Raw genomic sequence first — 144,179 nt, forward strand, 5'->3', positions numbered from 1 at the left:
TTAAATTGATATTGTAGTATAATTTAGACTTCAGATTAACAGAATATGTTATAACGATATTGAATTTCTGATGATTAATTAATTAAATATGTGTGCTGAAGGTGCGAGAACGTGCGAGAAATGCACTTCTTTATAACTAATGAAATGCAGTAACAAAGTTTTTTGTTTAAAATGAAATGTATTACATATTATTATATTCCTTCGTTACATATATTAAAGTGTGTTTATTAAAATGTATTAATTGAATGTATTGTTTTAATTCACTTGTGTTAGCTCAAGTGATGCCTGTTAAGGTGCATTTCGTGATTGTGCACGAACGTTGATTCATTCCCTAATGTGAGTTTCCTTTCAGATGTTGCTCCCATGAGAAGACTAGATTTTGGTATTAGGCCCTATTGTTTAGACATAGAGAGAAAGTTATTTATCGCCCTTGAGAGCGTAACGTAGTGGAACATGGACTGCCATTGTATACAATTGTTTCAAACTAAGATGTTCCCATGACAGACTTGGGAAAAGATGTGGATGTTGTAGATTGGAATTGGAATTGTGTGAACCATTTTATTGGATGATGCCTCTTCAAGTAATGTGGACTGCTTCTTGGAGCAAATCAAATTATTTTATGAACTTTAATTTATCATTGATTAGTTGGACTTCAAACAGTTCTTCAGATGAAGAATCCTGTATGCTGAGTCCCTTGGAGAGGTATCTCCCTGTTTGCCTCTTTGAATTGTCCCTCTGAGACTTAGAAACCTTTTTAACTATCGTTTGTTCACCTTAGCTACTAGCCTGCAGTTGGAGATTATTTTTTTCCAAATTATTTTTGCCCTTTTTGTGCTTGTTGTCTTTTGTCTGCATATGTTCCACCCCACACATGCATTTCCTTGATTTGGTTAGCTGTAGGGTTTTCCCGTGCTCAACAAAATTGTGACATCAGTACACTGATTTGACTGATGATTGTTCATCCTAAGCAATGCTTAATTTCTGTACCTCAGATATATTGTTTAACGATATGTATTGTTCTTCTTGAATACTTAGTTTTATAAATGTTAGTTTGTCTGAAATTATTTCATTGCCTTGGGCAACTGTTGGTGATTATGTATCTTTAGAATTTGGTTTTGTGTATTGTCTACATGACTTTGAGTTTAAGTTTGCAATGAATCCCTTAACTTAGTTTTGACTGGAGTTTTCCTGTTGTGGTCACATCCATCGGGGTGCTTACATTATTTGGCTTTGTATTGAAATTGTGTTGGTGGTTCTACAATACCGCTTACTGGGTCCAAAGATCCATCAACCTCAAAGGGCATTGATTCCTGTGAAGGATGAAAATGTTCCATCACAAGCAATACACTTTTAGTACTACTTTGGTGTCATAAGTTTAAAAAGGGAACACAAGAAGCAGTAACAGTATAAACAAACAAATCTGGAGTGAACAATGCTTCATGAAATTGGTTTAAGAGATAGGACACAAAAGTTCTAGGTACTTAATAAATTCAACCCAATTTTGGCAAAACTTCAAAAAGCAGTCACAATTTAATCCTTACCAGAATTTTTAGGGCTTGTGCATTATGGATATTTTTCATTGCCTTCACATGCTCTCAGGATTTGTTGTATAAGGATCTGCTTGTACAAAATTGTTCTAATGGAATGGACTCTCACTGTGTGTTTGCTGTTATTTATGGAATATCAAATCAATTTGAATTGTAACCGTTTTTTTTAGTTCCCTCATTGCTGTCACAATCAACAGCTCTTAGAAGTGCTTTTTCATGGAAAGGGATAGTGGCTAGGTCCATTGTTTATAAGGTGGAAGGTGGTGTATTATCCCACGAGAATGTGTTACGTTGAATGAATAAACAAATTAGCAAATGAACCATGGTGTTTAGAAATCAGTATCTACCTGATGATCTCTTGGGAATGTAATATCTACCTGATTAACTCTTGGGGTATGGCGGTTGTAATAAAATGCATTCTGTTCCTTACTACACATTCTACTCGAGTGTGTAAAGACGTAATTGCTTATTGTGACATCCTGCAACCCTCAGAAGGAAGCTGTGGAGTGAAATTGTTCATGGTAAATTGTCACAGCAAACACCAGAAATATTGCACAGCATTCATGATTAGTAAAACGAGCCCAGTAGAAGGGACACAAGGACAGACATAGTAGAGTAGCAAAATTCAAGGTTTAAAGTATTTCATGTTCAGCAGTGTAAAGCATATTTCATCATTCTTTCGGTAACCTGTTATGGTTACATTCTAGGAGTCACATATTTCAGTTTTGGAATTCAGACCCTAAATTGGAAGATGTGTGATGGATTCATGAAACAAGTAGCATGGGGCATTCATGTGAAAGTTAGAATGCATGGGTAGTGCTCTGAATGGGTTGCTGGACTAGTACTATCTTTGCCCTGTTGTCCATGACTGAGTCATGTTGGCAAAGCTGTGCACGGGTCTTAATACTGGACTACCAAATGACATGTAAGGTCAGGATTGACAAACTATAGATGGATGTAATCACTTAAATAGCTGTTGTGCTGAAGGTGCGAATGTACTCCATTTTCTAGGCCGTGTGTTGTCCAAAGTACTGAAATATATTTCCTGGTAGAGATGCAGATCAGAATTGAAGTGCACTAGGAAAGGTATCTGTGGGCTGACAGCGTTGGAAATAAATAAAATCTATATTTTGTCGATCAGGGTGAGGAACACTCTCAGAGACGTGTGGGGAATTAGTCTGATATGGCGAGGATGCTGCAAGTTGGGATAAGGATACACTGACTATGAGGGGCCTAGTAGCGCCCATATGTCAGCGAGACATGAGAAGTGCATGACTGATGCTGCATTAAGTTCATTATATGGTACCACCAGAATTGACCACAAGTGAGAGTTAAATTACAACATAAAGTGCAAAAATAGACTTGTTAAAGCAAATGGTGTGGCCAAAAGACAAATAATAATCCTTGTTACAGCTTTGCAAATCCTTGCACTGGACCTGAATATAGCTTCTAATTTTCCTCCCTGTGTCTAGTGCCAGGTTCCAGTCTGGTTAATGGACACTAACATATCACATATATCATGGACATAGGATATTGCCAGGTCTCAGGCGAGGGGCGAGGAGGAAGGGAGAAAGTGCATGAAAGAAATGTAGATAAGAAAGAATGGGTGATGAGCGCTTAAAGAGAGATTTGCAGGAAAAGATCAGAGGTGTCAGAGAGATCTGTACATGTAGGGGAGATGAGACACAGGGATGGGAAAGGCAAAGAGATTAGGTAGATTGACTGGGAAAGTCAACAACCAATTGCCTCACAATTTTCTTGAGTTGGAACTATCGGCATTATAAATTCAGAACTGGACTTTTCTTACCACATAAATTGGTCAACCCTGTCTCATAATTTTGCCTTTTCCTGTCATGTTTTGGTGTTCACTGGCGGCTGTTGACTTCAGAAATCACAAGCCCTTGAGGAGAGACGAGAAGATGACTGCAGTACCTCCAGTTATGTAAACATCTGAACAGAAACTGGAAAATCAGGCTGGAAAAGTATTGTCTTAACAGAATGAAAGGTCTTGCAAGCAATCTTGCCTGGCATTTCAATGAGCAGAGCTGCCTGAGACGATTCATGGCCCCAATAAAGGAGATAAGCAATGCTCTGTGTGCAGACATGAGTGCAAACAGGGAGGGGCCCTTGATAGAAAGAGTCCAGATGCTATGCGAGACTAAGCAAGTTTCACATTATTGCTTCTAGATTTAGCTACATTTTACCAGAAAGGGCATATTGTGGCTTTCGTGAGCAGTGAGCTAAATGACTGGGTGTTTCTTCAGTAAAATAAGCTTTTTAAGACCCTGAGGTAAATGAGGACAGCACTGGAATAACGCCAAAACAAATGTCAGCGATATGGGAGGAGATGGGAGGAACAGAATGCTGCAATAAAAGGGAGGCAGCTACCAGCCTAAAACACCCAAGGTGAAAGGAGAGCACCAAAGAAATAACAAAAAATAGTCCATCGCAGCAACAGATAAAGAAATCAAAGTGGAATAATACAGTAGTTGGTCACTGCTCTGAAACAGAAAAATGAGGGAGAAAAAGGCAGAACTGACCACTAGCGATCAAGAATTTTTTAAAGGACACTGCAACCAACAAATGAAATTGCTTTAACCCATAAGAAGTATACTAAAAGAATACATGAGGTCAAACGCTTACGCTTGACCTAAGAACTGAGGGTCAAAGTAACACTAACATTAATTAAGGCATCTACAGTTCACCGTATGCAAAATTGTGCCCCCTTGAAAAAAATTTTACCTTGGACCCCATTACAGTCTATTACAAGGCATAATCAACGTTGGAAGGCCCAGCCTAAACATTTCACCACATGCTGGGTGGGTTTGCTGGCAAATTGTTTCAGAGCATGGAGCCAGCTGAATCGTTCCCATCAGCAACCAATAGGGTCCCCTGACTCTAATTGATTTGGGAGAAGAGCCACTGTGGTTGCAGTTGGCTTTTGGGAGAAAGCTTGTTCCCACCACCAACTAAATACCTTGTTTAGGCTTTTTCACAGATATAACTTTCCCCAATAAATAGCATTGCCCCCTTTTGAATAGAGTGTTTGTCCCTCTGACTGTTACTGGAAATATGTGAAGTTTTTATTATTGTACTGACTTTCATTTAACATGTAGAATTTTATGATTTAATGCTACAGCTATTGGATTTTTTGTTGCATCACATTTTGAATGAAAAATGTCCAGTTTAGCCTGCACTACGAAATGCCGGATAAGAAACGTAATTTGGAAAACTGGATTTCTATTTATGAAGTCAGAAAGGACTAGTTATGGGAGCTTTGAAATAACACATAACAAAGTAATCCAGATTACTGACCCAAAAATCGCATAGTTTTCCGATTTTGTGCTCGAAGGAAGCTTCTGGCAGTCCTTTATGTTAAATTAATTGATAGTTTATACTACATGTTTGGCCTTTGTGCTAGTTTTACATCACTTTCCCTGTTGGATACATTTTTTATATCAGAAGACTAATCAGCCATGAAATGTGGCCCCAAAACTTTTTTTTCTCCAAATCATAGAGAAAATAAAATGCTCCCATCCGTACTCATTAATTTTTCTTACTTCTCGTTGCTTTTAAAATATTCAACTCGCCAAACTTCACAAGGGCACTTAACAACTTTGCACTAAAAAGCTCTGAACGAGCAATCAGTATTGATTCATGGCAAGCAGTTATGCTGGTTCTGCGTGGGTTTAAGATGACAACACTCTCCACTAACTTTCAGGGGAAATTATTCCAAATCATAAATGTGTAAATCAAAACGATTTGGCACAAGTTCACAACTTTGCTAAACCCTTCGTTTTAATTCAAACTACTCAATAGAGTCACAATATTTGCAAACACTAATGATGCTACATTCCCTAAGCATAGCCCCATAACTGAAATAGTTTTCATTTTTTATTTTGTATCCGCTTCAGAATTTAATCTAATACATACGTTTTGCATAGAATTGTACATGTTGCATTCTATATTAAATCATGAACATTAAAAAATAGTATGGTGCAATTGGCCTTTCGCCAATATCTTAAAGGGTTTTTGGATTCTTCCTCGCTTATGAGTACGTTAGCGAGCCTCTCCCCTGTGAGGGCGTTAGCAAGCCGCTCCCCCGTGAGTGCGTTAGCGAGCTGGATGCTAGGCTTTAATAGCTACACTTCCACTAAGAAAGCAATCTTCAGTTGCAGTTTGCACGTATCATCCAGCTCCAGCAGGAGCATTACAGAAGGGCTGTATTAATGGGGTAATGCAGTGGGTGAGATGTCTTGAGTTCATGTCCTGAATCCCATTATCCAAAAAGGACAAATCACTTTTCCTTCCAGTTCTTCAGCTACTCAGCTGAAAACGAGGGATGTTTGAACACAAAAAGCGCCCCCTCTTCAACAGTAGCGTATATATATACATATATATATATATATATATATATATATATATATATATATATATATATATATATATATATATATATACATATATATATATATATATATATATATATATATATATGCATATATATATATATATATATATATATATATATATATATATATATATATATATATATATATATATATATATATATATATATATATATGCATATATATATATATATATATATATATATATATATATATATATATATATATATATATAGATATAGATATATATCTTTGTTGTATTCTTCATATTTTTTTGTCATATTACCAATCCCTCGTATTGGAAATATACTAAAATTGCTTTTTTGCCCAATGTATTCTCTGAAACTTCCCTTATAAACCCAAGCCTTGAACGAGTGACTATATTTTCAAGGATATGATAGGTCTTTTAGAAATGCATAAGATAGCTTTATTGCAGACATAACTCCGTTTACTGCTATATTGTGTTACTTGCAAAAAGGCAAGTTGCATCACAGAAATACTGACATTGGGCCTTTACCATAAAGAGTGAAGAAAGAATTTACAAAATTATCTGTTCACTTGAAAGTTCCCACTTCTGATTAAATGGTTCGCATAATACACAGTCATTGGAGACATATTCGAGTAAGTGATCTACTTAGGGAACAGCTGTTCTCAGTTCCGAAGCTGTGAGGAAAGTGCTTTGCAAAATGCACATTCCTCCGAGCAGGGAGCACAGAGCTGGTACATGGGACTGCTTCCAGGATTCAGGTTAGCTTCAGAACATAACATAGCTAGACTCTAATGAGTAGCTCGTGAGCTACTGGTAGCTTTCAAGGTACCTGCAATTCGCTCTCCAGTCTGCATCCAGCGTAATAATTTAGAAGGTTTTGAATGTCTTATATAATGTAGTTATACCAGAATTTGAACATGTGTATGCGAGATGGAAATGTTCACATTGTCAGAACCCATAACCTGTTTAGCAAAAAATGGTTGTATTTCCAAAATATATTTGAATCTGACATTTGAGTGATTAATCATGTGGCAATTGGTGTACTTATTACTAGCATTATTAGCTAGGTGCCAGGAGTATTGCAGCTTGTGTTTTTCAGTATTACCCATGTAGAAACATTCAAACTGGCAAAGCTGAGAACCCTGTCTGATGCACGGACATGATTCCTGCTGGTAAATGTGCACAGGTTGGCCGCTAATGTAATCTTGTCAAATGTGATCACTATGTCAGCATTAATAATATTAATAGCTCAGGAGAATCTTCAAGACACATAAACAACTCTTCTTACAGAATATGTTGGAGACCCCTGAGCTAGACCATATAAAGTCACCAGAATCCTCCCGACCTTTAAGGGGAGAGCACAAGGTCCCCTCTCAATGGTAAGGTGTTCAACAGCTCAACGCATGACATGCATTCTTGACCACGCTACCTAGGTTTATGCTTAAGGCAGCCAAGCCCTCATTTTGCAAGTATGCAGTCTATGCCTGACCCAGCTGAAGAAGGATTCGAAGACCAAGGGCCCCTCCTCGTACTAGCTCAAAAGGACAACTTAAAAGCACGATTTTACACAATATTAACAGCCCCTGAGTGTCAACCATTAAACGTTACTCCAAAGACGTTCACTGCCAATGCACTTAGGCCCTCATTATAACTTTGGCAGTAACTGCCGCCTACCACCATGGCGATGGGCCCCAACATGCCGCAGCCATGGCTACCAGCTGTCTATGCGTATTATGACCGTCAACGGTAGTCTGCCGACGGTCATGGCGGTGGATGGCGGTAAGGCGGCGCTGCTGACAACAGCACCGCCACACCAGCAAAACACCACTGACCGTATCATGAGCAATGATACTGCCTGGAGGTGTTTTGCTGGTTGACGCTGCTGCTGATACTAGCGCTGTGTCCCATCTCCAGCCGGAGGACTCCGTGCAAACAGGTAAGTCGGGTTCTCCGACAGGAGAGGGGGCTGGGGGGTGTTTTGTGTGTGTGTGGGGCAGTTGTGTGTGTGTGGGGGTGTGTGTATGTTTTGGTATGCGTGCATGTGGGTGTGAGTCGCGTTGAATGAGTGATTGATTGACTGAATGTGAGTGTATGTTGTGTGCTGTGAATGTGTTTTGCAACACAGTAGGTTGGTGTGTGTTGTGGTGTGTGGGTATGTATGTGTGCATGTGTGGGGGGCTGTGGATATACGTGTGTGCATGTGTGTATATGGGTGCACTTTTCGGTGTGTACATGTGTGGTGGGGCAGGAGAGACCCCTATCAGTTCCAGGGAAGGGATTCCCTGGCACTGATAGTGCCTACAGCCATGGGATCGTAATCCCGAGGGTGGGATTGTGATGGTCGCCAGGCTAGAGACCAAAGTCTCCAGCCCAGCGGCCATCACCCCCTGGCGGTCCGTGTGTTAAAGTGGCTGTCTGTGATGACGGTTACTGCCAGGGTCAAAATCCCATTTTGTTTACCGACAGCCTGTTGGCGGTATTAACGCTGCTTTAACACCGACCGCCAGGGTTGTAATTAGGGCCTTAATCTCTAACGGTACAGAGTGACCAGTATTGCACCACTGAGTCTGGAAACTTCCACATTTAAAATAGGATTATTGATGGCACTCTGGTTCAGTGTAATGCCCACGACAAGCCTAAATCTGACGTTTAAGCAATTTAACACTCGTGATGTGTTTGTTTGAAAGAGCAATTGCATGTAAAAAGAGCTCTCAAATTGCAAGCATTATTGCTATCTGGTGTGCCAATATACAGTTGATTGGCTTATAAAAATGGGCTGTGGGGTAATTTGATGTGAACTGTATGAGACATTCTGTTATGTGAATATTTTGTTGCTGAACTGGTGCTTTGCTACAGCCTACTGAAATCAATCTGCAACAATATTGGCCATAGCACTATGTGGCATATTTACAAGGAACTGGCACATCGGCTCTGATGCACTAGTTTCCTTGCGTCACCATTAGCCTCCCTAACTACACCATGTATTTACAGTACAGCATGCTGCGGCGCTCGTTAGCACAATAGCGTCATAATTTATGGTGCTATTGTGGCTCTTTGCTGGACTAGTGCCCAAAATTATGGCACTAGTCCAGCAAAGGTCAGGGAGGCCCATAGGATACAACAGTAGCATCACTTTAAACGCCTGCCCTGAACAGCCGTTAAAAAATGACGCTAAAATGGCGCAGTGAAATCTTGTGGATTCCACTGCGCCATTTTTTCATGCCTCTCTGTGGGGGAACGCCCCCTTGCACACATTAAACCTGGTGCAGGTGTAATGTGGTGAAAGGGATTATAAAGTGACACAGTGGTAGCATTGGGCCACTTTGTAAATACGGTGCAGGGAGAAGAACTAGTTTTCACCACCTTAGCGTAAAAAATATCACACTAAGGCGGCGCAAGGCTCATGTAAATATGCCCCTTTGTTTTGTCTCCTTTCTTCTCTAATGACTGCATATATCACACGTGGTCATCTGTGAGTGACCTCATAAGTGGCCCTCTGTACAGGTTAATAGGGACTGGGGTCAGACCACAGCATTGGTACAAATTGACACCAGTGAGCACAAACTGAGTGGCTTGATCCACTCTGATAGAAACAATAGACATTGAAGCGAAGATCAAAATCCACTACTGCAGGCGATTGTATATACTAATAGACAAGCAGTGTATCCTGGAGCTTGGATCAGCATCTGCAAGGCCTTATATTAAAGATTGAGCTCAATAGTAAATGCTCTCAAACAGTCTATACATTTGAGGAACAGCTGGAACAAAACCAGGGAAACACAAGATTTTCAAACCTATTTCTTTCTGATATCAAGCATTGATTAAAACACGGCTGAATACATTGTTTCAGGAACTAAACATGTATAACATTATCAGGACAGTCGCCTTTCCACAGTTCCTACACTTTACCAAGCAACATGGTGATTTGAGCATTGCAAAAACAGGTATCAAAAGGCTTGCTTGGGTTTCCTCAATGTTGCAGGGAAAGCACTTACAATCACCAAATGAGATTTTGATTTTTTTGTATTCCTTGAGCTTGTAACACGTTTTTAAGTGTGATAAACCTTGAGAAAATGTGTACCAGTTGCTATTTTTTCTTTTTCAGAGACACCTGTGTTATAGGGCCTGTAAACAGGCAGTAAGTGGAGCTACCGCATTTAGGGCCAGATGTATTAAAGGCTTTTACCCATTCTGTGTCTATGGGAAAATGTGTTCGTACATATGGCCCTTAGAGCCTGGGAGCCTAGGATCGAATCCTGGCCTCGGCGTTTGACGCAGCATCAGGTGAATCAGGGCAAATCACTTAATCACCATGTGCCTAACAAAGTAAAAACTTATCTGTGTAATCCTGACAAGATTTTTGTAGGTCGACTCCCAACCCATCATGTAGTGTACATAGCTCAGCTGCTTCAAAGCTAGATATGTGCAATGTAAATGCATGCATGACACAGTAGTCATTAAAAAAGCTAGAAAAGGTTTGTCATGTATTTTGATTTGATAGTGAACATGAAGCATTTCGAAAAAAGCAACGAGGGTCTATTAAACCTCATGCTAACATCACAACTGCTAAATGATGTGACATCTCAAGGAACATTTTATGAATCTAATGCTACATTAACACACCTCTTGAAACTATCTCCATACAATTTCCATCACAGCATAGCAGCGCGCTGGCCAGATAATAAAATATGTCCATAAACAATCTCAAAATAGAACATAGTTTTAAATGTACACTTTTTATTAAGTATTGTGTTATTCTCCAGTTGTAGGGCTGCTACACAATTACAGAGTACATGGTGTGTTTTCCAGGTAGGCTTGATTGCTACATGGAAACAACAAAACAAGTATCTATTATTGGTCCATGTATCCATTGATTGATCTACTACTAATAAAATAGCGCACTTCTCTTATTATCCTTCATCTCATTATTTTCATAATTGTTATGATTATTACTAATGATAACCATAATATTATTACTAATAATGACATTGACAACCAATGGAGATAATAACAATAACAATAAACATAAACGTAAACATAAACATAATAATAATATTAATAATAATAATAATAATGATAGTAATAATAATAATAATAATAATAATAATAATAATAATAATAATAATAATAATAGCAATAACAATAATAATAATAATAATAATAATAAAAACAATACTATTAATACTACAACTATTACTACTACTACTAGTACTACTACTAATACTACTAATAATAATAATATTAATAATAATAGGAAACAGAAGAAGCAAAAGAAGAAGAAGAAAAGCAAAAACACTCCCATTACTACTCCCAGTCCTACTACTTTCTAAATACAGAGCGTGCTGCCAGATAACCTTAACGTAATTTGGCTACAAATATCAGTTGTTTCTAGAGCTGACTACAGATTAGGACCTCACTATCAAGAAATACTAAAAGGGGGCTCTTATCTTTTCTAGTTCCTCCCCATATATTTGAATATGCACGTCAGTATAAATATGTCAGGATTCAAATGCGTTTGCACATATTCATAACCTATCAATTTTCAACATGGGATCCTACATATCATCACGTTTCTAACCAGACACAGAATAGGTACCCTTCCATTCATCAGACTCATGGATCCCGTGTCAATAATTAAAAGTGAAACTTCATTTGTGAAGGAATCCATCCATCCTAAAAGTTTATTTTTACTACAAATTTCATTTCCACGCACAAAGGGTAGGCCCAAGAATATCAATTTCATTTAGGAATTGCAGGAAAACAAGACCTTTCTGATCCAACACACTTCTTTGGAGACAAAAAAGTAAATTTCTAAAATTTGAAAGGGATGTGAAGAGGCTAGCATGTTTTTAATCATTAAAGTTCGGACTCAAAGACCAACATTCCAGAGCTTTAAAAAAAAACACTTGTGTGCCTTGAAACAGGAATTTGACATGGTTTGCAAAATAGATGCCTACATTTTCTAGGTAAAGAAACAGAAACAGAGTATTTCAATTTCAAGAATATTCACACTGCAATGTGAGGATGCAGAAAGTTCTGCAGAATAGAAAAAAATATATGTTGCCATGCTCCAATCAGTAATTTTACGAATCACTAATTAGATGTAGAGTATTCTGCTCCTGCCCTAGGTATGTTTTCTGTAGGGATGATGGTGTTGAAATTGCCAGGAAAAAGGCAAAATGTAAACATGGTGTTCTCAAACAAGATGTTGTGGGTAGACATGGTGTTTTCATTTTAAACACATAAATTCAGTTTGGAATGAGTCTGCCAAAAACTCTTCTTGTCGTTAATATTGATACTACCACTATACCTATACCCTTCCCGTTTTCCCCTTCTTGTACATTTATTACTGCATTTAATGAGTGGGACAAAATGAATAAAGATATTCAAGAAATGTAGGTTTGCCTCTGCTGAAATGTATGACTGCTATGCGGTGCACAATAATTAGAGGAAACCACATTACCTTGTTTAAGTTTCAGGATAACACTTGTACAAGTTTGTTTACAGATGGAAAGTGTCCGCTCAAATTGGAATTCCAAAAGCTCTTAATTCTATTTTTTTATTTTACATATTTTTATATTGGAGATTCAGAGAAGTAATTGTTGCATTTACAGTCTGGAATTGCTCGGTTTGATCTTTGTTCATTTCGTAGTAATTAGAAGTAGGCCATTAGCACCTACTTTCTGAACCATTCTTTGCAGGACATAGGATAGCAGAATCAATTAAAGCAAAAGTGCTCCAGTGGGAATGGACACGACTGCCGCTAGTTTTAGACCTCGGCATTCTTACCACAGGAGTGCCATAACGTGCAATAAGGCATAGAAACCACAACAGCTGATGTGCAGTACAACAAGGAGTTTGTTTCAATGTGTTCTTTGAATGTGAGAGAAAGGTCCGGTAAAGGGTGAGTATTATATTGAGGAGGCCATACTAATATCTAATGCAGCTGTCAAGTTTAGAAATAAAAAATGCATGATCATATGTGAGTGGGTAGCAGAAACTCTCAGAACTGTGTGCTGTTAGGCAGTTGACAACTTGTGAAGCCATATGTGATTAGATTTTCATGAAAACGAAGGGGCGTATTTAAGAGACCCTTGCACCATCTACAGACACATTAACGTCATTTTTTTAATGCTAATGTTTCATTAGATGGCCAAAATCCCTGCGTAATACTTACATAGTGTCACAATGCATGCATTGCGCTGCTTTGTGAACCTTTCTGCTACATTATGGCTGTTCCAGGCAAAATGTATGCAAAAGGGGCATTCCCCCGTTAGGTGGCCTAAAAAATGGTTCAAGGAAATCTATCAGATTTCCTTGCATCCTTTTGTTTCTGCACTTTCAACGCCCTCTCAGAGAAGGAGTTAAAAGGGGGCACAGCATTGAATACAATGGGCCCCCATGTACTCTGCACGAGTAGCGCTAATATTTTGGCACTACCCCTGCAGATTACATCAATAGCATCAATAAAAATGACGCTATTGCCCCCCTAACCTGTACCAGGGTGCGTCGTATTTTAAATATGGAACACACATAGTGGCAGTAGGGGGTGTGCTAAGGGGTCCAAGAAAAGTGGCGCAGCACTGTGTGCAGCGCCACTTTCCTTAAATATGCTATGCTGCATGTGTCTCTGTTGCAGTTCTCCACTAAGATCACATGCTGATCTACAATAATGCAAATCTTAAACACTTGCTGTAAGTTTTCATTTTAAAGGATGTTATTTTCTGAACCATGCCAATCCACCGTTGATACTGCACTCAGACAATGACCTGTGCCCAGTTTCCTTTGTACATTAACCAAAGGGTATGGCCAGCAAATCATTCTAGCCATGACTTGTATATGGTAGTGTGTATGGTAAAATAACATGCCCTGCAGTTATATATATATTTGGCACCATTTGATGAATCTTTACAACATTTTCCCAAAAAGTTTGCCATGGTTCTTGTTGAGCATGGAAAGTTCTCAGTGGTCCGTCAAGCGGGGGCAGAGAAAAAATAGAAGGGGATCAAAAAACATGTGTTTCCCATGTTAATTTGCATAGAAGTTTTGAACATGACTACAGCTCGAACCGCAGGATGGAATTACACCAAATATGGCAAAAAGGTAGGTTTTGGTACACAATTTACACTTTTGTATATTTGGTGCAAATCTGTTCGGTAGTTTTTGGATGTTAAAAAGGAAATCAAGTTGAATATCAAGGCAGCGGATCCATTGTGACGTTTTTGCAACAATCGTGGTGAATTTGTGAATGCGCATGCCAACAGGAATGCTGTGATTGGCTGACCACAACCTGACCAGAAATTTGTGGCTGCCATAATAATAGGACATTGTTCCCGTGGCTGAAAAATAATATGAAAAGTACCGTAAGGGATCAGGGTGGAGGTAACCTGACCACAGGGCTGTGATATAGGGGTATTTGAGGGTGAAATTATTTTATTTCATGACGTGCACATACATTGTGACACTCAGAGTGCCCCCCTCATTTAAAGTTGTGGCAAATTCGCAAATATCGATGAAAAATAATTTTAAAAAAATCATTCACAGACTCATTCATACACTAATTCATTTATGCATATTAGTCCTCATGCAGTTACTGACAGAGCCACTCAGACACTCACACACCTACTAACAGGCCCACAGAGGCACTCACACACCCACTCATTAAACACTTGTGCACCCACTCAAACACTGATGCTCCCACTCACAGCCTCCATCAGAGTCTAATGCATCCACTCAGTGACCTATTCAAACACTGATGCACCCACTCACAGACCCACTCAGACACTGACGCACCCACTCACAGACCCATACAGACCTTCACACATCCACTCACAGACTCACTCAGACAATCCCGCACCCACTCACAGATCCACTCTGACTCTTATGCCTCACTCAGAGACCCACTCAGATACTCATGCACCCACTCACAGACCCACTCAGACCATCACGCACCCACTCACAGACCCACTCAGACCCTCACCTACCCACTCACAGACTCACAGACCCACTCACTGACCTAATCTGACCCTTTCGCATCCACTCACAAACCCACTCAGAAACTGACGTGCCCACTCACAGATCCACTCAGGCACTGATGCACCCACTTACAAACTCACTCAGACCATCACACATTTACTCACAGAACCATTCTGACCCTCATGCACCCACTCTCACACCCAGGCATACACTCACAGATGCAGGGACACCATCTCACATCTATTTTCACTCCCTGGGAGACAGACCTTTGGGCATGCATATCAATTCACTTAAAAAGACAGACGTTACAGGAACATATTAGTTAGGTTCCGAATTTACTCGTACACAAGCTTAGAAATTCAGCAGTTCTACTTAGAGTTGTTTCAAGTAACTATAACTCATGCCCTAAGGTAACTGTAACTCACACCCTTGCCATGGATTGCTAATTACCGTAGATATTACAGAAATTATGACAACATTTATAGCATCATTAAAAATAGGAGTAAAGTATTAGCAGTCATATTATTGTAGAAAAAACTGCCCGTGGCATGCGCACGAGTTATAGTTACCTTAGGGCATGAAAATTTATTTGTCAATTAAAATGAGTGAGATCACCTAGAACCTCAAACTTTTGAAGTTTAAAAGAAATTAAAGAAGGAAAATTACCACGGACACACCTAGAGTGGAACTCTCAACTTTCAGTGTGAGGGTCTGTGACCTTAACCTTTAGGCCATACATGACTCCTTAATGTGATGCTTCTAGACAGACCAAAGACAGTCAACCCACGCATGTGACAGGAAAGAAATGTGAAGGTTTCATCACTAGGAAGGGTTAACAGTCAAAATACTAGTAAATAAACAAACACACTGCCAAACGATACTAGGATTTGAATTTTCAGCCTACTGAGTGACAGCACAATACCTTGACCATTAGGCCAGAAGTGACACTGTTCTGCTTTGCATCCAAACGTATTTATAACATTCGCATCAATCATCTTGTTAGTCTGACTCTTTGAAGTAATTGTATGGAGAAACAATTGCAATAACAATCTCTCTCTCTCGTCCATGGCATGTGGGTTGGAACAGAGAGTGAGAGAGTGGGGGGAGCCTTAAGGTACCCACTGTCATGTCGGGTCCCTGCATCCTATGGGAGCCGGCATTGCTCTCACAAGCAGAGAGCCACTTTAATTGCAAATCCCTGCTTGCGCGTGCAAAGCTTTCATCTGTTTCCTTGTATGCATTTTTGCATGCAGGGAAATAAATGAAGACTCTGCGTCCTGCAAGCAGGATTTGTTTGACATCTCCTGCTTAAAGAAAGCATAGTTTGTTTGCTTTTGCATGGTGGGAGCTGCCAGCTCCCACTAAGCAAAAGCAAGCAGCTATGTGGCGGGCTGGGCAATCTGGGACATACCAAGAGCCAGTCCTGGGGTTGCCAGTCCCCAGGGCCATCACTGGCTTCTCTAGGGGGGACCACTCTGAAATGTGAACTAGCCACAGGGAGGTGGTGGTCTCCAGGGCTGGAGGTCCATGACAGAACCCCTTCCTATTTTAAATTCAGCCCTGGGAAGGTGGCAGAATGCGGGGATGCTGGGACTACAAACCCCCCTTAATTATGTTTAAAACCCTGGGGAGGTGGTGGATCTCCGGTGCTACGGGGGGCTGCACGTCCCACCTTGATTATGATTGAAGCTGGGATAAGTTGACGGTCCCCACAACTGCAGAGGTGCCATGAAGCCCTGCACTCATTTTAGTTTCAAGTTCCAGAGAGGTGGCAGTCCCCGGGGTTGTGGGGGGCTATGTGCCCACCGCATTAATTTTACTTTAAAGCCCCCGGAAGGTGGAGGTCACCGGGGCTCATTGTATGTTTGGACCTGGAGAGGTGGTAGTCCCCGGGGCTTCAGCAAACCCAGGAGGGGGCCCGTGTGCCGGCCCACCTTATTTTTTACATGCCTGGGACCTGGCTCACCCAGGGGCTTCATTAAAAACAAGCGCAGAATATCACGCTTGTTTTTCTTTTTTTTTTTTTGACGCAGATTTGCAAGCCCTTCATGAATTCACTGAAACAATTTTTAAAAGAGCTGAGGGGTCAGGGTGTCCTTTACCTGGCCCCTTTTCTTATTTTTTACCTTTTTATCAGGTACTCAGATAAAGCCAAATCCCATGATGGCTACTATGCCTTTCTTGCTGAAGATCTGGCACCCAATCAGATCTCAGCACGAGAACGGGAGGGTTTGCGGAGCGTTCGAGTACCTATGTAAGCAAATTAGTTTTTTCTTTATATTTCCAAAACTACTTAATGGATTTACAACTAATAACAAAAAGGTCGCTTTCCAGACCAAGAGCTACCTTTCTGCCAAATTTGGTGTAATTCCGTCTAGTGATTTGGGTGCTATTCCTGTTAAAAATCCCTATGGGAATGAACTTGGAGAAAACATGTTTTGGGACCCCACCTTTTTGTCATTCCCCATTTGTCAAATCACTTCAAATCTTTTCAGAGAGCAGCTGACGTGACCATCAAATCTTTTTGGGAAAATTTTATGAAGATTCATCAATCTTTGAAAAAGATATAGGCAAGTAAAAATACACTTTTTGTAAAGAAACTGGGTCCTAACTACAACCACCTACTGGCGACAAAGGTTTCCTGGACGTTCTAGCTAGGGAATAGAATTAAAAAGAAACTTAAAAATTCACTTAAAAAACAAAGGTTACAGGGACGTTATAGATTGGTTCTAAAATTACTTCTACAAAACCATAGAAATTCAGAGGTTATAGTTAGAGTTATTTCAATTAACTATAACTTGCACACTAAGGTAACTATAACTTGCACCCCCACCCTGCAGCCAACCCTATAACAACCCAACCCAACACTGCACATGACCTTTGGCCATGTGCAGAAAGATTTGGCTGCAGGGTCCATCCCTTATAACTACCCAAACCTGCAGCACGCACAGCCGAAATGTCTGCCTCTCTTCAAGTGAGAATAGGTGTGAGAGGGTGTCTCTGGGTGTGAGAGTGTCTGTCTGGGCATGAACGTGGGTGTATGAGGGTTTGAGTGGTTTGTGAGTGGGTGCATGAGGATCTGAGTGCGTGCACCAGTGTCTGAGTGGGTCTGTAAGTGGGTGAGTCAGTCTCTGAGTGGGTCTGTGAGTGGGTGCATGAGGGTGTGAGTGGGTCTGTTAGTGGATGCATGAATGTCTTCATAAGTCTGCAAGTGGGTGCTGAGGGTCTGAATGGGTCTTTGAGTGGGTGTGTTAGTGTCTGAGTGCACACGCATTTGCAAAAATGCACAAATATTGTGAATTATTCGCAAGCCAAGATATGCAAATTTGGATTTTCTTTATTTCTCATAAACTACTGGACGGATTTACTCCAAATAAACGAAAGTGTAATCTGCTTACCAAAAGCTAGATTTCTGCCAAATTTGGTGTAACTCCGTCCAGTGGTTTGGGCTATAGTTCGTACATATTTATTTATATACCTATATATATCTATAGCCAACCCCCAAAACCACCCAACTCCACACCATGCACAGATGAACGATCTGTCTCTCTGGGTGTGAAAATAGGTGTGAGCGGCTGACTCTAGGTGTTAGAGTGTCTGACTGGGTGTGACAATGGGTGTATGAGGGTCTTAGTGGTTCTGTGAGTGGATGTGTGATAGTCTGAGTGGTTCTGTGAGTTGGTGTCCGAATGGATCTCTGAGTGGGTGCGTGGGGGTCTGAGTGGGTCTGTGAATGGGTGCATGAGTGTCTGAGTTGGACTGTAGGTGGGTGCATGAAGATCTGAAAGGTTCTGGGAGTGGTTGCGTGAGAGTCTGAGTGGGTCTGAATGGGTGCGTCAGTGTCTGAGTGAGTATGTGAGTGGGCCGTGAGTGTCTGAGTGGGTCTGTGAGTGGGGGTGAGTGAATGAATTAGTGTAGGAATGTTTTTTTATGTCACCAATTTTCCCAAATTTGTTGCAACATTACACATAAGGCCACATTGAGCATCAGGACGTAGTCGCGAATATCGTGTGCTGTGAAAAATACAATTAAGGGCATAATTTGAGTCTTAAAGACCCTCATATCACATTCTGGGGTCAGGTACCTCCACCCTGACCCCTTATGCCACTCCTTATTCATTTTGCAGCACCAGGGATTGTGACCTGTTACCTAAAACATGTTTGAAGCATTGTGGCCACAACTTTCTGGTCAGGTTGCGGCCAGCCAATCACAGCATTCCTGGTGGCCCGAGCATTCGTGAATATGTCACGATTGTCATGAAGGATCCACAGCCCCAGATATCTAAATTCATTTTTCTTTTAGTATCTCCAAAAATACTGGGCAGATTTACACCAAACAAGCAAAAGCCTAATCTGAATACCAGAAGCCAGCTTTCTGTCAAATTTGGTGTAACTGTCAAGCGGTTTGGGCTGTAGTTGTGTTCCAAGGTCCCATATGAATTAACATGGAAAGCACATGTTTTTTTACTTCAAGTCCCGCCTCCCCACACCCTTTATGGATCACCCTAAACCTTCACATGCACAAGAAGATTCAACAGCACACTTTTTTGGAAAATTTTGTGAAGGTTCGAAAAGCGTGCCAAAAATATAGGCAAATCAAAAAAACTTTTTCTATGGAAACATGGTCCTAAATACACTACCTAGTGGTGACTGCCACTAGGTAATATATATACAGGGAGTGCAGAATTATTAGGCAAATGAGTATTTTGACCACATCATCCTCTTTATGCAAGTTGTCTTACTCCAAGCTGTATAGGCTCGAAAGCCTACTACCAATTAAGCATATTAGGTGATGTGCATCTCTGTAATGAGAAGGGGTGTGGTCTAATGACATCAACACCCTATATCAGGTGTGCATAATTATTAGGCAACTTACTTTCCTTTGGCAAAATGGGTCAAAAGAAGGACTTGACAGGCTCAGAAAAGTAAAAAATAGTGAGATATCTTGCAGAGGGATGCAGCACTCTTAAAATTGCAAAGCTTCTGAAGCGTGATCATCGAACAATCAAGCGTTTCATTCAAAATAGTCAACAGGGTCGCAAGAAGCGTGTGGAAAAACCAAGGCGCAAAATAACTGCCCATGAACTGAGAAAAGTCAAGCGTGCAGCTGCCACGATGCCACTTGCCACCAGTTTGGCCATATTTCAGAGCTGCAACATCACTGGAGTGCCCAAAAGCACAAGGTGTGCAATACTCAGAGACATGGCCAAGGTAAGAAAGGCTGAAAGACGACCACCACTGAACAAGACACACAAGCTGAAACGTCAAGACTGGGCCAATAAATATCTCAAGACTGATTTTTCTAAGGTTTTATGGACTGATGAAATGAGAGTGAGTCTTGATGGGCCAGATGGATGGGCCCGTGGCTGGATTGGTAAAGGGCAGAGAGCTCCAGTCCGACTCAGACGCCAGCAAGGTGGAGGTGGAGTACTGGTTTGGGCTGGTATCATCAAAGATGAGCTTGTGGGGCCTTTTCGGGTTGAGGATGGAGTCAAGCTCAACTCCCAGTCCTACTGCCAGTTCCTGGAAGACACCTTCTTCAAGCAGTGGAACAGGAAGAAGTCTGCATCCTTCAAGAAAAACATGATTTTCATGCAGGACAATGCTCCATCACACGCGTCCAAGTACTCCACAGCGTGGCTGGCAAGAAAGGGTATAAAAGAAGGAAATCTAATGACATGGCCTCCTTGTTCACCTGATCTGAACCCCATTGAGAACCTGTGGTCCATCATCAAATGTGAGATTTACAAGGAGGGAAAACAGTACACCTCTCTGAACAGTGTCTGGGAGGCTGTGGTTGCTGCTGCACGCAATGTTGATGGTGAACAGATCAAAACACTGACAGAATCCATGGATGGCAGGCTTTTGAGTGTCCTTGCAAAGAAAGGTGGCTATATTGGTCACTGATTTGTTTTTGTTTTGTTTTTGAATGTCAGAAATGTATATTTGTGAATGTTGAGATGTTATATTGGTTTCACTGGTAATAATAAATAATTGAAATGGGTATATATTGTTTTTTTGTTAAGTTGCCTAATAATTATGCACAGTAATAGTCACCTGCACACACAGATATCCCCCTAACATAGCTAAAACTAAAAACAAACTAAAAACTACTTCCAAAAATATTCAGCTTTGATATTAATGAGTTTTTTGGGTTCATTGAGAACATGGTTGTTGTTCAATAATAAAATTAATCCTCAAAAATACAACTTGCCTAATAATTCTGCACTCCCTGTAATGTGGAGCTCAAATGAACAGCTCTTGTAATAAGTGACATTTTTAGAAAATAATTTTTGTTGTGTGATTTGTGAATCTGTGCCAAATTCATGATTTTAGATTCACGCTGGATTCTGCTGCCCCTCCTGTTCATCATGATTTGTGAATTCAGCGCAGGATTCACAAATTTTCTAATGGAAAAAAATGTGGGGCATAATAGCTGTACTTAGACAGTAGCCACATACAAGGGTTTAACACCCACACCAGAATTAGTGCGCGGTTGGGTAAGGTACTTGACTTACACCCTGCAGCCAAACCCTGCTGTGCATAGTCTGTAATTTAAATGTTACTAGTGGGCCTGCAGCACTGTTTGTGTCACCCACTTAAGTAGCCCTTCAAACATGTCTCTGCCTGCCATTGCAGAGCTTGTGTATGTGTGCAGTTTAAACTGCCATTTCGTCCTGGAAAAGTAAACTTTTATGCCAGGCCCAAACCTCCCATTTAATACATATGTCACCCCTAGGGTTGGCCCTTGACAACCCAGAGGGCAGGGTGCAATGTATTCAAAGGGTAGGACATATACCTTTTTAGTTTTATATTTTCTGGTGGTAAAAAACTCTAAAACTTAGTGTTTCACTATGACATACTTATTTCTTTCATAGGATAACAGTGGAGTTTTCTTATTACATCTTATAAGTGTAGCTTCCACATGGGAAGAGATGTTCCAGTGTTTGGTGTCACAGGAAAGACAATTTAAAATCCTAACTTATGGTAAAGTTAGATTTTAAATTGCAGTTCTGAAAAAATACTATTAGAAAGTTGGTATTTTCTAACCCTAGCCATTTGGTGCTTGCATCCTGTCTCTGGTCAAATGACTTGGTGTAGTTGGCATTTGTGCTTTGAGGGTTCCTCCTAGGCAGTCACACACAATGGTAGTTTAGCTGTGCTTTAATGGGTCATCCTGGGAGTGATGGGAGGGAGAACCTGGACACAGCCTACTTTCACCTGAATGGAATGTGCCTTGCCCACACACAAAGGGCTTAACAACCCTGTGTTGTCACTCCAGCCACATTGGAGCCAGGAAAGGGGAAGAGGCTGATTCCTTGCACTTCAAAGCCACTGCTTAGAAGCTCCACGTTCCATAACCTGGGCACCACAATATAAATACAGGACCATTGACACCACCACTTTAGTACACTTCTCGACCTGTGGATACTCTCCTAGGAAGAAGGACTGCTGGGCTGCTGAAGGCCTGCCACTCTGCTGTACTGCTTCGCTGGGCTCCTGCTCTGCTGTGCTGACCAGTGTCTGCTGCTCTCCTGCCTGGGAGTGAGAAGGACTAGACCTGCATCTCTCGACCCCAGAACCCAAAGTAATCCCAAGGGCTAGTTTGCTGGCCTCCTGATCTGAAGGTTCAGGGACAAAAATGAATTTCCATCTGTGAGTCTGTCCTGCCAAGTGGTGCCACCCAAGTTATGGACCCTTGGAAGTGGACCTGAGGTGCTTGTTCTAGCCGAACTGATGCATCCTCTTCTGCAGGTGCCAAACCGATGCTATGCCATTGTTACGTGGAACAGAACTGAAATATCACCACTACTGTGTGGGTTAGAAGCAATGCAACAGACTTGAATCAACACATCTTAAGACCAGCACATCACCTTCAGAACCACCACTGCACAATGCTTTCCCGGGTGCAAGGTCCTCGCATCTCTCTTTAATGGCAGTCTCTACAATGACACTGAAACCCCGTGTTGCGCCACTGTGTGGATCAGAACCAGCGCTTCACCTCAACTGTGCCACACATCCCTGCCACTGGTCTTTGCATTGTAAACCCAGGCGACAGGATGTTCGACTTCAATCACTACATCTCAGAATGGACTCATGGCCTCGGAAGCATGGTGCATATGTGTTTTGGATCCACGCAATGCTTCGCAACCAGAATTTAAGGTAGTTTGGTTCAGCTGGCCTATGTGGCTTTTCGGAGGCACTCTGGCTGTGTACCTCCTCCTCCGTGGCACAATATCTGTGTGCCTTATGAAATCTTCTTTGTCCTTTCACTTGCTTTTGTAATAGTGATGATGCAAGATCAAAAGTGTTTTCTCATTTGCTTAGGGCCAAACTCCTCTCAAATTAGGATACACTGCCATGTGATCTCACCTGTGCATTTCCTGTGCTGGCACAATCCACATTACAGAAAGGACTGTACACTCTTTTGTGGCGCCTTTTGTAATGTTGTAGTCCTGCTGTGCAACAAAAAGGCATATTGTACCTCCACGGCCCTATATGTCATACGCCTTCGGGCATTCTTAATCATCCTTAGTCCATGCATCAGGCCTCATTTTGAAATACGGGCTATGACACTTAACAGATCTGCCAGGTTACGGATTGCACCCTCGTTCTAGCACGGTTCCCCTTAAAAATATTTCTGAGCTTGCGTGCAAATCTCGATTTCAGTACACTTGTCGACCTGGCAAAGCTTTGTGAAGTGATTTTCCTACTTAAATTATTGAAGGGTGATTAAATTGTACTACCAAACAAACAAAAAAGCTTTCCCCAGCTCAAAGTTCAATTTGTCAATAAAAATCATTAACTACAGAATGGGACTGATGTGTTCTATTTGTTCTTCCCCATTTAGTGGACAATATATTTAAACAGATTTAATGCAAACAAACGAATGCGTACCCTCGAGAACAAGTCACATAAGACATATAGGGGGTCATTCTGACCCTGGCGGTAAAAACCGCCAGGGTCAACGACCGCGGGAGCACCGCCAACAGGCTGGCGGTGCTCCCATGGGCATTCTGACCCCGGCGGTACAGCCGCGGTCAGAAACGGAAAACCGGCGGTGTACCGCCGGTTTTCCGCTGCCCTGGGGAATCCTCTGCGCCGCCATGGGGATTCCGACCCCCATTACCGCCATCCTGTTCCTGGCGGTCGTGGTCGCCAGGAACAGGATGGCGGTAAGGGGTGGCGTGGGGCCCCTGGGGGCCCCTGCAGTGCCCATGCCAATGGCATGGGCACTGCAGGGGCCCCCGTAACAGGGCCCCACCATGATTTTCAGTGTCTGCCATGCAGACACTGAAAATCGCGACGGGTGCAACTGCACCCGTCGCACCCCTTCCACTCCACCGGCTCCATTCGGAGCCGGCATCCTCATGGAAGGGTGTTTCCCGCTGGGCTGGCGGGCGGCCTTCTGGCGGTCGCCCGCCAGCCCAGCAGGAAACCCAGAATACCCGCGGCGGTCTTTTGACCGCGCAGCGGTATTCTGGCAGTCCCAGCCAGGCCGGCGGCTTCCGCCGCCGGCCGGGGTCAGAATGACCCCCTTAGAGTTCACTGAGGTTGTATAAATACAAAATACTAACCAACACCATTGCATTAAATTGCAAAAAAATATATATATATATATATAACTGCAGATCGCAAATTTCCCTCTAGACAACTACAGGAAAGTGATGAACACAAATGGTTCTCCTCTTTTTATAATGTAATAATGACTCATGTGAAAGACACGGCTAGCAAATGAATATTCACAGGTACATCGAGACAGTGAGTGAAGTGTAAACGCAAGGAACCATGAGCTACTGGTTAAAACCATCTATATTTAATTCAGCATTCTTACACTTTGAAAGGTGACTGAATTATCCCTGTTTGTGCAATGGTAATATTACAACTATGGGGCAATATGTGACTGCTTCCGTGGTTTACAGCAACAGGTACAAGCCATGCTGGGGCTAATTTAAGAGCCCCTAGCATTTCCTTGCGCCACGGTAGAGTGATTTTTTTTTAAGCTAACGTAACCCAACAAGGCCAAAATCATTGCACCAAATTTACAAAGTGGCACAATGCATTCATTGAACCTCTCTGTAATCCTTTGTACTACATTATGCCTGCGCCAGACATAATGTATGCAAAGGGGGCACTCCCCTGTTAGGGTGGCCCAAATAAATATCGCAAAGAAATCTAAAAGATTTCTTTGCATCATTTGTTTTTGGCACTTTTAACGCCTTCTCAGAGCAGGCATTAAAAGGAGGTACACCAATGTTTTCAATGGGTTTCAAAAAGCTTTAGAGGATTAGCGGCAACATGTTTGATGCTAGTACTGCAAACCTCCGAACTAGTGTCAAACATTTTGACGCTAGTTTCCCTAACTTCTGCCATCGTGCACAGTATATTAGATGTTGCGCACACATGCTGGCGCTAGGGGGGCGCTAAGAGATGCAAGGTAAGTGGCAGGGCACTGGGTGCAGCACCACTTTGCTTAAATTAGGCCCTTTGTGTTCTGGTATCACTGAGAGCAACGTTAAATAAAGATATCTTGGGGTGAGTATATCAACGGTACACTGTGGCATTGAGTGAAAAGACAGAATGAAGTATAGTGAAATAAAAAGGGTATGAAAGTAGAAGAGGACATGTTTTCTAGGTGCGGTTTTGTTGATCTGATGGCCTGTAAAGGAAAAAAAAAACATGCTTTGTGGTTAAAAAAAAGTCCACTTGGGCAGTGCCGGCTGCCTATTCTTAGATTCTGAAACTCAGATTTACTATAATTCATGCATTCAACTGATGCCTTATTTGTGTGGCAAAAAATTTACAGCATTGATAAAGGAAGAATTGTTTTTCAATAATGTCAGATGTACTCACCCTACAAAAGGTGCTTTTAGTATTACTTTAAGTATTGTACTGTGGCACAAGGGTGACCTATAAATGCCCTGCATGTGATGTTTACCTTAGGCAAAACTTCTAGCATCAATCTCAGTTTGAGGACAGTAGCCCAAGACTAAATAGGTATAATGCGAATTTACTCTGCAATAGACAAGTTACACCTCGAAATATCACACAATAATTGCTTGCCACCTTTTTTCATCTAGATTTCGCAGGATTGAAGATTTCATCTGAAACCAGATCACCCTATTTTAGTACCTTTGGCTTTGTGTGAAAACGTATGGGTGTTTGCACTGTTCCCATGTAGTTACTTCCTCTCCCTTTCCAGGCATGCATATGTGACAAGGGTGTGGGACTTCAAAGCAAAAAGGAAGTATGGTGCAACATTCTAGTCAACATTCAGCACAACAAAGTTTTTGTACCAACAGTTGTAAGCTGCAGGAGCATTGGCAAACACAAATGGTAAATCTGAGACTTAGGCCCAGATTCTGAAAGCTGCCTCCTAACGCAGCTCAGCAGCCAAAATTGCTGCGTTACGCTGCTTGACAAGAACAGAGCAGAAGATTTCACATAGAAATGGGACTCTACTCCCATCTCGCTAACACCGGTGCTGATTTCAGCTGCTGTGTGCCTCGCACACACTTTAGTGCCATAGTGCGAGGGTGTGAGTCTAGCATGGGTTTCATACTCATTTAGGAGGCCCATGACGCCTGGTGGCACTCCAAGTGCCTTTCTGTGCCGTCCTGCACCACTGGGAAAGGGCAGAAATGCTTCATATCTACAAGATACAGTGCATTTCTGCTCTCTACCCCTACACTGGCACACAAATTGGGGCCTAGCACTAATGCAGGCGAGCCTTGCACCATGGTGCAAGGATGCCTGTGTGCAGGCATGATTGTTTTTGTGCAGGAAAGGACACCTTCTTGCACAAAAACAATCACAAGAGGTGATTTACTTAGAAGTAATAAAAAAACGGAGGGAAATAAAGATATTTCTCACTGTTGCATCATTCTCACTCCTGAGATGGCATAGGAATCTGACACATTACCAGACTTGTAAACCTTAGTGTTCCCTGGGTGTTGTGTGGGAACGCCCCAAGCAACACCCATGGAAGGCTCCTTTCACGTAGTGTTATGCGTGAAAGGGGTCCACATTTACAAGGCCATTAAAAGTCATGCAAAGTGGCTTTGTGTGGTCTTGGAAATATGGGCTGGCACACTACACCACCGGAGCGTTAAAAAAAATGATGCTTCGGTGGGGTAATATGCCGCTAGGGCCCATTAAATGACGTCCTATGCCTAGACAAGTGGAAATGCTTTCCCTACTTTGTATGTGTGTTGTACAGTGCAGCACACATGCAAAGTTAGAAAAGCACAGAGAAATAAAAACATTTCTCTGGTTAATGCCTGCTTTTCAGTAGTGTTAATTTTTGGTGCTGAACCCTTTCTATTGATGTTTCAGAATAGGGTTTAGCCCAAAAAAACATGAGTGGTAGCATTGGTAAACCCTCATACCACCTATGTAACCCCCCTTGATGCACAGTAATGCAAAGCAGTGTTTTGTACTGCTTTGCGTTACTTTACCACACAAAGCAATGCAAATACCAATTTGCATTGGTTTGTGAATAACAAAAAAAGTTTAGCGTCAGTTTGAGGTACAAAAGTAACCTAAACCCGACGCTAAACCTTTGAGAATGTTGGCCTTACTGTTGAAATGGTTAGAATTGTCTGCTGGCAACAAAGAGCCACTGCCATGGAACATAGTTGACAATCGTAATCTGTACCTTGATATTTTCTATGTAAGTTGCTGACGGCAAATGGAGTGATGATAGGGTCTTTGACTGGAAATATTTAATGGCTTGGTTAACTTGAGGTAGATATTCATCTAGATGATGAATTGCCTCTTAACAGAGTGACTTATGTCCAGGGGAATCTCAGCTGTGACTAGAAATTAATATCTCAGTTTTGAAACCCTGAGGCCCTGAAAAATGAGATAGCACAGGATGGTGACACAAATGGAGAGAGTATTATACAATATGTTCTGCATACTAAAATAAATAAAACCACTCCAAAGTGTGTTCCTAAATGCTGGTTTCTACAACAAATCCAGGAGGATGGCATGGTCTATGGTGTTGAAAACAGACAGTAAGTCAGGGCACCATTTGTGATTTTTGCTCCAGCTAATATGATAGAGACCTTGTAATTGTTAAAGAAACTTGACCCTTATACAAATGGTTCAAGATGCTGCGTACCTACTTTTTGCAAGACCAGATAGATGATGCAGTGGTCACTGAAGACCAGTGGAGTTTGTTTTACCAGTTCCAGTCACACGAAATCACTGTCCTCTACTACGCAGATGACACCCAACTCATCCTCTCCCTCACCCGCAACCCCACCACTGCCAAAACCAACCTGCACGCTGCTCTCTTCGACACCGCCAACTGGATGACAACTAACCACCTCAAGCTTAAATCCAACAAAACTGAGATCATAATTTTCGCCCCCAACAAAACCACATGGGACGACTCCTGGTGGCCCACCGCCCTAGCCCCCGCACCCACCACCGCAAACCACGCATGCAACCTCTGCATCATCCTAGACCCCTCCCTCTCCATGACACAGCAAATCAATGCTCTAACCTCCTCCTGCTTCCACACACTCCACACTCTAAAAAAATCCTTCAAATGGATTCCCCCAGAGACCTGGAAGACAGTCATCCATGCACTCATCAGCAGCTGACTAGACTATGGTAATGCCCTCTACGCCGGCACCACACTCAAACTCAAACGCAAATTCCAGAGAATCCAGAACACAGCCGCATGCCTCGTCCTTGGCCTCCCCCGCCACAATCGAATCTCACCACACCTCAAATCCCTTCACTGGCTCCCCATAGACAAGAGAATCACATTCAAGATCCTCATCCACGCACACAAATCCCTCCACAACACCGGCCCAACCTACCTCAATGAAAGAGTGAACTTCCACACTCCCACATGCAACCTCCGATCAGCCGACCTCGCCCTAGCCACAGTTCCCCGCATCCAACGCACCACCACAGAAGGCAGGTCCTTTTCCTACCTCGCCCCCAAAACCTGGAACTCCCTCCCCACCAACCTTCGCAAAACCAAATACCTCCTGCTCTTCAGAAAGAACCTCAAGACATGGTTGTTCGAACAGTGACCCTCCATGTCCCCCCTGACCTGCCCCCCCAAGCACCTTGAGACCGTCACAGGTGAGTAGCGCGCTCTATAAATTTCTTTGGTTGATTGATTGATTGACTTAACCTTTACTAATAAAATGAACCTTTGAACCACTTTTCTAGCTATTCCCAAAACTGATGGTAGTACTTATTAAACACAGTAGTGTAGCCGAGTGTTATCCTATGAAAGAGCAAACCTTACCACATCAAAAAATGACTTTGGAGCATTTTTACTGCCAGGACATCCTTATTGGCACTTAGATTGCCCATTGAGGTGACTTAGAAGTATTACAACGGAAGGTTTAGGCCTGGCAAAATATTAGTTTTGCTAAGTCAAGAAGAGCAGTTCAAACTGCACACCCAGGCTGTAATGGCAGACCTGAAGACATCTTTTACAGTACTACTTTAGTGGGTGGTACAATGAGTGCTGCAGCCCTCTACTAGCATTTAATTTACAAACCCTGAGTTGTGGTAGTACCATATTCTAGTGATCTATCAGTAAATTAGTGGCATGAATCAGGTGTCTAATAATTTTAACTTGTTTGAAATGGAGGGCACAAACACTTGTCCACTGGTTAGTAGGGGTAAAGTGCACAGAGTCCTAAGGTCAACAAAAAATGGGTTCATCATCAGAGGGCAAAATCCTGGGGTGACTCTACAGAAATAGCAAATTTCCAAAACTTAGGATATGTTACTTTATGAAGATATCCTATGTTGTCCTATATAACAATACATTATTTTTGTCATTTGCATAGTCCATTATGCTACCCTGTGATTGTCTCAATGTGCTGTGGAGTGAACAACAAAGATGGAATGAGGGACCAAAGATAACATAGCTGTTGAAACAAATCCAATGAAATGAAATGAAAAGAAGTTAAAGTTGTTTTTATTCCTTGCAGCGCAGTACTTCTCCTCTCAGATCATCACATCAATGAAAGTACTGGCTAACTTTCCCCACCATCCACATTCTATTCCAGACCTTATACTTCAGTGTTCCATATAATTGAAACATAACAAATGCATCATTGTCCAAGGCAGTCAATACTTGATAATAAAACATAACACATTTCCCTCCTTTAAAAGAAAAAAAAACAAATACAAATTAAAGCAGAACTATATACACAATATTTATACAGAATCTTCCAATGTGGTTGGTATACATCTTTCATGAGCACTTGATTTGAACCGTGAAGTGATAGAATGATCATGTGCTGTCATGTTGTTTTCATTACTGGTCATTCATGCCACATTCTCATCACCTCTAGAACCACTCTCATACATGGCTTCATTTTGATCACCATTCTCTTGCTGCTGCACCAGTGATAGCATAGACTTTGACTCACTCTCAGTTTCTATTCTCACAAATGTTTCCTCCCCATCACAATCATGTGAGCATTCATTTCTTGCATTGTACTTAGCCAATCTTCTCACATTCCAAACTTTGCCACCCCGTGTAACCACACTCTTGTTGTACACTTTCATTATCCTCACAGCTTTCCCAAACTTGAAAGTCCCTTTCCTCACAAATCTTGGTTTGCACAATCTAACCCAATCTCCTACCACAAATGATGGATGTTTGACTTTCCACTTGATGTCAAAAGCTTCTTTGACCCTCTCTTGGTTCATACTCACTCTCTCCTTAACTTGCTCAAAACACACTTTCTCTTGGTCTTCAAATTGCTTCTTCTTAAACCACCATGGACACAATTTTGACATTGGATGTCTTCCACTCAACAACCTGAAAGGACTAACCCCTTTTGTATTCTGGGGAGTGATACTATAGTACCATAGTTTCTCCCTTAACTTTTCCTTCCATTGTCCACCAAATCCACATGCTCAACCAATGCTTTTCATAAGTACATGGTTAAATCTCGCAATCTGTCCATTACCCTGTGGTTTGTATAACACATTGTGTAACATGTTTAATGTTAATATATTTAAATAAACTCTGCCTTCCCATTGCTGAACCCCATCGTCAGATATCAACACTTCTGGATATCCCTCCTTTGCAAAAGTTTCTTTGAAAAATTCAGCAATAACACTATATGTAGCTTGAGGGACTAATTTCACCTCTGGCCATTTAGAATAATAGTCCACCAGAACCAAAGCATAACAAGCTTCACTGGGTAATGCATAAAATGGTCCTGATATGTCAAATCCCAATATCTACCATGGTGAATCCGGCCAAGGCACTGGCTGGAGAGGAGCAGGTACAGGTTTCAGCATTTTTCACTCTTTGCATGCACTTCACATTATCTTACAACTCTGTCTGCCATTCTATCCAACCCTGGACACCATACAAATATGTGTATTAACCTCTTCATAGAAGACATGCCTGGATGCCCCTCGTGCTGATTTTAGAATAACTTCTTGCATGACTTTAGATGGAATACTTTTTTCGTTCTTGAACTCAAGTTCACCTTCCACTTCCACCTCATCCATAACTTTGTGAAATGATGCTACTTCCTAGGGTATATTTCTTTTGTTGGGCCATCCTTGTATTATGTATTTTTTTATCCATTCTTTTTCTTCTATGCCTTTAAATTCATCCGTCATATAATCAGACACTACTGACACAATATCTATTCCCATCTCAGCTTGATTCATGTCAGCACTCTTTACATCCTCTTGGAGAAGTCGTGAAAGACAATTACTATAGTATTACTTCTGCCTGGTACATATTTCAGAGTATACCAATACTCTTGTAATCTCAAAATACATCTAGTGATTCAAGCTGTCGCATTCCATCCACCGGCCAGGGAAAGAATTCCCACCAAAGGCTTATGATCAGTTTTTAGTACAAAACGTGAGCCCCATATAAAATTGTGAAAGTGCTCAATAGCCCAGGTACACGCCAATAATTTATTTTCTATAACTGAGTATCTCCTTTCAGTATCTTTGAGTGTACTAGATGCAAATGTGACATTTCACGTTTCATTTCCATATTTCTTAGATAATACTCCTCCATTTCCATACATACTGACATCAACAGTAACAATGCATTGTACACACAATCTAAAAGGGTTCAATGTGGGTGCTTCAATAATTTCTTTTGTAATCATTTCAAAAGCAGATTTTTGTCTAGCCACCCTCATCTACTCAACTCCTTTTCGTGTAAGTTCTCAGAGTGGTTCCATTTTTGTGGTAAAATGTGCAATAAACTTACTATAGTATTTACTGAGCCCAGCAAAGGACAACAGTTTCTCACAATTATCAGGAGAAGGAGCATTGATGATGACATTCACCAGTGATTTCTTTGGCACTACTCCCTCTCCTGACAATGTATGTTCTAGATACTCTACTGACTTATAGCAAAATTGACATTTTTTCTCTTTCAAAGTCAAACCACTTGTCTTCAAAGTCTCACTCACACTCTTAATATTCTCCATATGTTTCCTTTAGTTCCTAGTAAATATCAAAACATCAACCTGAAAACACTTTGGGCCATATTTATACTTTTTGACGCAAAACTGCGCTAACGCAGTTTTGCGTCAAAAAAATTAGCGCCGGCTAACGCCATTCTGAAGCACCATGCGGGCGCCGTATTTATTCAATGACGTTAGCCGGCGTTAGCCGCCGGCGCTGCCTGGTGTGCGTGAAAAAAAACGACGTACACCAGGCAGTGCCGGCGTAGGGGGATATGGAGCTTGGGCGCCAAAAAATGGGGCAAGTCAGGCTGAGGCAAATTTTTCGCCTCAACCCGATTTGCGCCATTTTTTTCGACTCCCAACCCCCATAGAAATGACTCCTGTCTTAGCAAAGACAGGAGTCATGCCCCCTTGCCCAATGACCATGCCCAGGGGACTTCTGTCCCCTGGGCATGGTCATTGGGCATAGTGGCATGTAGGGGGGCACAAATCAGGCCCCCCTATGCCACAAAAAAAAACAAAAAAAAAACACTTACCTGAACTTACCTTAATGTCCCTGGGATGGGTCCCTCCATCCTTAGGCGTCCTCCTGGGGTGGGCAAGGGTGACAGGGGGGGTCCCTGGGGGCATGGGAGGGCACCTCTGGGCTCCTTCCGAGCCCACAGGTCCCTTAACGCCTGCCCTGACCAGGCGCTAAAAAACGGCGCAAAAGCGGCCGTACGTCATTTTTTTTGACCCGCCCACTCCCGGGCGTGAATTTTGCCCGGGAGTGTAAATACGGCGCACATGCCTCGGAGTCAATTTTTTCGACGGGAATGCCTACCTTGCATATCATTAACGCAAAGTAGGTGTCCACGCAAAAAAATGACGCAAACTCCATGGACTTTGGCGCTAGACGCGTCTAATGCCAAAGTATAAATATGGAGTTAGTTTTGCGTCGGAATTGCGTAAAAAAAAAGACGCAATTCCGGCGCAAACAGAGTATAAATATGCCCCTTTATATAGTTTACCATATCTTTGAATAAATGAAACATCACCCTTTGGAACACAAACGCCTCAGAGGCCATTCCAAAAGGCATTCTCTTGAACTGGAATAGCCCCGGTGGTGTGATAAATGCTGTGAGGTAGAGAGAATCTTTTGTCAGCTCACTTTGATGGTACGCCAACCTCAAAACCAAAATGTGGAAAATATTTTGGCTCCATTCAGCATACTAATTACCTCATTTATGTTAGGTAGAGGATGAAATTTCACTGCCATATTTGCATTCACAGTTTGAAGGTCCACAAATAACCTCAAAGATTTGTCTGCCTTCCTGACCAAAACTATCAGAGAAACCCATTCTGAGGAATCTACTTCCTCTGTAACATCTTCTCTAATCGTTTCTGACAACATATGCTTCAGTTCTTCCCTCACACTAATGAGTACATTTCTGAGTTTTTGCACCACCGGTTTAGCATTTGCCTTGACTTTAATCTTGTGACTATACCCTTCCAGCTTTCTGAGTTTATCAGTGAAAACTTCTGGGAATTTAAATACTATCCAGTCTTTAGTCTCACAATGTTCCACTACCAACAGAGGTTCCCGACTTCTTGGGTTCAATATTATTCCTAGCTTCAACTGCTTCTTCCAGCCTAGTATATTTACCAAATTCACTGCGACATACAATTTTATAGTAGTACACCTCACTTCCAATTTTATCTCGGTTTGTACATAACCTGTGATATCAATTACTGTGCCTTCAAAACATTGTGCTGTAATGTCGGATGCCTTTAAGTCTTTTATGTTCCAGACTTTCTCAAACTTTTGAACAAAAAGACTTTGCGTAACAATTGTGCAGGGTCATCCCAAGTCAGCCATAAGTTCTAATTCGGTATTCCTTTATCCATATTTTGCATTTGGGAGGGCCTTTAATCTCACCACACTCAACAGTCTTCTCATTGTCTTTAACAATCACATCGTCCTTACAATCACATTTATAGCCACACTCACTAGTTCTTTCATTGCTCATGTATGCTACTTTACCCTTGATAGTAGTACTCCTTTTTAAGTCCATACACATGCAAGCAAAGTGCTCTATCTTGCCACATTTTCTCATTCTTTACTATTGCAGGATAATTAGCTGAAGACACCATATGGCCCGTGCTACCACAACAATAGCATGTAATTTTCTCAATGTTATCATGTCTGTCATATTTCGTTCCTAACATGTTACCTCATGTTCCTAACATGTTCCCCGTTGCACATACACCTTTATTCTCGTCCTCCTAAATTTTGTCAGATTCCTACACAGACTTCATTCACCCTTCAGATTGTTCTAGCACCTTAGCTGTGGTAATTATATCTTGCAATTTAGGATCTTCCTTTACCCACAATTGTTCTTGTATCTTTTTGCTTTTGACATGTACAATTATCCGATCCCTAATCATATCATCAGTTATTGTACCAAAATAACAATGCAAAGATAATCCTCACAATGCATTTAGAAATTCATCAAAGGTCTCTTCATTTTTCTGCACTCTGATATACAATTTGAATCTATTTAATGCTATACTTGCACTGGGTTTAATATTTTTTCTCATCTTAACAATGCTTCTTGAAACACATCAGTTTCTCCCTCTTGTTGTCCTTGAGTCGCCACTGGTGGTATTGTACTGAAAATCATTTGCCCCTCCGAACCTAGGCAATGTAATAAAGTATTTTTTTTTCCTCTCTTGAGACAAGTCCTCATCATCAATTGCTCTCACGTATGTTAGAAATTCCTCTTTCCATCTTACTCAAAGAATAGGTGGATCACCTTTGTTTTGTAAAAATTTGGTTGGGGGTTCAAACTTCATGGTGCAAAATGTGGAGGTAACTTTAAGGTACTGGGCAAATCACCGAAATATAGAAAATCTGCACAGAGAGTGTGCAAATCACTGAATGTAGATGTGCACAGTGCGCGAATTACTGGGTTGTGAATACAGTAAATGCAAATCCAAATACATCTGTGACCTGCACTATATATGAGATAAGCATGCAAATCACTGTAGCACACCTTTGTAGGTTTTTGCACAGTAAATAACAAAGGCGTGCAAATCGCTGTAGAATGATATTCATTATGCTCTGCACAATAATTGGTACAAGCGTGCAGTAAAACTTTCCATAAACGAAGAGACACGGAGTCCTCTTTCTTTCTCTGTTCTTCTTTCTTTTTTTAATACAAAACGTGACCAATAGAAATGTTGTGTCAAGTCATCTAAGTAACTTTCTGTGTTGTTAGAGGAAGCGGATACATAAGCAGATGCACAGCGACTGTGAGGTGTGCTTTAATTTTCTTTAAATGCGCTGCTGCGCTCAGAGAGTCTGTGAGAATACAGCAACTGGCCTCCCAAGTTTATTGTTGAACGCTAAGCGTAGTAACTTTTAAAAGTATCCAACACACAGGATATTAAGGCTTGCACCATAGTTACCATATCCAGGCACAACAAGTTCGGCATATTACAAATCCCACACTCGTGGAGTGGACCAACTCATAATTTTTAAACTGTTTCCCAAATGTAATTTTATAGATTGTACATTACCACAGGTGCTGAAACTCCTCTCATCCACATATTCCACTGTGATGTCGAGATAATTAATTGTCCTGATGATGAGAGGAAACATGGAGGAAAGGAAATAAAAAAAGCAAGTTCTAAGGAGAAAACACTGCCCATGTGCTGTGTAGAAACAAGTGTTGTCCTGTTCGTCGCCACTTGTTGAAATGAATCCAATGAAATGAAATGAAGTGAAGTTAAACTTATCTTTATTCCTGGCAGCACAGTACTCCTCCTCTCAGATCATCACAGCAATGAAAGTACTGTCTAACTTTCCCCACCATCCACATTCCATTCTAGAACATACACATCAGTGTTCCATATAATTAAAACATAACAAATGCATCAGTGCCCAAGGCAGACTTTACTTGATAATAAGACATAACAATAGTCTTCCATAAAATTCTAATATCTTATCAGATGAAGCAACAGTGCATTCTTTGTTTCTATACTTAGTTGATAAGTTCACAGTTAGTGCAAAAAGAGGCACAAGAGGTAATGGAATGACAGCAAGAGAAGACTGGCCCAAACAGATGGCCTTGCGACAGTGATTCTGTTTTTCAAAATGAATGTTCCCCGGGGTGTAACACAGGGCCCTGCAGTCCCTGTGGTGCAAGGGGTTCAAGCCTTCAGGGGGCCCCTCAACTCTTTATAGGGCCTTGTTTAACCAAGGCCAATGAATATCTTTGAGATATGGGAGATTAAGGAGTTCCTCCTCACATTCTGCGGGAAACTGAATAAATGTGCATCACACCACAGAGCATCTCAACAACATTTTGTGCAATTCAGCTGACGTGCTAGTAATACATATCTTGAGGGGACCATCGTAGCACACGCCTGGGTATAATTGTCAGCTGACAATCCTTTCTTGCTGTTTATTAGCTTATAAAATGTACAAAAACACCTTAATGTACAACAATATGTGGATGGTTTTAAAAACATTCGGTTTGCCTCTCTTTGCAATTTCTTTGCTTAAATCCTCTCATATATTGTACTGGCATAATTTGTGTAGATGTTTAATCATCACGATTTGACTTCTATTTTGAAACACAACACTTTTGACCATCTCTGGAGGACAGAAGGGTCAAGAGAGCAAAGACTCTCGTTAGGTGCAAACCAAAATGTGTAACATCTCGAACACAAAACATTCCTTCACTGGTGATTTTTCCAGTTTATATAACCACACTCCACCCTAATCAAAAATCAACCAGATCTGTCTCTTTCAAAAATTGTTAAAAACACACGTTCCTCTTTAATTTTCTCTATAAGTGCTTTTATTGAATGCCCTGTTTATTCTTTTCTATCATGCTATCCATTTGACAGTGTTATTGTGTCTATTTTTAAGTGATTCATTTATCAGCTTGCTACACTGGAGATTACTATTGTTAAACATAAAGCGGAATAACACAGCACTATAGAAAATTGGAACTCAATAACTGCTTAAGTGACCACATTTTTTGGATTTCACTTTATTTTATTGTTTTGATATAGGCATATCTATTTGTGACCAAGTGATGTCCACAAAATGTGACTTTAACAACCCTGGTGCTGCGAGCAGCTGGTGATTCTAGGTCTGCTTTGCTCTCATCAATTCAGGATGAGAAATTGTTAGCACTGCACTGATGTGTCGGACATATGTCACTCTGCTTGGCTGCTTTCTAACATCAATTTGGAAAACCTCATGTGCTCGGGAACAATTAGGTGTTTATTGAGTAAAAGGTATTATGCTTGTCACAGTTCAGTTGTTCTGTTTGAGTTGACAGCTGAAGCAGGCAATGAAATATCCCAGCTGAAGTATAACATACAATTAGTGCTGCTGGTTTAAAACATCACCAAACTGTTCCTGCTAGCTGATAAAGCAGTGCAGTTCATCTTGTTAGACAGGGCTTATCCTACAGTTTCATGTTTATAAAAATATTATCATAGTTAGTAGCAGCATGTAAAGGTGAGCCTTGTTGGAGGGATTTAAAATGTACTAGATGTTCAACATTACCTACTACCAATTTCGTGGCATTTTCTCTGTTTCTATTTGGTTTTTACTGATCTTTAGACATTCTCTCTGTCGTGCATTTTTTGAAATTTTTGTAAACATTTTACTTATGAGTAAGGCGTAAAGTTAGGCCAACATTTTAGTTAGCTGTCAAAGTTTATGAAATTCACGAACGTAGCAGTGTGCACAACTCATGAAATTTCTTTAAATTTCACATTTCTAAATTCTATATACTTTTTTAAACTACGTGTGCATCTCAAGTAAGACAGTATTGCAAAATGCAGCAGGTGACTGGTGCTCAAAGCACGTCTCTTTAGAGCATTGTCTTCTTGAATAATTCTGCAGCAGCATCTTGCAAGACATTTTTAGACAAGGTCAATGTTCTGGGAACAATGACATGGGATGGAATTGTTCATTAAATTAATGGACAGTGTGTTTTGTTTCTTTACATGTAATCACGTTTATGCTCCTGACAAAGCACTAAAAGAGGGCGAAATGCATTTTTGGTACCGTGAATGTGATAGTGGGCTCACAATAAAGATGCTAATATTGATATCTGTGGTTGAATAAAAGAAAGATTATTAATGAAAACAATAGGAATATAATCTGTTTAAAAAGTAGTCGTGAAAAAATAGTTTTTTAAAGCTGAGAAATACATTAGAGAAATGGATACATAGTAAGATCCATATTAAAGGTTGTTAGACACAAGTCTAGCTGGATGAGCATAACCAGATAAGTACTATAATTATTTTAGTGTCTTGTGTCAGGATATCAGTGGTTAATTTGTAAATAAAAACGTGCCGGTGCCCAAAGCTCTAATCTGAAACACGTGGCTGCTTCCTTTTTATGTGAGTACCGAGAACTGAGGCAGTGTAATCTTAAACCTTTATTAACGCCTTAGATGCTAAGGAAACCATAACTTGACAGGTGGTCAACACTGCCTCAGCCCAACTTGCTGCCCACACATGTTGCCTTAGTATGAGATGAACTGTGCCCTATATCCACTGCCCTCCCAGTGCCAAAGTTCTCATGTAAAACTAATTTTGCCAAATTTGTTCCAGTCATCTGGAGGCATTATTCTGACAGATAATTGACTCGACTACTTCATATTTACCAGTTTACCACAACATATGACTCACAGGAAAACCGAATTAACTGTTCTTTGAAGGTCCCCTGCATTCATACCACTCACAGATTCGCCCTGCATGTGGGACTAAATGTTATACGTAGAAGATAACTGACACTGCTGTAGTCCTGTAGTTTTTCAGATGTTCCTATCTGTTATGACTCAGTTCCATCCCAGTCTCCCACACGCCTTTCAAAAGAAGCCCAATAGGGCCTTAGCATGTGTTCCTTTGTGTACCTCACTTCTAAATTCAGTATCCAATGTATGCCTGACATTATTATTCAGGGGAAGGTTTTTATTGTTTGTAAGAAAACGGATTACTAGTTGGGGAGTAGGAAAGTCCTTCCCAAGTAATAAGGCCAAAATGTTGTCAGGTCAAACAGTCAAGTTCAATAAGCAGGGGCGAAGAAGCGGCGCCCCTCTGGCTAAGCCAGTAGATGAAAGATAAAATTATATTTAATTAACGTTTTATCTTTCATCTCATGGCTTAGCCAGCAGCGTGTTCAGGGTGAGACAGGTCTGGGCCACGGGAGGAGGCAGGGGGGAGGAATGGAGTGCACTAAGTGTGCATGTGTGTTTGGATGGCCATCTCAGGCTTGTCAAACACACATGTGCATTTAGGCCCATGTTTATACTTTTTTTTGCGCCACAATTGCATTTTTTTTAATGCAAAAGCAGCGCAATCTTACAAAATATAATTGTATTTTGTAAGTTTGCGGCACTTTTGCGTAAAAAAATGACACAAATGTGGTGCAAAAAAAGTATAAATATAGGCCTTAGGTTTTTCCAGCCCGGCTGCAGAAAAAACTGCACAGACCCCAGCGTTGTGTCTGAGCAGCAGTCCAATCCTCTCAGACCAATCCTGGTGCTACTTTCATGCTAGGTTTAACATGAAAGCAGCACCAGGATTTCTGGGAGCCTGTGCTGGTGTCCCACAAGAAGACCAGAGGAGCAACGTGGCAGAAGGCGGTGGAAGCAACAGGAAAAGGTAGTTTTTTTTAATTATAGATTTTTTTACTTGTTCCCCTCCTCCTCCTCCCTCCCTCTCCCCTCCACTCCCCTTGAGATTTGCGGCAGCCTTTGCTGTCAATAAGTAAACCCCCTAGTAGCTATGGCACACAGCAAACAAGCTTAACTTAAGAAGAAGTGTGTAAAGTATGAAGCAGAACCAAAATTATTAAAATGTCAAACTACAACACAATAAAAATCTCACAACCAATTAATTAAAATACAGAAAATGAGCTCAATGATTGAAAAACATTCAAGGGAAATAGAGATATACATTTTTTATTTTATTTTTTATTTTAGGTTAAAAAGCACCAATCACAAACCCATGCTTTATGTGGTTTAACACAATTAGGTATGATTTCAGGACAGCTGTGATAGAGCGGAGGTTGAATGCTCCAAGCAGGTCATCCTGATTCTTTCATTCTGACTTAGTTATTTTTATAAATGTTGAAATCCTCCAGCTAGGAAAGGTTGATGGCTGTAACCCGAAACTCTGATAAAAGCTGGATTTCTATCCTATAGCCCAATAGTGCTCTTTTAGAATACTATTGACAATTAAGCCATGTGTTATGCCAATTTCAAAAGATCGCGAATATCATGTTATAGAATCAGGCATCCACTTATTTCATAATTGACAGTGAGGTCCATAAAATCGTTTTACAGAGTCATCATCATATCTACAAATTAAAGAAAACGACTTTGATGAATACAGCAAAAATACATTCTCCATAAAGTGCTTCAGCACTTTTATAATTAAACATTTGACACCACAACACCTTACCAGCTATATACTTTTATTTTTATTTTACAAAAACAAACGTTATTCTGAATGCTTTCCAGTGTAAACAAATTTGTGTGCACTAAAATGTCTTTATTTCCATGATTTTCAACTTGTATTTCATGGAGATAAGGTAACTCATGACTGTCCTGTTTTGAAATCACTAGTGTGTGTATATTTATAGTTTTAATTTCCTTTTTCTCCCTGGTTCAACCAGCCAGAACCCCATATGAAAATAACGTTTTATAAGCAGAGCAGTGCTTAAATCAATTGATTTAGTAGCAGTATGATAACCAACAGATGCAAATCACAATGCAATGTGAAAGAAATATTTATGAACTAAGCAGTGGTTCAACCTGGACTGAGGATGGAGATTCTCTAGAGTATAGCAAATTACAGACGTTAGCATTTTCAGCCTTTATACTAGATGAAACAGATGCCCTTACAAATGAAGCTAGTAAATTATATTACTAAGGTGTTATACACCTTATATCTTTCAAATGTAAATTATTAAAAATATTATGAGATTTAGTAGATCCATGTTTCTATATTTTTATATCAATCTAACCAAACCAACTATTATTTTCTTTAAAAGAGAGACAGGCTGAGTTGAATATTAGTATATTCCACGAATATTGTAAATAGTTTATCCACTATTGATTTTTATTACTAGACATCACGGTGTATACTTTTTAAAATAAGGATACCTCTCATAACAATTCAATTGACCTCATCTCGTAATGTCATGGAAAATCTGCACCAAATCCACCAAACCATGTCATAATCATCAGTAAACTTCACTGTCAACTATTTGGCAATAAAAAAATTTATCATTTCCACCTAAAATTACGACCAGCATAAAAAAAATATTGGTTTCAAACTAAAGTTTCATTATCAGTGCAAAGTTTCTGAAATTCAAGGGACTCTTTACTAGAGTGGCAATAAGGTAAGTCGTACATGCACCCCTGTTCACATACTGCACATATAAAAAGTGATCCAGTGCCATTCTTTCTTCCTCTTTTATGTTCTGATGAATCTTTTTTCGGGTCCCAAGGGTGAAGGAGAAACACCTTCATTCACGGTACTAAATGACAGTGTAACCCATTTGGTTGCACGTTATGGGGCTGATTACGAGTTTGGCGGTTGGAAAAACCGCCACTGTGAGGCTCCCGCCTGGTCCCATTACATGTTGTCCACTGGGCTGACCGGCAGAAACCATGGTTTCCACTGGTTAGCCTAGTTGAAAACATGTGAAAACATGTGACGGAATTGGAGTCCAATGCTGTTACACAGTGGGCCTCCCTAGTCCCTCGGAATGTGTACCGTCTGCACATCAGACGGTGCATATTCCAACAGAGCTAGGGAGGAGGACCCCAAGGATTTGTTCTCCGCCAGCCTTTTTATGGTGGTTGAACTGCCATGAAAAGGCTGGCAGAGAACATGGTTGTAATCAACATGGCGACACCGACTTCAACGCTGCCGTGACTGATTACAACCATAACTGCCGTCATTCCATCAGGATCAAAGATCCTGGTGGATCCGTTGTTTTTTTGGTGGTTCGACTGCCAGGGTCATAATGTGGTGGTCTGACCTCCATCACAAGTCTGGCAGTCTTTAAACCAGCAGACTTATAATAGGGCCTTAAATCTCAGAGACGAACTTAAAGTTTAGAAAGGGATTTATTACAGACTCAAAGGTAAACTTAGATAACTGAGTCTCAAAAACATAGTATAAATGTATATGATCACCAACATGCCGCACAATTTTTTATTTCACAAACATATAAAAGACAGATAATTCAATAACGACAATGCAGAAAACAAGGACAAACATATAGTGCTTCAAATTCAGATTCAAGGCAAGATTTACAAGAAACTGGCACATCAGTATTGATGCTCCAGTTTTCTTGCATTGCCTCTGCCCCACCTAATTACACTATGTGTGCACCGTATTTATAATACGGCGCACCATGGCACATTTTAAGCCAATAGCATCAGAAATGTTGACACTATTGTGGAGCTTTGCTCCACTAACGTTAAAAATGTTGATGCTAGTGGAGCAAAGTGCAAGGAGGCCCATAGGTTAATATGGGTACGTAATTTTAATGCGTGCTCTGAACAGGCACTAAAAAGACAACAAAAATTGTGCCATTTGTGCGGGCCTCCTAAGGCTGGACACCCCCTTGAATACATTATGCCTGATGCAGACATACTGTAGTCCAAGAGGTTGCAAAGTGGTGCAATGCATGCATTGCACCACTTTGTAAATATGATGTAGTTAAAATTGCCTCCTTGAGCCACATTAGCATAAATAAAAATGATGCTAGTGTGGCACAAGAAGGCTCCTAGGCCTTGTAAATCTGGCCCTCAGAATTTCCAGCCTAGTCATTGAATGTAAGCCCCTAACTATTCTAATAAACTAGAGATGAATATAGAAGAAAGCATCTGCGTCACAGAAAACATAGATAGAAGTTATGTTTAGAGATGTGAGTAGCATAAAGCCGCATAGTCTAGGAAAAGAAAGGAGACCTGTCTCTCTCTTCGGGGTCCGTTCTAGTCAAGGGGCAAAGGGAATCTGAAGGACTGACTAAATAAACAACGCAATGAATCAACCTCAGAACCTTCCAGTAGCTGACATCACTATTAAGGAGGTTTTCACTAACAAGGTGTCATTGGGAATTATTTGTAATTAAGTTTTATCTTCTTCTGAACACATCTGCTTGACTCTGGATTACATCCACACTCAGGAATTTGGAAGGGGAGTTTGTTCTTAGGCTCCTTTCTACCAATTCTTGTCCTTGGCAACCCAGCTAACACTTCCTTATCTATCACCTGTAGAGGAAAGAAAACAAGCTTCATGTTGAAATTAAACCCAGGATCCCAGTAGTCTTAACTCCAGCCTGAATAGCGAAGACGAAATGTACAATTTAGTTGCACCCTTTACAAATGCATTTCTCTTAAACAAAATGGGTGAAGAGTGATTGTAAAATATATCATTTGTTGAAAACAAAGGTACAAACATATTTGACTACCATTACTTAAAGCCAGTTTACATATAATTTCTTGCATCTTTACTCAAAAAGGCCCTATGATGTTGTGGTCTTTTAATGTGCCACATTTACTTTGATATAGTTTACGTGAGATCTAAATAAGTTTAAATGCTTCATTAATCTTCTTCCAGCAGAGTATAATGGTGCAGCCAGGTTATGTTCTATAAACTCCCCTCTGATGATGCATCAAGTCATCACAAACTACTTTCTTCCTGGAATGAGACTCTCTAGAACCAGTTGTTTTTGCCAACTTTTGCCTGGATTCTTCCAAAATATTTACAATGTTGATCCTCCAACTCAACATCAGCCCTCTTACTCTTCTTCTTTTGGAACGTTCACTCTCTGGAAAACTCTGTATCCCAATACCAAAACTACCACCCGTGTGGCAATAACCAACAAAGGATTCAAGATTAAACCCACAACTCCACTTCCTAATTTCCGAAACAACCTACCTATAGCAGAAGATCCATCTCCAATTGCTTTCCATGCACCTGTTGCTTCCAGTTCCTTAAATTATTTTGTCAAGCCAGAAATATTCTGTATGCACTTTACTATTGTCCTGGATGTAAGTGAAGCACTTCTGGACTTTCAGCATCTGACATACTCTTCTTGACTCTGCCTCACCACTTCTCCAAGACTAACAGCTCATTGGGGTCTAGAACCATTAGTCCAGACAGGGTCATTATAATATTCTATGTGATAAAGTTTGGGAAAAACTACCCCTAAATAACACGTACCATACCATCCATTGGGCAGTTTAAAATCAACATGCTTTCCACAAATAAAATACACTCTAGCTATAACAGCGTCATCTCTATCTAGATACAACCTGTAATTCCCACAAACTTTGAAAGTATGTTCACATTCGCTCTTTCCTACAAATACATTTTAAGTATCAGATCTGTCCATCCAAATATATAACCTTCCCTAATTTTCCAATCTAAGGTGAATGCAGGTACATTTCCAGCTAGCTGATGTTTAATCTCTTCCTTAGTTCATTTATTTTGACTTTGAAATCTGACCTACAATTGTGAGCTAGCTTCTAATTCCCTTCTTTGATCTTCAACCATGTTTAGAACTTCTTCTCAACTTCGGATGAAATAAAATACGTGTTAAACTGTGTCTATGTGCATAAACTGTGTTTAATGTTGTAACCGGTTTTAAAAAACTTGCAATTATTTTTAACTTTAAGGGTGCCAGTGGTCTATTCAAATGATCAATTATAGAGATCTCTGAAAGAATCAAATCATAATTTGAAAAATAATATTGATAATGTCCTGCCCCATTAAACAGACTCAACAAAAGGCTACAAGAATTCCCATAAATCACATGAATGTTATGATAGGTGATACCTTCTGACACAGCGGTAGGAAGTTGTGTACAGCAAGCCCTTGCCTTCATTGTTTCGGCATATGTATACAATACACAAAAATATACACTTGTGGAATAATTACCTGTAGATGCATGCAAGTGAAAAGCTTTCTCATCATAAATTAGAAATTTGTCATTCCTAGAGGTTGATGTGGATTTGGGGGCACTAAGGATAAATGGATTCAGATGCAGTAGGGGAAAAACTCTTACTAAAAGTGCTACTAGCACAATAAGGAGAATAAACAATATTATACCTACTATGTAGCTATGTTTTTTTTTAGTGATTTGGCTCCATTACTTCTCTAAAGTCAGATCTAAGATTGGGTGGAATTCAGCAGCAACAGAACATCTCTCTGTTAATTCCACCTGTGCATATAGCAAACAAAGTTCAAAGATTTCAGAATATACACAAATCTTTGTGAGACTTCCCTAACCCTATGCCGTGTTCTTCTAAAAAGGGTACCCTTTTTTCTTCTTCTACTCAGGCCTAGGTATTCTTTTGATTTCCCGATCTCACTCAATATGAATGTCTCAAAGGATTACACATTTCAAACTCATCGATGGAAATGAAAATTCAAGGTACAGTTCAAGCAAAATATTCAGATCATAGAGATTCATTTGAACTCAAACTGTGACCCCAATAACACCAGCACTCTTTCTTTGTGTCACTTTCAAAATAGGTGCATTAAGGTGAGAAGTACCTCTGACTGGGCCCTCTCATTCTCCTCGATCTCCTCACAATCCCACTTTTGCCTTTACTTTTGCTTAGATCAGAGTCCTCAGTATCCTCATGTATTGTATGTGGCACCCTTTCTCTAGGCAAGGTAACTTTTTTCTCTCTTGTCTTCTGGGCTATTGATTCTCAGCTTCCACTCATCTTCTCACAGCACTAGGACCTTTATCAGGGACTGACTTGTCCCTATTACCACTAAGGGACAAAAACCAGGCTGCTCAACTTCAGGTTTTGTTTCACCAATGGGATGTTCCTGATCTCTCTCAGACCAATCAAGCATTGTGTCAGGCTCTGTTTGACTGCTTGGATAACTGCTCCTCTCATCTCTCTGAAACCACCAGCACTTCTGGAGCAGGTGCTGTCATATTAAGGAGACATGCAACTCTGCGAGAATGGGCAGGGAGAATCCAGTTGGGAAGATCTCCATACTGTACAGAAGTTGTGGTGACTAAAATCACTTGACATGGCCCATACCATCAAGGTTCCAGGCACTTCTTCTAGACGTGTGTCTTCACCAAAACCCAGTTACAGGGACATAGGTCATGGCACTGCTCCTGACACTCGGAAGTTGTAGATATTCCAACCTGATGAGACACAGAACGCACCACAGCAGCCAGGCCTTTCCAGTAATAAGGGACCATATCATTGATGATGTTCACTAACTCGTTCTCAGGAATTGCTGGCAGTCTCATCTCCCTCCCATTGTGATCTTGTGAGAGGATAATTCAGTCTTTTGATCAGGCACACTCTCAAGTCTTATCAACACAAGAGGCAACTCATCAGGCCATTTCAAAGATGTTGAAACACACACTTTTGCCAATCTGGATTCCAGTGTGCCATTCAACTGTTCCACAAGACCCAAAGCCTCAGGTCTGTAGCTACAATGTAGCTTCTGTTCAACCTGTAATGCTGTGCATAACAACCTCAAGACCTCATTATTAAAATAAGCACCTCCATCTGATTCTAAAGAAGTCAGAAAGCCAAATCTAGGGATGAGCTCTCTTAGCAACAGTTTAGCTACTGTGAGGCTATCATTTCTGGTAAGAAATGCTTTGACCAAATGCGGGAGGATACACACAATCACCAGGGTGTGTCTCAGCCGATTACACACAGGCATTTCGATAAAGTCCAACTGCATCCTATTGAAAGGTCCCAGTGACTCCCTCTGTGATTCAGTGTAACTGCAGTCCTCTTTCCAGCATTGTTCTATTGACACAGAGCACACATGTGACACAAAGCCTATGCCATCAATCTGAATTCCAGATTAAACTAAGTCTGCCTGAATAACCTCACCATGGCATCCCCACCAACATGAACTCGGCAATGGAAATATCTAGCCATTGAAGACAACAAACTGTTTGGCATCACTAGACTTCCATCCAGTGAAACCCAAATATCATTATCTCTTCTGACACAACCTGGGCCGACCCAAACTTGCTGTTTCTTCACTTCCTTTTCCAACCTCTTGACTCCCCCCAGGTAGTCAACAAAAGGTTGTAGTTGGTCTCATCCATTCCCTCATTGGTGTATTCCCTATTGAAGGTACAAACATTATGTGCACAATATCTTGCAACCTTGTCAGCGTAATTATTGCCTAACGAAATATGATCAGTGTCAACGCAATGCGCTGGGCATTTGACCACTGTGACTTGCTCAGGCAATTGTAATGCCGCAAGGAGGATTCTCACCTGTTCAAAACTCTGGATCTGGGATCCAGAAGACATCATAAATCCTCTCTGGGACCATAGTTGTCCAAAGTCATGAACAAGACCAAAGCCGTACTGATTGCCGATAAAGATTGTCACTTTCATCTGGCTTGATACACAGCATGCTCTAGTAAGTGCAATCAATTCGACCACTTGGGCAGAGAATACTCCTTGAAACCAGGAAGCTTCAACAACTCCTGAAAGTGTGCGAAGAGCATAAGTTGCCCTCATACTTCATCCATTATCTAATACACATGAACCATCTACATAACGCATAAAATAAGGTTCAAACAATGGTTGATCTTGTACATCTGGTCTTGGTTTGGTGCACAATTCAGTGATATCAAGAAACTAATGGCACACTACACATTCTACATAACTTTCAACATCTGGCACAGGCAATAAAGTGGAAGAATTCAGGATACTACAAGGTTTGACAGTTACATTGTCCGCTGCCACTATGACCTGTTCATATTTGGTCAGGTGGCTGCTAGTCATATTTTGTTATTTCTTTTTTTATTGAGCAGAATCACCAAACAAGAATACATCAGAAAGATAAACCTCTTATTGTATGGTATAATACACAGAAAAATGCCAGTGTAGTATATTAAATCAACAGCTTCCAGTGGCAGAAAATTGGATATTGCATTTCCCACTCCCCAGTCCCTAGTACAACCAATACTTAAAGAATCATTTAAAAATGTTACAAGAGTAGCAGCCATCAAGAAAGTGCCAACATGCCTTATTGGATCTCTGCATTCCCAATTAACAAGAAGCAGCTTGCAGTGTACACAATTTGTACCTGCTCTCAAGAAAAGTGTCACGGTGTCAGATAAAACCTTCCACCCCCAGTCACTAGTTCATGGAATAATAAAACTATTACGAAATAAAAAATGAATGAGAGCCATTAGAAATAGTGCCAGAGGGCCTCCCCCACCATAAAAATAGCCTATATCCTCTCATAGCTGCCAGGAAGGGAGGGGCATTGCAATTGTGCTACTGCTCCTGCCATGGCCACCATCTCTACATCCATAAACTGCCATGTGGCATTCAATCTCTTTGAACCGCCTACCTGTCTTGGGTAGGCCTCATCAAAGTTTTTATCCTGTTCATTTTATTATACCATTCTAGATATGTTGGAGTCCTAGATGTTCTCCAGTTCTGTAATATCAGTGAACAAGCGACTGTTAAAGCAATTGCTTTAAACAGCTGGCCCCACTTGCTGATCCATGGGCAGTGATTCTTTCAAATATACCCAAAAAGAGCAATTGAGGCATACGGAGCAATCTTAATCTGAAGGCCAGAACGAAGCACATGAAAGACAATTTTGCAAAACGGTTCCACCATTTGGCAAGTGAAGAAAATATGCTGTCAGACCCTCAGACCCTGTTGGTGATAACAGAAACAACAATCCTCCACCACAGGATACATTCAGTGGAGAGCCACTGATGTATATTATGCCATCCAGTGGGAAAGGAAGAAAATCTTCTTAAAATTCACTGGCCTTACTGCCTTATAGCCCAACAGCGAGATGGACTGTCACTCTACCTCTGATAAAGTGCATTGTGAAGACAAGCTAACTTTGTGTAAAACAAGTTTAGCCTGTTGAGTACCCACCCGATCCTGTAATATTCTGTACCAGTTCCCAATCCCTCTGAGTTTTGTCCTAAGAAGTGCATGTGAGGCAGAGTGGGGGTTAAAGCTAGATTCTGGACAAAGGTTCTTTAAAAAAGAAATAATCTGAAGAAATGATCTTCACACCTGGTGTGAAGTTCTTACCAGGTTATAGACTTCCACCTTAACATGAAATGCCTAGCTTGTTAAAACCACAAGCATTCCAGAATCACAACTGACAATTTAGAATTATCAGGACAAGTTATTTGCATTCATGGAAGGTGATATACTTGTATCTTAATGGAATATGCTTATAAAGTGCTTGAAGCCAAGTAGTAATGTCCTGTGCAATCTAAAAGAGTTTAAGTGACCCCTTTCCATCAATTGTTTTAGCTAAAACATCTAAGAAAGATGTTTTGCAATAGTGCTGGACCTAAGAAAATGCCAACCTACCCTGATCAATGTCTCATTGGAGAACTGAGAGTTTGACCCTAGAAGCCTTTTTATTCCACACAAAACACCTACAAAGTGTCTCTATTTCCACAAAGTAGCTTTTATGAATTTTTATAGGGAAGTTTGAAAAAAGAAGCAATAACAAAATTAGGATGGACATCTTTTTGAGAGCTACCCTAATCACTAAAGTAAGGGGAGGAACACCCTCCTGTCCAATAGCTCTTTACTTTTTCTCCTCATGACCACATAATTAAATTGGTAAAGCTGAGAGTAGCTATTTGAAACAGAGATTCCCAGATAATGGATTGGGCTATGGGAGCAGACCTGTCGCTGAAGAGAAGGGGGGAGATTGCTGACTGGAGCATTTAACAACAGCAATTCAGTTGTATTCGGATTAATGTTATATCCGCCTATCACTCTGAACTGCTCAAACACCTCCGGCACCTGTATGATAATCTGGTTCTCTGGCCTAAGATAAATTATTATATCTCCGGTGAACAACTTTAATTTGGCCATTACCGGTATGGGGGCTTCAATCCTGTTGTTATTCCGAATCTGCAACCACCAGGTGCTCTAGTGAATAGGTGCATAGCATTGGAGATGTAGGGCAGCCCAGACACATCCCCCTTTTTTTTATCTTGCCAGCCCCTGCAAGATGAAAATTGACAAACACCTTAGCTTGCACCCCTTGATGAAGATTTCACAATTTTGTAATAAATTGGATGGGAGACCTAAACTATGCCAAGACTTAAAACAGGGCATCCCAATTCATCAGGTGGAATGCTTTCCCAGCATCAACCATTATTATTGCTGCTGGGTTCTGGTTAGTCGCAAAGTAATCCTGCACATATATTAGAAAACCAGTGTTTGCAGACATCACCCAGCCTGCCACAAACCCTGACTGATCATTATGTATTATTACCTGAGATGCTGGTGTGATGCGAATGGCCCATATTTTCATGAAACCTTGTAATCGGTGTTCAACAATCTGATAGGCAGATAAGAGTTAACATCCCTAGGTTTTTACCTTTTTTTAAAATATGACAACCGTAGACTCCTTGAAAGATGAAGGAACTGCCCGCCATCCTTAACAAAATTGAGCAACTGAATCAAAAAGGGTATGAGTTCCTTTGCAAAAAGTAAAAAAAATGTAGGGACATATTTATAGTCCCCTAGCGCCACCTTGCGCCACATTAACGTAATTTATTTTTACGTTAATGTGGCCCAACAAGGCCAAAATCCAAGAGCCTTATTTACAGAGTGGTGCAATGCATTGCACCACTCTGTAACCCTTTACACTACATTATGCTTGCGCCAGGCATAATGTATGCAAAGGGGGCATTTCCCCGTGTCACTTCCCCGGGAGCTGCAAAAATGGGGTAAGGAAATCCCTGAGATTTCCTTGTGGCATTTTTTATAGCACTTTTAATGCCTGCTCTGCAGGCATTAAAAGGGGGCTGACATTCTTTAGAATGGATCCCTATGTACTCTGCAGGAGTAGTGCCAATATTTTGGCGCTACTTCTGCAGAGTACATCAATAGTGTCACACAAAATAACACTATTGACCTCTACCCTGCACCATGGTGCGCCGTATTTTAAATATGGCACATACATGGTGGCGGTAGGGGGTGCTAAAGGGTGTAGGAAAAGAGGCACTGCACTCGGTGCAGCACCGCTCTCCATAACTCTGCTCCTTAGTAGGAAAACCATTGCTGCACAAGCCTTTTCACTGGGCATCGTGGCAACAGCTTAATGAATCTCTTCAGTGGTAATGGTAGAGGCCAGTCCTTTTACCTGGGAATCAGACAACCGAGGGAGCCTTTTTAGACTGAACATAATGTAATGTGCTGGGCTGTTGAACTGCATACTTGATTTCATAGAGAATGTTGTAGTGCTGGAGAACAGCTATTGACACTTCAATCCTATCTCAGACCACTTCCACAGTTTCTGACTTCTGGAGCGTGCTGACAAATGCAGCCTCTTGCATGGCACACGTTGATCATGCAAGAAGTGATCCCATCATCTGGATTTTCTTGTATACCTTCTGCTGAAAAGCTCTCAAGCTTTTAATTCCCTTCAGATGGTGCTTCGCAGTAGTCAACTGATTATCTCTAAAATGATGTCGACCTTGGGTCCTAATCCCCCTCTGAAGGACAGCATCAACTGCCAATTGAAGCTCAGCTATCTGCTCCACTCATACTTTGGCTTGTTGAGACGAATAGGCATTAATTTGCCCCCTAACCGTAGCCTTGAAGGCACCTCAGATCAAAAACAAATGAAAAAAATCACTAATGAACATTCTCATATCCATAACCCAATCCTGGTTGGAAAGAAGGTTCTGATCCATCTGCCACTTAGAACTCCACTCCCTTATTACGTCAAACTTGACCTGAATTGTGGCCAAGGAATTATGAGAGAATGAATTGGCCAAAATATCTGAGCTTACACATTTGAGTCATTGAGAAAATAAAAACTAATCGATACGGGAGGATGTATGAAAAACATTTTTAAAAACAGGTATATTGTGGCCTTTCTAAATGTTCCCTACACCACAGGTCAATTAGATGAAAGTCGGGCTTCAGTGCATCAACCACTATTTTAGTTTTGGGCTTCAACTTTTTTTAATCTTATTAGATGCATCCGAACTAAAGTCCTGAATAAAATGTAAGTCATCCCCCCAAAATTATGGGACCCACTGCCCCCATGGTGGCCTTACGAATCTGCCTAAGTGAATCTGGGTCATCTGAAACCAGAGCAGAAAAAGTCACCAGACTTAAAAAAAATTGGCATTTAAACTGACTTTTGTCCAAATCCATCTTCTCTGGGGACCCCTTATAACTTCTGCGACTACCCAGTTCAACCGTCTGGCTAAAAAAACATGCCACTCACCTTACAGCCAATCCACCTGAGGCAAAATAAGCCCACAAATAATACTTTGAAACAAAATGTTTCCATTAGTTAGTTTAAAGATGGATCTCTTGGAAGAACAGAACATCTGGAGAAAAAAGATTAACCATCTAATCAACCTCCTGTTCTTCCTCTTATTGGACAAGCTATTGGCATTACAAGAGATAAATCTAGCTTTGCACCCCATTAGATAAGAATACTTTCCCTATGACTGTCTTTCCTATGCAATACTTTGCTTGGAATACCCTATTAAGTATGATTCTGCCCATTTTTTCCATACGTGTACAGCCCCCTCCCCCCAGTACCTCTTCCACTCTCCTTGCCTTGAGGGCCCTTTCCATCTGGGTCCCTTGGAGAGTGACCCCCCCTTCTCCCCTCACCACAACCCATCTTCTACCCTTTTTCCTGAACCCCAACCCTCCTCCCCCTCCCACCGCTAGTTGCCCTACCTTAGCACCTGGAGGCTACCTAGGGCATCTGACAGCAAGACTGAAAACCTTGTAACGTGATTCACAATGGAGACCAAGAGCACAAAGAAGATGAAAACAAAAGTAAGTAAAGAAGATAATATAACTTGCCATGGACATTCAGCGCTCAAAAAACATGGTTCCCTCTCTCAACCACCCCATCCCGGCTGTTGTAGAGGTAGTGCAAAGTACCTTGCTAGCTCTACGGACTGAAAAATGTGCGATCGACCCCCTGGTAAGAACTTTCAAACTGCACTGCTGGATGATGTCTGTGGAGTCACCCAAGTTCTGGAAGATATTGCTCATATTTTTAAACTCCTTACACCACTGAGCAGATGTTACAGATGTTACTGACATATCGGAAAAGATCCTGAATGAGCAATTTTCTGCAGTTTTTTAATAATAATAAATACGCTTTATTCGATCCATTTGAATAAAAATCATAAAAGTACAATAATTTAAAATTTACATCAGACTAGTTATGTATGTCCATAAAATCGGTCCTAAAAAATACAATACATACTCCTAATATTTACGCTCGTTATACATTCTTCAACTGGCAGTCTTGCCACTTCGACATCTACTCTAGCCATGTCCACCTTTGATTAATTTAATCTCTTTCAGATATTAATTACGGAACATAGATAGCTTGAAAGACCACAGCATGTTTCTATAGTCGGAAGAGTCTGTAAAAATAGATTGGCTGGGTGACATTGGTGAAAGTTAAAAGATCTTAATAATGGCATTATAAATTGCTTTCTCTGCCTAACATACAACTTACAAAATAAGACAACGTGCATTGTACTTTGTAGCGAAGCAGAATCACAGGGGCAGTTCATGAGTGTCATACCCCAATCGTTCATGGTAGGAAAGCTAACCAGGTGGTGGAACATGTCCAATCTTAGGCGGGTGAGAACAAACTGATGCCTGTTATTCACTACATGTGTTAAATAGCGCTGCATGCCATCCACGGTCAACATGAGTTGGTTCCTAATGGCACTGGGTTTTTGGGCTTCTACGGACCACCTGAGATGCGCTAAATGAGTGAGACACTTGGTTCTCAAATCTTTTCTAGTGGTTGCAGCCAGTAATTCTGGCGTCTCATAGTAGTCTTGGTGACCCAGGTTGTTAAAGAAGTTCTTAATGTACTTTAGCCAGGGGATTCTCACGAAATGTCTTGAGTCCAAACAATCTCGCAGAATATTGCAGTTTTAACTTGCTTGTTCCGATGTCCAAACTTTCCCCCATTTCTGTGTGCCAAATAAATGATAATGTGCTTTTTGGTACAGATAGAAGGGATTTTAGAAAATCATATTCCACTATTTGCAATGTGTGGCACTTAGTATATCCCCAGACGCCTGCTCCGTATGTAGCAGTTGGGACGCATTTCCTCTATAAATCTTTAGCATATTCTTAAGGGAACTAGTCCCCAGTCACTTGGAAAAATTCTTCACAGACATTTTGGCCTTTATGAACTGTAATTTTCTGGCATTGACACACTGTGACCAAGTGCCTTCTTTATCAAACAGGATTCCCGAGTATGAGAAAGTTGCTGTGGTGTCAATTTTCCCACCATTTATTGTTATGTCGCTGCACCAAGCTGTCTTCCTACCACACTTCATGACATACGTTTTAGAGCGATTAACTCTGAGTCCTAAATTTAGCATGTAGGTAACAAAACTTGTTAAGAGTTGCTGGAGGGCCAATCCACTGACGACAGTAGCCCACCATTCTCCAAAACATCTTCACTTCCTTTTGTGTTGTTGGCTTACTTGTTTTCAAGATTGATCAAATTCTTTGATGTGACACTTTTCTTGCTCCGTGACACTTTCCTTGCTCCTTTCTCAATGTGATGACCAAGATATTGTACTTCATTCTGACAATATTGCAACTTTCCTGGGGGACACTATGGCCCTCATTCTGACCTTGGCGGGCGGCGGAGGCCGCCCGCCAAAGTCCCGCCGTCAGATTACCGTTCCGCGGTCGAAAGACCGCGGCGGTAATTCTGACTTTCCCGCTGGGCTGGCGGGCGGTCGTCTTCAGACCGCCCGCCAGCCCAGCGGGAAAGAGGCTTCCACGATGAAGCCGGCTCGGAATCGAGCCGGCGGAGTGGAAGCTGTGCGACGGGTGCAGTTGCACCCGTCGCATATTTCACTGTCTGCACAGCAGACAGTGAAATACATGTAGGGGCCCTCTTACGGGGGCCCCTGCAATGCCCATGCCAGTGGCATGGGCACTGCAGGGGCCCCCAGGGGCCCCGCGACCCCCCCTACCGCCATCCGGATCCCGGCGGTCCGACTGCCGGGATCTGGATGGCGGTAGGGGGGGTCGGAATCCTCGCGGCGGTGCAGCAAGCTGCGCCGCCGCGGAGGATTCAATGGGGCGGCGGTACACTGGCGGGACCCCGCCAGTGGTGCCGGTCCGACCGCGGCTTTACCGCCGCGGTCGGAATCCCCATTGGAGCACCGCCGGCCTGTCGGCGGTGCTCCCGCAGTCCTCCGCCCTGGCGGTCAAAGACCGCCAGGGTCAGAATGAACACCTATATGTCCTTTTTCAGCCAAGTGGTTCTACAAAGCAATGGTAACCTGTTTACATGCTTCCTGGATATTTAAAGCCACTAATAGGTCATCCTCAAATGATCGTATTCTCCCAGGAAACTGTACCATTTTGGGTGAGAAAAGGATCTTTTGAGGACAGACACAAATTTGTGGTGTGCTATTTCAGCCCAGTGAATCTCTTGGGAAAGGATTTACTCTGTAAACTCAACTGCACCATTCATTCCCACTCTCTGCCTACTTCATGACCATATTACTGACCCTAGAATGCAGACCAACAACTTTATTTGGTGGAACATTCTAACAATTGTGATTGACTAAGCTAATTCATTCATTTCATACAGTTGTACAACATGCAAGAGTGTGTTGTTTAAAGTAATATATTAGGTACGTGTGGTGGCATTGCAAAGCTGTAAAAGAGCCCTTGTATAGGCTGGGAAAATAGACCTCAGTAGTAAAAGACAGCTAAATTAAGATTAGTTGTGCCCCTGACATGCTTTAATTAAGAACACAAAAATGTGACGGATGGAATGCTTGAGTTAATCTCAGCCATTGGCAAGTATTTGGGCTGCATCTCAGTCCATCGTTTTTTTGCCCACCATGCTACTTCAATGGTCCTCATCCAGTAGGAATAGTGTGGCCTGAACTTTAAACCAGGTCCTCCTTGACTTGAAACACAAGTAATTCAATATTGGATTTGGTTTATTTGGGCCTTTTCAGTTGGGTGCAGCTTGAGTTCAGTCACACAGTGAGCATAGGAACTGCATCTTTGTATAAATGTTGCACTTTAGGTATGATAAAGAAAAGACAAGATGAGCTGACTTCTGAGGGAAGCAATGAGCAGTGATGGGGCCCAAAAGAATTAGTAACTCTGATGAGTTTTGATGGCAAACTTCCATACCTATGCCACTAAAATAAATGTTGTAGCCCCCTTGCTAAAGATATGGCGGGGAAGAACCTGAATTTTATATATTGTAGGAAAAAATATTAGGTGTTCCTTTTTGTAGGCCAATTTATTGGAGTTCATTCTGATTGCCATAAAAATAACCCATGAATAATTTTTCATTAAGACACAATTACCCTTATCATAACGTTTTGGGTTTATTTTAACATTTTCACGGAAATAAGATTATTGCAAATATTGGTTGTGAAAGCTGGATAACAATTAGCTTTAGGGTGATTTAAAACTAACTTGGAGTTTCCACTCAAGCTTAGGGTGACTTTGGCCATTAGTTAGATATGCTATGTAACTGATAAAAGAATCTATGTTCCTGGTTTAGAGTTTGGTGGACGGGTTACACCTTCACAGATGTGGCGAATACCCCGTCTGCCTTATTATAAGTGCATTATAGGCTATGTCACTGTGACTGAGTAAGCAGACGGACAAACTCTAAATAGGGTACTATGATTTTTAAACCATCAAAGAGTTGAAATTGTTTATGTTATTTTAGATAGTAAGGTCTATCTTGTTCTGGTCTAGGCCAGTAGTTAAAAACAGGTGAACTGGTTGAAATCCTTATATAGGACATTATCTGAATCATGATCTCCGTCAGGCACACAACGTTCAGGTACGCTATTTCCAAGCTAGTGGGAATAAAAACTGCACTACCTCCAGTAGGTAAAAAGCACAAGCACATCGTCACAAAATGCAAGTAGAGCACAAAGAGCAATTTATCCATAAGGTGTGAAACAGTATAAATTGATGCTTTCTTCCAGTATTATTTTCGAATTTACATTAATCCGTATAATTGAAACAACAGTGTTTTGTCTATAGAGATGTTGCATTGTGTGTTAAGCTTTAAAAAAGGATGATGTAAAAGTCTTTTAAAGAGCATACTTTTTTCCGTACTTGCTCAGCAAAGACTAATGAGAAAAAGGTCCTGCACTCAATTAATGATACAATAAAGGCATAACCATTCCCCTTACAACGACTTCTCTCTCTGAAACCCTTCACACTCTATAATTGTTAGCTTGCAGTAGAAACATGTACCTCAGAATTGAGAAGAAAATGCTCACAGAAACGAGGGTACTCCGTGTGTCTTTTTTTTTTTTTAATGAATCCAAGGGCCAAAATCCGTACCTTGGCAAAAGTCTTGTTGTCAGCATCTTTCAATTTGTCTGGTTGTTGGATGGGGCCTGCAAATGTATCCTTTCCATCTCTTGAACTTTTAGTTCCACAAGAAGTGGTGCCTGATGCAACTGTATGGATATGTGAATAGATGTGTGTCTGTGTACTGTATGTGTTTGTACATCTGTATCTGTAGCTATGGAAGAACGGGAATTAATGTTTGTGTGTGTTTTTGGTTGGTGTACGTGTAGGTTTATATATATATTTGGCATTGTCTATGTGAGGTTTTGTATGCATGCATTTCCGTTTCTTTATCAGTGTGTGGATGTATTTACAGCATGTGGGTGTTTGTGGAAGAGTTGGTTTGTGTTTATGTCTGTCTGTATTTGGAGCAGCATTTGCTTGAGGCTGTCGATGCGCCCATGCCTGTATCTTTGTGAGCATGTGTATGCATGTGTGTGTGTTTGTTGAAGAGTTGGTTTGTTTCTTTTTCATTCGTGGTGTATGTGTCATTGTCTGTGAGGTTGTGTATGCAAGTTTGTGTGTCTCAATATTTGTGTGAATGTTTGTATATTTCTATGTGTGATTTGGTCGAAGAGCTGGTTTGATTTTATCGATGTGTTTCTATAATGCTTGGGTGTGTGTGCATGCCTGAAAGTTTCTACCACCTAGAAAATGTGAAGGAGGTGAAAACATCAGAAAGAAAATGCAATGGGGAGTTTTGCTGTCAGAAATATCAAGAATACTGTAGTGATTTGTACAGAAGAGACTGAACATACTGTATGTGAGGTAAAGGCCAAGAAAGCCATGCATTGTCCACACGTTTTCTGCTTCACACCTAGAGTACAAAAATAAATGCTTGGGCAATTTGAATGGATTATTTACAGAAGTACTCACTATAAAATAACTGCGCCTGCTTGAAACGTTGCCAGATATTCAAGAAAATTCTTAAACGTTCAGCCCTTCGCCATTCCACTAGAGACAGGGAGTTGGAAGAGACATATTGGACTTTGACTCTCTAATGGCAGGAGATGCACTTAGAGACATAAGCAGGCTTTGACCGACGATGCCCTCTGTCAGGAAACGAAATCACGCATGCTCCAGTAAATCCTCTGAGTGGTAACTGCCCTGATTTGAGAGGAGCTGACATCCAGGGTTAGCAAGATATTTGCAACCCCTGTGAATTCTTCATTCACAATGGAAATGCTAAAATGTGATCTGATACTTTCAAAGAACGGGTGATATGTGTGGGAGGGTTTTGAGACGCTTGACAGGACCTTATCAAAATTAATACTACGCTTTGCGTAATCAAAAGAGGCACATTCTCGCTGCTCTGTTAATTGTGTTATTAATTTCAGCTCACTTTGTTTTAAGCCATCATTCAGGATTTATGGGCTGCATTTCTTGTCTCTTTTGATAAAGTAAGCGATTGTCACAGTGAAAATTGACAGGAAGCAGAGGTGTGTTTGACGTTGTTGTACCCTGTATTAGATCTTTCGAAATCCCACAACATTTGAGTCTGTGTTGTGAACGATGAAATCTACAGAAATAAGCAGCACCAGGGCATATTTACAAGCCCCTGGCACCACCGGAGCATCACCTTTTATGATGCTCCAGTGGCACTGTGCCCGGCGCCATTTTTACAAGGTGGTGTTAAGCCACTTTTTGCCACTTAGTGCCACCTTGTAAATACAGCTCCTTCACATGCAGCACTTTGCGTGGAAGGGGCGTGCAATGGGTGTTGCTGTGGGCCTTCCACTGCAACACCCATTGAATTTTGACGCTGCCCCAAATTTATGATATTACGTAAATCTGAGGCGGCTCCAAAAACGGACACCACCCTAGAGTTAGCGTTAACATGGTGCTACAAGGAGAAATGCTTTCCTTTCTCCTCGTTTTTTGTACTTTCAATGTGTGCTGCATTCTGCACAACACATCAAAAGAGTAAATCACCACTGATGATTGTTTTTATGCCGGGAAGTGTACCTTCCGGCACAAAAACAATCTCCCCACAACGCAGACATCCTTGCACCATGGTGCAAGGGTGGTTTTGTTGGCGCTTAGTAGCAAATGTAATGCCGGCACAGAGGGAAACACAGAGGTGCACCGTATTCTTGTTAATACAACACATCCCTGCTTTTCTAAAGTGATGCAGCACAACGCTGCCAATTTTGGCACAGCACTGTGCTGCCCTACTTTATTGTAAATATTCCCCATAGCTCTTAGAATAAAGCACCCTTATAAAGTTCAAGGCATTGGTATTTTATACTCACCACATCTCTCTGCCCTATCCAGTTTTCACTGATACACACTCTCTGTGCTTGGACATCCCTTCGGGTAATTGTGGACTTTATAAATTACATAACATAACACAACAGATACACCCACAATCCTTGTCATCACAGCACAGGAGGTTTTCCTTTTCACTATTCTGAGGCTGTAAAATACAGCTTAAATATCAGCCAATAATAAAAATAAACAGTCACTGAGCAGAACATTGTGCCGTCATTGGATTAGTGCATGTACTAGGATACTGGATCTGCTGGCTCTCAGTCATTTATTACACAAGAGAAAAAATGGACCTTATTCACAAGGGTAACTTACACTTGTTTGTAAGTTTAATATTTTTTGGTATTCACAAACCACGAGTATATTTTTACTAATTGTAATTTTGTGACTGAGGAGACTGTGTAATCTGAGTACCCTCAGTAATAAAATTACTATGAGTAATATTAAACTCGTAGTTTCTGAATACAACAAAAATAGTACATTTACACAAACGTATATGTTGAACTTTTTGAAACCTGCTCAATATCTTTGCGTTTAGAATTCTAAAGTGAGTAGGAGATAGAGATCCAGCCTACAAAGAGCACCAAACCCAAATCTCATCATACATTTTATACTTACTTCACTATTGCTTCCTACCTATTTTAAACAATACATTTGTGCTAGAGAAAGGCTGAGAGTCTTTATACCATTGTCTAGCCAAACAAATCATTAAGGTTGGGTGGAACTCACAAAGTTTCACTTCGTGGAATTTCATGGACATACATAAAAATTCCACGATATTCAGCAGAGTTCTGTGAGCTGGCGGAAATTGTTCTGCGCTGAAGAATCAGTGCGAATGTCACCACACTGTGCACAAGAGGGCACTGCTGCTTGAGTTGGTTTTGCTATTGCTTGAGCAGATTTTCTACTCGAGAGGCAGCTTTTCCAACACAAACATTTGTGACCAGCCAGGACTGCCCAAGTTGGGAAAACCTCATCAGGTTCCCTTCTAGCACTCAGAAGGATGCAATTCTCACTTGTGCTTGCCAATTTACCATTGGTGGGGTGCTCATGAGAAAAGAAACTTTGTCATGCAGCAGAATGCTGACTTTGGCCAGAACTCAGCATTACATGTGCAGCACTGAGTGGGCAAACCTCCATTAACTCTGTCGGTGGAGCAAAATTTTTCACCCACCACTACAAATCATATGGGGTAGATTTACATTAAAGCTCAGCTGCAAAACCTGACAGGCACTTTGTGTTATGTGATGCGGTGAATACTTTGCAAAAATAGATGCAGTTCACACCATAACTTTGTATGCTAAAGCTTATATTTAATATTCACTTCCTCAGGTCCTTGATAATTCTATATGTTAGGTACGCACTTACATCAAAAAGGCACTGCAACTCAATTACTTCACGTTTTTCCAGTGTAAAGCCATAGTAAGGTTCATGATTAAACCACAATATTCAAAGGATATTACCACATCTGTGGGGTGGGTATACCACACCATGTTTTGAAAACACGTGTCCCATTACCAGCTGCAAGAAAATACTGAAAGCTGTGCAAACTATTGCTCAAAAGATTAGTACCTCACATTATTCATTGTGTACATAAGTGGAAAACAGCCAACATGTGGCAGGATGGACCTTATTGCTTCTTCAGGGGGTTAGCTTCTGATTTTGTTCAAAACCTTACGGAGTCCCTATCCCCTTATTCCTTGTACAAAATAGTAATTTCATAATTCACCCACTATGCCACTTCAGTCACAGTTATATGCAAATTAGCCTTGGTCTGGCTTATATAGTGGGCCAGCTCCCCCTCTGAAAATGATCACATGTAGCACCAGACTTGTTTGATATGGATAGACGGCCCAAGATAGAAACAGATTGAGTTCTGTGCCACAATGAGCACGAGCAACACTTGAGCATGACACTTAGGGAAAACAAAAATAAAGGGTGGAATGCTTCCAAAAGACTCGGCTACAAGCAAAGACTTGGGCTACGTGCAAGTCCATTAGTTTTTGCCATTTATGGCACTTCAGACAGAGACTGGCTAAATGCAAATTAGTCTTCAATCTTTGTTTCTGAAGGTCTTACATTTTATTTCAACAGAGGTGCCTGGTACATTTGTCATAGAGACTGTCGCTTTTAAGGGTGGACCCAACATTTGCAGGTTAAGCTATCTACTGAATTCCCTCACTGGTTATGGGATAAAAGCCTCAAATGCTTTAATGATCATGTGAGTTGCTTTCAGTGTGTCTCTGTTATAGAGTAATGAGGGTGACTTCAATGACATACAACATAGATTACATATATCTTTGTCACATTGCTCAGCACAGAACCCTTTGAAGGAATAGTTGGCAGCAATGACCTCAAAAGATCAAAAATTTGTCACGTTTTTTTAAAAGTCCTTTTGGCAGCAGGTGGCTCCTAACACTCCGATTAGTTTCTGAACAAACCTTTCAACAGAGAAAGTGTGGAACTAAATCAATCTCTGACTAGTGGATGTAACATAAACTCCATTTATATTCAACCTTGGTATTTTACTAGCCTTGAATTGAAATAGCAACCTCATTTTTGGCATGTGAGTCACTTCTCCACATGACTATTGTGCAGAGTTAGAGGAGAAGAGAGGTGTTACTTGTGACTTGTGTGCATAGTGAGGATGCTACCTGTATTACAGAGTGATCTTTTATTTGTGCTACATGGATTATTGAGAGGTTCATTAAAATTTATGAGCATACAATGCAGCAGTGTTTTTACCTTCCTTATTTCAAATAATGCAACAATGAATTGAACTATATTCTTTCTGTCATGAGATAATTTCCTACCATTGTAAAAGTATCCAACGTTTAGCCCAACAACATTAGTAATATAACACAACACTTGGCTCACTGACCATGCTTCATCTAAAACACAAATAGTAAATTGAACATCAGTGGCATGTATGAGCAAGCCTGTTAACTAAAGGCAATAGTCTGTCACAGCTGTTCTGATAATCTATCTTTAAGAAAGTGAGTTACTATTGTAAATGAGCTGAATCCTTCACAAGTAATAGATCTGCAATCTTGTCTTTATTGAGAACCAAGAACCCAATTTTAACACTTAAATCTCTCAGAGTAATGAAGCAGGGTTGTTCAAGGCACTTAAACTTTCATAAATGTATCACTGGCATTTCTTGCTTTCAGGAAATAAATATTACACTTGCACGTGTGGATCTCACATACAGTCACATTCAGGACTGTAAGCAATCATCAAACATTTAGAAAGCCCCACAAAGTTTTTTGTGTTGAAATAATCTTCTTAGGTAGCTTTCATGATATCACTTATAGTAATTTCAATTCAATCCAACAGATTAAAACGGTGCTTGTACTTTTATTCTGCAGTGTATCCAACTCAGTCATGCACATTTATTCTCCTGTGCAAAGAGCTGACGTTTTTTCTTGCCTAAAAAATAACTTCCTTCTGCCATGGGCTACACCAGCCATTAATGCCTCATGGAACCATTATTGGTCCATGTGTGAGCAGAGGGCAACATTAATGGAGCAGGACATTGCTTGTTGGAATAGACATTAAGGGGCATATTTATACTCTGTTTGCGCCGGAATTGCGTCTTTTTTTTTTACTCAATTCCGACGCAAAACTAACTCCATATTTATACTTTGGCGTTAGACGCGTCTAGCGCCAAAGTCCATGGAGTTTGCGTCATTTTTTAGCGTGGACGCCTACTTTGCGTTAATGATATGCAAGGTAGGCGTTCCCGTCTAAAAATTGACTCCGAGTCATGTGCGCCGTATTTACACTCCCGGGCAAAATTCACGCCCGGGAGTGGGCGGGTCAAAAAAAATTACATACGGCCGCTTTTGCGCCGTTTTTTAGCGCCTGGACAAGGCAGGCGTTAAGGGACCTGTGGGCTCGGAAGGAGCCCAGAGGTGCCCTCCCATGCCCCCAGAGACACCCCCTGTCACCCTTGCCCACCCCAGGAGGACACCCAAGGCTGGAGGGACCCATCCCAGGGACATTAAGGTAAGTTCCGGTAAGTGTTTTTTTGTATTTTTTTTGTGGCATAGGGGGGCCTGATTTGTGCCCCCCTACATGCCACTATGCCCAATGACCATGCCCAGGGGACAGAAGTCCCCTGGGCATGGCCATTGGGCAAGGGGGCATGACTGCTGTCTTTGCTAAGACAGGAGTCATTTCTATGGGGGTTGGGAGTCGAAAAAAATGGCGCAAATCGGGTTGAGGCGAAAAATTTGCCTCAGCCTGACTTGCCCCATTTTTTGGCGCCCAAGCTCCATATCCCCCTACGCCGGCGCTGCCTGGTGTACGTCGTTTTTTTCCACGCACTCCAGGCAGCGCCGGCGGCTAACGCTGGCTAACGTCATTGATTAAATACGGCGCCCGCATGGTGCTTCAGAATGGCGTTAGCCGGCGCTAATTTTTTTGACGCAAAACTGCGTTAGCGCAGTTTTACATCAAAAAGTATAAATATGGCCCTAAGACTATTAGAAATGTTCGCCTTGTATAACGGTGGAAATTGCTAATGGAAGAAATGGTGGTGCAATGGCGCAGGGGGGTTTTAGCATCTAATAAATGATCTTTGAACTGATACTATCTTAAATTAAAAATGGGAACAAACGAGAGATGTTTGTGACTACAAGTAATCAATGAGGGGGTCTCAAAGTGAAAGTCAGAGCTGCAAGTGTAAGAGAGAATATCAGTGTGAACCAGCGGTTTGGTAGAACCCGGTTTTCAGGGCTTGGATGTCATTGTTTCTGAAGCATCTACTCACATTCACAAAGGTGAGTCCCTTCTTCTCTGTGCCCATTCTTTATCCACGTGACAGACACCCTGGACGTGTACAAATATATCACTCACTGTTTTAATCACATTTTGTCAAGGCAATGACCTGTTGCAGGGCATTGTCAAATTCTGGTGATATTCCTGTGGAAAAGAGTTTGGTTCAGAGGTAAACGTACACAAATATGGGATACAGAGAAGGAACATAGATCTTCTAAAACTACATTTTAAATCCAACAAGCCATTAGACAAAAGTCATAATTCCACCATAAAACATATAGTCTAACTTTGTACACTACGGGAAAAACCCAGCATCAGGAGATATCATGTTAGATCAAACGCAGTGAATGCTAAATAGTGTGTGCGAATTACAGCATAGCATCTTGGAGGTGCTTGCAACGAATTAAACAAAGTTCTTTAGAAACATCGTGAACTAAATATATCAGTGTGGCAATGTAAAAATGAAATCATTGAGGAGAGATGAGGATGATAAAAAATGAGCCATTCACTTTGAGTTCCCCAAATAACAATGATAGTGTGAATTATGACTAAGCAGGCCAGGTGTGTCCTTCTGTGAAGTATGGTGAATTAGCTAAGATAGTGAGTGATAAGTCATTTTAGAAAGATGTTAATAGTTTCAGTGAAGCAACCTGATGGAAAAAGACAGTTCTAGCTTGAAACTGACATGAACGAAGCCAGAGCTGCAAACATGTACCCATAAAGGTGAAAATTATCTTGTATACAGGTAAACAATAGGGCTCGAGTGAAACAGTCTATTCCCAGAAAAACAATTTGCTTATCTGACGTGTGCAAGCAGATAAATTGAATGTGGTGCCACACGCAGTTTTATCCTTCCATAATAAATTAGTGTGCAGGCGGTAGCAGATGTAGCATTTAAGTAACAGGAGCTGAAATCTTTGACATCACCTACATGCAGAGGTTGGTATTTTTAATGTAACGTGCAAACCCCAGTTCAGCTATCCGGAAAATACTCTTTCTCGTCTTCCACAAAGAGCTGACACATATCTCTTCAGCCCCCACCCTTTCCTTCCAAGGTTGTAGTTATTAATAGGTGCAGCGGCACCGAAGTCTGCGTCCTAAGGGGGCCCCTGCTCCCCAGTTATAACTATGTTATATTAGCTTAACTGGGAATTATGGGCTATTTTGCGTGCTCACACAAAAGCCCCAAGCTACTCCACTGGTCCTGTCAGTAACATTCCTAAACCCACCTTCCGTTTCCGCAACCACACGACCTGCTTCCCCTCTACACATTAATATCTGTACCTCTCTTTAGTCATGTTCCTGGCATCCTACAGAAATTTGCCATTTAATAGTTAGCAGAGTTAACTTTGCACCCCTGCCACACACTGACCTCACATACTACATATTACATCATTTGTGACATGTTCTATGACATAATTTATGATATTATTGATGACATCTAAAAAATCATAATTGATGACATCACTGATGATATCATCCAGTTGGTATAGTATTTTGTTTTATCGGTTTCATAGTGGTGGGTAACCACTGTATTACATTTCTACATAATTTTGTACAACCTGTGTCCAGTTAATGGGTGTAAGTGTTTAAAAATGCATATGCTCATAAGGCATCATAGGTGTGAACATGTTATAAATCTTTGTGTGCAGTTGACAACTTGTGTTCAGCATATTCCACAGAAGATTTTTGGCTCTGCAGAAAATGTTTCCAACAGGGCAAAGATTCTGCATAGTAGACACTAAGGGCCTGATTTAGAGTTTAGCGGAGGGCTTACTCTGTCACAACGGTGACGGATATCCTGTATGTCAAAATATAAATCCCATAGGATATAATGGGATTTAAATTACATCAGACGGGATACCCGGCACCGTTGTGATGGAGTAACTGCTCCACCAAACTCTAAATCAGGCCCTAAGTATCATACACAGCCTTGAGTTATTAGACAGAATCATCTCACCATGACAATTTCTACACACATACTAACATATGTAGATGTGTTAGCTGTACTTCAGAAGATGGGCTATCTGTAACGTTTTCACCACAGTATAAAGGCTACAGGTAATATGATCTTTAGCACCCTCAGTCCTTGGTTATTTTACGTAAATAGTGTTGCATTAAGTTTACACTATTCTTAGTAGATACTTTTTACTACTATGTGGTGTATTTCTCATGAGAGTTTCACTTGCTACAAAACAGTATGGTACAGAGTTAACCCTTTCCACATGGTAAACACTGTTTACAGTACCCACTTTTCTGCTCATATAAATTAAATTTCTCAGTGTGAGTTTGGTGACTGTGAGGGGTTTCATAGATAAAAGCTGTCCATAGTAGAGCATTCATTTTGGAACAGACAATGAGTGTCTTGAGGAACTTGGCTTTCTCTGAACAATTGTATACATATTGAACACTGTGTGCAATAAGGGTTTCCCATATATCTGTGGTGCATTTTTAATGTGAACTAGGCCACCCATGAAGTGTATGGTATATGATCAATGTTCCACATAACACATGCTTGCTACACCTGCGATGGCTTTAATGATGCTTCACATTATTCTGAGTTATTTTGTATGTTTCAGGCCTTTAATGCCATACTAGTTTATAGATTAATGTGTGCAAAAGAAGTTTGGATGATGTCATCAGTGATGCCATATGAGATGTCATCAGTGATATCAATAATGATGTCATACAACATGTCATGAGTGATGTAATATGTGAGGTCATAAGTAGTGCATGGTGGGGGCACAAGTTATTGTTAGCTTTTTTAACTATGACTATAACTGGTGAATTTGTGTGCTTTTTCAAGTTAAACATTTTAATATTTGTCACTGACACATTCATCTAACTACAACGTTACTCTAGCCTTTGTTTTTTTAGTGAATTTCTACGTTTTTTTGGTTTCTTTTAACAAAAATAAAATCATTTTATCACACCTAACTTTGATGGTAATTCAACCTTAGTTTTTTCAGTGAATTTGTAGGGCTTTTTTAACGTAAATTAATGTATTTTACTACGATACATAAACACAATCCCTACCTTGCATGACCTATGGTCATGTGTAGAGGGGGGTTGGCAATAGGCCCTGGCCTGTGGCTAGGCTCTGCAGCAAAACTCCCATAGCCAGACCCTGCTGCAACTGTCCCACAGGCAGCAAAACCAATGCATGGCCTTTGTTCAACCCACCTGGAGGCAGTCGACCCCCCCTGCAGGCAGCCAACCTCACACTGCGCACAGCTTTTCATGCACATGGCATGGGGTTGGCAGCAAAGACGGACTTACAGCCAGGCCTGGTGTCCAACTCCCTGCATGCAGTCATCTGGAGGCAGCCAATCCCATGCCACGCAAAGCCTTTTCCTGTGCATGGTGTGGGGCTAGCTGCATATCCTGGGCTTCAGCTAGGTCCTGCTTTCAACTGCTGTCAGGCAGGGGGCTGAACACAGACCTTGGACAGGCACCAGTCCCTGTGGCCAAACCCCCAGCAGGCTGCCAACCCCTCACCACACACAGCCTTTGCTGTGTGCATCATAGGGTTGGCCTTTGGGCCCCAAGGACCACATCCACAGGGCTAAATATAGTAAAAAGACTGGAGGGGGGGCCTCCCTCCATGAGGCTTATGAGGCCCCTGGGGCCATACCAATAAAAAGGGGAGGGGGCTGTGTGGTTCCCCTCCTCGAACCTCATTCGTCCCTGGGGAGCCCATCCTCAGGACCGTATGTTTTTTAAAACAGAGGCAGCCCCATCTCTCAGCATCATTAGGCCATATGGTCCCCATCTCCCAGGGTATTAGGTATTTTAAAAGAGAGGGGGGCATGTTACCCTCCCCTCTAGGCCTCACTAGGCCCTGGGAACCCCATGTCCTAGGGCTGCTTTGATTTTTAATGGGATGGGTTCCCCATCATGAGCCTTTAAAAGGTGCTGGGTATCTGCAACCCCATCCCTTAGGGCCAAAAGTATAATTTACTGGGAGGCACCCCCTTTTCTGAGACTTTAAAAGGCCCTGGGGACCCCATCTCCAAGAGCCTTTTTTAAGGGGTGAGGAGGCCTCATGACCCCGGTCCTGGAGGCGTTAAAGGCCTCAGGGACCGCATCCCCTGGGGCCCAAGGTATATTTTAACTTCCACTTCCATAAAGTAGCATGTGTGTTGTGTGGCCTACAAAAAACATGCATTTCACTTCTCTTCACTCTGATAATCAACAGACAAGCACCAATGGACTAGTATTGTTTTTAAAACAAGGAAGTCTGCAGATTTCAAAAATATACACAGCTGCATCGACCATGATCCAGTGGAAAATGACTTGTCTCAAATCATCTGAGGTTTACAATGCACAGTAATAACCCACCCTTTAGGGGCCAGAGGTGGTCTCACCACCATGCAGTAATTTATTAGGTGAGGCTGCGCAAAATCTCAAAGACTTTTGGGGAAAGATTGTGCAAGTTCAGGAAATGTATGCTGAATTAGCCACACATTTTGTGAAATGCACTTTAGGGTTTGAACCAAACCAACAACATATCTGGCATTCAAAAGTCACCAGAGATAAGGGCAAAGGAGTTGACTTAAAGAGCAAGGGGCACCAAATTTGCATCATTTTGTTTATGCAAACCTAACTTCATATTTATAACATCGAAATATAGGAGTGTACACCATTTTTTGGATGTGTGCACCTACCTTGCCTCAATGAGATGCAAGGTAGGTGTTCCCATCTAAAAAATTGTACTATCCCCATTGCCCAATAATTTATCCCCCTGTGCTAAAATGATGCATGGGTGGGAGGAGGGGCCAAATAATGGTGCAAAGCTTGCTTTGCACCATTATTTCACATCTGGGTCAGACCAGGAGTAAGGGGACCTGTGGACCCATTTCCATGAGTAAACACAATGGAATGGGTCCACGTATGCCCTCCCCAAGCCCCAGCAACACCCCCACCTTCACCAGAAAGGACATCGAAGGATGGTGGACCCCATCCCATGTAAGTCTGGATAAGTATTTTGGGGTTTTTTTTTTGTGCCATTGGGGGCACTAACCTGGGGCCCCTGCATGGCCCAGAGTGCAATGGCCATGCCCAGGGGACACTTGTCCCCTGTGCTGGCCATTGGGTGGTGTCATGACTCCTGTCTTTCCTGGGAGAGGAGTCATATTTTTGGTGGTTGTGCGCCAGGAAATGGCGCTAGTCTGGTTGGAGGCATTTTTTTGCCTCTAACCAGGCTAGCTTCATTTTTTGGATGCACAACCTCCTCCTTCCCTACCACCACCCTCACCCGGCTAGGGACTTCTTTTAAGATGCTAGCCCAAGTTTAGCGCCAGCTTGCGCAATTCATTTAATATGGCTCCTGGCTGATGCTGTGGAATGGTGCAAGCCGGCGCTACGATTTTAGCCAAAAAACTGCAGCTCTGTGACAAAAAGTATAAATTAGGTCCCAAATGCCTCCTTTGATACATTTTCTGCTCAACTGTTCACAAACAATAAATAAATGATTCTCCCTCTGGTGGATGTTTTTCTTCGTCTGAGCTCGAGTACAGTGCAGAGCGTGCAATGAAAGGAAAGATTGTTAGATGGGGTGATGCCCTTTAAATAAATTCTATCAGATTTCTGATCTTAGAGGATGCAAATGCTCTGTTAACATAAGCCATCTTTGAATTCCTAATTAACAAGATGTATTTTTTCCTTGGATCCTGTGAATGAGTTTGCAGTTCATGAAGGTGATGTTAGCTGCACAGGGCTGAGTGCCACATCTGAGCTTATTGTTGTTGGATGTTACAGTCCCCGGTGAGGTCTACAACTGTTAACTGAGAAAAATCAATGGCAGGTGCGAAAACAATCCCTAGAGAAGAGAACAAGCACTGGGAATACGCTAAGAATTTAGAAGCCTGTTGTGTTGGAGGTGGGTAGGTGTGCTTAAGCCGCTTAGACATGTATAATTAAGCCGCAGCCCCGGCATTTGAAGTGCTGACACCGCCTGCTCTCTAACACTGATGAGTGGCACCTTGCTGCGCCGCATTAGCCATGGAGGCAGCCAAGAAATGTGATTTAGACACAGAAATAAAGACATATAAACATTTACACAATATGTAAATTAAAAAAAAACATCATCTACTCTGTCTTATTCGGTGTATACTTTGTGCCATGATACACAAATGCACTGTCTCCAGCTTCCCCTTTGCTTTCTCAGAGATGCTCATCTCCTACGGATGCCCAATGATGTTTTGAATTTATTCAGTTTATTGGTTTTGTCAATTTTGCAAGTATGTTTGTCAGAGCATTCATGAAATATTGTTTTGCTTGTTTGTTTTCCTTGATCTGTATTGTGATGATTGTAAGATACTTAACAATCTGTACAACAAGCAAGCAAAATAATCCTCTACAATGTGTGAGAAGTGAACAAAATAGAACAATAGAAGCAGGTTATCTATCTATCTCTCTAGCTATCACGCCAAAACTTTCCAGAAAACAGATGAAATGACTGGTACACTAGTTTTGAAAATTTCATGAAGATTTGTCAGCTGGTGTTAAAGTTATTAGCAAAATAGAAAATGTTTTTACTATGTAATTTAGGTCCTAACTATAACTACTTGTGGGGTGGAACTTATAGTTATTTTATATCATAAGTTCTAGTTTCTTTAGATAAGTATCACTATAACTGCTGAATTTCTATGGCTTTGTGTATGTAAAATCCAAACCTAACTATATTATATGTATATATATATATATATATATATATATATATATATATATATATATATATATATATATATATAAATATGTATTATAGCAAGTCACCAGTAGGTAGTTATAGACAGGACATAGTTTCCATAGGAAGAGTGTTATTTGTTTTGCCAATAACTTCACAAAATTTTCAAAACATAATTTTGTCAGTTCAGCTGCTGTCTTGAAAGCTGTGAGATGATCCGTCAGGTGGGGGCTGAGAAGAAGGGGGTCCCCAAATGCGTTTTCTCCATTCATTTTTCCAATGGGACTTTAGACATGCCTACAGCCTAAACCACTGAACGGAATTACATCAACTTTAGCAAAAAGCTAGATTATTTTACGTAGATTGTGCTTTTTGTGATTTGGTGTAAATCCATACAGTAGCTATGGAGATATTAAACAATAAAAAGTATAGATATGCAGGGACACGGATCCTTGCTGATCCATCTGTCCCTGTGCTGATATCTGACCGGCTGCCAACACTTCAACAAGTATTGCCAGCCATCTTGGGACCTGGATTCAGCCAAGTTCCACAAAAAAAAATTAAAAAAAAGAAAAAGGGGCCAGGCTAGGGTCACACAGGCTAGGGTCACCCTGAGCCCCTAGCCTTGGCCCTGAGCCCCTAGCCTTGGTCTAGGGATTTATTTTTTAAATGTTGGGAAAATCTGCTGATCAGTGGATTTCCCAATTCAAAAAAGGGTGGTCTCCCACCCTTTTCTTTTGCCACTGGGTGTGCCAGGTCTCAGAGGCTTTGGGGGGTTTAGAAATGAGGGGGAACACAGGCCCCCTCCTATGGGCTTGTATTAGCCCTGGGGACCACCACTTCCCGTGGCTGTAGGAGATTAACCTTCCCAGGGCAAATGTTGAGTGAAATGAGGGGACCATTCCCCCCCCCCCACAGTCCTGGGAAATGCCACCTCTCCAGGGCAAACATTGAATGAAATGAGGGGCACTGCAAGGTCCCCCTCAGCCCCGGAGACTGCCACCTCCCGGGGCAAATGATGAATAAAATACTGAGGGCTGTGTGCTCCCCCTCAGCCCATGGGACCACAATCTCCCAGGGGCTAAAAATAAAAGAATGAAGGGAATCCATTGTGGACCACCTCACTGGGGCAAATACAACATTGGAGTCATACACGGCCCTGGGGACAGCCAACCCTCAGGGCCAGCGCCTGCTGTGTCCAAGGGTGCCCACCCCAGGACACAGCTGGTTGCTTATGCTTGGTGGGAGCTCCCAGTTCCCACCAAGCAAAATCAAGCATAATTCAGTTTTCTGCAAGCGGGAGTTGCCAAACAGTCCTGCTTGCAGAAAATTGAGTTTTCATTTGTTTCCCTGCATGCACATATGCGTGCAGGGAAACAGATGAAAACATTGCTCCCCCAAGCAGGGAGCTGGTATAATGGTGGTTTCTGCAGGATGCGGAGAGCTGGCTAGGATTGCAGGAGCCTTAAGGTTTCCCCTCACTGTTCTCCTTTGGGAGCAACCATTTTGCTTGTATGCCACTTTGAATTTATTCCATAGAGAGACAAGTGCAATAACAATAGAAACATTTCAAAGCTGTACACAAGCAAGATTTTTGCTTCCAAATGTTATATTTATGTTTTGAGACTCAGCAAAAGAGAGTCGCTTCTGGCCTACTGGTAAGACTCTTAGACTGTTACTAGGTAGGTAGAAGGTTCAAGGCCGGGTATGTCAGGCAGTGTGTATGTTTATTTACTAGTGTTTTGAATGTCAAACATTCTTAGAGATGTCATATTTAAGTCTTTTTCAGAAACAAAATCTTTGGCTTGAATGTCAAAGCAATATAAGGATGCTATAGTTTAAGGAGTCATCCAGTGCTTCTATTTTTTTAATTATACAGCCCCCCGGGTTGGCCAGGTCCCGAAGACATGATCAAATAAGGAGAGGGCACATGACCCCACCTTGGGCTCACTGAATCGGCAGGGACTGCCATAGCCCCGGGCAATTTATACATTGAATGTATGGTGGGGCCAAGCACTCCCCACACTCCAAGAACCACCATCTCCCCAGGGAAAAATGCCTTATTTAGGTAGGGATGGTCTTGAGGGCCCCCTGTGCCCCGTGGACTATCACCTCCCTGGGGGCCAACTTTGAATAATATGAGGGTCCCCTGCAGTCCCGGGAACCACCACCTCCCTGGGACAACAATGCAAAGAAAGAAATAGGCTGCCCTGCCCCCCTGAGCCCCAGGGACCAACCTCCCCAGGGCCAAAGATAAAACAAACTATGGGCAGGCACCCAGCATCCTGTGCAGCCCCGGGGACCTCCACCTCCCCGGGTCCAAAGATAGAAAAGAAATTCAGTGGGGGTGCCCAGTCCCCCTATGGCCACAGGGACTGCCACTTCCCCGGGGCCAAAGTTAGAATGAAATGCAGGGGGGCCACCCTGCAGCTCTGGGGACTGTTACCACCCTGGTGCCAAAGACAGAAAGAAATATAGGAGGCCACCTGCCCCCCCCCACACCTCTGGGGACCACCACCTCCCCAGGGCTGAATTTAACGAAGATAGGGTATGTGTTGTGGACCCCTGGCCCTGGGGACCACTACGTCCCCAGGGCAAATTGTAATGTTGGAGGGGGGGCCACACAGCCCCCCTCATGAAGCCATAGATGGCCCTGGTGACCACAACCCCCCAGAGCTGGCTCCTGCTTTGTCCCTTAGTGCCCACCCCAGGACATAGCTGTTGGCTCTGACTTGGTGGGAGCTTTGACAGCTCCCACCAAGTCAAAGCAAACACTCCGGATCCAGCAAGTGAGTGCTGTCAAACAGGTCTCACTTGCTGGAGGCAGAGGCTTTCTTTGTTTCCCTGCCTGCAGACATGCAGACAGGGAAACAGATTAAAATATTGCTCTCACAGAGAGGGAGCTGCATGTTTAATAGTTCCTTCTCTGTGACAGCAATGCTGGCTTTCGCAGGAGACGAGGAACCCCACAGCCTTCAGACTCCCCCACAGTCCCCAACCATTTTGACTGGGTGCCCCGGGAGCACCCAGGTGACATGGCCGGGCCCCAGGGGATGGGGTCCCTGACGCTGTGATCAGCCTGGGGAGTGAAACCACACCATTAAATTTTGACGTTGTGCCCAAGTAGACATTGTTTCTACATCATGAAGCTGTTCCCGAGCAGACTGAACCACTGCAACAAAAAGTCTGTAAATGTTCTTGACTTTGATGTTTTGTTACAAACATCATGTTTATCTTAAAAATATACCGTGCAACTTTACTTTGATTGTATGACAGCAGCTAGAACATCAACAGTTAAGGATAAACCTTAAAAGAAAACTGGCTGCAAAATCCTACCAGCTGGAGACCAGTCACGTTGTTTTCAAATTAACACTTCTGTAATGAATATGTGTGTCGTTTTTGTCCTTTCATAACTACTGTTATGCTATCTTCTACAGCACCTAGAAACTCCGGCGTACAAGTGCTATATACATTGTACATTATATATAACAAAAGAACATAACATAACAAAACCTCTGTAATTTTTTCTAAATGACTTATAGTTTGTTGTGTACATAAAAGTATGCTAATAATTTAATCATTATCCATTCCTGGAGTGCAGTAAAGTAGTGGATTTTCTTTTTCTTTTTTTGATAAATGTTCCTTTAATATACTAAATAAATGTGTTCTTCATGTTCCTCACATTACTGCATAGCCTGCGATTTTTACACATACGTTGTGCATCCCTACTCATACTCAACAGTTAGGCCTCAACTTCTCATTTGTAATTTAAAAATGCAGATGCATGGAAGAAATGGTGGAATATCTGTGGTCGGGGAATTTAATAAATACCCAGAGACCTGTGATGCATATGGTTTGTGTTCTTACAGTTGTGCCCCAGGAGAGGCTGTGTACCTACTTGTTGTTTAGATGGTAATATACACTGCAGATATTTTGATACTTATACACACATACGAATAAAATATTTCTATAAAAAATAAAAAAATAAGATACATGTGAAAAAAACATATTTCTTATTCTAGGAAAGCCTTAATATGTATACATACTAATATATACCTTTGTTTATCATCTTCTCGATGGAATTACATTTCCCTTTCCTTTTCTTTAATGCTTCTCAGAGAGCAGAAAGTGCTCTAAAATAAGCTGAACGTGTTTACATGAGTACATATGCCACACAGATGTATATTTAAGTCTCTGGCGTGCATTTATACATCGTGTATACAGTGACAATCATGTGTAAGTGCAAGTGGATAATGTATAACTAATGCAAATTCCAAGATATTTACAAGCCTCTGAAATACAATGTTTGTAGGTCCCAATTTATTGTTTGCTTTTCCAGACCCTATTCTTCCCGTTGGTAAAGTATAGTGTAATTTACAATCCTCTGTACACTTTACCCTACTGTGTTATCACTCAGTTGGCCAATCCACATTATTTACTGTCTCTACCTTTAACACGGCAGCAAACTAGATTCTGTGGTGCTCTGGTTTACTTGATTGATATCTACTGTATACGTTAAGTTAAATGTCTGTTTTTTAGTGCTTAATGCCTTTTTTGTTCTGGAAACGTGAGAGTTTATCTGTGTAGACGGACATTTACGAATGAAATGTGTACCGTATTTATTGTAATATTAATTATATACCGACTCTGTGAGTTCATTCTGTTACTTAAAACGTACAAAATAAAAGAGTAGTGCTTCGTATTTGTAAGGATGTAATTGGTCTGGAACACTCAGTTGTTTTCACCCATGTCAGCAAATAGGCGGTTTCATTCCTTCCTGGAATTTATTACTGTGATGGAGGACGGCATTTTGATGAATCTGGATCCCATTTGAGATGAAAAATAAACATGCCTACAGCACAAGTTTGCAGTATTTTGTTCACATAATTAGACGTTTCACCATGTGTTAATTAACTGCACACACGGGGATGTTGATAATACTACAACGACATGAAATAGGTGCGCTATTTATACATAACTGGAACAAGCTGCCTACGCCTGTCTATTTGCCTTTCACTCAGTTTATGTATTGATTTTCGTGACTTAGGGCCTGATTTAGATCTTGGCGGAGGGGTTGTCCATCACAACAGTGATGGATATCCAGTCCACCGAAATTTAAAGACCATTGTTTTCTATTATATTTATTTAGATTTCAGAGGAGATCTGTCAGTTGCGACGGAGTAACCCCTCCGCCGAGATCAACCCTTCATTTTAAAATAAACATATACGTGATTGTAGCATTTAAGGGGGTACATTCACTGGAATGAATTCGGATCAACATCAAGGTAGTGGCAGTCTAACTCTTTGGAGTAACATTAGCAAGTCTGCATGAATCCTTTCAGGATGTTGTTAAAAAAAGTAAAATCTGCCAGGTAAAATCGTAACAAAGATGCAGAAACGACCAAAAATGTGATTTAAAATTTCGTAAACTAATAAAAAAGATTGTAGCTGAACATATCAAACTCAACTTTTTTATGAAAATGTAATTGAAATAGAATCCTTGCTCTCTTAGCATGTATGCCCTCCACCTTCTGTTTATCTTGAAATCAAGATACATGACCCGTCACAGACATCTCTCGTTAGCTTCTAAGTTAAATGCCAGATTCTTGCACCCTCACAGACCACAATTCAGCTTTTCCATGCATAATAGTTCTCCTAGGAAAATGCACATGGTTGACAAACTGAATCATTGGGCATAAATGGGAGCTGACTTCGCTGCAAAGGCTCATTAAGAAGGTACTGTGACACATCTTGCTGGCAACAGTTTGTCGCCATATATCCTGAAATACATGAATTTCGTGATAGGAGGCGACCTCAACATCCACTTTGATTGTAAAGAATACAACACAGCAACAATCATTATAAAGGATCGCAAAACATTAGACATTAATCTCATTAATATTGTGCCCAGACATAGGGTGGGACATTTGCTAGACCCCCTGTTTTCAAATCTTCAGGGCATTCACACTGACTTGCCAATTTCCCTGGTACGGTTAGACCACCAGGCGGTACCATTCTCCTTCAACATCTCATCCAAACACAGAAACCAAAACCATGACATATCCTCAATATTGGGGAAATGGTCTGTGAGAAGGTAGCCTCTTTCTAGCCTTGTTACCCCCACTTTTGGCCTGTTTGTGAGTGTATGTCAGGGTGTTTGTCACTGTTTTCACTGTCTCACTGGGATCCTGATAGCCAGGCCTCAGTGCTCATAGTGAAAACACTATGTTTTCAGTATGTTTGTTATGTGTCACTGGGATCCTGCTAGTCAGGACCCCAGTGCTCATAAGGTTGTGGCCTATATGTATGTGTCACTGGGACCCTGTCACACAGGACCCCAGTGCTCATAGGTGTGCATGTATGTGTTCCCTGTGTGGTGCCTAACTGTCTCACTGAGGCTCTGCTAACCAGAACCTCAGTGGTTATGCTCTCTCATTACTTTCAAATTGTCACTAACAGGCTAGTGACCATTTTTACCAATTTACATTGGCTTACTGGAACACCCTTATAATTCCCTAGTATATGGTACTGAGGTACCCAGGGTATTGGGGTTCCAGGAGATCCCTATGGGCTGCAGCATTTCTTTTGCCACCCATAGGGAGCTCTGACAATTCTTACACAGGCCTGCCACTGCAGCCTGAGTGAAATAACGTCCACGTTATTTCACAGCCATTTTACACTGCACTTAAGTAACTTATAAGTCACCTATATGTCTAACCTTTACCTGGTAAAGGTTAGGTGCAAAGTTACTTAGTGTGTGGGCACCCTGGCACTAGCCAAGGTGCCCCCACCTTGTTCAGAGCCAATTCACTGAACTTTGTGAGTGCGGGGACACCATTACACGCGTGCACTACATATAGGTCACTACCTATATGTGGCTTCACAATGGTAACTCCGAATATGGCCATGTAACATGTCTATGATCATGGAATTGCCCCCTCTATGCCATCCTAGCATAGTTGGCACAATCCCATGATCCCAGTGGTCTGTAGCACAGACCCTGGTACTGCCAAACTGCCCTTCCTGGGGTTTCTCTGCAGCTGCTGCTGCTGCCAACCCCTCAGACAGGCAGCTGCCCTCCTGGGGTCCAGCCAGGCCTGGCCCAGGATGGCAGAACAAAGAACTTCCTCTGAGAGAGGGTGTGACACCCTCTCCCTTTGGAAAATGGTGTGAAGGCAGGGGAGGAGTAGCCTCCCCCAGCCTCTGGAAATGCTTTGTTGGGCACAGATGTGCCCAATTCTGCATAAGCCAGTCTACACCGGTTCAGGGACCCCTTAGCCCCTGCTCTGGCGCGAAACTGGACAAAGGAAAGGGGAGTGACCACTCCCCTGACCTGCACCTCCCCTGGGAGGTGTCCAGAGCTCCTCCAGTGTGCTCCAGACCTCTGCCATCTTGGAAACAGAGGTGCTGCTGGCACACTGGACTGCTCTGAGTGGCCAGTGCCACCAGGTGACGTCAGAGACTCCTGCTGATAGGCTCCTTCAGGTGTTAGTAGCCTTTCCTCTCTCCTAGGTAGCCAAACCCTCTTTTCTGGCTATTTAGGGTCTCTGTCTCTGGGGAAACTTTAGATAACGAATGCATGAGCTCAGCCGAGTTCCTCTGCATCTCCCTCTTCACCTTCTGATAAGGAATCGACCGCTGACCGCGCTGGAAGCCTGCAAACCTGCAACATAGTAGCAAAGACGACTACTGCAACTCTGTAACGCTGATCCTGCCGCCTTCTCGACTGTTTTCCTGCTTGTGCATGCTGTGGGGGTAGTCTGCCTCCTCTCTGCACCAGAAGCTCCGAAGAAATCTCCCGTGGGTCGACGGAATCTTCCCCCTGCAACCGCAGGCACCAAAAAGCTGCATCTCCGGTCCCTTGGGTCTCCTCTCAGCACGACGAGCGAGGTCCCTCGAATCCAGCGACACCGTCCAAGTGACCCCCACAGTCCAGTGACTCTTCAGCCCAAGTTTGGTGGAGGTAAGTCCTTGCCTCACCTCGCTGGGCTGCATTGCTGGGAACCGCGACTTTGCAAGCTTCTCCGGCCCCTGTGCACTTCCGGCGGAAATCCTGTGTGCACAGCCAAGCCTGGGTCCACGGCACTCTAACCTGCATTGCACGACTTTCTAAGTTGGTCTCCGGCGACGTGGGACTCCTTTGTGCAACTTCGGCGAGCACCGTTTCACGCATCCTCGTAGTGCCTGTTTCTGGCACTTCTCCGGGTGCTACCTGCTTCAGTGAGGGCTCTTTGTCTTGCTCGACGTCCCCTCTCTCTGCAGGTCCAATTTGCGACCTTCTGGTCCCTCCTGGGCCCCAGCAGCGTCCAAAAACGCCAAACGCACGATTTGCGTGTAGCAAGGCTTGTTGGCGTCCATCCGGCGGGAAAACACTTCTGCACGACTCTCCAAGGCGTGGGGGATCCATCCTCCAAAGGGGAAGTCTCTAGCCCTTGTCGTTCCTGCAGTATTCACAGTTCTTCAGCCTAGTAAGAGCTTCTTTGCACCAACCGCTGGCATTTCTTGGGCATCTGCCCATCTCCGAGCTGCTTGTGACTTTTGGACTTGGTCCCCTTGTTCCACAGGTACCCTCAGACAGGAATCCATCGTTGTTGCATTGCTGATTTGTGTTTTCCTTGCATTTTCCCTCTAACACGACTATTTTGTCCTTAGGGGAACTTTAGTGCACTTTGCACTCACTTTTCAGGGTCTTGGGGAGGGTTATTTTTCTAACTCTCACTATTTTCTAATAGTCCCAGCGACCCTCTACAAGGTCACATAGGTTTGGGGTCCATTCGTGATTCGCATTCCACTTCTGGAGTATATGGTTTGTGTTGCCCCTATCCCTATGTTTCCCCATTGCATCCTATTGTAACTATACATTGTTTGCACTGTTTTCTAAGACTATACTGCATATTTTTGCTATTGTGTATATATATCTTGTGTATATTTCCTATCCTCTCACTGAGGGTACACTCTAAGATACTTTGGCATATTGTCATAAAAATAAAGTACCTTTATTTTTAGTATAACTGTGTATTGTGTTTTCTTATGATATTGTGCATATGACACTAAGTGGTACTGTAGTAGCTTCACACGTCTCCTAGTTCAGCCTGAGCTGCTTTGCTAAGCTACCATTATCTATCAGCCTAAGCTGCTAGACACCCTATACACTAATAAGGGATAACTGGGCCTGGTGCAAGGTGCAAGTACCCCTTGGTACTCACTACAAGCCAGTCCAGCCTCCTACGGTCCAAAATTGATATAGCAGACTTGAACCTCAGGCTAAAGACATGAGTCATGTAGAGGAGACAGGCTCAACAACTATTGACAACTGGCTCCGGGCATAAATTGATGCTGTATTATCTTTGACCCAAGTCACACATCAGAGAACACGTACCCCAGCACCACAGTTTAGCAATGCACTGCATGATGACAAAAGGAAGTGCAAACACCAAAAAGAATTTGCTGGAAGTGCTATGCTGATAACAAGCGCTGGAGAGCTATCACAAAAATTGCTGAACCTCCAGAGCTTCCTTTTTCTCAGACAAAATCATTAAAGCTCAAAACAGGCCCCAATTTTTTTTTTTCAAGTGGTAAAAAGCCTATCAGACCCCATCAAGATATGCCCCCCAGTCTTTCTCTCACAACCCCAATGCGATAACCTGGCCTGTGTTTTCATAAAAAAAGTGGGTCACATCTCCAAGAATCATGATTTTGACTGGCTCACCAGATAGCGCTAGAATGGGGGGAAAGGTAGTGGATCCTCTGATACATCTTTGTCCCACCACCATCTCAGATAGCCCTCTAGATGGGTTAACAGAAAGCACATCCCAAAATCTATTAGGACATCGGCTGGGGCTGGCTTAGGAAGAACACACCACGAGTCATGCCCCCCTCCCTCTGGCGTGCTAAGTAAGTTTGCACCTCTGAATCTTGGGACTTGTAGAGAACTCTTAAATACCAGAAAATCAGGCTCCCCTTAGACCCACTTCCTTCCAAATTTCTGGGTAAGCTGGATCCATAAGTGTTGGATCATCTAGCACATCATCTGCACTACTCTCTAAGGGAACAGTATGTTCCCAAGACATGGAAGCGCGCCATGGTCAGGCTACTGCTGAAAAAGGCAAATTTAAACAGCGCAAACGGGGCAAACTACAGACCCATCCCCCTTCTTCCAATTCTAACTAAGATCTTAGAAAAACACATAAATAAGTAGCTTAGAATGTTTATTGATTCCAATGATCTTCTCCACCAGTCCCAAACATTCTTTGGAGCAGGATACAGTACAGAAGCAGCTTTTCTGGGAGTGATGGAAGATCTTAAAGCTCAGATGGACAGAGGCGGTGCCACCGCTCTGATTCTATTGGACCTAGGTTTCGCCTTTGAGGTAGTTTGTCATAACATATTGCTGCAAAGATTAGAAGACATAGGTGTGTGGGGGACCACCATTTCAAGGTTTAAGTCTTTTTCTGCAAGACTGCTGTTTTCAAGTCTACACAAAACAGCACTGCTCACAGATCTACTGACTCTCTTGTGGGGTACCGTAGGGCTACACCCTACTTCCTACCATGTTTAATGTCTACATACCCCCTATGGCTGACATTTTGGAAAGCTTTGGCTTGACTCTTTTTTTTTAAGCCAACCACACTAAGTTTGTTGTCTTTGTGACAGCCAAGGAAAATCAAAATGTGGGTGTCTCAAATAACAAAAGTACTGGCCTGGATGAGTACTAACCACCTAAACTTGAACATTGACAAGACTGATGTTCTGGTGGTAGGCAACCAACCCCAGTTGCGGGCCCTCATATATGGCCAAAGACTGATGGAACCTCCCCCTCTCTAGTGCCAGCTGCTAAGAATTTGGGCATCTGGTTAGACAGCAAGCTCTCAATGAACACCCAGATCACTAAGCTAGAGGCCTTCTGCTTAGATGGCGGAGAAAGCTTTTTGGCTGTCTCCCGCCTTCATCTCAAATAACAGTAATAGAGGCATTGATTCTCTCTTGTCTGGACTATGGCAACATCTTGTATCTGGGTATTACGAAGGGTGCCCTCAAGCGACTACAGCTAATCCAAAATGATGCTGCAAGTCTGCTTCTAAAGCCACCAAAATTCACCTCCTTAGCTAAGCTTTTGCATGAACTCCAGTGGCTCCCTGTGGAAAAAAAATAATTAATTTCAAACATTATGTTACATATACAAACTCCAATCTAACACAGGGCCGCAATATCTTAGACATCTGGTAGCACCTTACAAACCACATTGCTCCCTTCAGTCTAGCAATTCCAGCCTTTTCTCAGTTCCTAGAGTCAGAAGATCATGCCAAGATGGCCATGCATTCTCCCATCTAGGGCCCAAACTATGGAATGCAATGCCACAGTGACTGAGATCCTCCCCTCTCCATTTTTCAGAAACGACTGAAAACCTGGTTGTTTGAATAAAGTATCCTATTACTCTTTAAGAAAGTAATATGTGAAGGCCTAGCACCGGGAAACCCAATTTTGGTAGCTTTGCACTTTACACAACATCAATTATAATAAATACAGTCAATCATCCTACTTTTCTGATGCCATTTCTGTGCCTTACATTCAGACAGAGATTGACAATATGACAGAAAGATCTAAAATTTCCCAACTCTGTAGCACATTTCTTAAATCTGTATTGAATGAAGAAATCTGCCATACAAATTTCAACATTATAGTTTCAGACTTTGTCAACTCATGGGCGAAAATATCATCCTAATTTCTCTCTATATAGTATATTATCAATATAACAAATGTAATTCAAGACATTGAGAAGGAAGAGGATCATAACGCAGTAAAATCTGTGTTTAACCTTATTTTTAAAGTATATATGTGTTTTCAGAAGCGTTGATGGAAAAATGGTAACCATGCCACTTTATTTTGGGTATAGAATAGTAATTATTAACTTCCATTTGGCACATTAAGTAAGCTCTTCAAATCCTGCATGGACATCTCTGTGTCCAGGATTGAATTGGTGATAGTTGTCATTCATAATGCTTTAAGGAAGTTTGAATCAACAAACCAAAAACGGACTCACAAGTTTGCTTATGGTGATACTTCACATTTACAAGTGAATGTGTTGAAAAAAGATTGTAAGAATTTGGGTTAATAGTTGAGAGGGTGGAAGTTCCACTTGAATATTGAATACAATCCTTGTCAAGCTGAACCACAAAAGTGACACAAAATGAACAAAATCCCTTCGGTAGAACCAGAGATGTTAATTTTTAAATTTTGGTAATTATAGCACCGAGAAGCAGAATGCACTACAAACTAGACTGGGATGAAAGTCACAATGCCTTGTTTCAGCCTTTGTGTGGAGGAATTCCCTGAATTACCTCATAAGCTGGTTCTGGTCAGTTCTTTCTGTTCCCCTGGTCATGACTCTGAGTTGTCTATGATGACAAAACCAAGGAGAGACCTGGTGTAAGGTTCCTTTGTTTGTGCTACAGGCAGGGCCCCTTTGAAAAGTAATCAGGGCATGACACTGCCCCCCCAGCCATCCTGTCAAGAAGATACTTTAACCTCAATGCACAACTTGCTACAGTAGCGCCATTCACAGTCATATGACTGTGTACACTGGCCAAAAAGCACAGATGGTTTGAGCAGAAAAATCCCAAATGTGGCATTTTCAAAATTATAACCTAAATTATTATCAAAGAGGATTTTAAATTAATTTGCCCGTAAACATGAATTTTCTGCTTCCGGTTTGAAGTTAGCAGTCATTGAATGTAATAAGGCAACTCAGGATTAGACTATGGGAGAAAGAGGCTAGAACAGTGAAGAACTACTTTCGGTGTTTTTCAGTGCCAGGACATATAAATCGTAAACCTACATTCCCTACTTTTTAAATAACATGCACTTTGCCTTATAAGGCTTTACCACATAACATATGGATGACTTATAATTACTAAAAGGGAGTGTTTAGGCCTGGTAAAAGTATTACTTTGCAGGTCAAAATGGTAGTTTAAACTGCACTGCAGGCTGCAGAGCTCTCCCACTAGACAACAGTGATGAGGCACAGACAGAAGCTAGCAGGTTGAGGATGGCCTTGAACACCTGACAGGGGTCAGGAGTTCAGAGGAGCCAGGGAAGGGGCTCTATTTACACGGTAGAGCCACGGGGGGCAGAGCAGTGCATTGACCAGGTGAGTGATATTTCTCGACCTACCACACAGCAGCCGCCATTAAGTAGGGAGGTGGGGGGAGGAGGGACTGCTGGGAGGTGGGAGCCGGGGTGAAAAACAGTGCAAAAAGGGAGGAGGGATCAGGGGCAAGAAATGGCACAAAGACTGCTTGCAACTCTCCTGGTGATGCTGGACTTTGCCATCTGTGAGTCCTACCCCTGCCTGAGGTGCCCCTCTCCAGTTCTGAGGCTCAGAATTGGGTTCTGCAGCTACAAACTTCAAAACGTGATGCGTTGTCCCGAGTGCAGCAGAAAAGTTTATACATCACATCTTTGACTGTCATGCAGCGGCTACTCGGCAACAGCGGTTTCTTCTACTGTACGCTCTGCTGAACCCACCAGCAATGCATTGCATCCACTTCTACAGAGCCTGACGATGACTCATTACCCCAGGTGTGTCAGAAATATTGATGCATCATGTCCTTGCTGTTGACGCATTGCTGCAACAAAGGTACAGGTCAGCGTGCACCTCATGGGTTCTGTAGCTGGTCTCCATTCCATTGAGTTTGGTCTGGATTTTGGATTTTGGATTTGCGCCGGTTCCTCGCGACCTTAAGGAACCTATTTAATGCCATAGACTTCTATGCACTGTTTTTAAATTTAATTTTTAAAAATTCATATCTCGACTTCTACTGAATGTATTTTGGGTTTTATTCTTGTTTTCCTCAGATGAATATTCTCTATTTTTGTAACCTGGAGTGGAGTCTTTTTGTGGTGTCTTTCACTGTGTTACTGTAATTAAGTGTTTTACAAATACTTTACACAATGCCTTTTAAGTTAAGCGTGACTTCTCTGTGCCAAGCTACCAGGGGTGAGCACAAGTTAATTTAGGGAGTGTTACCCTGACTAGGATTCTGGCCCCTAGTTGGACAGGGTGCAATCCTCTGCCAACTAGAGACCCAATTTCTAAGAATATTGTATCTGCCTGATGTCACCCTTTCAAAGCCAGTATTTCTCACTTTTTGCTATTTTGTGATATTCATATCAGGTGGTTGACAGTATTGTATTTTTTTGGATTAGTGCCAGTTTGTACATAGACCTTTAAAGGTTTGTCTGGATTAGGTTTTCCAGTTTACATTTAGGTGGGGTTTTTGATCTTTGTGACCTTTCCTAGTTCTATACCATCAGAACTTTGTGAGGGCCTTTAGATTATGTTCCCTTAGGCATTTAACCTGCCAATGTGTCAATATATGTTACTTTGTGGATAGTTTTTAGATTTCTGAGTAAAAAATTACTCTTCCTGTTTAAACGTAAATTCACTGACTGGGTAGAACATTAAGTGATGTTTGTTGTGTTGCTGATTTGCCTTGGACTGCTCTAACTCACTATCCTGCATGTCATGTGCTGAAAGCGGTGCTTCAATCCTAGCTCTGAGATCCACAATAGGGTGCCCTTGGACATCAGAGTCTAAAACCCCAAGATGTTACAACTGGGGCCCAGTACTTTCTGAATGCCCTTGCATCTCCTGTCCCACATTTATTACAATAATACAAACAAGCATATATAAATATATCTGTTTTAGTCTTCGTCAAAACCTGCATTGTCCTTATGCCAAAGCATACAACTACTCATAACATCTAATATATAATTCAATTATGCTTATATTTGAGAAACCAGGAGTAGTAATTTTCAGAATTGTTATCATTTATGGAAGACACCTAAGTGAATGTCAGGGTTAGGACAGTTCAAGGACAATAGAGGGCACTTTTATGATGTAACGTAGTTATGAGCGACAATGGTTGAGAAAGCATTTTGTGTGGTCCACCCAGAGTAGTTCAGGTATAATACTGAATGCCAACAGAGATCCCATAACAGAGGATGGTAGTGATGTCAGCACAGTATATTAGAGTGGGGCTTGTATGCTGCTGGGTGAAGAAGGTTAAAAAGTAATAGGATTAACAGCAATGTTGGGAGCAAACCTTGTAGTTATGTGCACATTTCGAATCAACTGGAAATCTAGAACTCTGCCAGGAAATGTCAGAAACCTCAATAATGCTATTCGTAATTATAAATATCCTCCACCCTACCATTCCTTTCCATATGGTTGCAGTGCTGTGCCTGTATTCCATCTATGGATTCCAGGGCACAATTTCAACGGTGGCAGCTCTTCCTGGATTGAATTTGGTAGCATCCTCAATCGACTGCAGTGGACTCTGAAGTGGCTTATATGAGGGCATGCATTGTTAGAGCAAGACCTCATTGAGTTGGAGGTGGCCTAAACTCTATGATCCTTCTTATAGGATCTGCACTTTGTCTTCTTCAATAGTTGCCATTCTTACATACCTCCTAAGGTGCCATCTTAATAATGACTAACACCTCCAAACATTAAGACCCTGATAGTATTATCCAATTCTATAAAGAGTTACACACTCTTGGAGTCTCCTTAACATATCTAATTCCTGATTAGAAAGTATGGTTTTGTGTGATGCTCAAGCAGAAGTGAAGAGGCAGCTAATATCAACTTCTAACAATGTGTGAGACAGGTGTTTGAGGATGCCTCTCCTCTATCAAAGACACATGATACCAACTTTAGAATTGTGTAAAGCTGATGTATAAAGCTGTTGCTATAAGCAGATGTGAAGATTATCAGTCAGTACAATTGTGGATGGATTTTCTGATAGTGGACCTCCAAGTAAAACTTCTGGTACTGTATATTTGAAGTCACTGTTCTTAAAAGGTGAGGTGCTTCACCTTTTTGAGGGATGACTGAATGAGTGATGTGTACCTGGTCATACATATATGAATAGCTAACATAACAATAAACTTCAGCATGTTCTCACCTTACATTTTCATTTAAATGTGATCTTCATACATTTCGGCTGCCCTGATAATAAGTTGCTTTCAGGTTTAGAGTGTGCTTGAGAACTAAATGTGCTTGTCAGTGTATCTTACACAGGTGCCAATGCTGTTATTTGTTGTACTTTATGTTGTACAGTTAGTTAAACAGTGCTGGAGAGGAGAGGGACATAGATACATGACACAAGATCATATTCTTTAAAATCTCCAATTCATACACCACATGTGTGTACCTCATTTGTAAAGCAACTGATGTATGGATATTAATGTCCAAGGTGTTTTAGTCCTGTTTACTCCTAGCTCTAAATCGGGATAATTCTAAAAAAAGGGGTCGCTATGTGAATCCTTCCTATATTTCTTCCCAACTTATAGCTACATAGAATGATCCTCGGATGGTGTTACTTACCTCTTCTGTACTCTTATGAGTATACATTTGGTAGATTCGTGGTAACGTGCACGACGTATTTTCCTGTGTTGTTTTTCAAGCCAATTTATGTAGTAGAAATAAGTTCTGGCTGCATTTGTGTTTTACGGTGGCCTTTCCCACCCCATGTGTAAGCAGGAAAACATGAATGCCTGCTAGCTATGCAAATCTTAAACAACGTACTTAAATGTTCCTAAATGCCTCACAGCTGTGTGATTAAAATTAGTTTGTTGGTTTATTCCAGGTCGCTCTTTATATGTTATACTGACTCAAGGAAAACCAAATGAATACACTCAATACTCACTCATGCAGTGCCAAGGACATTGCACATTTTCTCTCGTCTCCCATGCTCACAGGAGCTTTGTTGTCCATGTACTGTAGTATGTGAGTGGATATGTGTTGCTGTCACACCTGACCATTTCAGCTGGTCTGCATCCTCTTCCAGTTCTGCAGCGTCTCACTCTTCCGGAAGGCAGTATTTTGTGCTTTTTTATCAGTGCATTCTTCGATGAACTTCTTTTTTGCAGTAGCATGCAGCTGTCTTTTGTGCTACCTGAAAAGACATTGGTTGAACACATTGTCATTTTGTTTAATGTTGTCTTGAGTTAAGACAGTTGTATGGATGACCATTAGTCGCGTGTGCATTGGGCTGTGCGTGCGCACGTTCTTGTGTGTGTCTGTGTATGCAGGGCCGTGGAATCATTTCTGCAGCATTTGCTGGAGAACACACATGCATTATTTATACAGACAGAATGACCTTCAAAAACTGTCGAAGGCAGGATGCTGCCTTGTAATGATATGCCAAACCTGATGTAAATATTCCTCACATATATCAAGAGAATTACAACGCTTCTGTTTTGCATCTTGTTCTGGCGGTTGCTACACACTCCTGAAATAGAAACTAAATTAGATTCTAATGAGTCTTATCTTATCTATTGTGTGGACAATCCTCTATGTATTGCTACACTACCTAGCATACAAACTTGGTCGAAGATGAGCAATGTTCCTCGGAGACATACAAGTACGATTTTAACTGCCTGATAATGAATATTGTATAGGCAAAATCAGATTCAAGGACATTTCAAGAACAACAAATGATATTCAGATAAAGGGAAATACGGTTTCCTTTATATATATATATTCGTGTTTTTAAAATTATCTTTTGCATTCTGTTAGCATATGAGGATGCAATAGATTATCCTTACTCAGCTCAGGGATGCAGTGGTGAAGAACAAGTGTTGTTTCACTTGCTGCATTTCTAAACTCTTTGATGTGTTATGTATACAGGCTGCTGTATTTGCTTGATGCTAGACACCCTTGGAATTCATATGTGGAAATTTGCCTAAACACAGAGAGACAAAGCATTACTACTAAGCTTCCTCATTTCTTTTGTCCCTTAGCATGTGTGCCGAAGTGCCTGGATTGGTACTGTGGTGAAATATTGAACATATGTTACAGAGGCCCTCATGCTTTGTGAGAACGGTGGAAGCTTGCATGCCATCACACACACAGACACACACAAACACCACGTAGTGTGCACGACTGTTGGCTGATGTACCTCAAGAGAGCAAACACTTTGCTAGGGAATAAAAGGGAAGATACTCCTGCATCTAACTATAGCGATCTATGAACATTTACGGCAGACACTGCAGCCAAAAGGATTTGTAGTTTTTGGACTTGATCACTGATCAACAGAGGTCTAAATAAGAATGTTCTAGTATCTTAAGTCACGTTTGAAGGTGAGGTGTGGCATTGCATTTCTTTTTCACTTTCGATACCTCAATGTGCATTTTGCGTAAATTAAATGTAATTGACATTTGCCAAAAAACATATTGAAAATAAGAATTGATAGGAATGGCATCCATGTAAATACCTGTAAAACAAAAGTGAAAAAGTTAAAATGAAGGCTGCCAAACACAAGTGAAAATGTTAACATGAAGGTTGCCGTAAACATGATATACTTGCTTCAGCTTCTTTGGACTTACCAAAGAAATACAAAACATTCATAAGTTAGATCCGCAATACTGTGCTTCAATTAAGTTTCTAACATTCAAAGTGATCACTATTATCTGTAGACTGAGTACATAGACGATAATGGAGTATAATATTCATTCTTAGTCCCCATCCTGTTATGAAATCCATCTAACATGGTAGTGTAGTGTTACATTTCTAAATTGCCAGAATTCATCACTGAAATGAATAAACATTTTTTCCTTTATTGTGATCAATTCTCTGTTGCATTTAGACTACTGTGAACATTTGTGGCACGAACGGTGTAAATAAAATGATATAACCTATGATCTGAGTTGCTGCTTTTTTTTAAAAGCTCCCCAAAGACACTTACTGTGAAATCAATTTTGGCCATTACCAAGTAGTGACATTTGGCGAAAACTCCTAAAATAGCAAGCCACTGTTCCAATGCGACAGCTTCTTTTTTGAGAATCAATTTACTGTTCCCCCTCGAAGGTCAGTAAAGAATCAATGGTTTGCGGTCACAAACCACTGTGACATTGTTTTCAAATCACTATTATGAGGTGAATATCTCTTTTATGACCTCCCTATTTGTGATTCAGAAAAGCCCTTTCATGAGTCAGAAAAAGCTTTATAACGTAATCCCAACCACCATAGGTAGTGCTCTAAAAAGTCACACAAGTACATGATAATTCTTTATTTAATATTTCACACAGTCCATCAAAGTGCATGGTTCTTCTTTCTGTCCATTAAAACACTAGAGCCATAATGTTGAACACCAAAGATTTTGTTTTATTCACCAAACACCAAACTTGAGCCTAAGAGTTTTGTCCTCAAGTGGACTTCATCAGGGCTGTAAACAAACTTACAAATAGATACTTCAAATCTCATATAACAAGATTATTTTTTTATACATCATCATGGCCCCCAAACCCCACAAGCATCACATTCTATTAACAATAAATACATTGCACATAGAAATTACTTCATCTCTTCAAAGAATACCACCAGAAATCTTTTTACTCAAATTTTGACATTCACCAACTAAAAATATACAGATATTGAGTACTCATCTAGTATGTTATTTCACACATTGTTGGACGAATTTAAAAGACAAATCAAACATACTTATAATCCATGTACGTAAAACACTGTGTTTATACATCCCATCAGTCTGTACACATCCAAACTGTACCAAATATTACTCACATAATGCATTTTGTCAGTTCATCTCATCCTCCTTCTTACAGAGTATAAGTTGAACAACACAAACTGAGGACCACGTGGTAGTTATCCCCCCTGGGGGCCCTAAAATTAAACCATCAAATCACTAATCTGGACAAATTTTATCCTTTAGACATTCTTCAAGATTACACACAATTACTAAAGCCAAACAACCCTCATTCATTATCATTCTCCTCTAATTAATCACTAACATCCAGTACTTACATCACACTCAAAAAAACATTGAGACCATCATAAAACTCCCATGCTTAGATCACCTCTTTCACTTTCATATGTAGAAAAAACAAAACGAAAATATTAAACCAAAGAATCAATACCCCCAAATACAAACATGAACTACGCGCTTTTCTAACAATGTGTATTGGTTTTATTTCCACGCATCTTCATGAGTCATTCATTCTACAGACCAACCACTAAGTTAAACGAATCAAATCTGTCATGATCAATCCGAGATCCATATTTATTTTAGGGACCCATTCACAGTAATTCCTCATAATTTTACCTGTTTCTCAGTGTTACAGGCAAACTCTTACAACAGCCCCAACATCTATCATCATCCATCACTGTTCTTTGTTGTTCACATGTGTTAGTGCGGCCTTGGCCTATCTATATTGTGTTGAAATAGTAAGCATTCGGCCTTGCTTAAGGTCAATGAACCTTTTGACTCGTTTAAATTCATATTGTAAGGTGTTGTAATGCACATCAATAATAAATGGTTCAACAACAACAGAGAGTCAGTAAAAGATGCACCATGACCAATTTGGCCACAAACAACCACACCATTGGTATCAATTAAAACATTTATTTCTCTATGTTAACAACGTTAAAGTCACAAAAATTAGTCTCAACATCAAATGATAAATGAAAAAGATAAAGAAGCATCACAGGCTGGCCATATCTCCTAAAGTATCTTAACTTGAACAAAGCAACAAAGAATTATAAGCACAAGAGTGAAGACACTCATTAACAGCAGCAATATTTGAGAAAAAGATATGTAATACATTTGTTAAGCAAGCAAAATTAACATCAGTTCATTGGCATAATAAAACACCACACAATCTCAGATTAGCATTAGTATGATGGGATTTATGCAAATGTTTTAGTAACACTGATTCGGAAAATATCTAACTATGGCACTTTCAAAACAATCAGCAGTATCAGAACAGTAGCAGCTGGTACCTGAAAAACAAAAGACAAATAACAATGCACAGATTAAACATAGTTACCTATCCCTAAGGAAAGTCAGCAGATGGGCTACAACTTCATCAGGGGGACAGCAGTGTCAGCTTCAGGATAGGGCAGGGTAAGGGGAACGGTTTAGGATTTGGACTCTAAGATCACTAAACCATTGAAGCATTGATTCAGCATTAGAACAGGCATAATAAACTCAGAAAATAATAAAATATCAAGCCGTCAGTAGACTGATTGGTAAAGCGTGAAATGTCAAAGTGACAGATCACCAGAACGAAGAATGACAGAATGACTGAAAGACCTAGAGTTCTACGTGAGCTGTTCATTTAATTAAAATACATTCATAATTTTCATTGGTCAAAAGCATTAGGCAAAGTAAGGACATCCAATCATAAAAACATTAGATATCGGAAATACATTTGAAAAGGCACAGTATTCGTTTGCAAGACGTTGATTTGAAGCTTCTTCCATTTATATAACTCCAAACGATACTAATTGTTGCTCCTTAGACTTGCTTCCGACTGGTGTCATTGGAGCCTTTTGTTCGACCATTCCAGACTACGCTGCTACTGGACCATAATTACAAAGATGTGGAAACATTTTCGTATCAGCTCATTTCCTCAAGAGAAATACATTTCATCAGTACAGACACAGAATAAACTTGTGACTTAGACAAAAGACGTTTGTTATACAACTGACATGTGAACAACTAAATGTTTCTTTCGTGGGTACATTTGTTAGATAACCAGTCACTGTAACCTCATCTGCTTGAGGCCCAGCAGAAAACAAGAAAGCTCATATTATTTTGTCCATTTAATTCAACATTTAAAGTGACTGTCCATTCATTACAGCATTAGTACATTATTGTCAAAGCATAAGTGCAAGTTTTCACACTCAATGATGGCCAAACCAATCAGAAAACCACAATTTTAAATAATTAGACATTTTTATGTTAATACATATTATATGATCAAAGCAATTGCTAAAAAATATTAGTACAAAATTTCCATTCTCACACATGTCTCCCTGTATCATATCTGGCCACAAAAAATCAAAATATTGTCCCACTGAAACTGGGCATAATCTGCTACTAACGTCATATCTGTAATGCGTCTGTACTCCACACTCAATTTATATACTCACTCACCTGAGGAGTCATAGGAAAGAACGCACTGTGTGATAGTCACAAAAGCATTCTGGTGCACATGCCCCAAATGCCACAGATTTTAAAAGGCAGTCCTACCAATCAGATCTTCTCATATTTCAAATGCACCAATTTAAGAAAGCTTGGGAGACAGAGGGCCTGAGTTAGAGTTTGGCAGATAGGGTTACTCTGTCATGACCGTGACGGTTATCCTGCCCACCATATTATGATTCCATTAAATCCTATGGAAATTGTAATATGGCAGATGGGATGTCTGTCACGTTTGTGACAGAGTAACCTATCCTCCAAACTCTAAATCAGGCCTAGAGATTCGAATAACCATCAACAGCACATGAAAAATATACAGGGGATTCTATTGGGCCATTTGTGACCAATCAAAAAGCACAAGTGTTTCACTACAACGGTCACAGTTTAGCACACCCACCACATCATCACAAACTGCTTGTCAGTGCAATCCCCCACTATGAATTGATATCATCACTCACCTCTAAAGTCATATATGCAAACATGTCATGTGATAGCCACAAAAAACTTCTTGTGTGCATTTCCCAAACACCGCAGAATTTATATAGAGCTGTCACCAATAATATCATCTAAAATTTCAAATATACTAGTAGGCACTGGATAACTTTAAAACTTGGGAAAACTTGGGGAAACTTGGGAGACAAAGTCCCCAATCACCATCATCCACACATAAAATACAGAACAATCCATTGTGCCATTTGTGGCCAGTCATAGAGCACAAATATTTCCCTACAGTAAGCACAATGCTTTGCTTTAGCACACCCACTATGTCATCACAAATGGATTCTCAGTGCAATCCCTATCATTTTAACGGACACTTTCTTGATCGTGGCACAACTTTATGCTTTAACCCACCTAATGCACCGTCACAGGCTGGAAAAAGAAACATTCACTTTGATGGACTGTGTGAAATATTAGATAAAATTAATAATTGTGTACTTGTGTGACTCATTAGAGCACTCCCTATGGTAGTTAGGATTGAGTTATAATTATTTAGGGTTCATAACGAGTAGGACGTTAGGAGGTGAAGCACTACCCTATTTTTCTTTTTTGATTGTGAGACTACTATCGCTTTAGCAGTCTTTAAGGGACGTTACTGTTCTTTTTTGGAGGTTTGCAGATAGCTTTACATAAAATGTAAAAGTCCTTTTGTATTTGCAAAACCTGTGTGTAAGAGATTAGATTATTAGTTGAGGGGGATGAGAACCTACCTCAAATAATAATACACAAAATCCTTGTCAGGGCGAACCACAAAATGCACCAAATAAATGTCTGCTGAACCCTCTGGTAGCTTGACAAAAATCAGTCAGTCTTAAATTTGAGGCAATGTGTAAAGTATTTTTGCATTATTCAAACAGTAATAAAGTGAAAATAAAACAGGGAAAACTCCAAACTAATTTACAACAACAAAGTAAATTTTAAAAATAAAACTACACCAAAATGACAAAACAATCAGTACAACCAAGGGAAGGATATTTTTAAGTTTAGAGCTGAAAATAGCATCAAAAGATGCAAACACCAACTGCAATCGTCTGGCTGCAGTCATCTGGTTTCACTTGCCTGGGACAAATTCAAAGGTTAAGGATGACTGCGATCGAGTGTAGGTCGAATACAGGAATCTTTTTACTTGGGCCCTGATTTAATAAGGACTTGGATTGTCCTTGTGTGACACAAGTTGTCCAAAAGCAACGCAGGTCAATATTTGGGATTTACTAAGCCATGCAAAGTCACTTTGTGTGGCTTTGCATGGTTTAGTAAATGCAAAGTGGCATAATGGAGTCCATAGAGATGCCTTATGTTGCTTTGTGACAGGGACGTGTTCTGTGGATACAGCATAGGTGTTCATGCATCCACCAATGGATTTTGACACAATCCCAGACTTACTCAGGCCAGTAAACCTCAAATTGCGACAAAATGGTGTGCCTCCCAGAGCCAGGCGTAATGATTATTTTCTGTGTGTGATGCATTCTGTATTGTACACAGAAAAAGGAAAATGCCTTTAATGACTGTTTTTGTGCCAGAAAGTACCCCTTCCTGCACAAAAACAATGCATCTGCTGATGCAGGCACTCTTGCAGCAAGACACAAGGGTTCCTGCTTTGGCAGGAGGCAGCCTAAAGTGCTCCAGCTCAAGAACTAAACATATCTTAGTAAGATAATGTACATTGCCGCCCTTTACATTTCACAAAATGTGATGCAGCAATTTTGCTTGCTGTTCTGTGTTGTATGAAATGTTAGGACATATGACCATCAGTCTCAAATGGATTCTAGAAGTCCTCAGCAGCACACGGGACCTCTTCACCCAGTGAAGATTTCTACCTTCAGAATTTGGGCCTGATTTAGAACTTGGCAGATGTGTTAGTCCATCACAACGATGATGGATATACCATCCGAAGAAATTTAAATCCCATAGGATATAATGGGATTAGATTTTGGTGGCGGAATGTCTGTCACCAAGTGCGGACGTAAAGCTACTACTCGTAAATGCCCTTTGTGAATTCCCAAAGTCCTAAACGTAGATGTTTGGTCTAGGTTCAGACAAAACTTCTAAGTTTACCTTTGTGAATCAGGCTGCTGTCTTTGCTTTCAATGGTTTACTGTGTGCCAAACATCTAAAACAACAAACTGAGCTGACGTACATTTGTGCATTGTATTTGAGCATGACAGAGAGCTAGGAGGTAATTATTGCATCAGCATTTGAGAAATAAACCATAAGCTGTGTTTTGTGACGTTTTCACTTTTAAACATTTGTTGATTGTTATGCAGCCAGTTAATCTAAGGAATTAGTTTTTATAGTTTTTAAATGTTATTTTTAACAATGTTTTATAGCAATATTCCAATCACTTTGCCAATCAGAGACTTTTTGGTGTAGTCATAATTACTTATTCTATCAGTTAATTCTACGGTGGATTTGAGATACAATTATAAGGCACATTATGGGCAATCAGTAATGAATATTGATGTAAATTATGTTTACATTTAAGATAAAGTCTCTGGCAGGAGAAATTGAACTACACTTCATATTAAGAGTGCACAAGAGTACTTGTAGTGGTTTTGAAAACCCTGGTAGTATCGTTTGGATTTGTCCACAAAGTTACATCTTTAGACATTTTAGTGTTTTTGCTACCTAGTTCAGTAGTGTGACCACAAGAAACCCACTTTAATTTCCTTTTAATATAAACTCTAGTCCGGTGAGGTGAACTGGAGTGTAGTTTTGGGTAATTTTACAGTAGACTGCTTGCATCAGTCATAACAGAAAAGATTTAGATTTGTAGGACTTGATGCCCAGTGCCTTGATGTTAAGCTGGTCTGCTTCCTGGCACTGAGCTTTCCTTATCATCCAAGTTCTGTATTTGGTTGTAGCATGTGCAGTTTGCTTTAGTGTTTCATTTTTTCATGAGTTACGTTTTCTGAATTTGAACGCGCACAAGGGATGCAAATATATTTCTTTTTCTGACCCAATAGCGTATTGTTTTTTTTTAATCTCCTTTACAATATTGAAGCAAAAAAATAATGTGTCAGTGGTCTATTTCCTATGACCTGTGTTTTCAGTGGGACAGAGGTGAAATTTTAGTGGGGTATGTCCACAATCCTTTAACATTTCCTTTACTGGTAAGTATCTTATGGGTCAGCTTTACATTTTTATTCTTGCAGCTTAATTTCGGAATTTGTGTTGAACAGCTTTTAAGTAGAATGCAGATATTTCGGGGCATACTTATGGGCCCCTAGTGCCGCCTTGCACCACATTAACTTCATTTATTTTGACGTTAATGTAGCCCAACAAGGCCAAAATCCCTGCTCCTTATTTACAGAGTGGCGCAATGCACGCATTGCGCCACTCTGTAACTGTTTGCGCTACATTTTGCCTGCACCAGGCATAATGTATGGAAAGGGGGTGATCCCTCGTTCGGGGGGCAGGTAAAATGGTGCAAGGAAATCTATGGGATTAGGGATCAGCAGCATTATTATGAATACTGGGGACATGCTTAAACAAAATGTTACATTTCAAGCTCAATAATCCCAAATGTTTCATCATTCTTAAAACAAATATGCATGAAGCCCCCTGCCTATTAATGGCTTCCAGTACTGCCATATTGTCAGACCAAAAGACTATGCTCCTTTCCTTGAAAACCTCATATCATATGGTCACTGCCACCACAAAGGGGACAGTTCCAAGAAGGCAACATTTTTAGTGTTTCCGCTGTCATGCAAGGTTGCCGTCCAGTTGCCTCTACACCATTCCGTGCCCAGGAGGGCTCCAAACCTTGCGCTGCTTGCTGCATCCTTAAAGAGGCCTAGAGCACGATTAGAAATAGGGCATGCAGCCCATAGGTGTGAGAAAGTAGCCTCTTTCTAGCCTTGTTACCCCCACTTTTGGCCTGTTTGTGAGTGTATGTCAGGGTGTTTTCACTGTCTCACTGGGATCCTGCTAGCCAGGGCCCAGTGCTCATAGTGAAAACCCTATGTTTTTAGTATGTTTGTTATGTGTCACTGGGACCCTGCTAGTCAGGACCCCAGTGCTCATAAGTTTGTGGCCTATATGTGTGTGTTCCCTGTGTAGTGCCTAACTGTCTCACTGAGGCTCTGCTAATCAGAACCTCAGTGGTTATGCTCTCTCATTTCTTTCCAAATTTTCACTAACAGGCTAGTGACCATTTTTACCAATTTACATTGGCTTACTGGAACACCCTTATAATTCCCTAGTATATGGTACTGAGGTACCCAGGGTATTGGGGTTCCAGGAGATCCCTATGGGCTGCAGCATTTCTTTTGCCACCCATAGGGAGCTCTGACAATTCTTACACAGGCCTGCCACTGCAGCCTGAGTGAAATAACGTCCACGTTATTTCACAGCCATTTTACACTGCACTTAAGTAACTTATAAGTCACCTATATGTCTAACCTTTACCTGGTAAAGGTTAGGTGCAAAGTTACTTAGTGTGAGGGCACCCTGGCACTAGCCAAGGTGCCCCCACATTGTTCAGAGCCAATTCTCTGAACTTTGTGAGTGCGGGGACACCATTACACGCGTGCACTACATATAGGTCACTACCTATATGTAGCTTCACAATGGTAACCCCAAATATGGCCATGTAACATGTCTATGATAATGGAATTGCCCCCTCTATGCCATCCTGGCATAGTTGGCACCATCCCATGATCCCAGTGGTCTGTAGCACAGACCCTGGTACTGCCAAACTGCCCTTCCTGGGGTTTCACTGCAGCTGCTGCTGCTGCCAACCCCTCAGACAGGCATCTGCCCTCCTGGGGTCCAGCCAGGCCTGGCCCAGGATGGCAGAACAAAGAACTTCCTCTGAGAGAGGGTGTTACACCCTCTCCCTTTGGAAAATGGTGTGAAGGCAGGGGAGGAGTAGCCTCCCCCAGCCTCTGGAAATGCTTTGTTGGGCACAGATGTGCCCAATTCTGCATAAGCCAGTCTACACCGGTTCAGGGGACCCCTTAGCCCTGCTCTGGCGCAAAACTGGACAAAGGAAAGGGGAGTGACCACTCCCCTGACCTGCACCTCCCCTGGGAGGTGTCCAGAGCTCCTCCAGTGTGCTCCAGACCTCTGCCATCTTGGAAACAGAGGTGCTGCTGGCACACTGGACTGCTCTGAGTGGCCAGTGCCACCAGGTGACGTCAGAGACTCCTTCTGATAGGCTCCTTCAGGTGTTAGTAGCCTATCCTCTCTCCTAAGTAGCCAAACCCTCTTTTCTGGCTATTTAGGGTCTCTGTCTCTGGGGAAACTTCAGATAACGAATGCAAGAGCTCATCCGAGTTCCTCTGCATCTCTCTCTTCACCTTCTGATAAGGAATCGACTGCTGACCGCGCTGGAAGCCTGCAAACCTGCAACATAGTAGCAAAGACGACTACTGCAACTCTGTAACGCTGATCCTGCCGCCTTCTCGACTGTTTTCCTGCTTGTGCATGCTGTGGGGGTAGTCTGCCTCCTCTCTGCACCAGAAGCTCAGAAGAAATCTCCCGTGGGTCGACGGAATCTTCCCCCTGCAACCGCAGGCACCAAAAAGCTGCATTACCGGTCCCTTGGGTCTCCTCTCAGCACGACGAGCGAGGTCCCTCGAATCCAGTGACTCTGTCCAAGTGACCCCCACAGTCCAGTGACTCTTCAGTCCAAGTTTGGTGGAGGTAAGTACTTGCCTCACCTCGCTGGGCTGCATTGCTGGGAACCGCGACTTTGCAGCTACTCCGGCCCCTGTGCACTTCCGGCGGAAATCCTTTGTGCACAGCCAAGCCTGGGTCCACGGCACTCTAACCTGCATTGCACGACTTTCTAAGTTGGTCTCCGGCGACGTGGGACTCCTTTGTGCAACTTCGGCGAGCACCGTTTCACGCATCCTCGTAGTGCCTGTTTCTGGCACTTCTCTGGGTGCTACCTGCTTCAGAGAGGGCTCCTTGTCTTGCTCGACGTCCCTTCTCTCTGCTGGTCCAATTTGCGACATCCTGGTCCCTCCTGGGCCTCAGCAGCGTCCAACAACGCTAACCGCACAATTTGCAGCTAGCAAGGCTTGTTGGCGTTCCTTCGGCGGGAAAACACTTCTGCACAACTCTCCACGGCGAGAGAGATCCGTCCACCAAAGTAGAAGTCTCTAGCCCTTTTCGTTCCTGCAGAAACCTCAGCTTCTTCTGTCCAGTAGAAGCTTCTTTGCACCCGCAGCTGGCATTTCCTGGGCATCTGCCCATCTCCGACTTGCTTGTGACTTTTGGACTTGGTCCCCTTGTTCCACAGGTACGCTAGATTGGAAATACACAGTTGTTACATTGCTGGTTTGTGTCTTTCCTGCATTATTCCTCTAACACGACTTCTTTGTCCTTAGGGGAACTTTAGTGCACTTTGCACTCACTTTTCAGGGTCTTGGGGAGGGTTATTTTTCTAACTCTCACTATTTTCTAATAGTCCCAGCGACCCTCTACAAAGGCCCCATAGGTTTGGGGTCCATTCGTGGTTCGCATTCCACTTTGGGAGTATATGGTTTGTGTTGCCCCTATCCCTATGTTTCCCCATTGCATCCTATTGTAACTATACATTGTTTGCACTGTTTTCTAAGACTATACTGCATATTTTTGCTATTGTGTATATATATCTTGTGTATATTTCCTATCCTCTCACTGAGGATACACTCTAAGATACTTTGGCATATTGTCATAAAAATAAAGTACCTTTATTTTTAGTATAACTGTGTATTGTGTTTTCTTATGATATTGTGCATATGACACTAAGTGGTACTGTAGTAGCTTCACACGTCTCCTAGTTCAGCCTAAGCTGCTCTGCTAAGCTACCATTATCTATCAGCCTAAGCTGCTAGACACCCTATACACTAATAAGGGATAACTGGGCCTGGTGCAAGGTGCAAGTACCCCTTGGTACTCACTACAAGCCAGTCCAGCCTCCTACAATAGGACACAGTCACTGAATTATTTTAGGAAACTGTGCCATATTTTCAAGTCTTCCTTTACCTCACTTGAGAGACTGGTATGGTCATGTTTTTCCTTCAGGCCGGCCATCGCCCCCGGCATTGATTACAAAAAGGAGCACATCATGGTAATAATCCGCAAGGCAAAATTCAACTGCCCAACAAGGCCCTGGAGCTTATGGGAGTCACTTTCTTCCAGGCCAGCACAGAATCAATCAAGTGCTACACCTCGACCTGCCAGCTGCGCTCCATTGACCCTGCCCTTGCCACAGTTCCTCGCATGCACAGAACGACTGCCGGTGGCAGATCATTCTCCCACCTCGCCGCCAAGACGTGGAACACTCTTCCTATCCACCTGTGACAGACGCAGGGCCTGCTGACCTTCAGGAGACACCTCAAGACCTGGCTGTTCCAGCAGTAGCAGCACCCCCGCCCTCAGTGCCTTGAGACCCTCACTGGTGAGTAGTGCACTTTACAAATGCTATGATTGATTGATTGACTGCTTGAAGGCTTGAAACTTTTCAGGAGGGAGGTGGCACTCACCAGCCACACTATCTATTTCAGTACCAATTAAGGTAAGACATGTGTAGTGACCTACTGTCTTCTCTGGTGCTATGGGCACCTAAAGGTCTCCAAAGAGGGTAGTTAGCGTATTCAGCACCCAAGAGCACTCCCCAGATTCTGGTGTACCCAAAACTAGGAAATCATCTAGGTAATGAATCACTTCCCTGTGACTAGAGTGTGATGTAAATAACCCCTGTACACGTATGTCACAGTACATCCCATTGGCATGCACTTGTCACAATAGTAGGAGCCCGCAAATTGGAATCCTAAGAGGTGGTAGTCCTCAGGATGGACTGAGAGTAGCATAAATGCACATGTTATACCTGTGTTAGCCAGGAGGGCCATCTGGCAGAGCTCATGCAGCATAGCCAATGCCTGATCTACTGATGAATATCTGGCTGAGCATGACTGTGGGTCAATAGCCTCATTCATCACATAACCTTTAGATCAGAGAGGTTATAAATCACCCTAAAATGCCCTGTTCCTTCTTCGGTACCATACCCAAAGGAGAACAAACAAAGTCCTCCAAAGAAGGAGAGAAAAAAGGCCTGGCTATCCTACCCAAGGCATTCTCTTTCTTTATTTTCTTAGACAGCACAGGTTGATACATGCAGCTAGAAAGCAAATTGTTACAGTGCGTGAAGGGAGCCACTCTGAGTGGAGCGATCCTGTCTGTGCTTCCGTCACTGCCATGATGCTCCATTTCTGAATGGCAGATGTTAGGGGCAGGGTATCTTATATACCTCTGGCTTTCGCGGTGAAAGGAAATGACACACACACAGTGCAACTCCCGCACTTCTTGTCAATCCTCCCCACATCTTGTGAGGCGAGACAAAAATAAGTCATCACAAAGGGCGGCATCTCATTGGATCAGGAAGGGCCCAGGCCCTACAGGCTACGGGCATGGAGCTCTGTGTAATATATCTAGTGAGCAGGTCAAACCTGATCATAATCACAGAAGTGCAGATTGCCAAAGTTTAAAGGACTCATGTTGCAGACCAGAAAAGAATAAAGGCATTGATGAGGGTGGCATGCAATAATGTTTTTTTCAAAGTGGATGGAATGCAATAAAAAAATGTTAAAATTTGGTTTCCGTTGTTTTTTTATTCATATCACAGAATAACTCACAACCGACAGCTAAAACAGCTAATATTTCTTTCTGAACCAGGTTATCTCCCACTGATGAGATAATCATTGCCACATTTGTTAGTTAATGATTTTCTTTAACTGCTTAGTTCGGCATTAGAACATAGGTTAATGCTCACTTGCTTTAAATCACTGTGCATAACCTGAAAATAATAGCTTTCATCCTACTTACAACCATTTCCATCTAATGGAATTAGAATCAGAATTCACTGCATCAATATCTGGGTGCTTTTGATAAGTGCAAGTTTTTTCATTTGTTAGAGAGTAGTAACAGTCGAAGCAATTTAAAGAGAAATAAGCTGCCCATGTTGGTGTGTGATCTCACCTCAAAGCATCAACAGCAGAGACTTTTAATGAACTAGTTTCAATTCTTCCATAATATTAAAACGTGCATGTTAGTTGTTGTGGTTTACATATTTTACGTCTGTCCATTGGTACTGACACTTTTGTTATTGGCATATTTTTAGGTCTGGCATTAGCCAAGACCTTTTGATTTTCATAAAATTAATTTTATTATTTGCTTATTTGTAGTGGCTTTTTTGTTATTTTATTGTTCATGTTTTTTCCACCCACCACAGCATGCTGCATGGGACCATAGGTCAGTCCGCTTCAACCACTGCCTGACTTCACTGTGCGTGACATCATTCTACCCTTTCACAATAGGTACATTTACACACAAAGCAGTGCCAGCGGACTGCTAAATCAAGGTTTACTTTTTGCGACAAAATTTTTTTTTTTCTTTTAACAATGTTTTCCCTTTAAGTGACTAGCGACTAGCTACTTCCCTAACGATATAATTCTGAAAAAAAAGCATGGACAAAGCCTAAAAATCTGCCTGCGAGCCCACCATAGACCTGTCAGCTTTGCCAAAGTTTTTATCCATGATACTATGCCACCAGTATGGTGTTAAACACCTTTCCTGTGAACGTCCATCCAACCGTCAGTCTGAATGTTTCATCTCTCCCATTCCGCAACTCAAAAACCATATTGGAATCAAGGAGTTTGTAGTTCTATGGACTGTAATAATATTTCTAATAAATCATTCTGTTTTGTTTTTTTGTGTTGGTATTGTGCTTGGTTAGCTTATTTGCAAAGATGCAGAATGCAAACCTCAGCATCTGGCAGATGTTTTACATGTGTTGGGCAGGAGCAACTCGTAGCGCATGGCGCGTGTGGGGTTGGAAGAAAAATTAATAATAATCTTTTCATCGCCGCTGGCACAGGATCCCAGCCTGCCCTGAGGCCAATCTGAACGTTGCTGTCAGTGCTTGGATTGGTCAGAGTGCCTAGCCAGGGCGCTCCCAGGCAGACAAGGAGAGTCTGCCTGTTCTCTTCAACCCAGCACTGCATTGCCAGGTTGGACAGAGCTTAGTGCGCATGCATGTTTGGCTGGCCCGAGACGGCCAGCCAAACATACATGCACACTAAGGGGGAATGCTGAGCACTCCCCCTCTGTGCTCGTCACGGCCCATGGCCCTGCCCTTTCTACAATAAACGATAATAAACATAGTTTATTATCGTTTATTGTAGAAGTTTGGCAGCTGCTGCTGCTGGCGGGGGTGACACTCCTTCGCCCAGGTGGAGGAGCCACGCCTGGTGTTGGGTGCTATGCACTAGACACTTGGAAGGATGGAAAAAAGAGTGGAGTCTGCCTTTAAGGAACAGCACTTTTTTATTGAATTCTGTGAAGCTTGTCTCCTTGCCATTTCCGATTTCTTTTCTCCCTACAGATTTTGAAATGCGAACATGAACAACATTAATTAGAGATATATATTCTACCTTGTAATCTAATGTATATGCCACTTATTGATAAAGCGTAATTTCTTTCCAAAATTTCCATAATAATAATGCGTAACTGAACCCCTTTAGTAATAAATCCAGATATGTTTTTAAATCATTCTTTTAGGTTTGGCTTGCTTTTGTTCAGTTCAAGTATTTGAATATTTAAGAAGAATTATTAAGACGAATATTGTCAGGCCAGATTTGCAACTACCTGAGCGTGAAAGGAATGCAAATCCTCAGAAATGGAGTTGAGCTTTTTAACCCCGATAGAATGACATCAGATATTTTCATTGTCCTTGTTGTTAGTAGGTGTGAGTCTGTTGTTATTCCGTTCCACTGTAAAGCCTGAACAGTAATTGAATCGCTCTTGACCCATTAAAAGGGTCCTTGAATGGAACATTTTGTTGCCTGGGAAATGCAAACAAAGATTGGTTATTTAAAGTCTTGACAACTAGAAATGCATTCGTTTCTACTGTTCCAAAATGTATTTATTCCTTTGAATGCACAATGTAAAATGTCTGAGATTGTCGTTATAGTGACAAAATATATGTTACTTAAAAAAATAATCTTCTTTCTAATTATTTGGCCATTTGTGCACTTATACATTGGCGTAGCCTCTAAATGGGCTGTGCAATGTATGAAACTTTCAAATATTTCTGTGTTTTTTCACCAAAACACCAAGAATTCAGTGGTTTGTAATTTTTCTGTTAGTTTTTCAAGTAAAGAAATACAAATTCCAGCATGTAGAATAGTTATGGAGAAAAACCCAGGCGAAGGTGTCACAAGTGACATACAGACACTACAGCCATGCAGCTGTGTGTGCGTTCTATGTTGCAAGCAGTTTTGGTTGCAAAAGTGGATATCTGTATATATGCTGTTTATATTCATTGGTGCCCGTGTACTGCCTCTGTGCATAGGTGCCTGCAGATGTGGGTTGCCATTGAGTGTCTAGTTTACAGCTAACTGTCTTGTTGTGTCTACGTATGTGAGCTTAACCTTATATATTTTATTTCAATGGGTGCAGCACTATATTATGCATTAGACCTATTGACTTTGTTAATATTTGTCTTTTTTTAGGTCTGACCTACAATCTAGATGTCTAGAGTTCGGTTTAGCTGCTCAATCCCTCATTTGGAATACCCAGAAATACATTTCAGTTTTAGCATCTACATAAAATGTGGCTGCATTATTTTGGAACTGCCTTTTTGTGAACCTAACGACAATTCCAGTAGGCCCACACTGGTTATGCTATTTTGATAGAAGCACTCAGAATAGATGCCTATTGGTAAACTCTGCCTGACCATTCACCATGCTCTTTATTTGATCCAAATGGTGGCATTATTTTGAATAGCTAATCGTTGATTAAGATAATTCCATTTGGTTTGTTTGACTCTTCAAACTGGTTATCGGTGTCTGATTATGTGTTTTAGAGGCAGTTGGTATTCCTTTAGCAAGTGCACTTCCCCTGTTTTTGACTCTTTACATCTATAGACCAATGGTAAAAGCCCATCGACTGCAACTTGGACAGTTTCAAAATATTGTAACTGGTAAAGCGTATTTTTGACCAGGTGAATATATGTTGGAATTTTCACCAATGTTCATCTTCTGTTGTGAGTTCTTTACTTTTAGGGCCTTTACAACAACTTAGAGGCTTGCACGTCAAAAAATAGCATTTTAAAGAGTTCTTCTCTAAAGCCAACATATCTTTATCACACTTTGCCTGGTACATGTAATTTTTGTCTGAAACTGCTCTTGGAAATATCCAGTTTGCTGCACAACATCCGGCACTGCACAATCAGTTATGCCTATTCTCTGGACCTATTTTTAAATGGTTCAGAATTTCAACCATAATAAACTGTTTTGTGAATTCAAGAGAGTGCTGCTTCCAAGACCACTCATGCATTCCAGTGAAACGATAATACATCGGAAATCCTGTTATGAGTTAAGAGGGTCTGTAAGCAGAGCTCTCATACTCTGCTTCAAATTCAATTTCTTTCAGCCACATAATAAAACATAAAATATGTATTTATGGCTTCCCACTAAATGTTGTCTTCTGGTATAGTGATTCTGATATACACTGTGAAGTCCATTTATCTCATGTTGCCTCTGGCGTTAAATGAATTGTAATCCAGATGCCAAGGGGGTTGGAAATTTCCCTTAGTGGGCTGCAGATGAAGTAATCTCGAGCTGCTGCAAGTGTAAAAAATACATGTACCAGGTTGGTACTGTCAGAAAAGATAAGAGCTAACCGAGAAAGGAGCAGAAAATGAGTCCTACTTTTTAAAGGGTTTTGCTGAGTTTTCATCACATGGGTTTTACGCTCCAAAACATACTTAACATTTATGTCAAGATAGCAGGGTACATGCATTTCACTTTTCTCCCATTTTTAGATACTGCGGTATTTGGAGTAGAGAGAAGGGGTTGGAAGCATCACGTGCCAGTGGGCACTGTAAAAAAAACTCGTCATGTGTAGCGGGATGGTGGGCAATAAAAGCTGACCGTGTACACAGGTCAAAGAGTTAACTTCGCACAATGTCGGCCTTCAAAATAACATGAAGCAAATACTTAATCAAATAAATCTGTTTTCATTTTACTCAGGTGCATATTTGATGGAGGCGGGAATGTATTTAATTGCATTGTTCGAATCCGATTTTCTTATTACTGGCTCCTCCTTCATTTTAATTTAATTAAACATTTGTGTGATTTATTTTAACGTCTTACTCAGATACAAATTAGATGCTAAATTGCAAGTAATTCAGAAAACACGTCGGCTACATAGGTACTCCCTATATTGAGCAGATACCTTCCTCCTTTCACAAGTTTTTCAACAGTTTACCCTCATTAAATATCAGAGAGATCCTACTGCTGTTGTCGATACTGGCTATTTTTGCTTTTATTAACAGTACGTATATAATGATTTTCAAAAGTGCAAAAGCTGAGTCATAAGGAAAGGAAACTATTGTAACTTCTTACATGGCAAACGTATTTCTATGAAAATTTGCAAATTCATGTCTTGTCAATCAAGACCTTACATGTGGTTCACCAGTTTTAATATGAATTACTCCGAATTAGGCTCAGATAAGCAGCTTTGAGACTCACCATCTCTATGTGTTTTCGTTCTAGACTGAAAGTTAGAGATTTGCATGGAACTCATCTCTCAAGAGAATTATAGGTCAGATGTGCTCAGCATTACAATTTAAGAATACAAACAATTTGTGCTGGATGGAATGTTTGAATTAATCCCACCCACTGGTAATTACTCAGGGCCACATCCCAGTCAATCATTATTTTGCACACCATGCCACCTCAGTTTGGACCCAGGACACATGCAAATTGGTCTTGACCCTGCTCCATTGGGGACAGTCCATCGCAAACTGCCAGGTCAGGTCCTCCCTGAACCAGAACACAATCAACTATGGACCTACTTAAGGCTCATCAGCCAGGTATAGCTTGATTCCAATAACACAGTGTGCATTGGACCCACATCTGAGCATACCCTTTCCACTTAGGATGACATACTAAAGTATAATAAATTTGTGATTGATGAAATGCTACACTCAAGAAGAAGAAGAGTGTCAATGAGGGTGAAACCAGTCTTGGGTTGTTTGTGTTCAAGTTCAGAGAGGACCTGGCTTGGCAGTCCTGGCTGGACTCTTTCTACTGAAATAGAGGCAAGACTGCTTTGCATATGGTTGGACTAATCTGAAATGCTGTGATGGGGAAAAGAACGATTTTTTGAAATGGCACCCTGAGTGATTACCAGTGGCTAGACTTCTTGCAAGCATCCTTCCATCACCTTTTGTGTGTTTGATGCAGGACTCTAAGTGCCAAGGGTACGCCCAGACCTAGGTCCCTTCTTACTGTACCACTGGAACCAAGCTACACCTGACTAAACAGCCCAAATCAGGGGAAACCAGTCTTAGGTCACATGTAATCCAGATCAGAGAGGGCCTGGCTCGGTACTTCTAGATGACCTGCTCTATAGGAGCAGGATCAAGACTGATTTTCGTATGTTTGGGTATAATCTGAGGTGGTATGGTGGCTAAAGAACAAGGGGGTGGAAGGCTAACCTGAGTGATTGCTAGTGGTTAGTCTTACTGCAAGCTCCCTTCCTTTACATTTTGTGTTCAGCATTAAAATGGGACATTCTGCAGGCTGTTTTCAGTTTTGGAATTCTATCAAGGTTTTTGCCTTTTACAGTGTCAAGTGTCCGTCACCTTTAGTCATTTTTTTTTACATCTTAAAGACATGATGGACACCATACAATGTACTTTTGTGGTTGCCAATTCTGTGATTTGTAACATCACAGGCCTTGTGATAGCAAAAACACACATTGCAATATACAAAAAGCCATTAGAAGTGTGGGAAAAGTATTTTTGATTCACAAAATAGCTTTTATATTCTACTTCAACTCATAAGTGGGAGAATGTATGAAAGAGACAATCCCCTCCTATTTGTGAGTTGCAATGCTAAGTATCATTGGTTTTTGACTGCATTTGTTGTCACAAGTCATTGGAAGATTATCAACAACTAACTTAAGGTAGTAAACCATTCCCACTGTGAAACCTGTTTGATTTTTAGAGAGTATCTGGAGGAAAGCGTACTATAATCCGAGTCCACTGCATATGTTCCCCCACGCCTGCCCAATATCATCACTATCATTCCTTGCATGAATCATATTGTTTTTAGAGGATCCCCTGTCCTTTGAAGTAACACAGAAAATATTCACAAGTAAGGAATGTGAATGCAGGAATGGAGCACAACATCTCTGGGTTCACAGCCATTTTTATGATCTGCGGTTAGTACATCGGGCTCAGATTTATTTGTAAATTCTGTTTCTTGAAACCCCTTTGGTTTGTTTCTTAATTGTTTTCTTCTTTAACTTTTTACCTACTTCTATTTGATTTATGTTAATTTATTTGAAAAAGTTTCTTCATTCCAATTAATGAAGTTACAGAGCCGATAGCATAATGCAAATATACTGAATGTTATAGGCAGTTTGTGTTAGTGGTCTTTTAACAGAGTGGAATTAAGACACAGAGCATGGCATTTTCTAATGATATCCTGAACCCAATCTGAAGAGGTGCAAAAACATTCAAGAAAGATATATGGAGATGGGGGCACTTTCTACCTAGAATAGAGAGCCAAAGTGTGGAGTGGTTTCTGATTCTGCAAATAGACTCAAGAGTTAGTTCCCTCAAAGTAGTGAGACTCATATGTCGGGGAAATGGCTAGATTGTATAGACAATGACCTGTAGCTTTGGAGGTATAGCGTAATCCCCCTCCCCCCAATGTATAGAAGCATAATGTTAGAATAAATTCTTGAAAGAAAAAACCTCCAAGAAAATAAATGCATGCTGATTATTGCACCTATATTCCATTGAGTGCTTCTCACATTCTGACTGTAGCTTACACCTCTAAATCGCACAAAACGTGAAGCCCTTGGTATACAAATTAAGAATGTGGATACCTCTAATACAAATATTTTTTCCGTTTTTTAACCTGACCATGCTAAGCTAACAAGACGACTCGATAAGATGAATGCTCATATTTTCGTGTTATATATACGTGAATTATATATAATAAAACAATATTTTGGTCCACAATATTTCTGTTTTTTCAATATTCTGTCTGAATACCATGAGGACCAGTAACTTGGGTAACAGTAATAGTTTTTATAAACAGTACTGAGAAATGGCAAAAGCGTGGGGTAAAGCACTATATAAGAATTCAAACAAAAACAACTACAAACTTCATTAAAAAAAATATGCAACTGCAAAATGTGAGACTTTACTCTCTGAATTCCAAACTCATTAATCTGCTGAGTTATGATTTGCGGAATATTATGATCAAAATCTTACATACAATCTACAAAAATCCAGCACTTAAGAATTTCCCCTGTGGTAACCATAGGCTCAGGAGTTGAATTTAGTGTACTGAGCAGATTAACATTTAGGGCCAGATGTAGCAAATTCTGGGTTTGAGACTCGCAATTTGCGAGTCGCAAACCCGGATGCAGGATGGTGTCCCAGACACCATCTGCGAGTCGCAAGGGGGTCGCAAAGGCCCACCTCATTAATATTAATGAGGTGGGTCGCAATTTGTGACCCCCTTGCGAGTCGCAGCAATCACAGGGATGGTGGCCTGCTGGAGACAGCAGACCACTATGTCTGTGACTCCTTTTAAATAAAGCAGTTTTTTTTTTGTAATGCAGCCTGTTTTCCTTAAAGGAAAACGAGTTGCATTACAAACGAAAAAATGAAACGTTTCAGTTTCATTTTTCAGAGCCATTTTTCAGAGCCATTAAGACCCCTTCCCTTTTGCGAATGGGTTACCACCAGTGTGACACTAGTGGTAACTGCAAATTGCTTTGCGACCGCGTTCCCGGTCACAAAGCAATTCTGCATTGTGATGCACAAAAGCACATTGATGCAATATTTTCTTTTGTAGTTATCCATAATGTGGGAAACATTCAGAAGTAAATTAGGGGAATAAGAGTATATCTCTAAATCTACAAGATGCATAGATCTCTGAGCACTACACTTTGGCAAGCTACAATTCTAAACAAAAATGTGGAAATCAAAGGCCATGTTTCTTCATTTTATTATTAACTTAGATTATTTACATTTTCACTGGGATTATCTCATTACACACGTTACTTTTTCATAAATTTAATTGTGATTTGTATGACAACAGGAATTATTTTGTGAGTGGTATACATCTAATTACAACAGTGGGGAAGTTAAATTCTGTTACTAGCTACTTTGCTAGCTGTGTGACTGTGTGAGTATTCTTGGTAATAACGAAAACCAACAAAAATAATAGCAACAACATTTTAGTAAGTAGGCTGATGCTGCCAAAGAGCTGCACTTCATTTCTTTATTACTCTATACTATTATATGGTTGTTACCAACCTTAAAAAGAATGGAAGTCAAGGTTATAACACGTAGGGAGCATACTTATCATTATGCAATGCAGTGCAGCAAGCCACCTTACTATAATGCACTGCATGACAGAGAAAGGGCAGGAATGTGCTGTATTTAACATAACACTGTGCATGTCTGCCTTTTCCCAGTGCTGGTGCACAATGTGCTACCTAGCCCAACACAGGCCCCCTTGCACAATAGTCCAAGGGTGTCTGTGTTGTAAGCAGCATTGCTTTTGTGCAGGAAGGGGCACCTTCCTGCACAAAAACAGTACCCTGAGGCATTTTCTTCTGCCTAGGTGCACTGCAGAATGCAGAACACATAAAAGGAAAAAACAAGGAGAATGAAACATATTTCTCCTCATTACATCTCACCTGGGCAGGCGTAGCAGTTTTGGCACAGTTCCAGATTTAAAACTTATGGTAAATCTGGGAATGCATTGAAGTCCATGGGTGTTGTGTGGGAACTCCAAGGCCCCACCCATAGAATGACTCCCTGGGACCATGTAACTTAACACAGCACTTTACGCTGCATTGCCCTACTCTGGATATATCAAGCCACTCACGCCCACGCAAGGTGGCCTTGCATGGCTCGATAAATCTCACTTAAGGGTTGTGTCACACTTGCACTCTGTTGTGTAGTGCAAATGAGATGCAACCCTTTCAGAAATATGTCCCAAAGTCTCAGCACTTGCCTCAGTTGCAGGTGTATGAAGCAATACTATAGGAAAATGTGTGTTTCCCGAGCAACACTGCTGTGTTAAAAAAAAAAAAAACTACTAGAAATATATTTCAAGTTTTATTTAGTTGACATATGTTTCTTTAAATAGATAAAAAAAACTTAATAACCAGATCACTTCCATGCCAGAAAGCACCTGAGGCTAATTGCATCAAAAAAGCTATTGGATGACTTCAAATTGAAAAAATGAAGAATATAGTGCTGAGTGGTTTGCACTCTCATTGTTTTAGCCCAAGGCATCCTTTCTGCTAGATGCATAATGTATAAAATCCTCAGACATGCACTTACTATGGTGTGCAGATAATCTCTTAATGTACTTTGAGGCACACCATATAGGATGACTCCCCCCTTCTTCATTTGGAATCAATTAAGTTTTGAAATTAAATGTGTTTGTAATGTTGCTTTAGTTTTCCTGCCTTTCTATTGGAGCGATATTGGGTAATGGTGAAAATGGATGCCAAATGAAAATTCTAACTAAAAAAGGGCTAAAAAAGAAGTGAGCCACAGCTTACTCAGTATAATGTGATATGCTAGAAGAATCGGTTTAAAGCAATACAATAATATTAAGAGAAAAAGTTATTGACACATACTCCAAATACATAGACCTAATTAAACAAAAACGACATCACACATGGAAAATAGGTTAAAATAAATTATCTTGCTTGAAATAAATACCAATAGAAACAAAATTAAGGGGGGATGTTGTATGAAATTGGGTTATTGGTAGCTTGGCACCAAAACAGTCATGCTTAACATAGAGGCAATGTGTACAGCATTTATGCAGCAAACAACCAGCAATAAAGTAAAAACACAACACAAGAAAAAAGCTAAACCAATTTAGAAAAATAAAGCATATTCTGACAAAAATAATACCAGAACAACAAAAATCTAGTCAGTAGTCCAAATTGAGAGTATCTGGTTGCACTGGCACGACAAAGTCACAAGTTCAGGCCGACTGTGATGGAGTGTGAGTCTTTGCATTTCTAGGCATCAGTCCCTATTAAACTCTTCATCCATGCAGCAAGGCCTTGCATAGCTTTGTGTCACCTGGCATCAGTTCCAATGAAGTCGTCAACTGTGTGACAAGGCTTGCGGGGCTTTGTGTCACTTGGTGTTGGTTCCAATGGAGCTTTCAGCTATGCAACAAAGCTTTGTGCTGCTTCTCACAGCTTTGCAACAGATTTCATGGAACCGTCTGTTAGGCCCGAGGACTTGTCTTTGATGCAAGCCAAGGTGCAGGGCCTGGAAAGGCCCCTCTTGGGAATCAGGGACTCCTCTTGCAGAGGCCAACAGGGCTCAGGCAGGTACAGTTGTAGGTCCAGGCAGGTTCAGTCACAGCAGGTCAGCTGGGCAGTAAAAGGCATGCATATGCTGCTGTTATGTCCTCATAGCTCAGACAGGAGGTCAGCTAACTCAAGTTTTCCTGGGATGAAGGTAAGCAGGTCTAGTCTTGCTTATCAGACAGCAAGGTAGACCACAAACTGCAGGGCAATCCTCTGGTAGCAATACAGCAGTTCTCTAGGGACAAAGCAGTCGTTCTCCTGTAATATTGAGAGGTCTAGGAGTGTACTGATGGGTTGCTCTTGAGATCTAACACTTATACCTGGTGCCAACCTTTGTGTGCAAAGGGATACCCTGTCTTTCCTTCCTCCCCAACTGGTTGGGAAAGGTTCTTCCCTTTCCCTGCCAGGGATCCAAACTGTCTGGGGTGACAAAAAGTTAGGGTCAGGTTACTTTGTGCATGCTGGAGGCAAGCGCTTTGAGACGTAAGAGGGCCAAGGCACAGCTCCGTCCCCAGCCATCCTGGCAGGATGGCCCAACCTGCTCATATCTATTCCTCTTTATGTCACTGTCTGTGAGGACTACACAAACCGTAGCTGCAGACTCATTCATGGTCATGTGACCCTCCACAATGGCAGGAGGTGGTAAATAGTTAGGGCAAGAAAATGTAGCTTTCCAAAAGTGGCATTATCAAAATGTTGACATAAAATACAACTTTACCATTAAAGTAGATTTTTAATTACAATATATTTGAATCTAAATAGCATATTCCCATCTCCGACGAATCCAAGGTTAGCACACTTAAATGTAATAAAGTAACCCAGTATTAGTCAATGGGACAGTGAAAAATGACTTTATGAGTTTTTCGCTGCCATAACATGTAAAACATAAATACACAAGTCATTTTGAATAAAATGCACTCTACACTTAGCATTTAGGGCCTATCTTAGGCAGTGTATTATAAGTATCAAAAAAGGAAGGTTTAGGCCTGCCAAAAGCTTATTTTGCCAGGTTGAAATGGCAGTTTAAAACTGCAATATAAGCTGCAGTGGAAAGCCTTAGATCTGAAAAGGGTTTGTAAATACCCACAAACCTGAAGATTTGTGTGTGTTTACCTACCTTTTCAGATTTGCAATCATTGAAAAACTTACAGTAGCTGACATGAGGAGGATTACTTCCACTTACAATTATGTTGCACTGTTGTAAGTGTACACCTGAATAAATTCACATTCAAGTGCAACTTCATGTTTTGTGAATTTCAGAGTTGAATTTGTGCAATTATTTATCACTTACGTGTACAAATAGTGAACTCTGCACTTCTCCTTTGCTGTACTGAGTAGTGGGGTTTTGTAATGCAGGGTGAAATGTAGTTAACTATCTCATGGCCTGGAAAGGATACATCTGTTTCTCCAGATTATTCCATTAATTTCTCAGTAGAACAGTGTTCAGGGTTTTATAAGAAGGTTTCAAGGATACACGTTTTGCATAACCACATCTTTAAAGCAATAAATTCAGGTTTGAACAAGGATGATAGTGTTGTTACACACTCATTCCTGGCATACGTGTTCTCTGACAACTGATGCAGACATTATTCTACACACACACACACACAAATGTATGAAAACTGTGTTTAGGTAGACTTGTGAAACTATACTATCAATTACAAAAAACAGTTTGGATATTTAAGTTGGGTGACCTATGTATCGCCCTTCTCTGTTTTACAATATAGAAAGATATCAAGAGGCAGTGAAATTTATATGGATTTTTTAAATTGACATATCATATTATTAATTATAAATTCACATTGTGTTGCTTGTTCATACTATATCAATAAAAGTTTCCCTTGAATTTGAAGAAAAAAAGTTACGAAATGGCAACAGACAATTTGGTAATGAAATTAGCACAATTCACTATGGGCCTATTCAGAAAGGAATGTTTGAGTCCATAAATTAGTTAGCATGTAGTACTCTTTTACGTTCTCTTACGTGCCTTTGAAAATTAGACTCAAAATGACTGGGAATAAAATTGGAATTTCAGTGTGTATTCCTAGTCAATTAGTAGAATTGCACCCTGTTTACACTTTTACTAATAGGAAATTGGATGTTGGGGTTGATTCAAAAATGCATGTAAGGGTACTTAAAAGTCTGTTTATGAAGTGCTCATAAATGTTACTTGTGAATAGGTGTCCATGTCCGCCTTGGGAAATGTCATGATGTATACCTCTGTCATACAGAGTGAATTTAAAAGTCACTGCAAAGTATGTATTCCCATTGATGTAAAAGTACGTAATCTACTCACCTATTAACAGATTTAAACTTAAGGTATACTGATGTGTTTCCCCATGGGTGTGTCACAGCCTTCGTGAGGAAAGTTGATGGAAAAGTGGTAAGACCTCATTACTTATAATAAGGGGTAGTAACAAATAGTTTAAAGGCTTCCAGCATACTTTTTAGGACAATCACATTGTACACGAAAAAGCTGCAGTAATTGTCAGGATTTTTTCACCAGCAGTTTTGATAGCATTTTCTCTGGAAAATGTGATGTGTTTTGAAAATATATGCTCAGTAATTAGATTATTATTCCCCATATTTTCTAACAATGTGCCTTGAATGAAGGATTGGGAAATCAGCGGTAAGCAAATTCAAATGCACCAGAAATACCATTCATGCACAACAGTTTCTCTGTAAAAGGTTATGTTACACCTGCTTGACAAGGAATGTTCAATGAATAAATCTAACAGGTGTACCCAACCATGGCAGAGTACAAATTAAAGGAGCCACATTTTACATCAGTTTTTTTTATTTTATTTTAGGGTCAACATGGATTCTTAGGCTATTTGATGCCCAAAATCCAGAAAGTGTAAATTGGTACAAAAGCAGCATAAAGAAGATGATGTGCTTACCCTTTTCCTTGGATAAGACCTTTAACCCCTTACATCATATTGTTCAATTGTAGATATTATCTGTTTTAATAATGTAGGGTATGTACGTTTTCAAATAAATTGTCACAAAAACATCTAAAATAAACATGTTTTCCTCAACACAGTAAAGACGTAGTGTAGGAGTGTTTTGTCTAAGTGATCTAGCATGTACAGTCCTTTAAAGAGTTATGAGTAAATTCAAATAGGTGAGTATAGAAAAATTGTCAATATTTATCTGAGTCAAACAAGACCAAAATGACACAAATTCAACACACACAAGTCGATTTATGAATTCTTAAGGTTTGAATCTACACGCAGTGCTTAGAAGAAAATAGCTCCAACCGGGGCTATCTGGTCATGCGGGATCGGGGCAAATCCAAAAGTTCAGTCCGACCACGATAGAGCATGGGATGGGTACAGGAATCATGCAGACCCGCTGATAATACCTTGGTTGTGTTGATGCTTGGGGAGGATGCATTGATCCAAAGGAGGGGATGCATCACTATTGCAGGCAACGTGTTGTTTCATGATCAAGCAACATCAGTGATGCCTCGAAATCCAGAAGCGATGTGTGTTGGCTCTGATGTATTGGTTTTGTGTCGGCCAAGTCAGGCTCCATTTAATTACGGGGTAATTGAGTTGTGCGATCGGCAAGTGGTGTCCGCGGCTTCATTGCAGGCAGTGGCAAAGCATTGTTTCTGCAGCAGGATGTGCCGGTCCTCATTGATGCGCTGGGACTGATGCGTCAGTTCCAATTGACACACCAGTGCTGATGCATTTGTTTCTTGAGTTGAAGCACCACACTCACCTCTAAGGGCCCAGGACTGGCACGACTGGACTCACAGGAGAGGAGCCCAGGTGCTAGTAGCAAGATTCAGGTGAAGTCTTTGATGTCCCTGAGACATCAGAAACAGGAGGCAAGCCCAGTCAGGCCCTTGGAGGAACTTTAGGTTCCAGGATGTAGAGAATTAAGTCCAGTCCTCTCACTCACAGGCAAGAAGCAGCAGGCAGCAGGCCAACACATCAAAACAAACAGCAAAGTGGCTGTCCCTCCAGGAAGCACAGCGGTCCTTCTTCCTGGCAGAAGGTTCTCAATCCAGAAGTGTTCTGAGCATATGGTGTCAGAGGTCCAGCATTTATACCTTAAAAAAGCCCTTTGATGTATGGGTGACTTCAAAGGAACTCTCTGAAGTATACAAGGATCCCTTTCAACCCAGCCCTACCCCATGACTACCTGCAGAGGGTAAAACAGGCCTTTGTGTGATGGCAGGACATGACCCATTCAGATGAAAGTGTGAACTACCTCTCCCTCTCCCAGCCCGTGAAGACTATCAGTATGCAGATGAATGTAGATGTGTCCCCTGTCACACCCAGCCCTTCATGCATTGTGGCTGTATGGAGAGAATGCACAAGTGTAGCTCCCACCTAAAACCGAAATGGGTGTTCAAAGACAGGATAGGCTCTGAGACATGTTTGAAAGGCTACTGTAGTTTGTGGCAAAATCGGTGCTGCAGGGCCAATAGCAACATTTAATTTACAGGTCCTGCAAACACATAGTGCATTTTACTAGGAACTTGAAAGTAAATTAAATATGCCAATCATGGAGAGACCCAATATATCACATTTTAGACACAGAGCACATGCACTTTAGCACTGGTCAGTCCTAAAGCCAGCAAAAACAAGTTCAGCACATAGTCATAACTGGAGTTCAGAATGAGAAAGATCAGAGGAAACCACTCCAAAAGATGCCAGTTCTAACAAATCGTAAGTACACTGATTCTATTTTTGCATTACACTTCAGCTTTGTCAAAAGAGTATGGCGTTGGATAATAATTACAGTTACTACTACAGATAGGAGTATGAATGTAGCTGTGGCAGCTATACACATGGCCTATGTTGCTGTCACTTTCCTTCCCTGACAATTTTCTAAACACTGGCAGAGACGAATTTGCTTTGCTTATAATGTCAGCACAAATGTGTTGCATAAGTGCATATGTAAATAGATTCGAGAAAGATGCTGTAAGTCTCTGAGGCATACAAACATTCACAGAAAAACATGTACAACCTATAGAAAAGCTTTTACCTTCTTTTGGTGCAGTGGCTCATGCCATTCCAATGACAGCATGTTTAGTGAAAAGAAAAATAGTGCCATTAGCGCCATGGTTGTCGCGTACACACAGGCTACTTAAAAACACACACAGTCTGATTGACAACGATTTTGCTCTCTGCTGTTGTAGTACTCATGACTTATTCTTGCATTTAAGAGTAATTCAGGAGTACTCCTGACATTGCTCAAATTCAGGTGTTGGGCAGGGGTAGTCACGTGTAGGTTGCACCTACTCACAGCAAAATCTTTGTGAATCGTGACCCAATGTATGAATTGGATGGGGAAAGATCAGATGCATGAGTTGGTAAGGTGATATAAGAGTAATGTGATTTATTTTCTTTATGAAAGAAACCAAAACTGTGTCTTATGTTAGCTCAAAATAATAAGAGAATGTTTGAATTAAAAGCTTTCTAGTCAAGGCTAAGGGGATGGCCTGGGGCGCCAATAGTTTTCTATAATACTTTATTTTCCTGCCAGTTCATCATTACTGATACTAGACTCATTTTAACTCGAACTTCTGGCATTGTCACATACTGAATGTTACTTAGAAACAGGTTGAAGCCTAATAAAAGAATCGAAAGACTTTAACTTTTCTTCAGTTATCATGTGCCACAGAATATTATTCTTTTAGACTTTTTCTTAAGTATCATTTTTTTCACATAATTTAAGAATTTTGACGTGTTTGACCTTAACCATAGGCTAAGAGACCGAAACACTAGGGTTAAGAAGGCCATGTGCCTGGTTGCATTTTTAAAAGAATAATCGCTGGGATCCAAAGTTTTGTTCAGGAGCCTGCTGTCAGTTCTTTAGTTCTTTCCAAGATCAGGGTGCCAACTAACAGGGGTGCATAGTCTTGATTTCACCTTATGAGACTTCACCCCATCACTAGACGCTCCCTTCCTCTTTATCTCACTCTTGCAGGTTTTGGTTTCTTTCTCTGTCACTGTGTTTCAGTTTTTGTCTTCGTCCTTCATTTCCCCTTTTGAGTTTTTCTCTCTCTTTCTCTGGGTCAAGACTGTTGGGAAAAAACAGGTGTTGGGGGCATGTGTGCCACTAAGAAAACATGGGTGGTCACCTTCACCAGAGCTGTTTGATACTGTGAGTGCCATTGCAGGGAAGCATGCCACATGCCTCCATAGGTGAGTGGGGCACATCTGCTGCATCCTGTGTCCTGATGGTGTCCCTGAATGTAAAGAGGGTATGTAGTCTAAAAAAATGGTGCATCTGAACGGAGTTCCTGCACACAATTCTGTCATTAACTGGCATATCTCAAGTGAGAGCAGATTTGCAGCCACAGTACTTCATGGGAAGCAGCCATTTTTCTGCACCCACAGGAGCTGCATACTCATCATATATCACTGTACAGGAAAGAGGGTGTAATGTCCCTGTTGAGATCCATGGCTCATCTTAAATAGCGGCTCAGAGGGAAAGCTAAATACCGACTGTTTCCATTGGAGACCTGTAGGACCTCTTTTAGAGTTTGGTGGAGCTGGAGCACCACCAAATTCAGTGAAAAAACTCATGCTTTGCTTGCCTCATGTAGAGGAGGGTGATGTACAGGTCTTCTAAAGGCTGAGCTCCAGGTGGATTTGAAAGTGAGTCCCTAATACATGGAGGCTTATCCATCACGGGGCCTCCAAGTCATAGTGATGGTAGCACTGCCCTAATTATGACAGGATGACTGACACTAGGGCCCACATTTATACTTTTTTAGCGCTGCATTTGTGTCGTTTTTTTACTCAAAATCGTCACAAACTTACAAAATACAACTGTATTTTGTAAGTTTGCACTGCTTTTACATCAAAAAATTATGCAAATGCGGCGCTAAAAAACAATAAATATGGGCCTAGATGTCCCTGACTGGGACCACCAAGGACGCACTGGCTTCCTAGAAGGACAAACTCATGAATGAGTTCTAGTGTAGGAAGACAATTAAATGTACAACAGGGGCATTTCTTTTTTTAGCACGAAGAAGCACAAACTCCCACTTTGGAAGTTTGTTCTTGAAAAACAAAGTTTGCAAAGAAAGATCAATAAAAATGGTGGACTGATGGACCACCCCCGAAAGTCTAAATCACCCTTTTATAGCATCCCCTGGGTTGCGTGTTCACATGCACGTCCATCTCCAATGTGAGCAAAAGGACAAGAGGGAGTCCTTTATTTGTTTGGGACATGCCATCATAAAAAAAAGATCAAATGTCTGTTCCTGAATGGATACCCACTATCATAGAAGATGTGTAATTCCAACTTGAGTACCCAGGAGGAAATTGGCAAAACAAGGCTCATTTAGAGTAGCGGGCCATTAGAAAGGTAGACTTGAGGTGTCAGGAAAAATGAGCTGCCACATTGGGGCTTCTGGGACCAACTCCTTGTCTGAAATGTTCTTAATTGTGGTATTTACCTGGGGTTCTGCTTTATATGACGAGTATGCAGAACAGACAGATGATTGTCTAAGCTATAGCCCACGAAGGAGAAGAGAGTCTAGGGTCTACCACTTGTCAACAAGGAGTCCTTTCACTATCTTTGAGGTTCTTTAAAAATATCGTTTTGGCCCTTTGTCATAAAGAAGAACACTCCATTACCTATGTAATCATTTGCTTAGATTAGACTGACATTAGAACCTTATGTACCATTGGATCATTTGAAGCAGATAGAGCTCTGTGTACAAAATTGAATAAATAAAATACAGGTACACCGATTTCAATAAATAAGGCTATTAGGATTACTGGTGTGTGGAAAATGCTGACATTCACACAAACTGTATACAATGTAATATGAATTTTTGCTTTGTATTTTATCAAATGCTGCTTGAATGAATGGAGATGTTCAACACAAATGAACCTACAAAATACACTTAAGGGGTTGCAAAACTGATGTTTTTTAATGGACTACTTTGCAGTTCAAATACAAACTACTAAATTATGCAAAAGTAGACCTTTAGTGAAAATGTGACAGGCCAGTACCATGCATGGCTTTTTTAAGTGTCGACTCACGTCGTGTAAAAACTAGGCTTGCACGATACTGGCAGGAGACCGTTTCGAAAGGAAAATAACTCCACGTTTGATATTTTCTGACTCTAAAAATGTACATGAAATTGCAAAATGTTAAGTTGTAATGAATTATTCAAATTTTAGGCGACATGAACCTTGAAGATTTCACAAATTTCGCAGCATAATAAAAATTTACATTCTATGCTATAAAAACACAGGTGTCCGTGCTGGCCAATAGTGTTTGGTAGTTTGTTTTAAAATTTACATCCTCAAATTTAAAAACCGTCAGTTCACTACACCTCCAGTTATTCCTAGATACTGGCGAAAATGTTCAAGATTTTAAAACTGCCTTTGTAAACTGTTTTGGAATGTGACCTTGACTCTCTTTTATCCCTGACCCCTGCCAGGGGCCTGGATTTGACAAAGCAAAGAGAAGCCCTCGGCGACAATACTCCTGGAGGGAACCCAAGAAAAATGAGTAGCGTAGCCCTAGCTAAAGGGCAAGACATATTTACTGAGTGGCTTGAGGGATATTACCAAGGCTGGGAGTTTTGCTTAGTCATAAACCATAGTGGCTCAGCCCAACTGCCTTATGAGTGATGGCCGCTCTCTGGCTCGGAGTTACAACCTTCAATTGGTCTTGACATTATATTTCTACTCACATAACACAGAATACATTTCATAGCTCAGCCTGGGCTCCACAACAACAAAAAAGTGTATCAGGAAAGTGGAATTGACACATTATCAAAAGGCTGGGTGAAAGGAAAACGGTATCGCGGAGTGTCAATCTCTGGCACTGTAAAAGGAAGGAGAGATTAGAATCGCTTTGAATGCGGCAGAAGTATTAGCCAGTGTGATGCAGAGAAGGCGGTAGAGATGGCAGCATTTAAGATCGCAGTCAGAAAAGTGAAGTATATTGTAAACGAGAAGCAGCTGAAGTTAATGTGGCTCTCAGTAAAGCACTTGTTCAAGGATTATTATAAAATGACATATATTTCCTTCCCTGTAAAATGCAGTCGATTCGGGTCAGTGATAAGAAATTTCTCAATCCCGCGCCATTATTCAGGTGCAGTTTGTGCTGATCATTCCTACTGCGGCTTCTTTGTTTTTGAACTCCCCCCCCGCCCCCGACCCCAACAAAAAAAAAAAAGAATCCAGTTGGCAAACACTTTTTTAATTGCTACCTGCAACCTTTTAGGATTTGATTTCCAATTCTGTACGTCTTGTAAGGCGTCCACTTCTGTCTCCCTTTCTGAGAGGAACGCGTTTAGAAAAAAAATCCTTCATGTTGAGCAATAAAAGAAGTTCAGGCTGCTGATAAGTTACACGGGCCTTTTGTTCTGCTAGCTATTTTCGATAAGCAGCCCTGAAGTTTCTGCCTTTTATGCCTGTGACTTAGGTAGAATTGCGCGCAATTATAAACTGAGTAGTGCAGTAGGAGCACGGGGAAGGCGGGGAGCTGGGGAGACAGGTCTTTTCTTGGGGACCTCGTGCAGGCTTCTGTCTCATTATGTTAACAATGTGCCAAGAGAATGGTGTCACATCTCAGGAGCAGAACAGATTGATTTACTTTGCAGGCCTTCCAGCCTAATTATTGCATTACAAATGGTGATTCCATCACCCCCTCGCAAGTAGCACTTTCAAGATTCTGCCTGAAAAATGCATTTCAGCTAACTGCCTCCATCGGCCGGCCACACTGTGTGAAACAGCTTTTGTGATGTGTAACGTGATAAACTGTTCCACGCGTGGTCCACCCATCCTGCCTGAGTCTGCACGATACTGCAGGTATTGCGGCGCCTCTGGATCCACTGCGCCGGAGGCTGAGCAGTATAGCGCTTTTAGAAACAAAATGGCACCCCCTCAGACTCTGGCACCCCTTCCTCCTGCCTGTGCGAGATTGTTATCCAATATTTATTATTTTTATTGATTCTGCATGATATCCTTTCAGCATCCCCTTCAGGCAATGCCTCAAAGCATGTATTTCCGAAATTGTAATAATAAATAATACATATAATTGTACAGTTACTAATAATAACAACAATGGGCCCACATGAACACTTGCTGTGCCTGATTCAGGCATTCTTTGCTTCCATGCTTGATAGACGTCACGTGCCGAGAAGTGTTTGAAACCGTTGCGAAACGCACAGTGGGTGACGTGGCCAACGGGGCTTTTAGAGCCTTCCTCAATGACAGCCTGATTTAGAGAGTTGGCGGGCTGACGCGAAATCACAGGTATTCCTCAATTATACGTCTACCTATTGAAAGCCTACTTTAAGAATCAAAGTCATTTCTTCACCCACTCGCAGGCATGCTATTTAGTGCTAATTCTTTTGCACACAATGGAGGAGGACTAAATACCTTTCCCAAATCTTTGAAAGGAAACAGAAACACAGTTAAGTCAGCGTGAAGTATGGAAATAATGTATTATGAGTGGCACACACCAACCATCAGCACAGCAAATACTACACAGCAAATGCTTGCTGCAGGCTGGAGGGCAGCGACTTTCCAACACCTTGCAAGTGTGCTACATAGTACATGGAAATCTGCAGTCCCGTTATAAAAAGCTATCTCTAATTTCCTTATTACAGGCGAGTTGTGACACATCTAGTGTCCAGTAATAAAGAAATGATGTAGCCACTCAACTGTGTTAAATTATTTCAGTTGAAATTGGAGGTCACAATGCCTGCTTCTAGAACCAGCCGCCAGCAGGAAATACAGATCAGAGGCATGCTGACACCTGCAGCTTAAACAAGGAAAAGGGAAACTGTCTTTTCTGTGTTATATATTTTTTTCTAAAATGAAAAGCCTTCTGCAGAAAAATATATTTATGGCCACATGATTATCTTCGCCTGCTACAGGAAGGATAGAACCTCTGCATGAGTCAACACAACATTTTTTTAAAGTGGCTTACACAACTTACTAACTGCTTTTATGTGTGTTTAATTTCACACTGTAGATTCTGGTTTTATTCTTCCTGTCTGCAGTGAACATGATATGACAAGACAGAAAAGATATAAGTGGATTGTGTGAAGGGTGATTGCATGAACATATATTATAAGGGATAAAATACCCCGGGACTAATAACGAGTGGGTGATTATTTTCCGACTCCTGGATAAGCATCTTTTGGAGCAAAGATCAGCATTAGGAGTTGAGTGTTGCTTTAACACATGCAATAACTATTGGATTTGTTAAATACCACACCTTTCATTAAATTCGACAGGTCAAGCCCTGTCGAAATTCAACAGAGGGAAAGCATATGGTATATACCGTATCATGCAGATTTTCTTACTTTTAACCCAAAATCTGCATTTTATGCCCCAGAATTGTTTAATAGGTGCTATTTATTGCACCCAATAAATAATATGCTCCGTGGTTTCATTGTTTTTCTGGAATGATAACTATCACCTATAGTCATAATCTGGCCTCCCTGTTATACATTAAGAGGATATTGCAAGTAATGGCCACATGGAATACTTGGTTTCATCTATATTATCCGACCTGTGAGGGTCCTACTGACTCCGCCATTGCGAATTCCTGCATACTGCTCCAGCGACTCATGGCATTTCCTGAGACGCTCATCGATAATTACTGTAAAAGCAGAGCAGCTTGTTAGGTTGGTGCAATCTGCTTCAATTTCGCTCCTTGAAATATGAAAGAAAAAAGATTTTGATCAGCAGAAGAAGCGTTCTGATTACTGGTAAAAACAATCAATTCAGCCACTTAGAGACGAAGAGAAGGATAATGAATAGGTCGCATGGCTTGTCTTCTGGATAATAGGGGTGTAATTGCGGTAAGAGAGCATTAATGTAAATGACACAGCCGTTTAACCCGATTCCTTTGTGGGTGCTGTGACTGAGCTCTACACCTGGACATGCACAAGCAATGTTAGGCAGCACAGGCCAGTAATGTCAGAACCTCTGCTAGAATCGTGTATTTAACTAGATGACCGTGAGATGCAAAGCCAGATCCCTACTGCACTGCATACGAAGATTCAAGTGGTGCCACCGTGGCTGCTAAGTGAGGAGACAAAATGGAGCTAGTCTTTTCCAAGATGGCGCTTATGTTATAACTCTCTCCTCTTCTATAGTCATATGGCCATAGCGGTTGACATTTGCTTCTAGGGATGCACTGATAACGTATGTCTGCCCTTCTAGGACCACACTGAATCTGCTGCTCCAAGTCTTTCTTTTTATGTACTTTGAATGCATTCAGTAGAAACGTTTGTTTAATACCTTATTGCTAACTGCATAAACGGGATGTCTGAACACATTCTACACAGCAAAGGTCGGGTATGCACAGCTTACTGCATACATTTCGTATAATACTACTGCGTAGAATGAGGAAGTGTTTGACGCTGCACTGTCGCAGGCTTTTTAATTTTTGAAGCTGTACTCTGTCCAGTCCTATAAAATAAATGTCATGCTTTTAAAATATAAAGGCCACACAATGTAGATTTGGATGCTTTTCAATCTCCTGGGCTAGAAGATAATCCAAATATTACCCACCTTTCATATAATAAACACATGTCACAACAAAGATTTCATTCCCCTGCCACAATACATTAATATAAAAGAATGGGCTTTCTTACACATATTTTTTTTGTGATCATATAAGTGCAAAAAACAAAGAAGTCCCCTGGCTCAGACAATATGCTTTCTGACCTTAGTAAATACCGTCGTCAATGTTAGGTCTCAATGTTATGAAGGCAATGGATGAAGTCTTGACCCTAGGTCAGCCCCAGAGTTATGGCTACAATGCATAGTAGTTCCTATAAGGAACAATCATTGGCGAAACCACAAGGTCTCACATATGCAAAAACGAATGGCTTTGTCAAAGAAATATATTCGAAAGTGAAAACAAAAGGACCAATGCAATGGGACTGAGTTTGCACTAAAAGTGGGTCGGAGGAAGCTTTAAAGCAAACCAAAGGGTGGATAGAAGACATGTGGTGAGGGGCGATAGGCAAAGGATGTGGCGTTATGGCCAGAGATGCCACTTTGGAACTGAGGAACTAGGTTTAAGTATCAGCTCAACATCCTGTGATCCTGGGCACATTAGTTCATCTCCCCTTGCCTAATAAATGAATGGGCACTTGTGTAATGTAACAGGTGGTCACGAAAAGAGCTCCAATGCCACAGAGCCCAGTTTGTGCTCTATACAAACAAGAGACGGAACAACAGGGATGGGGCAGCAGGCACTGGAGTGGGAGGGATAGACAGGGGACAAGCAAAACAAACAAGCAACAGGCAGGTTAAGGGCCACCCCCTCAATTTTTGTTCTGTTAATGACGTGATGGGGCAGAGAAAGTCAACAAGCACCCAAGCTGTTGTCTTAGACCCCTCAAGAAATCCATGTAAGCAGTCATCTATCATTTCATATCTCACCTCGGCTGTGGGGGCCCTGACTGAGGAACTACAATGTGCTGAACAAAGTTTAGGGTGTGATGTCATTAACTATTCGAAGAACCCTAGCCTGTTGGCTCCCTGTAGTGATGTTAGATCTGAAGGAGTGGGTCTTAAATCACTCCAAACTGAGGTGAGCAGTGATCTAGTGATGAGTGATATCGAGGGGCTTGGACAGATTCCAGTGTAAACTCCAGCAGGTGCTGAGTTGAGAGGTGAATATTACAATGGCGGTTAGATCAACAGTGGTAAAAAGAAAGGGAAGAAGGCTGTGAATTCGAAGGGTGTTTCGATTGCCAACTCTTTGAATGTTTCAATGCCTAATATAGATACAGGCTCAGGCAGTAACTTGACTTCGGCCACTTCTCTAGTGGGCTTAAATGTTCTTGAGTTGCTGCTGAAATCTATCTTGTAGCCTATGCTTAAAACCATCAGTAACAGTAATGTTAAAATCATTTCAAGCTGGGTAGTGGGCTGGTATGCACAGATGGGCGCCATTGAATCCTCAGTGAATAATTTAAAAGTCCTGGTAATGGGTGGGGGAGTGACCATGTGTCTACTACCATGCAGAGAGTACTGGGTTCTGCTAAAGATACTGCTGGCTCCCAGTGCACCCAGCTCTACCTGGATTAGGCTTACTTGTTACTTGTTCTGCTGAGTTGGGGAAAGCTGGAGGGGTGCAGGGTACATCACTGAGAGCTCATTGTAATTTAGAACCATGAAAAGAAACTCCATCGGGTGATCAACAGCCTTTACCCCGTAACTCGAGACCTGCAGGTGAAATAACCCCCACAGCCCTGCGGCCCACTGGGTCCATCAGTTACCCCGAACTCAAGCTCTTGCTAAAAAGAATGATCCAGCTGGTACAAAACTAAGCTGCATCTTTTGCCTAAGTCATCACCCTTAGTTGTCAACTTGGGGGTGTCACACAACCGAAAGGGGAAGAACTCCTCATCTAATGTGTAAGGCATGGCATAGATGTGATAATTACATAGGGCAGGGTCAGCAAGCATCCTCACACATAATAGCCAGAAGAGTGACTTGAGTTTGGGTAAGAGAAAAATACCTCGAAGGTGACTGTATTGTTTAAAACTTAAGGCACAAGGGCTTTGTTAGGGGTGTCTTATAATACAGGTATGGACATAACAGACCCACTATGGGATTTAGGGTCCTCCTTTTGGGATACTTCTACCCCCATAGTAGATCCCTTTTTAGGGAAGGGAGGTTTAGACCAAACAGTGTGTTCGAGGTGGGGAGGAGGGACTAGCCAAGGTCAATCTCTTTAGCCAATAGGTTTCAACCCTTGAGCAGCCTGGATTGTATTGATTGACTGACTTTAAGCTGTGATAGGATGATTCAGCCAGAAGAATGCAGTGTGTTTGAGATGGTTTGTGGTCAGGCAGGGAGTGAAACTAACCAAGGTGCTCTGGTTAAAGTACCATGCTGGAATATAACCGGTCTTAATGAGCAAAAAGCTGATGAGAGGTGGAAAACCTTTATAGGTAACCATCAGATAATAGCTCTGCAAGAACTTGGAATGTGGATAGTTTGTTTTTTATGAATGGGATTTCTTCCTTTTTTGCTGCCACCATACCTTTGAATAATGGTAGAGCAGGTGGAGTTACTTACCCTTGACTCATTGAGTATCTCTTGTTCCCCTAGCCCAATAGATTCAGGTCCTGAGAATATGTTAGTTGTCAAGTTAGATTTTAAGACAGTGCCAAGCCTGGTAGTTATTCATTTTTATAACTCTTTTGTGCAGGCAAAGGTTAATGATCACCTGTATAGTTTAAAACATTTTATTGATTCGTTTTCAGAAGGGCAGCACTCCCCATATTTTGTGCTTATACCTGGTGATTTTAACATATATAAGTGTTTGTTGGGTTGTGAAATCATTGATGACCATTCTACTGGACATTTGTAGGTTGCCCATTTTGAGCATATGGTACAAGAGGGCTACTAGAGACCATCAATGCAGATTTCAATATGCATAGTCTTAAAAAAGAGCGGTGGAGGTCTCATCCCTTCCTTCACAGGAAGGGGATGTAATACAACCAGCGATTATATTCTAATTTCTGCTGATGAGTTTCAAAGGGTAAACATTTTGAGATTAGGAGTAGCCAATTCAGTGAACATAATCCCCTTGTGTTTGAGTTACACTGGGATGAAGGGGTAGTTGTTAGGTCATGTGAGGGAGTAGGAGGCAGGGACATATCCTTCTAAAGACCAGTAATGATGACTAAAATGGGACAAAATATTATCAGACCACTTTATTAGTAATCTCTACTGTATAGCATTTGAGAATCTGACTTCAGTACCTGTCTAGGCATGGATCAGCTTGATGAGCAGGTTCTAATTGCATTCCAGCAGATCTGCAGGCAGGTGGCCAAAGATCTTAGTAAGGCTGTGGGCAAGAGGGTTATAGAGGGGAGTAAATGGATGAACCAAACCTGTTCACAAGTCCATCAAGATCTGATGAGGACATTGAGCCAGATCCCTGGGGGCAGGTGTGAGAGGAATAAGAGGAGGACAATATACAAACAATTTATGTCTGCTAGGAAATCAGAGATTAAAAAGCAAGTTTGGGATGATCTTGTGCAGGTCAGCATACTGAATAATAGTGTGAAGTTTTGTGAGGTGCTTAATACGCCAATTTTAAGGAATCTAGAAATGATACATTGGATTGTATCATTACCCCAGACATCTGGCTGTCACAGGTTCAGAGTATGTATGATAATTTAGTGGATGAGACACAGACTGGGCAGCAGGGTGGAAGAAGTAGGGTTTGCACCCTAAGTTTAAGTGAGGAGGAGATATTTGATGCAATTGTAACAATGCTTAATGGGAAGGCAACTGGTCCCTATGGTGTGCCCGCTGATTTGATTAATTAATTCTGAGCCACAAGTCTAGCCAAAAGTTTTAACTTTTGTCGTAATGCTGTCTGCAGGAAATGTATCCTGCAGTCCTGGTCCAAAGTCGTTATCGTTCCCTTATTTATAATGGGGTCAAGATTAGACCCACAATGCTACCCACCTATGTCCCTTATAAATACAACTGTTAAGATCATAGGGAAAGCTATTCTATCTAGGTTAGTGGAGTCGTCTGAGCAGAATAAAGTGATTTCCGGTTTTCAATTGGGATTCAGGCCTGGTAAAGGCACTTTGGATCAATGTTTGAACTTACAATTGATTATCAGAAAATACACTGTGGCAAAGAAGGGCTCACTGCATATGGTTTTTATGGCTCTCACCTCCATTTTTGATCATACGAATAGAGAAAAATTGTGGAGGATGTTAATTGACCTCAGGGTGGATTAGAATATAGTGTACTTTTAATGTGATTTACATCTGGATCTTGTAATCTCAATAAGGTATGATCAGGAAGGGCATCTGTCAGAGTCAGTGAGTCTTTATAGGGGGGTCAGACAGGTTTCCATCCTGGCTCCATTGTAATTTGATTTATACATTAATAACTTGGACTCTGAATTATGCACAGTGTGTGAAGACATCCCGGGGGCTGGTTCACAGTTCCTGCCCTTCTTTACACAGACAATGTTGTTCTAATCTCTAGGGTTGCTATGGTTTTGCAACAGTTGGTTGATTCATTTGTGGCCTTTATAAGCATGCATGAGTTGAGTACTAACTACCTTAAATCACAAACTATGGTTGCGGCTCTAGAAAACTCAAATTTTGCTAAAAGTCTGGGGGCTAAACCAGTACAGACACTCATTAAAGTCTATCAGGGTAGATGTATCCCAAATACCAGCTATGGTAGTGACACCTGGGGCTTTGAGAGTATTGGGGTTATTCGGACTGCGGAAAATAAATTCTTACGAAAACTGTTGGCTCTCCCACAGTCAGTACCTACATATATTATACATGAGGTGTTGGAGTTAGGGTATATCTGCAATCAACTAGCTCTTGCACCCTTGCTTAGGTGGAATAGGGTATGGTGTAATTCGGTATTAGACCTTAATCGGGAAATCATAAAAGGTTGCCTGAATTTAGATAGGGTGTTACATATCCTATGATTAAATATGTTAAGGATGTTACTTGCCAACTGGGTCCCCCTGACTTATTTGAGCATCCGTATGGTATTTAAGTAGGGACCTGATTTGGGTGAAGAAGCACTTTGCCCGTATGTTGGGCTCAGAAAGGGACATGCAGGAACTTAATAAACCTACAGTTCAGTTCTATCTCATGTTGAAAACCAATCCCTTGGTGGAGCCCTATTTAATTACTGTCACACTGTCTCAACACCAATCCCTGTTGACAAGATTTATATTTAATCTTTTACATTGGTCCCTTGCAGTCCCTTAGGATAGTCATAAGATGGAAGAGCGAGGTCCTTGTTCATGTGATGATTTTGTCCCCACACAAGACCTTGCACTTTATTTTCTTTTGTGATCAATATTGAGCGTTACTGCATCAGTGCATTCTGCCTTTATTTAGGGAGCAACCTGTTGAGTAAGTTAGACCAGCACTGATATACCTACAAATGTCAACAGGCCCTTAATGTAGCAGGCTTTTTTTATAGTTACTCATAGGATTAGGAAGAGGCTGCCCAGATGATGTGATGATGATTTTACTCTATGTGCCTTGCTATGAATTTTCTATTTGTATTTTAATGTACTTTCAAATCGGATTTTTATCTTTTTTTTTTTTAGTGTGAGAAAATAATTTTATGTTTATATATGTGTTGAAGCAGTTATGTCAATTAGAAATATCAATGAGTGTTATGTGTTTTGATTAACTAGAAAATGATAGAAATAATTAGCCATAGAGAAATTAATGTGCACGTTTGAAACTGTGCACATGGAGATTGGCCACCAGAATGCACAAGCTATACTAAAAATTATTAAAAATATGTGAAATATTGAAAATGCGTAATAATAATGTAGTAAATTGTCATATTGAAATGTATAACATATGCTTTGCATTATATTGTAGAGCTAACTTAGCCAAAGTTGCGGCCTAGTTTTGCCAGGCCTCATGCAGAAGCTGAATAATCATGCAATGTAGAAAAGCTGATGCGTTGAACTGACCATGAACCACTTATTAATAAAATTTGCTTAGCGTCAATATTCTATAATGCACCGACGGACAGGAGATGAGGGAATCAAAATTGTATCAAACCCAGTGTAAAGTAGATGAGATGTACTTTCCAAGGACTCGAACAATAGAGACACTGACTGGAGAAGAAGATGCAACATTTTCGATACCTGATGAGCCGGATGATGAGGACATCGTACCGTGAACCAATCGACACCCTGACAATGGCAAAATATTAGAATTCATAGATTTGTAAAATAAAAGTCATTGGCTAGTGTTGCATATGGTGATTAATTGAGCAATTAGGTTTTGGGGGATAGGCTGAGTAACTTAAATATAATGCTGTGATAGAGGGGAAAAACTTCAGAACTGTTGGGGACATGTTAGAGGCAGATGATTGGGGAGAGGCCTTGCCGAAATTGATGCAATATTCCGTGATTGGGCTCATGCTCTTGAGAGCCTGATGCGATGCTGATCGATTGATGACCTGAAGATGAAGACTGACTTTGTTGCTGATCCATACCGTGGATAGGTAGCTATGACAATGTGACTGATTGACCTTTTGTGCCTTTTCTTTCTAGGTACCAGCTTTGCTGTTTTATAGTTTTACTCCTAGCTAGATGTTTTTCTAAATTCATGTTATGAACTGTTTTCGCATGAAGTCCCACATGCTAATTTTAATCTGTGTTAGGTAGGGTTCTGATTCTGAGACGTTGACATATACGGTGACAAATGATTGATGGACTGATTTGCTGAACTCTGCTATTCATGTTAACACATTCTTCTTTATTTGCTTATGTTGAGGCATTAGAACGCATGTTTTCTAAAGTTTTGATTAGGTTATGTTATTGGTGGTCACTAATGAATTAATCTTGAGTGAATTGAACACAGTTTGAATTAACCTTATGACTTAGTATTGTAACAAATATGGAAATAAAATTGATAAAACGTATGATTGAGTTGTGGTTATTCATGTGATGTTGATGCTATTCACTGATGATTAATGTTTTACTTATTGATTATTGATTTGTGTATTGGCTATTGATGTGCATCAATTACTACATAGCTAGGATACTCCATGCAAATCAAAAGGTTCATCGACTTATTCGCGTCCCCTTGTCAGTTTACTTACTAAGGACCAGGTGCACTAGCATATGTGTCAAATGTGTGCATTTATGGTTTTCAGTAGCCAATTAAAGCTTTTATGACTGACTGACTGGCATAGTCTTTTCCTGTAAAGAGCAGTCATTGTCAAAGCCACAACGTATCACATATGCAAAAACTATTGAGTTTTTCAATGCAACATGGTTGAAAGTGAAAAAAAACACCAATGCCATTGGACTGAGCCTGTGGTAAAAGTGAGTCGGAGGAAGCTTTAAAGCAAACCACAGGGTGTGGTAAAGAGGAATGGCAGGGGGTGATAGGCAAAGGATGTTGCATTATGGCCAGAGATGCTGACTTTGGAACTGAGAAACCAGGTTTGATACTGATATCAGCTCAGCATCCTAAGATCCTGGTCACATTATTTCATCTCCCCTTGTCTACCAAATGAATTGGACCTTGTCTAATGTAACAGGTGTTCATGTAAAGAGCTCCAATGCCAAAGGGCCGAGTTTGAGCAACATACAAACAAGCGATGGAACAACAGGGGTAAGGCATCAAGCAATAGGGTGGAAAGGATAAACAGGGCACAAGCAAAACAAGCAATAGGGCGGGAGGAACAACAGCAAGAAACAATGGAGAGGGAGGGAGGAAAAAAGGTACCCTTATCTGAGCACAACCAGCAGAAGGACAACTATTAAGAATCAATCAGTATTTGGTCCATGCTACATGGAAGGGAGGGAGGTACGCCAAAAGAAAGTGAAACTGGACATGCTGACCAATCAGTAGCAAGGCAACTAGGCTGATGATAAAGCCAACAAACAGTAAATAATGGGCAGGCTCTAAGCTCCCTGTTAAGTTAGCAAAAGCACTTTTCAAGCAACAGCATGTGCTGTGTCAGACAAGACCTATAAAGTCGGTTATGTCAGGCCATAGCTGCCATTGAGCAATCTCACAGTTGGACACACATTCGAAAGAACATAGAAAAGTACTCCCAATCAATCCACAGAAGAGGGTGGGAGATTGTTTGTGCAGGGACAAAGGGGTTAGAGAGAATGTGGGCACAGTCAAATCAGCTCCTGGATACTTCTGAATCCAGCAGATGAAAAAGACAGTCTGCAATGTTAGCAGTTACTCATCCTGGCCTACATAGTCTTTTAAAAAAATGTTCAGCTCAATTTATAAAGCAATTAATCCAAAACAAAAGTGAGCTATGTGGTAGACATGCCTCGTCTGAATGCAATCCAAGCACTTCTTTAAGCCACCATCCCCAAAACCCAATATAGCCCAGTCAGTCTATAAGCTAGTTCATTTAATCTGTTGCATAGGTGAGGAAGGTGTGCATAGTCATCCCTCCATTGTTCAACTTAAATATGAAGAATCTAAATCAATCACTTTAGGAGTCATCAATAGATGCCCCACAGTCAAATGAGGATGCCTCTTACCCTATAGGGATGATGCAGTACTGATGGCTATGTCAGAGTGAAGCATTCACTCTTTGGAGTTAGTATCTTTTCACCAATAAATATGAACAAGGCAAAAAGTGCCATTTAGATCCTGCCTCACAGAAAACTTCCCACTTGATTTAAAAGCCCATCTTGACTTGTAACCATCTTTAGGCCTACAGTAGAGCTTCCACACTCATGGCAACTGACTGGAAACTATGATCTTTGCCCACCTCTGAATGAGGAGGTAAACTGCTTGTTTGGTGGGACAGGAGCTCTACTGATTTAAAATAGGGCTCCAACTCTTGCAAACTCTAAACAACCTCCTAAGTACTTGGTTCAAGAAAGCAACTCAAACTAAACAAAATCCTTAGATTGTGGGGGTGCGTACAAAAGTAAGTTCCAGAATATTGCTTTTAGAGAACTGCTTTTCCATTAATCCCCACTAGAGAGAACATGATAGTAAGAAGAGGGCAATGCAAGCAGCTTGTGGCATGTTCTGCCTTAAATTGAGGTACAGTGGGTTTTTCCTGAAGAAACTCCTCCACGTTTATTGGTGCCAGTTGTTTGATATCCTCAAAGAATCAGAGCTCTGGTTTCTATAAAATGGACAACTACTGGCAGTTCCAGAGAATGACTTTCACCACAGCCCCAGGCAGAAGGCAGACAAACTCTCACAGTGACATTGATAGTAGAGATAGTTATTATGGGCCCTGACACCCAAGCAAACTGAAAGTACTTGCCCTTATTAAATATGCTGCCACTGAATCCTAGATCTGACTTTTACAGAGAGGTAATCCTAGATTTACAACATTTTGGTAGATGTTTAGAGCTGGATGTGCTAAGTTAAGATCGCCCTTGATGAGCTTGATCTAGTTAAGCTGTTGGAGCATTCAGAAGAAATCAAAAAGACAACCAGCCCCTTGTTCAGGGAAAGGGCACCAACTTGGAGTCGGGTAGGCCAGATCTCAATTGCCTGGCCATTACCTCTTTTAAGCAAAGTCATCAAACTACTTCAAAGAGTACCTGGATCACAGTGTGATTACTCGAAAACTGTATTAATTTTTCAGCTTAAGACTGCTCCCAGTGGTGACAGTTAAAGGGACATAGGCAAATGTGCCAGATGAAAAATGATTGTGGGAGTCAATTAGTCATGAAAGAGGTGCATTTGTCACATTTATTAACCTATCAAAGCCAAGATTATTCAAGTCCACTTTTCAGTCAAAGGAAGAGTTTAGGAAGCCATGTTGCTGCCTAGAACTACCTCTGATGTAGCTATAATCTTTGCATTCTCACAGGTTCTGTGGTTTGTGTGACAAATTATTTCTAATTTGAAGCCCCTAGGTAAGGTCAACCTCACTGAGTCCCTCCAGACGTAGTGGTCCTTTGCTCAATGACCAGTGATAATTCCCAAATAGCCAATGTATTGATAACATTGGAAAAATAAAACCAGTGACTTGTCATTTAACTAAATAAAAAGCCTAAAAGAACAAAAGTTCTTTAGGAATACCAATAATCCTCATGACACTGAAATGCTGATATTTTGAAAGTGCCTAATCCAGTATTGGAATAAATATTGAGAATAAATGACATCATCATCTTCTTAAATGAAAAGGTATATGAGTAGCACATCGATAAAACCGTTCTCCAGCCATCCAGGTTTTTCCACTCAATCCAAACCACAATGGCGGTCATTCTGACCCTGGCGGGCGGCGGTTGCCGCCCGCCAGGCGGGAACCGCCATTTGGCCGCTACGCGGTCAAAAGACCGCTTCGGGCATTCCAACCTTCCTGCTGGGCCGGCCGGCGCTACCCATGGTAGCGCCGGCCGGCCCAGCGGGAAGGAGGCCTGCAACACAGAAGCCGGCTCCGAATGGAGCCGGCGCTGTTGCGTGCGTGCGACGGGTGCAGTTGCAACCGTCGCGCTTTTCACTGTCTGCTAGCCAGACAGTGAAAAGCTTCATGGGGCCCTGTTAGGGGGCCCCTGCACTGCCCATGCCATTGACATGGGCAGTGCAGGGGCCCCAAGACACCCGTTCCCGCCAGCCTCTTCCTGGCGGTGACAACCGCCAGAAACAGGCTGGCGGGAAGGGGGTCAGAATCCCCATGGCAGCGCTGCTTGCAGCGCTGCCCTGGCGGATTCGCCCAGCCGGGGGAAAACCGGCGGGAAACCGCCGCTGTCAGAATGGGCATGGAAGCACCGCCAGCCTGTTAGCGGTGCTTCCGTCATTCGCGGCCCTGGCGGTCAAAGACCGCCAGGGTCAGAATGACCCCCAATGTTTCAGTGATTTATAAATAAACATGTAATTCATATTTCAGCCCGTGCTGAAATTAATTGTCTTAGATATCCATTCAGGATCTATGTTTGGATTAGGCTTGAACAAAGTTTTGTTACTGGTTGAAAGAAAACGTTATTTATACATATCACTAGGTAAATTATGGTTATTTTGCTAAACTTATTACTTTCAAGGACAAAGACCAATTGTTAGGAGACGACAAATAATAAAGCTTGATGTTATATTGTGTGAGCTGCACACATGAAACCATGAGGACATAAAATCTTTCAGAGAAAGTGCAGCTAATAACTTATCGTCATTGCATAAAAGTTCTGGAACTGGGTCATATGGATGACAATGGTGCGAGTGCAGGGCAAAACCAAAAGTACTGCATTGACTGTATGCTAAAAGTAGATATGTTAAAGGAAGGGTGGGTTGGCACAGTGGTTCCTCGCTGTAGTAAAACTCTAAGGGGCATATTTTCACTTTTTTGGTGCAGGTTCATACCACAAGCCTTCTTGCTCCACTGCCCTGCGTCAAAAGAAAAGGGCAGAAAAGTACCATATCTATAAGATACAGTGCATTCCTGTCCCCTTCTATAGCGCTGGTGCACAATTGGCTTCCATTCACCAACTCAGCCACCCTTGCACCATGATGCAAGGGTATCTGTGTTGTATGTATGATTGTTTTTGTGCAGAAAGGGACATCTTCCTGCTCAAAAACAATAAATGAAGGTGATTTCCTCTTCTGCAGCACACATAGAAAGAGGAAAAAACAAGGAGAAATAACGTTATTTCTCCTTGTTGCTCCTCCCTTACGCCTCAGCTGGGGGTGTGTGTGCTTTTGACACATTCCCAGGTTTACAGCATGTTGTAAATCTGGGAATGTGTCAAATGCCATGGGTGTTACTGGGGAACACCCACCGTAATGTCCATGGTACACTTCCCTATCACAGTATGAGGTGAATCCGCAACATGCGCTGTGTTACCTCACTCCATATCTTCAAGGTCATAAAAAGCAATGCAGGGTGGCTTTGTGCAGCCTTGCAGATATGGTTCTGCGGTGTGCACCGCTGAACCGTCATTAAAAGTGACATTTGGGTGGTGCAAATAGCTTGTAAACAAGACTTTACATTTCTATTATCTATAATGCTCGACTATTTAAGAAATAGTGATGCAGACATCTTATCATTTAGAAAAAAAGTTCAAAGCAAGGTCTGTATGTTAGTGATAAGAAAGAGCGTTTATTGAGTTAGTGATTGTTTGCCTAAATTGGACGTGCCAGTTGAGTCTATCTATTAAAGAGCTGTTGGTGATCTGTTGTTTCTGGGGGGCACACGGCAGGGTATGGATATGATCCCTTTAGCTTTTTTCCAAATACTAAAAATAAATATGTGTGTTTGTCACACAACAAATCAAACTTCCAGTACTCAATGTGTTATTTGGTTAATTGATATATATTTCAATCAATCACTTTTAATAAGAGTATCAAGCAAAGATGGTCTGTCATCCAATACAAGACAGACCTATATTTTAAAATGGTTCCCATTTTCACACTTGTCTTTGCAATGTGAAAGATTTTACCTTAGCTGTAGATTTGTATATCCTTGTCTGTACATGGATGATCAGCAGTATAAGGCAAACTTAAATCCCATATTAAAGTTCTAAAATACATTTCTCAATATTCCCTCATGAATATATATTTCAGGTGATTTACCTTACATAATAACCCTACTGTGTCAAAATTATGACAGATAGCAATGGTGTTTGTTCCAGTCCTGGTGAACTGTTTACAGATTTAAACATGTCAGCTAATCAGATTGGCTAAACCTGGACCTGAGAGGCCCAATCACAAAGCACAAAATTCATAAAGCTATCAGTGTACCTATCAGTACACCTAAGGAGGCAAATAAATATATGAGTTTGGGCAAACCCCAATTCCTGATTCAAAGGTTGAGGAAAGGTGGAAGTGTACCCTAGTAAATGGTACTTGATATTTTACCATTATTGTGCTATTTGCTCGTGAGAAGGTCTATTTGCAGGGTAAAAATTTATTGTTGGGTTTACCAGCTGAAATGTTGTACACCAAACAAACCTGCCAGGCTGTAAGTGCTCTGAAAAACATCTGCAGATTTCTTCTGACCATGATTTTGTCATTTAGTCCTTTCCAAGTTAGGAGTAAATGTGTTTGATGGTGTGAATGGAATACTTGAAAAGTGATGGGGAAAGAGTTTCTGAACTGAAAATCTATTTGTTTAAAATAAAAAAAAAATTAAAAAAAATGCATGTAAGTTTCGATATGCGTGAAAGCCCACCCACTACATTGTCCCATAAAGACTTACGGCCAGGAGTATAAAAGCATTTTGCGATCGGAAGTAGCCCGATTTGCAGAATTGGGAAGTTTCTGATTGCAGAAATGCTTTTACATAGCTACAGAGCCTAAATTGTGACTCTTTAGCGTTACCAAATCACAATTTATATTTTGCGATTTAGTATTTGGAAGAGGTGTGTGTAGAGCGTCCCTTCCATTAATTTAAGGAAAATGGCCTACATTTAAATAAAATAAAAGTGTACTTTATTAAAAAGTAATCACAGACCACCATTTATGTGTTGGCTGCAGTTCCCAATGGGTCACAAAGTGCGACCTACCGCATTAATATTAATGAGGTAGGTCGATTTGCAATCCAGTGGGAATTGCTAAATGAAACTCAATGAGATTTGTACATTAACAGTATAAGGCAAACTTAAATCCCATATTAAAGTTTCAAAATAAATTCCTCAATTATCCCTTACGAATATATGTTTCAGGTGTCTTACCTTACATAAAATCCTGATTTTGCCGAAATTATGACAGATACACAATGGTGTTTGTTTACAGATTTAATATGTCTGCTAATCAGATTTACTAATCCTGGATCTGAGATCCCACTCACAAACTGACAAGCATAGAGATTTCCTATTTAGGAATAGAGATTTTCTAATTGGGATTTGCAAAATAAATAATTAGGTAATTGTCAAAGTTTTTTGTGAACACATTTTTGACTTTTTCTCAGGGAGGATGTTTAGATAGCAGACTGAAGATATGTTAGAAAAGGAGAATTTCTACGTGTTAGATTTGCACTTATGTATGACTTTTCATGGTTTCACATGTATTCCTAGAATTTAAGGAAATCTATACATATCATGGACTTCCGTTTGTGCTCCTGTCCATATGGCAGAAAATCAGCCGGAGGGGCCTTGAAGAAATTTGCACATTTTTTTGTTTTATTTTTTCCTTCATGTGACATATATTTTTCTCTGACGCCAGGGGCCCAAAAAATGGCGCAGTGAAATTTACATCATTTCACGGTGCCATTTTTTCCACCATTTTCAATGCCTGCTTAGAGCAGGCGTTAAAATGACGCACCTGTTTCAATCAATGGTCCTCCTTGTGCTTTGCTGCACTAGCATCAACATTTTTTACGCTAGTGCAGCAAAGCGCCACAATAGTGTCAAAAATGTTGGCCCTATTGTCCTAACAACCACCATGGTCTGCTGTATTGTAAATATGTCCCTTAATGTGATGCAAATAACCACTGATCCTGATTTTGTGGCTTTGTGTCAGGGTAGATCTGTTACAGAATTGTTTTTTTTCCATTTCTTTGTTCCATTACTGGTGCACAAATGTTTAGGTAATGTTGCTACCTATCACTTGATACCTGATATTTTTAAAATATAACCTTGTTTCATAGATGAAAGGCATCTTTTTTGGATTTCATTTTGGGTCCATCATGCAGTCACCAAGGATTAGAAAAAAAGGAAAACTCTTACGCTAACCCTATATGCAATTATTGTTATATTCCCCCAATGTTTTATGCAATTGTAGGAACTTTTAGATGTGTTGGACTGCCGCACTGAATAGTGTATAACAGTGGTTCCCAATCTGTGGTCCGGGGGTCCGCGACTACTTAGAAAATTAAATGATATTAACAGATTAGGTCCTCCAGCTTTCAGTAATGACTCAGTGGGGGTCCCGGATTCGAATTATGATTTAGTGGGGGTCCCTAGGTTCCAGTAATGGTAAAGTGGAGGTCCACAAAAGTCAAAAGGTTAGGAACTACTGGTGTATAATATTCAACACTTCAGATATAAAAGTAGCGAAGTTAGTGAACTATTGCCAACAGCCCCATCTGCAGACCTCAGGGAACCAAGTTAATTTAAAGAGTCGTCACCTGAATTCGAAGTGCTGTAATTGTCAGCTTTTTGATTTTCTTATTCAGCTATTGACTTTTTTGAGCTCTAATTACAGTAATTCCTTAGATAAAAGAAGGACGTGAAAGAAAACATTTACAAATTGCAGGCTTGGAAAATGGGAAAATGACTTTAATCAGCTGTTTAAATAGATACACGGCTCATTAAAAAGCTTTTCCATTTGTCCTTCTTGTACAAAACGGATTTCTTCGAACATTTAGTTTTTTCTTCTTGTTATTTCTCTTTTGAGAGAGGTAGTTCCTGAGCTGTCATATACTGGCTGGTTTGATCCCCCCCTGGGGTTGTGGTGTGAATTGTGCGGCTCTGCCTGCCAAAGCTGTAATTTTAGTTGTTTGAATAATAACACGTGTGCCCGGCAGTAGGATTGTCAGCAGAGCTTCCTATTGTGAAAGGTGGCCAGCAGTTTGGCATCGCTCGAGCCTGTTTAATGTTGAGATCTCTGACTTTACAACACTAGAGGGCTGTATAATGCTTTGCTACTCTCCGTCATTTGTACCTAACAAACACTTTTTGAAACCCTGAGTGTTTGAATTTCGAACGGGTTGACAAAATCGTGCAGTTCCGGAGAGCGATTCATCCTCTTCTCAAATTCACATTAAAAAAAACTATTTATTCGAATTTCCAATATATTTAATCATATTTACCATGCTCACATTACAGTATGCACGCTTTCCAGCGAAGATGCTGTTAGCAGTATTTCTAATTTGCCACACAGGGATTCCTTTGGTATTACAAAAGTGTTGACAGGAAGAACGAGGAGAGGAGTAATGCGCGCAAAAATTCGCTTCAATGGTTTTGACGTGATTATTTTCTCTCGTTTTATGCACAGTCTCTGCTTCCTGGCTGCACGGCACACTCAGCTCTGCTGCTCTGATCATTTTGTGGCCGACTGAGAAAGAACTCCGAAAGAAAACCGGAATCTATTCCTGTTGACTTCTTCCATGGTTTGGAGGACAATTCTTTTTTTTTTTTTTTTTTTCAGAGCTCACAACCATTCTTAGGAGTTCTTCTAGGGGCGTAGCTACTATTGACGCAGCAGGTGTAGTAGCACCGGGGCCCAGAGCCCTGAAGGACCCATTAAACCATTATAATTGCTGTATTTTGCTACCCGAACCATTTCCTTCCTTGCCCGAGTGCCCATCGCAGCCTTGCTGTGCTACCGAATACTTACTTTTTCAATGTACAAGAGTATAATTCAGGTAGTACCAAACATGTACACGTCTAGATTTTTCACTAGGGTAAATATCATGCAGTAATACCGCACCCACGGCTGTTCCATCATGGCGCTTCGCTAGCGCAGAGCCACGCACCTGCATTATACATCTGCAGTGTGTAAAGGGAATACATTTAAACCAGTATTTCTCAAAGTTAGAGTTTGATTTTCACACAGTACGCCTCAGAAGCAGTGAGCAGGGCTTGCCTCTTTCTAAGCTGTGCTGTATAAAATAACGCACTAATTTGGCAAAATAGCTGGTTAAATGATTTCACTTTATATAGTGGAGGCATAACAAAACAGGCCCTGGTATAATACGTATTCTCTGGCATTCCAGCATAAATAATTGTCCAATGTAGGTTTAATACGTTTAGTGGTGAATAATACCTGGTACGCAGAAATACTACACCAAAAGTCACATACATTTTCCAATAACCTCCTATCTTGAGAGTTTGTGAATGTCACAACATTTTAATATCTATGCTCTAGCACGTGTCCATTCCTATCTTTAATCCTAAACCTGTCGGACATCAGAAAATATACTACAAGGGTAGAATTTATCCAGTAAAATGTTAACTTTAGGGTATTAAAATTTCAATTTAGAAAAACATTTTAGTGTACCTTAAGTAAGACCTTTTTCGAATTTGACCCCAAGGGATTTCTCAATAATAAAATATGGGCAAGGGAGTTACATACTGTAAGCATTCTTCTGTAACTTCACTAGGACAAGCTAAACATCCTTGAACCTTTCACTAGGTAAGTCTCTAGGTATGCCTCTATGATACAAATACACCTTCTGCTTCTACTATTAGAACTACCACTGCTACTATAAATACTGATAATAATAATAATAATAGTAATAATAATAACATGAGATATTCGTTTTTGCATAGTGCCTTTAAGGCATCCTTTGCACTGTGGAAGAGGTCTACATAACAAAATACTTTTGCTTAACACAATGATACTTATGTGTGAGAGAAGAAAAGATTAACTATGGAAAGAATTGAAACAAAAACATAGGATAATGTCAATTTAGGTGAGATTATTTATGTTAGACTTGGCATCCTTGGCGTGGTCTCCCTTAACTTTTTGCCTCTGTTTCCCAGGTTGTTGATGTGTGCTGGGCTCTGTTTTTGCTGGTTTTGATACTCTAGGCACTCTCCCACTGCTAACCAGTGCTAAAGTGCAAGTGTACTCCTATGTAAAATGTATGTATAATTGGCTTAACCAGGATTAGCATATTTGATTTACTAGTAAGGCCCTAGTAAAGTGCACTAGAGGGGTCCAGGGCCTGTAAATCAAATGCTACTAGTGGACCTGCAGCACTGGTTGTGCCACCCACATTAGTAGCCCTGTAAACATGCCTCAGACCTGCTGCTGCAGTGTCTGTGTGCAGTTTTAAACTGCCAAATCGACTTGGCAAGTGTTCCCACTTGCCAGGCCTAAACCATCCCTTTTCATACATGTAAGGCGCCCCTAAGGTAGGCTCTAGGTAGCCCCATGGGCAGGGTGCAGTGTAGGTTAAAGGTGGGACATGTACTGATGTGGTTTACATGTCCTAGCAGTGAAATACTGCTAAATTGAGTCTTCACTGGTGCAAGGCCTATCTCTCTCATAGGTTAACATGGGGGCTGCCTTTAAATATTATTAAAGTTCAGATTCCCTTTGTGAGCAGATAGAAATGTGGAGTTTGGGGTCCCTGAAATCACAATTAAAAAATACATCTTTTAGTGAAGTTGGGTTTTAGCTTATTAGTTTAAAAATGCCACTTTTAGAAAGTAGGCATTTTCTTGCTTAAACAATTCTGTGACTCTGACTGTTTGTGGATTCCCTGACTGGGTCATTCTGACAGTTGGGCTGTTTGTGAATCCCCTCTAGACAGTGAGACTAAGGGAGCTGGGGTGTAGCCTGTATATCCTGGTGAGCCACCTGAGCTGGAGTAGAGGGAGGAGTGGTCATTTACACCTGAATGGGCTGTGCCTGCCGTCTCACCGTGCAGTCTCCAACCCCCTGGTGTGTGTCTGGGGTCTATTG

This window comes from Pleurodeles waltl, chromosome 8 (genome assembly GCF_031143425.1).
Source record: "Pleurodeles waltl isolate 20211129_DDA chromosome 8, aPleWal1.hap1.20221129, whole genome shotgun sequence".
In the NCBI taxonomy this organism is placed as follows: Eukaryota; Metazoa; Chordata; class Amphibia; order Caudata; family Salamandridae; genus Pleurodeles; species Pleurodeles waltl.